The following is a 144,179-nucleotide window of genomic DNA, read 5'->3' as shown; positions in this document are numbered from 1 at the left end:
ACACACCAGACTTAACAAATGAAGAGGAAATAGGTAGTCTACCTGAAAAAGAATTCAGAATAATGATAGTAAGGATGATCCAAAATCTTGGAAATAGAAAAGACAAAATGCAAGAAGCATTTAACAAGGACGTAGAAGAACTAAAGAGGAACCAAGCAATGATGAAAAACACAATAACTGAAATTAAAAATACTCTAGTTGAGATCAATAGCAGAATAACTGAGGCAGAAGAAAGGATAAGTGACCTGGAGGATAAAATGGTGGAAATAACTACTGCAGAGCAGGATAAAGAAAAAAGAATGAAAAGAACTGAGGACAGTCTCAGAGACCTCTGGGACAACATTAAATGCACCAACATTCGAATTATAGGGGTCCCAGAAGAAGAAGAGAAAAAGAAAGGGACTGAGAAAATATTTGAAGAGATTATAGTTGAAAACTTCCCTCATATGGGAAAGGAAATAGTTAATCAAGTCCTGGAAGCACAGAGAGTCCCATACAGGATAAACCCAAGGAGAAACATGCCAAGACACATATTAAGCAAACTGTCAAAAAATAAATATAAGGAAAACATATGAAAGGCAGGAAGGGAAAAACAACAAATAACACACAAGGGAATCCCCATAAGGTTAACATCTGATCTTTCAGCAGAAACTCTGCAAGCCAGAAGGGAGTGGCAGGATATACTTAAAGTGATGAAGGCGAAAAACCTACAACCAAGATTACTCTACCCAGCAAGGGTCTCATTCAGATGTGATGGAGAAATTAAAACCTTTACAGACAAGCAAAAGCTGAGAGAGTTCAGCACCACCAAACCAGCTTTACAACAAATGCTAAAGGAACTTCTCTAGGCAAGAAACACAAGAGAAGGAAAACACCTACAATAACAAACCCAAATCATTTAAGAAAATGGGAATAGGAACATACATATCGATAATTACCTTGAATGTAAATGGATTAAATGCTCCCACCAAAAGACACAGGCTGGCTGAATGGATACAAAAACAAGACCCATATATATGCTGTCTACAAGAGACCCACTTCAGACCTAGAGACACATACAGACTGAAAGTGAGGGGATGGAAAAAGATATTCCATGCAAATGGAAATCAAAAGAAAGCTGGAGTAGCAATTCTCATATCAGACAAAATAGACTTTAAAATAAAGACTATTACAAGAGACAAAGAAGGACACCATATAATGATCAAGGGATCGATCCAAGAGGAAGGTATAACAATTGTAAATATTTATGCACCCAACATAGGAGCACCTCAATACATAAGGCAAATACCAAGAGCCATAAAAGGGGAAATCGACAGCAACACAATCATAGTAGGGGACTTTAACACCCCACTTTCACCAATGGACAGATCATCCAAAATGAAAATAAATAAGGAAACACAAGCTTTAAATGATACATTAAACAAGATGGACTTAATTGATATTTATAGGACATTCCACCCAAAAACAACAGAATACACATTTTTCTCAAGTGCTCATGGAACATTCTCCAGGATAGATCATATCTTGGGTCACAGATCAAGCCTTGGTAAATTTAAGAAAATTGAAATCGTATCAAGTATCTTTTCCGACCACAATGCTATGAGACTAGATATCAATTACAGGAAAAGATCTGTAAAAAATACAAACACATGGAGGCTACACAATACACTACTTAATAACGAAGTGATCACTGAAGAAATCAAAGGGGAATTCAAAAAATACCTAGAAACAAATGACAATGGAGATATGACGACCCAAAACCTATGTGACACAGCAAAAGCAGTGCTAAGAGGGAAGTTTATAGCAATACAAGCCTACCTCAAGAAACAGGAAACATCTCGAATAAACAACCTAACCTTGCACCTAAAGCAATTAGAGAAAGAAGAACAAAAAAACCCCAAAGCCAGCAGAAGGAAAGAAATTATAAAGATCAGGTCAGAAATAAATGAAAAAGAAATGAAGGAAACAATAGCAAAAATCAATGAAACTGAAAGCTGGTTCTTTGAGAAGATAAACAAAATTGATAAACCATTAGCCAGACTCATCAAGAGAAAAAGGGAGAATACTCAGATCAATAGAATTAGAAATGAAAAAGGGGAAGTAACCACTGACACTGCAGAAATACAAAAGATCATGAGAGATTACTACAAGCAACTATATGCCAATAAACTGGACAACCTGGAAGAAATGGACAGATTCTTAGAAATGCACAAACTGCCGAGACTGAACCAGGAAGAAATAGAAAATATGAACAGACCAATCACAAGCACTGAAATTGAAACTGTGATTAAAAACCTTCCAACAAACAAAAGCCCAGGACCAGATGGCTTCACAGGTGAATTCTATCAAACATTTAGAGAAGAGCTAACACCTATCCTTCTCAAACTCTTCCAAAATATTGCAGAGGGAGGAACACTCCCAAACTCATTCTATGAGGCCACCATCACCCTGATACCAAAACCAGACAAAGATGTCACAAAGAAAGAGAACTACAGGCCAATATCACTGATGAACATAGATGCAAAAATCCTCAACAAAATACTAGCAAACAGAATCCAACAGCACATTAAAAGGATCATACACCATGATCAAGTGGGGTTTATCCCAGGAATGCAAGGATTCTTCAATATACGCAAATTAATCAATGTGATACACCATATTAACAAATTGAAGGAGAAAAACCATATGATCATCTCAATAGATGCAGAGAAAGCTTTCGACAAAATTCAACACACATTTATGAAAAAAGCCCTGCAGAAAGTAGGCATAGAGGGAACTTTCCTCAACATAATAAAGGCCATATATGACAAACCCACAGCCAACATTGTCCTCAATGGTGAAAAACTGAAACCATTTCCACTGAGATCAGGAACAAGACAAGGTTGCCCACTCTCACCACTATTATTCAACATAGTTGTGGAAGTGTTAGCCACAGCAATCAGAGAAGACAAAGAAATACAAGGAATCCAAATCAGAAAAGAAGAAGTAAAGCTGTCACTATTTGCAGATGACATGATACTATACATAGAGAATCCTAAAGATGCTACCAGAAAACTCCTAGAGCTAATCAATGAATTTGGTAAAGTAGCAGGATACAAAATTAATGCACAGAAATCTCTTGCATTTCTATACACTAATGACGAAAAATCTGAAAGTGAAATTAAGAAAACACTCCCGTTTACCATTGCAACAAAAAGAATAAAATATCTAGGAATAAACCTACCTAAGGAGACAAAAGACCTGTATGCAGAAAATTATAAGACACTGATGAAAAAATTAAAGATGATACAAATAGATGGAGAGATATACCATGTTCCTGGATTGGAAGAATCAACATTGTGAAAATGACTCTACTACTCAAAGCAATCTACAGATTCAATGCAATCCCCATCCAACTACCACTGGCATTTTTCACAGAACTAGAACAAAACATTTCACAATTTGTATGGAAACACAAAAGACCCCGAATAGCCAAAGCAATCTTGAGAACGAAAAATGGAGCTGGGGGAATCAGGCTCCCTGACTTCAGACTATATTACAAAGCTTCAGTAATCAAGACAGTTTGGTACTGGCACAAAAACAGAAATATAGATCAATGGAACAGGATAGAAAGCCCAGAGATAAACCCACACACATATGGTCACCTTATCTTTGATAAAGGAGGCAAGCATATACAGTGGAGAAAAGACAGCCTCTTCAATAAGTGGTGCTGGGAAAATTGGACAGGTACATGTAAAAGTATGAAATTAGAACACTCCCTGACACCATGCACAAAAATAAACTCAAAATGGACTAAAGACCTAAGTGTAAGGGCAGACACTATCAAACTCTTAGAGGAAAACATAGGCAGAACACTCTATGACATACATCACAGCAAGATTCTTTTTGACCCAGCTCCCAGAGAAATGGAAATAAGAACACAAATAAACAAATGGGACCTAATGAAACTTAAAAGCTTTTGCACAGCAAAGGAAACCATAAACAAGACCAAAAGACAACCCTCAGAATGGGAGAAAATATTTGCAAATGAAGCAACTGACAAAGGATTAATCTCCAAGATTTACAAGCAGCTCATGCAGCTCAATAACAAAAAAACGAACAACCCAATCCAAAAATGGGCAGAAGATCTAAATAGACATTTCTCCAAAGAAGATATACAGATGGCCTACAGACACATGAAAGAATGCTCAACATCATTAATCATTAGAGAAATGCAAATCAAAACTACAATGAGATATCATCTCACACCAGTCAGAATGGCCATCATCAAAAAATCTAGAAACAATAAATGCTGGAGAGGGTGTGGAGGAAAGGGAACACTCTTGCACTGTTGGTGGGAATGTAAATTGATACAGCCACTATGGAGAACAGTATGGAGGTTCCTTAAAAAACTACAAATAGAACTACCATACGACCCAGCAATCCCACTACTGGGCATATACCCTGAGAAAACCATAGGTCAAAAAGAGTCATGTACCACAATGTTCATTGCAGCTCTATTTACAATAGCCAGGACATGGAAGCAACCTAAATGTCCATCGACAGATGAATGGATAAAGAAGATGTGGCACATATATACAATGGAATATTACTCAGCCATAAAAAGAAATGAAATGGAGGTATTTGTAATGAGGTGGATGGAGCTAGAGTCTGTCATACAGAGTGAAGTAAGTCAGAAAGAGAAAAACAAATACAGTATGCTAACACATATATACGGAATCTAAGGGAAAAAAAAAAAAAGGCCATGAAGAACCTAGTGGCAAGACGGGAATAAAGACACAGACCTACTAGAGAATGGACTTGAGGATATGGGGAGGGGGTGGGGTGAGATGTGACAGGGTAAGAGAGTGTCATGGACATATATACACTACCAAATGTAAAATAGATAACTAGTGGGAAGCAGCCGCATAGCACAGGGAGATCAGCTCGGTGCTTTGTGACCACCTAGAGGGGTGGGTTGGGGAGGCTGGGAGGGAGGAAGATGCAAGAGGGAAGAGAAATGGGAACATTTTGTATATGTATAACTGATTAACTTTGTTATAAAGCAGAAGTTAACACACCATTGTAAGGCAATTATACTTCAATAAAGATGTTAAAAAAAAAAAATTGAATGAAAAGAAACCAAAAAAAGAAAGTTAGAACCAACAGCAGAATGACTCAAAACATAATAAAATTAATAGTAATAATTATGTTTCCCTGGGGTCTCCGCTGTAAGTGTCCTTACATGCCATGAGCCACAGCCCACCTCTGTCTCCCCAAGAGACCCTCCTCTGTCTCTGGGCTGGTCTCTGGACCTGCTGTGGGCACTGTGGGACCACTCAGACTCTGACCTGGCCCAATTCCTGTGTGTGCTGCCCCCAATGTCCACAGCTGCCAGAGCTAGACTGTTTTCGTTTGTGGGAACACTCATTGTCTGCTCAGATATTCCATAGACGCACAGTCTACCTAGCTGATTGCAGGGATTTAATCTGCAGCTTGTACAGATGATGGAAACATTTTTGATCTTTGATCTTCTTCCTTAGTCACCCTGTCCCTGTGGTTTAGCTTTGGTTTTATCCCCACCTCTCTGTGTGGTCTACCCACAGGAGTCTGGTCCTGAGGTTGTCTTGGAGCTCTTGGGTCTGCCCCTGTGAGGACCGGGCACAGAGGTGTTATGACTGCTTGGATTGCAGGAGCCCTGGCAGCGTCAAATGTGAGAGAAGCCAGTGGCCATGGGAACAAGAGATATGGCCCTAGTGATGGCCTTTTCTGGTGCCCAGCATAAGACTCATGAAGACCAGCCCTGACCCGGCTTTTTCTGGCGCCTGTCAGCAGGTGCGTGAGAGCCACCCCTGAGGGGGCTTTTTTTATTGCTCAGCAGCCGGCACTCAATAGCCAGCCCTGAGTGGGCTTTTTTTTTTATTGTTGTCGGCAGGTGCCAGCATGTGGGGAGAAAGAGGCTACCATAGTGGCTCCGCCCCCTGTGTGTGACTCAGCAATAGCGCCTGCTTCCATGACAGTCCAGTCTTTCTCTATAGCCATTCCCTGCTGTGGATTTCTTCCCTTTCGTCCCCTCAGTCCATCTCTCCACAGCCAACAGTAGTTCTCACTTTGGGCATGATCTCCAATCCCCACGCACCATCTCCCAGCCTCCTTGCACACCTGTGAACAGACCTCCCAATCCGGGGCACATAGGACTGTGGTACAGACCACCTGTGTATTTCTCACTGTCCCATCTGCCGCAGATCAGCTGCTTCACCCTCTTCCAACAGCCTCAGATGCTTCCCTTCTGTCCCAATTGATTTCTCCATCAGAGAGAGGGTTTCCCTATCAGAGAGGGGCTTTTCCCTAATTCGGAAATCTCTCCTCTGCTTCAGCTCCCCTGCCCCGGGGTGCAGGTCCCATCCTGCTTCCTCTCCTCCTCCTTCTCCCTTCTTTTTTTTTTCTGTCCTACCCAGTTATGCAGGGATCTTAATAGTCCATTCCAGTGTCTAAGGTCTTCTGCTAGTTTTCAGCCAGTGTTCTGTGAGAATTGTTGCATCTATAGGAGTATTCCTGATGCATCGGTGGAGAGAGATGAATTCCATGTCCACCTACTCCTCCACCATCTTGAATCTCTGTGTCTTCTGTTTTAGTTCTGGACTTAGCTGTAATAAATATTTTACAAAAGATATGGCTTAAAAGAAAAAAAGAGTTTTGCTTCCCCAGTTTATAGTATTAATAACTTGAAGCTACACAGACCAGGGCAATATCTATTAATGGTAAGTAGAGTACTACATCCTTAAGATTAGAAACTTGGGAGATACCTACAATGAGGTATCACCTCACACCAGTTAGAATGGGCATCATCAGAAAATCTACAAACAACAAATGCTGGAGAGGGTGTGGAGAAAAGGGAACCCTCTTGCACTGTTGGTGGGAATGTAAATTGATACAGCCACTATGGAGAACAATATGGAGGTTCCTTAAAAAACTAGAAATAGAATTACCATATGACCCAGCAATCCCACTACTGGGCATATACCCAGAGAAAACCGTAATTCAAAAAGACACATGCACCCGAATGTTCATTGCAGCACTATTTGCAATGGCCAGGTCATGGAAGCAACCTGGATGCCCATCAACAGACGAATGGATAAAGAAGATGTGGTACATATATACAATGGAATATTACTCAGCCATAAAAAGGAACGAAATTGAGTCATTTGTTGAGACGTGGATGGATCTAGAGACTGTCATACAGAGTGAAGTAAGTCAGAAAGAGAAAAACAAATATCGTATATTAATGCATGTATGTGGAACCTAGAAAAATGGTACAGATGAGCCAGTTTGCAGGGCAGAAGTTGAGACACAGATGTAGAGAACAGACATATGGACACCAAGGGGGGAAAACCGCGGTGGGGTGGGGATGGTGGTGTGCTGAATTGGGCGATTGGGATTGACATGTATACACTGATGTGTATAAAATTGATGACTAATAAGAACCTGCAGTATAAACAAACAAACAAACAAAACAACTAATACTAAACTTTCATTGGGTTATTTGTATGGAAATATGTTACTATAAATGTTTCAGACATTAAATGAAATTTCTAAAAATCTTATATGTTCTGGTATAAAGTTATAAGTCATAATCCTAGTTATTACTTTAAAATGTATATCTCAGAAATAACTAATTTTCTTGTCAACTGCATTATTATGAACTTTCATCAAATCTTTAACCATGGTCATTTTTAAGTCTTTTGTCATTTACAGACAGTTCTGGGTGTACTCTGATGCTTTTGTAAATATGTTACTATAAAAGGGGTTCATCTTCAGGAAATTCATGGAAAAGACTCTGACAAGTACAGGTTTCTGGTAACTGACTATACTGCTGAACTGAATGAATAAGCATGTTCAGAACACTAATGGAAAACTGATGAATTCATAAAAGTGCTAACAAAAGATCAAGATGAAAAAAAATTAATTACATGGGACTGAGTGAACTGATGAGGATGAGTATAATTTTTGTGACTTTCTGTTTGAATTTAAAAAAAGAAAAAATCCCACAAGGACTTAGAGGCAAAGAATATACAAATCAATTTTCACTGCAAAGTAAAGGAGCTGTTACAGTGGAGGATTACTGGACTGAATGTCAATATTATGACATAGTATGAGTGTGTTTCATGTTTGGTAACTGCAATCATTGTTGCTTTTGTTGTGGTCATCCATGTACAATGCTTGGTGTCAGTCTATTTATCTCTTTTAAAAATAAAAAAAAAAAAAAGAAACTTGGGGAAAACAAACTTACCAATATAACATGCATTTAATATTTTGCATTTTGTTGATAAAAATTTGAAAGTATAAGAAACTGATAATGAAAATTCTACCCTAACTGTCTCTTCTTGATAATTAAGTATTCCTTGGAAAGATTTTGAATTGTCAAGGCAGCAATCTTTCCCCAAATATAGGCATTTATACAGAACACATTGTAACTGAATATTTCATTGCTAAAATTAAGTGAAAAGATAAATAGGAAAAGATAATTTTATTCAAAATTGAATGTTTTCCTTTAAAATGGAACAGGTGCTATATGTGACAATGATGGACCAGCTTATTTCAGAGCAACTCTCTGTTAACAAGCAACAAACCAGACAAATGTTTAATATGTCTATTTGAAATTATCAGAAAGCCACTAAAGACACAAGGACTTGTGAGGCCAACATTCTGAGTAAATCAGAAGACCAAAATGTTGAATCTGACTCTTGAAACCATCTTTTCTCCTGAGGTATTTGCCAATTCAAAGTTGAAGTACAAGAAGCTAAGAATCTGAGGAGAAGGGAAGGGTGACAAGTAGAGCACTGGCAGAAGTCTTAGAAGACTGCCAACACTGAGGAGACACAATGGGAGTTCAGGGCCTGCAAGGTGGAAAGAATTCTGTGAACATCCCAGGCTTCCTCTTAGGACCTGGTGGATTACATTCTTCCAATGAGGGAGAATTATAAATAGACAAGTGCTTGCAACACTGAAGTTCATCTTAGAATCAATTGAATCCCTGTGTAGGGCTGTTAATTGATCTGCCTGTGAGAAGGGCAGTAAATCTTCTATAGAGAAGAATAGCCTCTAGCCTTCATATTATTCTTACTTTTTTTTCTACACAAAATGTATGACACTTAACCAAAAATATTAAGTATGCAAAAAAACAAGAATTGACTGAAAACCAAAAATAAAAGCAGATAAGAGAAAAATAACAATAAGAGATACATGCATTGTGTTATTAGTCCAGGATAGGTGAAGTGGGCAAAAATATGTGAAGATACAGTACATCTAAACAATAAAATCAATAGGTAGATCTTTTAATATACATAAAACATTATACCTATTACTACAGAATGTATCTTTTCCTCAAATGCACATAGAGGTTTTCCAAAAACTTATCATATATTAGATCACAAAGAAAATCTCGGGTTTCTTAAAATAATAGTAATCCAAATAACATTCTCTGATTCTAATGTGATAAAAATTGTATTAATTTATAACAAATCTAAAAACAGTTCATTCCACACAGAGGTTTAAAAAAATACCTTTCTGTTAAATAATTTCTTAGTGAAAGAGGAAATGCAAACCAAAATAAAAGAACCACTAAAAATATAATAATAATGATAGTAATAATGATTAAAAAATAATTAAATGATTAAAAAATAACACATAAAGTATGAGACATATAAAGAAATAATCAGAAGGAAATGCAGTCTTAAATACTCATATCAATAGAAATAAAAAATAAAATAAATACTAAATGAAATAATAGTAAATATTCATTTACTTATACCAGGAATGCAGGTAGAGCTTTATATTCAGAAATTATTAACATGCAGCATTAGAGGAAAAAAAAAAAAATCTCACATATGCACATGTCATTACTTCCACAGATGCTGAAAAGGCTTTGTAAAATATTAAATACCCATTTCTGATTAAAGAAATAAGCAATAAAAGAGGATTTGAGAAATATTTTATAACAGGAATGTGTGTGTGTGTGTGTGTGTATTTCTATGTGTATATATATATAAAGATATTTATATATGCTATTATAAATTTATAATAAATGTGTGTGTATATTTATATGCAACTAGAGAAGAAAAATACATTATCATCTCAACAGATGCAATAAAGTCTTTATTAAATTTGTGATCCATTTATAACAATACTAATAATGACATAAAATTTCTTTAATTTGATTATTTGTAAGTGACTACAAATACCTAGGGCAGGTTCAAATACTGAACCGTCCTTCTGAGTCTGGGTACAAGATAAGAGTGGTCACTTTCACCATGTCTATTCAAACTGGAATGGAATGTCTGTCAATGAAATGAGCTAAGGAAAAAAAAATGCAAAGTATATGGCTAGAAAGAAAAACAAAGCCATAATTTTATTATTTACAGATTATATTACTATACATATAGAAATTTCAACATTTCTATAGGTAAATTATTAGAATTAATGTGACTTCTGCAAGGTTGCTAGGTAGAAGGTCGATGTAGAAAAATCAGTTATATTACTAAACATCTACAAAACCAATTAGAAAATAAAATGCCACTTAAAATACCATCCAATATATAGAATCTTAAAACAAATGTGTGAATATACAGAAACTCAATATGTGACAAAGATGGCTAGATGAGTTGGAAATAGAAAAAGACTTTTACAATTGGCACTGGCTTTGTCACTTAAAAAAAAAAAAAAAAAAAAAAAAGACATTGATCTTTAACATCCCATCCAAAGCAAAAATCAGTTCCAGGTGGGTTAAAAACCTAAATGTGAGTGAAAAATCAATTTATAAATGTTACATAAGGAAGTACATCTTAAATGAAACAAGAAAAACAAAATCACTGAAAGAAATAGTGTGTGTTTTTACTAAATTAAAATTAAGAACTTTTAATCCAAGAAGAGAAGCTAGAGAGAGAATGAAGAAGCTAGAGGGTGAGAGAATATACTTGTCTCACATGTAAATGCTTTAGACCCAGCATCCAGAGTATAAAAGTAACACCTACAAAACAAGACAGCCCAATAGATCAATGTTTCAAAGGCTTGTACAGGTACAGCACAAAAAGAAAAATCCTAGTGGCCAATAAATTAAAATAAAAGGTCATTCATGTTGTTATTAATCAAGGAAATATAAATTTAAACCACAATGATACACTGTTTAAGCCCATCAAATTAGCAAGAACTAAAATGTATAGGGGACAATTGGGGAAACAGGAAATCTTGCTCACTAAATGTTTGATACATTATTTCTGCAGTAATCAATCCAACAACTAAAGAAGGAATTTGTAGTTCATAGTAGGGTCACACAATGGAGTACTGTATTTCAGTAAAAATGAACCCCTTACAGTAGCATGGATAAATCTCACAAACATAAGGTTTAACCAAAGAAACACATACACATATACACATGCACACACAGATATAAGTGCAAAGCAAATACTAACTCTGATATTTAGGTGTGAATAAACAGGGGTTCAAATCGAAAGGAAAATAAAATAATTATGAAAAAAGTCAGTGAAGTTAAACTTTCAGGGAATAGGATGGTTTGGTGATCAGTGAGTGACACATAAGTATACCTCAATGTGACTGTCAGTGTTCCTTTTCTTTTCCTAGATAATGGTTACACAATTACTTGCCTTATGATTACTTGTAAAAGATATATATGTACTCATATTTATATTTCACAGTAATATAAAAATATATTTACTATGATACTATTTGGGGGATATGTCTGCACAGACATTTATTATAAAGAAAATAATAATTATTTATAAATGATGATATTTGGGAAAATTTTCAATTTATTCTTGGTACTTTCTATATTATTCTAATTTTTTTCTTATTACCAAGTATCATATTTACATAAACAAAGTACTTTCTGAAAAGGAAAGGGTGATATAATTTTGGTATAATTTCTTTTTTCCAGTGTGTAAATTTTTATTTGGGGGATAGGTCTCCTTTAGGCAAATTCGTAAAATATTTATATTTATACTGTAACTCTGTTCTTACTGTATTTGTGAGATTTACAAAATGCATATGATAAATTTACAAGAACTTGTTATTTAAGATCAATCCCACTTAAGTATCTGAATCTTTTCACATATAATATTCCAGTGGTTTTTAAACTCTTTTTCTTTTGTTTTATAGGAGAGAAAAATATGAACTATTCCACAGTGATTTTTCAATTTCAGAATAAAATTCACAACTAAAAAATAAAAGACTGCTTCATTACTAAGAAATAATCTGATGAAGGTATGTTATAAAATTACTTTCCTTAGGAAGTATTCTAATACAATTTATTACATAATGATAATACATTAAATCTATATGAGAAGAGACTAAAAATATATTTACATTTTTATATCTTGGGGTAGATTTTTTTAAATTTAAAATTATCCATTTTGAAATTTATTTTACTGAAAAAATGCTAGACCTATCCTCATTTTTTTTTACCTACAAAAAAAGCACTTAAAAATTTTCCTCTAACTCACTTTATCTTCCTATCTCAAACTGTACAGAAATCTGAATTTATTTAAAAATGTTCTTGTGAAGTAAGTTATAGATTTCACCAAGACAGGAATACATACAATAGCAATATTTTATAAGATATTATACCTCTAAAACCCATGTTATATAACAATTATTTACCTACTTGTTAAGTTCAGTTAAATATTTTATTATTAACAATATTAGAAAGGATAACTTGGAATTTTTTTGATCTAAATCTCTGACCTGTAGGAGTCAATGACGATTCTACCCTTGTGTCTCAGTTCAGACCTGTGTCTCAATATTTCCTCAACTTGCAGATTATTAACCAAAGTAGCACGTTGCATGTTTACTGAAAATTGCCAAGCTGCCAGTCACAAAAATCACATACACACACAAAATTAATTAATTGAAACTCTTTACAATATTGTGAATTTGATTTGGCTCATCTGTGCTCCACAGTAGTTAGTCTAACTCCTCTATATTTTTAAAAATGTCATTACTATAGATCTGTGTTAACACCAATTTTGACATCAGAAAATACGAATTATAAATTCACACTTTCAAATGTTAATGGTGACAAGATGTTTTTATAATCTTTATGACAATATAAAAATCACATTTCTATTATCTATGATCCCTTTTAATTTGGGATAGCAAACATTTGTTTCATAGTGAAATTAGATCAGTTACATTATAAAAACTGGAAATGTTTGAAAATAATCAATACAATAATTTTATAAAATATGATGTGTAGAAAAGACTGCTATTTTCACATGGATTCACTATTTCTTAACTGGACCCTTTAGAGGGTCCAATGAGTTTTTGATTTTGTGCTTCTTCTGCTGATATTTTTGTAAAAAGTTTGGTTTGATCTATGGTGGAAAGGAATGTGCTTTGGAGGTAACTTCCTTTCTCTGCTAACTACTTAGTAGGGATGTTAAGCTGATAATACAAACTTGTAAAACTAATGTAAATCATTTTATTTTTTTAAAAATTGGAAAATGGTTTACTGCTATAAAGTCATAATCATAGATATTTTGTTTTTGATAAAGACACAATATTTGCAATGTCCTGAGGATGCAGAATAAGAGGCTTATGACAATTTTATGAAAAGTTGTTTGACCAAATTTTTAAACCACTCACTATACTCTATCTTAAACTTATTTTTACTACCAAATAAATGCATTTCAAAGATTATTGCAAGAGCTCTTCTATACTTTATCAAATTACTAGACAAATACCACAAATATTTCATAAATTCTTTTCACTGTAGCCAACCACCCAACCTGATTTCAGGAAAATTCGTGGTTCTCCAAGAGTGAAGAATTTTAAGTGAACTCAAGAGATTAGCTGAAAACATTTTCCCAATTAGAAACAGGTGATGGCACTTCTTAATATCTTGCCTATAAGTAATCAATTTCCATTTACTTTTCAAGTACATACCAATCACATAATAACTGTGTTTATTAAATATAGATTTTATTTTATAAAACCTACCAAAAGAATAATGATATTCTATTCTAGCTCATCAATGGGCTAGGCATTCAATCTGTGATTCTTCTAAATTACCTGTCTAAAATGATATATATATATTTTTATCCAGCACACTGAGGCCCTTCAAAGTACACAGTATCCAATAAGGAATATAAAACATCACTGCCAGAGTTAGTCAACAATTACACAAGATTTTAATAATGTTTAAGATGATTTACATTCTGTGTCCATGTAAAACACTTGCAACTTAATTTGCTTTAGAATGATGAAATATTATATTCACATTTATTTCACTTGTTACAAATCATTCATTGCTTTATGAAAGAAAATCAGCTCTCAATTGTGACATTTCTTGTTATTTTCGCTTACCTGAAAACAATTCGCATCTTTTATCTTTTTAAAAATATAGTGACCCAAACAGGATTTACAGGATTACAGAAATTTTAAAAAAGAAAATTAAAATATTTTGAAGATATTATTTTCAAATGTATAGCTCGGCCAAACAAATATGGCCAAAAATAAAATGTTAAGGTACATTAGTTATCTGACATGTAACAGAAATCTAGCATTCTAACATCTTAGAAATAAAGCTTTTTCCATTTTATTACGTGTTCGGTTTTAAACATTTCTGTCAAACAGTTCAATATAATCAATAAATATAACCAGGAATACTGAAGTTGTTTTTCAGACAACAAAAACAGAATTTATGTTACGTGATTACTAGAATAATTGGCATTGGGTTCTAGAAAGAAATCTTAAAGATTATTCAATTGAGTATTATATAAGTTATATTAACATAAATAGCAGTCCACATCTGGTCTAATGTATATAGAAAAATGCTACTTAGTATACCTCCCAGTAGAATATATACATTTTACATCATTATTTTTAATGTTCTATGAAAACGTGTTTAACTTTGCTTCTTTGAGCATTTCGTATATTTATTTATGCATGATACAGTTTTAGTTTCATATCTATATAACATTACCTTTTAAAAATTATTTGTCTATTTTCCCTTTTTTTTTTTTTTTTTGTCTGAAAGATTTTTTTCTCTTCTCCAATCAAGGCATGCATCTGCCTAGGGAGATGGTGGTGGTAGTGGTGATGGTGATGTGAGGTCTTAAAATAGGACTTATCATGTAGGAATCATCAAAGATCCACACCAAAGTAGCATTCAGCTTCTGACACATAAAAATATGATTTTTCCAGCTAGAAAATAACCTTGAAACTGAGATTGTTCTATCAAAAGAGAAAGCATAAAATTCTTTAAAAAAATAATATGCTCTAAGCATATCATTGGCCAACCTGGAGTAATTATTGCATTAATTTTTTTGAAAAATACAGAAGATAATGCCTATGTCCATTTATAAGTAAGCCATTTCTATGGTAGCAGGAGGGTACAATGTAGGGAGAGAAAGAGGAGGAGGCAAGAGGGGAGAGAAGTAATCAGAAATGTGTTTTGTTTTTTTTTTTTTTTCTCCTCTCCAGGCTTTTACCTTGGTACGGATTGTTAAATTAATTGAGGTAACTACCCAGGATTTTATCTGCTCCTGTGTGTGGGCCTCTGGGACAGGATTCTACTGTGAAAATGGCACTTCCGATGTTAAATATCCAAGTCCAGTTAGGAGGTTTCAGCAACGTGGTCAGAAAAGGGGATGATCTAAGTCAACTCAGATATCATGTGTTTTGGATAATAAGTTAATAGTTAGTGGACCTGTTATTGGGCCTGCCCTGATAGGGCAAAATTATTTTTGAAACAGAGTCCAGGGTAGGGTAGCAGAGTTGGGGCAGAGAAAAGACAGGGGAGAGACAGCGTTCAGAAATTGTGTTTTGTTCAGAGGAAAAAGAGTCAGCATAGAAAGATGGGCAATGCCTCCTGGGATTTTTTTCTTACCTAAAAGTAAGGATCATTGGTTCATTAACCAGAGCTCAGCAGGATGTGGTCTAACCACACAGATAAGGATGATTGGGTATTCCTTTGGAGGTTCTATACTGACCTATGAACAATGAAGGACCAACCAAAGAGGAATGCCACCCAAAGTTGTGGGCCCTCCCTGCAGCAGCCCACATACAATGACTGGTCAAGTTTTGATATAGAGGTTCAACTTCTGTTTCTTAATTCAGGGTATCTCTGGAGTGACAAGTGTGTTGAATGCCTAAGTAAGAAATAGGTACTTTATAAAATGAGACTGAAACCTAACAAAGATTTGGGACCTGAAACTACTTTGTAAATATACTAAAATTACTGGATTATACACTTTATAAGATATGTGAATTATATCTCAACTTTAAAAAGAAATATTTAGTATGTCTGAAGAAGCTGAGATCACCAATGGTTGAACTGAGAACAGTGAGACTGGAAGGAGGTATAAATGGGAAAGGGATGTGGTTAAGGTAGCAAGCATCACTGATCATAGCAAATAAGTAAAGAGAATATGACTGAAAATTGATATATCAAGAAAAAACAAGAAAAGCATATTATTTAGAGATTCAGAAGGGAGCATGAGTTAAACTAGAAGCAAAAATGGTTAAAAATATATGTACCACATCTTTTTTATCCATTCCTCTGTTGATGGACATTTAGGTTGCTTCCACGTCCTGGCTATTGTAAATAGTGCTGCAATGAATGTTGGGGGGCATGTATATTTTTGACTTATGGTTTTCTCTGCGTATATGCCCAGGATTGCTGGGTCAGGGAACTCTACGCAATACTCTGTAATGGCCTATATGGGAAAAGAATATTAAAAAAAAAAAAAGAGTGGATATATGTATATGTATAACTGATTCACCTTGCTGTATACCTGAAACTAACACAACATTGTAAATCAACTATACTCCAATAAAAATTTTAAAAAATGGTTAAAAATAACTGATCCTGAGGAATAGGGCTTGATAGAGATAACTTCCATTCATTATAAGCCCACTATAATATTAGGTATTTTTAAAGCGTATGCCTTGTCATGGACTGAATTGTGTTTCCCTCAATTTCGTATGTTGAAGCCCTAACACTTAATAAGACTATATTTGGAGACAGGACCTTTAAAGGGTAATTAAAGTTAAACAAGATTATAAGAGTAGGGCCCTAATCCGATATGACTTCTCTCCTTATAAGAAGAGAGACACTAGAAATGCATGCGAACAAAGAAAATGTCACATGAAGACACAGCAAGAAGGTGACCATTTGCAAGCCAAGACGAAAGCCTCAGAGCACCCAAATCTGCTAACACCTTGATCTTGGATTCCCAGTCTCCAAAACTGTGAGAAAATAAATTTCAGTTGTTTAAGCCACCTTGTCTGAAGTATTTTGCTGTGGTAGCCCTAGAAGACTAATATATGAATGATTTTTGGATAAAAATAAAACAATATAAAATAAAATACACAATAAAACCCACTGTTTCTCTTACCTGGAGACAGTATGAGTCCAGAAAGCTGCACTGAATGCCATGGCCTTTTACTTTTTGTATCAGTATGGTGATTGACAGAGGCTTTTATTAGCTTGTAAAGCAAGAAAACTAGTAGTCCATAAGGATGTAATATAAATAAGTTTAACAATTAACCATATCCAATTTTAATAATGGATAATAGCTAAAGAAAAAAAATAGATCAACAAAAGTAAGAAAACAGAAACCACACAGTTTAAATTGAAAGCACTGTATAGGGAAGATATGGCACACCCATCAGTAGAACCGTATTTCTTGAGTTTGGATTCTGATTCTGCAGCATGTAATTGTGATTTCTTAGACAAATTAACAAAGATGCAGTTTCTCTACTCATAAACAAAGGCTAACAGGCTTCCTAACAAGGTTGTTGGAAGTATTAAGTGAAATCAAACTTAAACCCGCTTTTTATGGAGGGCAGCACATAGTAAGATCTAAATAGAAATTAACTTAAAAAATTAATAAATAAACTGATAAGGAATTAATATCCAAAATATATAAAGAACCCATATGACTCAATAGCAAAAACCCAATCCAACTAAAAATGGGCAGAGGATTTGAATAGACATTTTTCCAAAGAAGACATATAGATGGCCAACAGATACATGAAAAGATGCTCAACATCACTAATCATCAGAGAAATGCAAATCAAAACCACAATGAGATATCACCTCACACCTGTTAGAATTGCTTTTATCAAAAAGACTAGAAATAACAGATAAAAAGTTCTGGAGAAAAGGAAACACATGTGCACTGTTAGTGGGGATGTAAACTGGTGCAGCCACTATGAAAAACAGTGTGGAGTTTCCTCAAAAAATTAAAAATATAATTACCATATGATCCAGCATTCCACTTCCAGGTATTTATCCAAAAAATGTAAAAACACTAACTCAACAAGGTATGTACACTTCATGTTACTTGCAACGTGATATATGTTAGTCAAGACATGGAAGCAATCTAAGTGTCCATCAATGAACACATATATATATATATTATATATATATATATTATATATATATATAATAAATATATATATATATAATATATATATATATTTCACTCATAAGAAAAGAAGGAAATCTTACCACTTGTGACAACATGGATGGACCTTGAGGGCATTATGCTAAGTGAAATAAGTCAGATAAACACAAGTACCATATAATCTCACTTATAAGTGGAGTCTAAAAACAAAAACAAGCTCATAGATACAGAGAACAGATTGGTGGTTGTGGAATACAGAGAACAGAGGCAGGAGGTTGGAGGTGGGTGAAATGAGTGAGGAGGATCCAAAGGTACATGAAATAAAGAAGTCATGGGAATGTTATGTATAGCATGGTGACTACAGTTAATAATATTGTATTGTGTCCTTTGGGATTAAATTGGATTAGATTGGATTTTAGTAATGGGAATCTTATTACAGTAAATCTTCTCTTAAAATAGTTAATAAAACTAGTCGAGTACAGGGACTTACATCAGGGCCAAAACCTTGAAGTCATTTTATTCCCTTAAATATTTAAATCACATTTGTCATTGAAGCCAGGAATAATTGATCATGGGACTATATTTACTTTTCCTTTGACGTGAATAAGGCCATAGAATGGAGAAACAAGGCATAAAGATTCTTGTTTAGGTAGTTATTTTGGTTGATGATTTTAAGACATCATTCACTTATCCAAAATATTGAGCAATGACTTGGTTTCAGAGACTATGATATATTTCCTTCAAGGATTCATAGAATTATAAGGGAGGCAGATAAACCAATAATCACAATGCATTGATCCACACTATTTTTAGAATACACTTTGCTCAATTTAAATCTTAGCAGGCTATTTAGTTTCGAAGACAATGAGGAGCCTTTGCGGATGTTTACAAGGGTGTGATTATAATTATGGAACATGGCACCCAATGCCTACTAAATAGATTTAAAACTCCTTAGCATATTGTAATCGTCATTTATGATTGGTTCCCTCATCTCCCATTCACATTTCCCCAGCTGTGTGTTCTTTCCCAAGCAGGGAATTACTTTTCTTGTTTTAATGTGGTTGTGTAAACTGTCTGTCCTGCTTTGTTACTTTCTCCTCTTCTGCAAGAATCGGTGAAGCCCACCTCCTACTCATTCATCCAGAATAAACTCATATGTCATATCCTTAAAAAAATCGTTCCCAACTCCATTGTTTTTGTCTGCTTCACCAAGCTCAGTGAGTCACTCCCAAATCTGGTCCCACAGAACTTGGGACATGTTACTATCAACACTCATAACATAGCCCTGTAGTTATTGAATCGCATGTCAAACTCAACAGACTGTAAGACAAAGACTCATTAATCTTTTTGTCAAACACAATATCAAAAACACAGGCATTCAAAAATGTGTTTGGAATGTAGGCGAGGTGGGGAATGGTAGAGAAAAGATACACATATTTTGCACCTTTGTTTACAGCATTAGATTACAGTACCATGAATTTGCCTTGTGTTCCATAAGAAACAGAACCACCGAGGCTTTTAAACAGGTCTATAATGTATCAGATTCACGGATTCATTGTTCTAGAAATGAGATGTTAGAGTGGGCTAAGAACATTTTTCAGACACTGACTGACAAAGTGGATGCTGCCAAATCAAGCTATTTAGTTCAGGAATTCCCTCATTCCCCTCACAAACCTCCATCATCTTTCAAATAGTGTGACTTTCTATTTAGCCAAGAATGCAGCTTATATGCACGAGAATGACTGGACCAGTTGCTAATCCATGAAACATGTAAGTTGTTACCACATTAAGTCCTTGAATGCCGCTCCACCCATAATGTCTCTGTTATCCTATTTTCTTCCCTGGGGTCTCCTTCCTGCTGATAAAAGTGAACAACCACAATGTTAATATTATACTCAGCAAGGAAATTCCAGGATTCTGTTCCAGAGCCCCAGGCAGCAACCTTTCTGAGTAATCGATGCCAGTGACTCCTCAATGTTAAATATTTTAACTATTACTCCTGGTTATAAGTAATTCTGACAACATGGCACTGTACTGGGGGCAACAGCTTTTTATATGTTAGGTTATTGTAATACATGTAAGTGATAATAACCAAACTGACAGATCAAATGAGGTGGAGGATGTAGAGTTAGAGCTGGGATGCAATTCCAGGGAGAGAGAAAGGTGCTAAGTGTCCCAAACTTAAGGAGCGAACACTAATTTCAGAATGAGGCAGGAGCTTAGTTGATAGGATTAGGACATATTATGTCTTGCTAGGTTAGCAACTTATTGTCTGAATCTTAAAATGTCAAGATAAAGTTCTATAAATAATCCCAAATTTAGAAGTGGTCCTTGAATATGAAATGTATGTGACACTACACATATGGGCTGAAGTATTAAACTGCTTTGGGAACAGTAAGATGAGGGTATAAGAAGCCAAGCAAATTCTGAGTGCTCTCATGAGAAGAATTTTAATATCCATTTGTAGATATAAATATAAATCCTTTCTGTTGTAAAAGTTAGCAAAACAAAAAAATATCCTAGCTTAAAGGGTTATGACTGTCCTTTCACATAACCAAGTACATAGAAGTTTTTTTTAAACATGTATTATTTGGCCAACGTATATAGTTTCGTGTGCAATATCTGAATGGAAGAATAAACTATTTACTATTAAATGTTGGACATGATTTAGGAGGATTCCTGTTTTTGTTTCCTTTTTCTGAATATGAATGGTCTAATATAATTGATATCTCTTTTCCAGTCATACTAACTCAAAATTTGAGAATCATCAGGGATTCTTTTTCCCCCTTTATCTCCTATATCATTAGTTACCAGATCTTACTTCATATGTATCCAAAAGTCTGTGGCTGCCCGTCCTTTTCTGAGTTATGTGCATCTACGGATTTTCATATATTTCCTGACCTATTGTATTTATCTTTTAGCTAAATGTATTTGTGACAGGTTCCATATATTCTGATTACTTTTAGTCATAGGAACAGGCTCATTTTACTAATTAAGCTCCATCCAATATAATATCACAATTCTGAGCTCTTACCATTGGAAAGTTTCTCCACCCCTGGTTGGAAACCTCAAGTGGTGATTTTAGGAGTAGGGAGACATAGGGTCAATACCTTTATTAGTTCTAGTCTGTGTCCTTCTCAATTCACTAAACAGTTATAATTTCTTGCCTCTCCAAGTTGAAGCTGGGGTACGAGAAGGAGAGTGAAGTGGTAAAAAGGATTCAACTTGGCTGGTACAGTTATAATCTGACTCAGGTTGCTTCTGATGACAGATGTACAATTTCAGGCTCATTATCTTATAGGGCACTTTTTAAGCCTCCTCAAAGAAACTTCTACTGGAAAACTCCAACGGAAAATGATTTGGTATAAATAATGTGACTCTTCTTGTTGTGCCTACTATTGATTCCCCACTATCCCCAAAGCCTCAGTAGGGTATCTTTGCCCCCCAGGTGGTCCTCTTGTGTGCGATTACTTTTTAGACACACAATAGGCAGCATAGTTCTGATTGAGTTAGTTCTCCCAGTGCAAACCTCTCTATCATACCTACTCCATCTAAAAGCCATCTAGCCTCTGCCATTTACCGTTGGAATTGTCTCAATAAAGTTAAACCCTATCTTTGTGCCCCCCGAAATCCCAGGCTCATGTCAAGTTCTCTAAGCATTTCTGTTGAAGCCCCTCAACCTTATGTTGGAGAAAAAGTACCCCCCTTTCCTTCATAAGAGAACATATAGCCTACTGACAACACTCTCCCAAAGAACACTATTTTCCAGTCCTTTCAACTTTATTTTCAAACATCAAAGTAGATGAAGAGCTAATGTTGGTAGAACAATTTTCATAATCTCTTAGCATGTTCCTTTCAAGTAATCTGACACCTTCCCTTATTTGTTGTAGTGTTCTTGGCCTTTGCTTAAAACTCAAGAGAAAAAAATCTCATTTCAATATCTGATTACAAATATATTTCTTTCTCACCAAGTACATTAAAAACTTCTTAAAGTCAAGAACGAAGGCAACAAGGAGAGCTTGTTAGAAGCACAGACAACAGGGCCAGGTGTGCTTTGGTTCAAATCCAAGTTCTGTTACTTACCAGCTGGGGGTACCTTGACCATACTATTTACTTTCTCTGGGACACTATTTCTTCATCTGTAAAATGGGGCTAATAAGCTTACCTTATTGTAATAGATATCATTTATTGAGATCTTTCTGTAATAGCATTTATTTAGCACTGTATCAAAAAAATAATAAGTACACAAATCTCCTTACATCTATTGTCTCATGTGTACAAGATGGGATTTGTCATTTTCCCACATTTACTGATGAGGCTTGTATATGTTTATTAGCATGTGCACATTTAGATACCTATTAACTTGCACGAATGACAGAGCTGGAAATCTAGAAATTTCCCTTCCAAAATTCATGTCCACTGTGATAGATACGCTGACAGCCAACCTTACTGGGCTGTTGAGAGGATTATGTGAGATAACTAGTTTGATGCACTTATCACTGTGCCTGATATATAAATTCCATTAGTAAATGACAGCCACCATTATATAATTTAATTTTACTCTTCTCTCAGTATTTCATAGTTACCAGCATACTGTCTTTTCATGGCTATTAATAAGCATTAATTAAATGGATAAATAAAAAAGTAATAATCTAGCATTAATGTATGGTGATACATTTTTAACCTTGTACTTTTCCTTTTTTATGTAATGTTCTTACTATAAACATTAAAGCTCCTTTTTGTATATGAAATTAATAATGTTACCATCATACCTTAACTTCAATTTTTCAATATTATTTTGGAAATGTTCTCTTCAAGGATGGAAAATAATTCAACCTCCAAATAAAAATAGAAAAAATAAAAGTAGCTACCATATTCATTTTGTTTTAGAATTTGAAATCCTCTATCATATGTAATTTAGTTTATATAATTATTTGTCTCATGTTTTATAATATTCATTTTGCAACTATAGTACCACACCCTCACTAAGCAGAGTGCTTACTATGCAGCAGCTGCTCAGTTAATACCTATGAAATGAAATAAATATTTCTTATCATCATTTTACGGAAGAGGAAATTGACATACATAAACATTAAATTAATTACCCTCTTTCACAAATCGGATAAATATTGTTTTCAGACTTCCAAAACTAGTTTTTCTCACAATCAAATTCTAAAGTCTATTCTGTTGGAGTCGATGACTGGCCTGAATATCCAGGGCACTTGCAAGCTCATTAAAAATTATACACATTTAAATATATGAGTTACTTTCTAGGTTTTTGAAATGGGCAGATACAGATTCATTTATCCAGTTATTTTACAAATGTTTGGAATATAGTAGAGCTATGAAACAGCCTTTGTAAGGAACTTTACTTACTTATTTATACATTTAATTAGTTAGTTCTTAGAACAGCATAAAATAAGAAACCAAAGTAGATGATTGGCTTTGATCAGTTTACTCACAATGTCATTAGTATCACATGGCCAATATTGCTTATGGGACTTACCTTGGTAGGACGTTTATATGGTGTAACTTATAATTTTCTCAAAAAAAATAAGAAAAACACAGCCTTATATTTATTTCATTCAATTATTGTGTGAAGTTAAAAGAGTCTTGCTGAGTTTTTGGCTTGACAGAGTAGAGAGGCTAGGACTTTGGCCTAAAAATAAGAATATGTTCAATGAGGAGTCTCAAATAATAAATCTATTGAAGTTTTTGCTTCATTCAATAATATATGTTACATAAATACTGTATAGCAGCCACTTTCCTAAACTCCAGTTTTGTACAAGAGTAATATATTAAACTTTCCTTGTTTAATATAAAGTGAACTAAGGAGAAAAAGTTACTGGCATGTGTGGAGCACAATTTCTACTAGGAAAATTTGTTTACTAAAAAAAGATAAGTAAAAGGAAACATAAAGGGGAGGTCATGGATTATGAATGCAATTTTTAACAGAGTAGTCAGGAAAAGCCTTTTGAAAGAAGACATTCTAATAAAAATCTGAAGGAAGTGAGGGAAGACGTCATCAAGTATTTGGGGAAAAGACTATTTCACACATTTAGAACAATAAATGCAAATAGTCTACATTGAAGAAAGACTGTGTTGGGAGAAAAGCAAGGAAGCCAGTGAACAGAATGGAGAACCAGGATGGTAAAAAGAATGGTCAGAAACACAGAGAAAAATGTGACAGAAAGTGGTGGAAAGAAAATCACATTGGACCCTATAAGTCATTACTGTATTACGATTTTGGATTTACTTAGAATGAGAATGAAAGACATTAGAGGGTTCTTAGCAAAGTGAACTCATTATGTTTTATGGGTTCATGAGTTTATTCTGACTCTTATGTTAAAAGTAAACTGAAAGGGGTAAGGGCAAAATCAAGGAGAATGGTCACAGGCTATTGCAAGACTGAATGGAGAGATGATGACTCAGTTCTGAATGGTTGACAGACTTAAATTAACTGACCTTATTAGCAGTGGAGCTGTTGAGAAGTAGTCAAATTCTGAGTATTTACAGTAAAGCTGATGGAATTTGCCAAATATTAAAGCAGAGTCTGAAAGAAAGAGAAGAGATGAAGATGATTTGAATATCATATCTCTAAATAACACTATTTGAAATACTGGAATTGCTATTGTACAAGATGTAATAGACTAGAGAAGGAACAAGTTTGGGCAAAGGACTAAAGTGTGATGTGGTAGGTTAATTTGAGATATTCATCAGTCAGCAAAGTGGAAAGGTTGAGTTGGCCAATGGAGAGCTGAATCTAGAGTTCCAAAGAAATTCTGGACTGCAGATAAATATATTTGAGAAACTAAACATATTGACATTATTTAAATCCATAGATCTTGTACACTATATTCTGTACCTTTTCTTACAATTAGGGCCCTTTCTTTTGCAGACAAGCACACTGAAAGTTAATCTATCAATATATACATGTATTAGATACATATTACAAATCTAAATATAATATGCCATTCCATTCATAGTTATACACTAGTTGAAATACATGTATCTTTTCACAAAAAGGCAGAGGCAAGAGTGTTCATAACAACACTACTTATAGTAGTAATACTACCAGACTAGAAGTAACTCAAATCTCCATCCTAGGTAAAAAGGGTAAGTAAATTCTGGTGTATTTATACAATAGAAAACTATAGAGTAATGAGAATGAATGAACCACAACTATCCACAGTAAAGTAAATGAATATCATACACATCATGTTAAGCAAAAGAAGCCAAACTGAAAAATCATATATTGTAATTTCCATTTATATAGAATGGAAAAAAGTGTGAGAAGTCAAAATGGTGGCTGACACTGGCGGGGGGGCACAAGTGGGACTTCTGAGGTGCTGATCCTGTTCTTACTCCTGAACTCAGTACTGGTTACATCACTGTGTTCACTTTGTGAAAAAGCATCAACCTATACACTTATGATTTGTGTACTTTTCTGTATTTTTGTCATATTTCAAATACAACTATATCTATTGACCTCAAGTCTCCCTCCAACTACTGATGTTGAAAAAGACACAGTAAAAAGGGAAAAATGGACATAGTAATTTTTCATTAGAGAGAAAAACATTGCTATAGCAATGACCTTAAATAGATGAGAAGAGATGGGAAGTAGTACACAAGATGAGAATTTGGTCATTGATAGCAGCTTGGGTAGATCATCCATTGTGCCTGAGGAAAGTGACAGTGCATGCATACAGATGCAGGTATGAGAGTGGATTCTTGTTGGGGTGAGAGCTTTTTACATTTCTATATTGATTGCTTTTATCTTCCACATGAAATCTGAATCATGATTAAATCAGATTAGAGTTAGGACAGGGAAAAATGTTGAATATTTAATGAGAGAGAAAGTAAAAATATAGTCATTTAGGAGAGTAGGAGATTAACTTACTGGGAAAATATTGCAAGAATATTGGGCCTATATGATTTCAGTTTCAAGAAATTGAAGTGAGTTGAATATAGTGTGTGTGCGCACACACGTGTGGCAGTGTGAGTATACATTTTCCAACCATATTTAACTATACCAGTATGGAAGCGAGAAAAGTGGATGTAACCAGGGTTATTGTTTAGCCCAGTGGATAAGATAAAGTGAGAGAAGTGTAAGATAACTGAATATATGTGCAGGCAAATAAATTTAATGATTGAACATAGAATTTAATCTATATAAAGTTGGATATGAGGACATGAACAAAGTAATAGTGAAAGAGTGCTAAAACAGTGGATTATGGATACTAATGGCATTGTGGATTTTGAAGTTTCTTAACACTTAAGGTATGAGAGGCAGTGAGATGAAAGACTAGAAAGTGATGGTTAGGAAATTAAAATTTAAAATATGCAGTATTGGCACTTAACACTGTAATGATAAGGTCAAGTGTAATGCCATGGAAATAAGAGAGCAAGAAAGATGAGATCACAGGGACAGAGGAAGTAAAAAAAGTTGGAAACCAGAATTTTGGTAAAATCATCTATGTTGATTATGATTTGATAGAATCATCTATGCATAATATTGAAATCACCATAAGTTATGAGAGAAGTAGAATCAGAAATAGTAACAGTGACCTAGTTAAGTTCTGAATATTAAGAACTTAAGTATTAAGTATTGAATATTAAAGTATTAAAAAGATGCGAAGTGGGAGTACACAGTGGATCTACATATTGACTTAGAATTTTGTATTTTGTAATGATGTCATGAAAAGTAAAAATATATTATCTCAATTTATCTTTTACTTAATGTGGTCATTTTGCTTTGAAAGCTGAAATATTTTCATAGTTATAGTGTATTAGGCTTATTCCTTTTCTTTGATTATATTTATGTGGAAAATTCCAATTCAACTGAATATGACAAGTTTATATATATATGAATGTCCATTGAGCAAGGATTGCTCAGAAATATATAACATATATTTTTAAATAAAAGCAATATTTGATCTAATTTTCCCCAAGAAGAGGAAGTTTACCAAGATAATAAGTGGAAAATCATATTAATATTTAGGAATATAGTTTGCTTCTCTAACCTGACCATAACAATGGCAAATACCTTCAAAATGTCCTTAAAATATTTGTATTTTTTTTTCTTAACATGTGTTTGATTTTGGAGGCTTAGTTTTGTGAATATTTGTGAGATAATTAAATCAGTAGACAGTTGCTTTACCTGATTTTGATATCCTTGTAAACATACATTTCAAACAGTATTCCAAAATCTTTACATATTATATTGAGATGTGTCAATTTATATAAAATGTAGACTTCTTCAGGAGAATAGTTGAAATATGGTATTTATTTATTCCCAAGGTCTTTTATAAGAAACAATGAAAGACTTCTGTGCAAGTTTAATGAATTTAAAACTACTTCAACTTTTTATAAAGTTTATTAAATCATTCTTCCATTTAAGCTACTGATATAGTGCAGAAGTTATTTCAAGGATTTCTAGCAATCTATAGAGGTACCTCAGAATGCTCTAGGTTGACAGAGAGCAAAATTGGGCAATATAACTCTTGGCTCTCACTTCAGCCTTTTCAGCCTCAGTTTTATCTTTTTGTATATTAGCACTCTGCTTAAGGTTATGATTGAAACAATAATTTCTATTAGTGAAAAGAATAACAATTAAAAATCCCTGGTATTCAAAAATGGGCACTAGATCTCATGATGGGTTTTGTCTACATATCCAGTCTACCTAAAACACAAATAACTTATCCTTAATAACTTATTTTTTATCTTTCCTCACTATATTATAAACTCCATAGGGTAAATGTATTAGTTTGCTTAAAAAAAATTAGGTGTCATAGCACCTTGAACTGTTCCTGATACATAGTGAATGCTCCATAAATATTTGTTGAGTAAATTTATATGGAGACAGAAGCCTATGCAATTATTACTCTCTCAAGGTTTCCCTTTCTTCCTTTAGAAAAAAAAAAAATGGGAGAAAAACTGTTACCTCAGTTGTGAAGAACAAATTAGGTAATGTGTACAGAAGTTTTCCATAAACTATTGAGTACTATCTCTATTAAGCATGAACTATACAGCGATAAAAGAATTTACTTTCATTAGCTCAATATTCAAAGACACAAAGAATCATACATGAATAAATTTGTTGATGATATTTTTTTCCAGTAACCTCAAACGTAATAATTTTTGAAATATGTGGATAATCCACAAAGAGATGGGACTAAAATCCTGAAGCAAACGTAGGCAGATAAAGGTCCTACAGTTTTACATAGGAAAATGAATGACTCTAGAGGAAAACAAAACCAAAATTCTATCTTGACTTCAGACTATGATCTGGGATATATTGTTCCAGTCAGCCCGAGTAAATTTTTAAATAACCCTACTGTTAGTACAGATATAACACTGAGTGTATAAAACACAATGGCTACCATGGAATGCTCTTACTAGAGGAAGGCAGAATGTTTGGATCATGGTCATTTTCATAATAACATATTCTCTGTCAGAATCTGTGCTAGGCATTTTATATACATAATATCTTTGAACTGCCATAATAGCTCTAAGAGTTCCATATTATTTTTCTCTTCAAACTGCAAAGAAATGAGTGAGTTTTGCAAAATGACTCAAGCAAAAAGTAGAAGATATGAAATTCAAATTTCATTTTCAACAACTCTAAATTGTTGTTTATTCCATTTTGGAAAATGGAGCCATACCCAGTAGAAAAAATTAGTGGAAATAATTTGGCAGAACAGTAAAATTAAGTTAAAAAACTGTACTATAAATAAAGTCCCTGTCACAAGAAAATGACATCTTAGCATAGAATACTGCCATGATTCTGATCAATGGAAACAGAAAAACAGAGTTTGAATAAAACAGCTGCTTTATTATTTAAAAAGTGCTGAAAATGCACACAAGAATCCCAATACAATGTTTATAGTCATTGTCTGTATCTGTGCAATTATGCTTATATTGACAATTTACATAAATATATAAAATTATTTTCCTATACTATAAGTCAATCACATTTAACTCATCATTTTAGAGTCTTCCTAAAGTTTCAATTTCAAAAAATGTCCTGACTTGCTGGATAAATATAGCAGAGCCAAAGTAGAATCATCCTCTCTTTCCTGCTGGAAGCCACACAAAATCAACAAGGAAAATAAAGTCATAAACCTGCTATGATAAAACTAAGATACTGAGAAAAGCTACCTAAGCAAAAATGCATATTTCAAATAATAGTCATATGAGACAAAATTCTCTATCAAAGTAAATGGTCAATTTCAGGAAGCACTAGCAAAACTACTGACATTGGAGTGCAGGGACAGAGTCCATAGACATACCTTACTGCTGAGAAATCAGGGCAGGCAGAGTTGTAGGAAAAACTTCTGGACCTGATTTGGTTCAGCCAGGCAGACACAAAGAAATATAGATTGCCACATGTGAAAGGAACAGTCTGTCTCTGTGACATCTTAGGAGGGATTCTTTGGATTTTAAAGTCTAAAAACATACCACTCCCTCATCCACTATTGGAAAATATTACAAATGGCTGCTTCAGAAAACTATAATTCATTCAATTACAAACAATTTAAGGAGGATGACACAATCTTCATACGAAGATCAAAATAATCAAGAAAATAAAATTAACACTTTTGATTTAAAAAAACAACCCCATGGCAAAATGCTGCCATACAGGAGATGAAAGTTGAGGACATTTCACTATTAATGCTGTGCAAGATATCCAATCCACTGGACCACTATTGATACAGTGTCAATTATGATAAGATTTTCTCACCGTTCATGAACAGTCATAAAGTGGTATTTATCTGTAGAGTGTTTCATCTGAACCCCTGATGCCTTCTTCTTGTATTAGTACTTAGAAATATGCAAACCAAGATTTCTGGATGGAACTCAAATGCAGATGTTAGTTTATGTCTTGTAAGTAAAGCACCTAACTCAGTGAACTTTCCCCAATCATTTTCAAAGCTAGGAGAAAACCAGCTGTTCTCTTAGATGGCAATCATTTACATGATTATTGGGTGTTCTCTAGCAAATTTCTCACAGTGGGAGACTTTTTACAGATAAGAAATTCATCAGAGATAGAGGAATAGATTGCAAACCAGTCTAGTTAAATGTTAATATAGAGAAATTTTGTCTATTTAAACATTATTGCTTTGTTTTGGAGTGTAGGTTCAAATAAGCTTTAGAATATAAACTTTTCCAAGAAGTCATTTTCTTTAAGAAACTAGCTAAGTTAAAAATAAACTTTGGTCAGCAGAAAAACTGTTTAGCTAACTGTAATCCTAAACAGAAGAAGAGCAAGGGGAATCAAACCCCATCAATTGCGTGATAAATACCCTAGGCTATAGAACTTTCAAGCAGAGGGTAGTCATGTGAGAGAAGCACACACACTAGACAATATTTTTATTCTTTAAATTAAAGTCATGAGATTGGGGGGGCTGACAGGTTGAAGTTGAGGGCACAATCATCAGGCTTTAAAAAACTGTCCTTTTTGTTTTATTTTTATTTTGATACAGGCAGTGAAAAAGTTCAAAAAAGCTCTTCTTACCCAATCTTTATAGGTATAAATAGCTGAATCCTAGGGAGATAAGTTTAGTTCAGCAGCTTAGCTAATTGAAAAACATTGACACCCAAATTGACCTGCTTCTTTCTTACCTCTAAGACCACAAGCCTCACATTGGCAGCTGGGGCGGCATATAGAACACATCAAGTAGTGTCTGAGCACAAGTAGTTTTTAGAGAAATGGAAAGGTTATAACCAAGGATAGATAGGTAGCAAATTATATCATGTAAGAATGGTCAATGGTACTTCAAAGTACTCATGATATTATTTTTCTTTAAAACTTGACTTAAAGTAGCATCTGATTTTAAATAATTTAAAGAAATAATGTACATATGTATTTATATGTATATTTAGAGCATAATTTTGGTGGAATAGGCCATGAGCTTTTGATATATTCTATCACTTTTAGTAAATTTGGTTGACTTAAATTTTGAAATGTTTTTTAGATTTTTTAGGGCCCTCTCTATTCAAAGATTTTTGTTGTAGATATTGTTATTCTTATTTGTTAACTAAAATTTTGTTTTAAGGACCTCCACTGAACTCAATTTAACATTCTGAACAAAAAGTATACAGTAAAGTTTGTAGTCTAGATGCAATTATAATGATAATTATTTTTGTAAAGAGCAGAAAAAGTAGTAAAAAATGTGAAAAAAAAGAGAAGAAAAAGGGAAAAATTAATACAGCAGGGACACATATAGAAAGACACCAAGATATAAGGATGCAGAGAAAATGGGAACTTTATTCTCAATATATTCCTCTCCAACCACTGAAGTACACTTAGCATTGTTTACATGTCTCTCATTTTAAATGGAAATCTGGGCTTGAGAGAGAGATACGGAATTTTTTTTATCAGCTTCCTCCTGCTTATTTCTGTTACTTTAATATTTTCTTTTATGGAAGTCAGGTGTTCTTTCTCCATCTTTCTCTAGAGCAAAATGCTTTAAATTTGTGAACCATACTCATTTTCCCAGTTCCTCTTCTGTGATTGTCTCTTGGAGCAATTACAATCAGGTCTCCATTCACATCATCCCATCCAAACAGCTCTTGTTAAAGTTACCAATAACTTCCAGGTAAATTAATCCACTGGTAATATCTCAGTTTTTATCCTATTGATCTGTAGCATTTGACAAAATAGATAGCCTCCTTTTTCTTGAAAACTTACACTTAATTTGACTTTTGGGCCCACACTACTACTATCTCACTAGTCTCTTTTTCTCAGTCACCTTCACTCTTATCCACTATTTTCCGTTGGATGGATTACTTCCTACAGGGTTCAATTCTCTACCATTTTATTAGAGTAGTTAGTACATTCACAGTTATTACAATGCTTATATGGCTCTACTTCTTCGTCTTCGGCCTTCATTTGGTTAATTAAATATTTTCGGGGGGGGAGGGAAATATTTTCTAGTATTCCATTTGATTTCTTTATTGACTTCAGTCATACTTTCATATATATATGTATAGGTATATATATGTTTACACATACATGTATATGTACTTATTAGATATGCATGTATTCATTATATATATTCTGATTAGAGATTACAATGTATATCCTTAAATATATTATTGTACTCATATTTAATATTAAACCATCTCATATACAATATAAAATTCTAACAATAGTACAGTTTCATTAAACCTCTCACTCTTTTTTTTGTTTTATCTATATCTATATATCTAGATATAGGTATTTATTCAGTTTTTCTATCTGGTATAATGTCCCTTCAAACTGAAGAACTTCCCACAGCATTACCTTTTACCATTACTTTTAGTACAATTTTTTGTCAACAAATGTTCTCATTTTTTTCCTTATCTAAGAGTATCACCTTTTCTTTCAGATAAATATTACTTTTGTTTGATGTAAAATTCTGGAAATATTAATATAAATATTTTTTAGCACCTTAAAGATAGTGTCTTCTTGCCCACATTTCTGTATTATCAGAAGTCAGCCATCAGTTTTATTTTTATTTTTGTTTCCCTGCATGTGTCCTTTACTCTGCTGTTTTCAAGATATACTTTGATCTTGCAAAGTTTGATTTTGTTATGCTTAGGTATGGTTTTATTTTACTCCACTTTTCTTGAGATACATTAAGCTTGTAGGATCTATACATTAATGTTTTTCATAAATTTGGTGATATTTTCTTGAATATATTTTCTGCTCTGTTCTCTGTTTTTTTTTTCTTTTTTTTTAACATCTTCATTGGAGTATAATTGCTTTACAATGGTGTGTTAGTTTCTGCTTTATAACAAAGTGAATCAGTTATACATATACATATGTTCCCATATCTCTTCCCTCTTGCATCTCCCTCCCTCCCACCCTCCCTATCCCACCTCTCTAGGTGGTCTCAAAGCACAGAGCTGATCTCCCTGTGCTATGCGGCTGCTTCCCACTAGCTATCTATTTTACGTTTGGTAGTGTATATATGTCCATGCCACTCTCTCACTTTGTCACATCTTACCCTTCCCCCTCCCCATATCCTCAAGTCCATTCTCTAGTAGGTCTGTGTCTTTATTCCCGTCTTGCCACTAGGTTCTTCATGACCTTTTTTTTTTTTTCCCTTAGATTCCATATATATGCGTTAGCATACAGTATTTGTTTTTCTCTTTCTGACTTCACTCTGTATGAAAGACTCTAACTCTATCCACCTCACTACAAATAACTCCATTTCATTTCTTTTTATGGCTGAGTAATATTCCATTGTATATATGTGCCACATCTTCTTTGTGTTTTCTTGATGTTAGACTTAATTACAACCATGTTGGACCACTTGCCATTGTTCCACAAATCACTAATGCTTTGTTCAATTTTTTCAATATGTTCCTTTCTTCTCATCAAATTAGATATTATTTTATTGATCCGTCTTCAAGTTTGCTGACTTTTTATTTTGCAGTATCTGATGGATCCCCATGTATTTATTCATTATGTCTATCTTTTTCTTTAAATCATTAACCATATTTATAATGACTGTTAAAAAGTCCTTACCTGTCAATATTAACACCTGCAGTCATCTCAAATTTTATTTTTAATGAATTTTTATTACTTTATAATGGGTCATATTTTCTGCTTCTTCACATGTCAGGTATTTTATGCTTGATATTGTGGATTATACTTTGTAGGATGTCTGGATTGTGTTGTGTTCCCTCAAGAATTATTGACTTTTTTTGTCAAGTGTCTTCTTGTTCAAGTCAGATTTGGTTTTATTCTTTGCTTCAGCATGTCTATTTGCTTCCTTTCTTTCTTTCTAATTCTGTGCTTTGTTTTCAATCAAGGACACTGTACTAACTTCAGTTGGCATGGACTTTTGGAATCTCAAGTGAGCAATGAACTTCCTAGCCAGGTTTAATTTTCATTGGAAAGTTAAGAATTCTATTATCTCTCCATCTGTCATGACCTCTGGAGCCTTTGTTCTGATCTCAGCTTCGTAGCAGCTGCTCTCTGTTAGACCTCATTGGAGTCTTGCCCTATACATGCACAGCCCGGCCCTCAGAAAAATAACCCCAGGGAATATTTGCATATTTCTGTGTCTACCTTCTGTGCACCTTTCTACTCTTTAGTAACCTGTTCTACAAATTTTAACCACTTCAGCAGATCTTGATTTTGACTTCTCAGCTCAACAAGCCTGTCATCTCATTAGGCCATAATTCAGAACATACCCCCAGGAAGAAAGATTGGTTGAACTTAGGGTTCATAGGAGTTATCCTTTTCTTATGGATCACAGCTCTGTGATGCATACTGTCCAATGCTTGAAAACAGATTCACATGTTTTGTTCATTTTTATATAGTTTGCTTTAGAAACATGGGTCTCATACCAATTACTCTGCCATGGCTAGAAACCAGTTTGCCCCTCCTACACATCTTGACATGCAATTGTCTTCCCAATTAATTTGAATTCCTGATCATCATTAACAAATATAGTAAGTTTCTTCACAGTGAATGGCAATGCTTTACTTCCAGTTGCTCAGACAAATTCTTGGAGTCATTCTTAACCCTTCTCTTTTTCTCATTCTCTGCATCCAATTCATCAGCAAATTCTAGTTTTACCTTCAAATTATATCCATAATATTTCCTTTTTTCTGGTCTTAATTACTGCAATAGCTTTCAAACTGGGTTCTTCATTCTGTCTTTGACCCTGTCAAGGTTGCCATTATCCTATACAGCATTTTTGTGCTTATTAGAAAAAGATATCATCTATGATCAAAACTTTCACTATTTTTTCATCTTAGGAAAAAATTCCCAAGTTCTTGCAGTAGTCTGAGCGGATACAGAATCCCACCCCTATTATCTTCATCTCCTATTACTCTTCCCTTTGTTTACTCTCCTTTTGTAGCAGACCTCTTTATTGTACTTAAAATAGATGAAGTTTCTTCCTACCTCAGAACCTTTGCACAGAATGTTCCCTTTGACTAGAATGATGTTCCCCAAATATGCACATTGGTCTCTGCCTAAATATCACTTTTTTTAAAAAAAATGAAGCTATATCTGACTTCCTCATTTAAAACAATATTTTCTCCTAATCAAATCCAAAACCATAACCACCACCTGGGAATCACAGTCCCCCTCTCACAATCAGTCTATTAAATCAAAGGAACAAAATAATTTAAATAGATAAATAAATAGTATTTATAAGAAATTTTTGTCACTTTTGCTCTACAGTATTTGCTTTTCCCTCTGGTATAAAAACTTCACTTTTTCGTTCAAGGAACAACCTTTACCAAATTGAACATTGTCAGTTCTGGATCCCAGCCCAATGTTATAGACTAATAGAGTCCTTTAGTTAGTATATCATTAGATCTATTTGTAAAGTCATCATTCTCTAACGTCTCTTGATTTTCAAGTTATGTAATTTATTTTAACAACCAGAAACTCTGTAATCTTAAATTCCATTGATTTTTATAGAAAAACTTATTTTCTTACCATTGTGAACTGAGTCCTGTCTCACCCACATGGGTTAAGTAAGCTCCCTCTTCTAACGTCTAGTTTTGATAAGATCAGACTTATCTAAAACATGTACCTAAAATATCTATCAATATTAGTAATATATAGACATGGAGAAGCATTAAATTAAGAATTTACTGAGTTCAAATATTAACTAACTTCCTATTATTAAACTTTGTGGACATTATAATTCTTAATGCAACATATCTTCTATGTTTCTGTTTTTCTGCATATGCTTTAATTCCTCAAGGGCATTCTTGTTTCAGTTGCAGTGTCTGGTACATAATGTTTGGCTTGCTAAAAATATATTGAGATACCCACAGAAAATTGCAAGACCTGGGTTCGGTTGTTAGGAAAAAAGTTGATGATAGATTGAAGAATTTAAGTGTGTATTTGCCCATGACATGGCCTAGATAAAAGTGGCTCTAGAAAAATAAATTTCTGTTTGATGGGGAATAAAACAAAATATAAAGGTTTGTCTTGGTTTAATAGTGTTTTAATAATAAATAGATAGATATAAAAAGTACAGCATTGTATAAGGACATTGAAAAATAGATTAGTTAGCACAAACTATTGTCAGCGATATATGATGGAGATAAAATATCTAGTCATTTCATATTTTAAAGATATGATAATGGAAAGAAATAGCATCCAGAAATTAACATATATACCTAGGATGGGTGTACTATGAGACTGCAGAAGGAGCCTCCATGGTGGATAAAGAGACAGAACTTATGCAGAAGCAAGAGAGGAAGGAATTTTGATTTTATAAAAATATGTAAAAACAAGCTAAGAGTTTCTTGTATATGGGGCATGTAATTTTTCCTCTGGCAAGCTCACCAACAGCATAAATAAATTGGAATAAGACACTCAACATTTCCGTATGTCTTCTACCTGTTGATTTCACTGAACTTAGCTGCATTGACAGGTCCCTAGAGGGTAAATGGCACAACTTATCCCTTGGTGTCTGTGCTGTTAATGTCAATTACCTTATTTGGGATTTTTATCTTTGTAGGAGTCTGCTGCATCAGCTATTCATCCTTGAACTTTACTCTTGGCAACATAAGTTGAAGTCAAACTAATAAGGGATAGAGAAAGGCCATGGATCTGAATCTATAGTATAAAATAACAGTTCTCAAAGTGTGGTCCTCAGACCACTGGGAATCCCTGAGACTCAGGACATCTACAAAGTCAAAATACATTATTTTCTCATTTCATTGTGTTGACATTTGTATGATAGTGCAGAAGGAATTTTGTGTTAAGCTTTTGGCATCTTAGCACAAATTAAGTCAGGGGCAAACATTTGTACTGATAATATTTATTCTTCACTGCCATGCCTTTACAGTAAAGGAAATGCCAGTTTTAATTAAGAACATCTTGATAAAACAGTAAAAAATATTGATTTTATTAAATCTTGTTCTTTAGGCACATGTCCTTTTTAATACATAGTGTGATGAAGTGTGATGTAACCCAAAATCACTTTTCTATATTCCATAGCACATTGATTTTCACTATGAAAAACACTTATGTGGTTTTTGTGATCGGTGAGATGAACTAACCATGTTTATCATGGAACATCATTTTTTTCTTGCAACAATGACCAACATACAAACTATGGTTAACCAGGCATTTGCACTTACCAAAAAACCGTGAGCCTGTAGTTTTAAGGAAAATAATTGATAACACGACGTCACTAATGAAATTCAAGTTTTCAAGCAAAAATCTGAATTTTAAAAAATGTGTATCTACCACTGTTAGGTTGACAGCTTCCTGGTATTTACATATTTTTTAATATTTAAATATTTAATTATTTTTTATGAAATTAGTGATGATATTAACCAATGTGATTTTTTTGAAATTGTAAATGAAATGTGTCAAGTTTTAGAGAATTTACATAACTCAGTGAACCAATAATTTTCCAAGTAAGCAGTGCATGATATCACTAAATCATGTGCACTTAAAACATGAATTCAAAGTGCAATATAGATAGATTTCAACGTAACTGCATGAAAGTGTTTCTCACTTCCTTTTGGTCCTCACCAACAGGGTTCTCTAAGTCCAGAACAGTCTCTTCGTCAATTTAGGCTCTCTCATATGCTTGCAAAATCCTCTCAGACTCTACCCATTGCCCACTGCCAAAGCCACACCTACATTTATAGATATTTGTTCTTCAGCAACTCCCTTTCAAGATACCACAATCTGCATTACTTATCTATTGCTGAATAAAAAATTACCACAAATTTAGCAGCTTAAGATAACACTCATTTCTTTGGGTTCTGAATCCAGGCATGGCTTATATGGGACACTTGTTTTAAAGTGTCTCACAAGACTGAAATCAAGAGATTCACTAGCGTCTCATTCAAAGGTTCCTCCAGGAAAGGATCCACTTTTAAGTTCTCATGCTTGTTGGCAGAATTTGGTTTCTCATAGGTTGTTGGACCCAGGGCCTCTTTTCCTTGCTGGCTGTTGCCATAGTCACCCTCGATTTCTTACCATGTGGGCCTCTCCAACTTGGCTACTTGCTTTATCAAAACTTGCCCTTTGAGGAGAAAATAGAGCTAGTCTCTAGCAAGATGGAAGTTATCTTGAGTAATCTAATCACTAAAGTGACATCTCATCTCCTTTGTCATATTCTTTTAACTAGAAGCAAACCTCAGGTCTTTCACACATCAAAGGCAGGGGTAACACAAGAGAGTGAAACCCAGGACACAGGGATCATTGTTGGGCCACCTTATAATCAGCCAGCCATAGTTATTAATGGTGATTTTGTTGGTTGTTGGAGTTACTTGTGTATTCCTATTTCATTGTGGTCAATTCTCTGCATTAAAAAAAAAAAAAATCATAATTTCATAAGTTAACCAGCATTGCTTTCATATTAAAGTGATATAATTAATCTTTATTGGAGCTGAACATTTGGGAGGATACGTCTATCAAAATTAGCTAAAAATCTAAGATATTATATGAAACATTTTGCCCTTGAATCTAAGAATCAAAGTTGAAGTTGAATTATGGTATCTGTGTTAATCCTGATAATTAGCCTATTTGATTTTTTTTTTATAATTTCCAAGTCCCTGTTTATTTAATTATATTTTAATAGCAATATATGAATGTTGTAATTATTTTAAGGATATAAAACATGTTATTTCTAATAATTCTCGATTGAGGACATATCTGTATCTTTATATTTATATCCGTATCTGTCTAGATATTAAAACATAATAAAATCACTATATTCAATAGTTAGGTTTTCTTTAAAACTCTACATCATTTGTAAATGTCCTTTCTTTTTATAGATTCTTAGGACACAGCTTCTCTATAATACTTTTTTCTTTACCAACAATGTTAGTTTGCCTGTGTGGTGGTTCAACAATTTTCAATTATAAGAACATCTGTCATATTTCTAAAAGGTTGTTGTTAAAGCTACCTGAGATATCTAAACTCAACAAAAATTCAGTAATTCTAGGTCGTAAAACTGAAGATACAGTTTCATATGCCAGAATATTCCCTTTGACTTTAACTTTGATTATTGGAGTTCCAAAGTGCTTTTTATTTATTCTATTCTACATAACCAGATTTTATAGATCTTGAGGGCAAATGTGTATATCTCTAGCTTTCTGATTAATTTCTTGATAACTCCTTAGGACAGTAGCAGAAAAAAACTAGTTCCTTCCTTTAGAATCTCTATCTTGAATTATTCAAGAAGTAAGAGGAGGCACACTCAGTCTGACAGGGGTTAGCAATCCTACTCAGAGTACTAGGAAAATAGAAACTAGAAATCAGATTTGTTTCATTGACTTTATCAGTCAAGGTTCTGAGAAGTGGTTCACACAATTTTGGGGGCTGGCAAGTCTAAAGTTTGTAAGGCACACCGGCAGGCTATAAATTCAGGTAAGAGTGGATAGTATAGTCTTGATGCAGAATTTCTTCTTCTGGAAACCTCAGTTTTTGTCTTAGGGTCCTCAACTGTTTGGATAAGGCCCACCGACATTATCAAGGGTAATCTCTTTTACTTAAAGTCAACTGTTTGTAGATGTTAATCTCATCTACACAATACCCTCATAGCAACACCTAGGCTAGCATTTTACCAAACAACTGGCCACTGTAACCTGGTCAAATAGACACATAAAATTTAGCCATCACAATTGTGTACTGTTTTGAAATTGGTCCTGCACATTATAGCAGACAAAGTAAGTGTTTTAATGATGACATATGTGGTTTTAGGTCCCGGCCAGGCACGTGGTGTTGCTGCCAAATATTAGAGCTCCAACATTACAATCCACAACAATTTTTTTTCTCAAAGTATAATCAGAGTGCTAGGATGATAGGATCCATTTGTCCTTCTAGTCACATAAATGGTCACAACCAGCCTTTTCACATGGCACTAGGTCTATCATACTGACTCAAAGTTACTGCTTTCTGTTTCAATTTATTAATGGAATTTTATTTCAAGAATCTCTTTGTTCTTTGACCCCACTTGTCTTTGGTCAGAGAAACCCTTTATATATCACAGCAAATGTGTTTAACCTCAAATTATTTCCTTCAAACAGGAAGCTCATTTCCTCTCCAGTCATTTCCATAGACAGTGCTTTTTGCCCTTTCCATGGACTACTTTTTCTGCTTGGAGCAGTTGCCCTTTCCCTTGTTCCCCATCTTTTATTTAGTTAACTCCTCACATGTCTCTCAACTGTTATTTTGCCATGGCAGCTTTTCTTGACTACCCAGTTTAAGGCAGACTCCACCTTTTTATCCCCACCATCTTATCCTCTCCTATTATCATGTACTTCTTACTTAATCACACTATTAAGGAGTTTTGTGTGTGTGTGTTTTTTGTTGTATGTTTCTGCTTTTAGGTAATGATTTATTTAGCATCTGTCTTCTGTGCCCAGTACAACATTTAGATTCATGTAAGAAAGGTCTCTGCATGGGACCTCTGCTGTAGAGGTTCCATTCTGATCTTCCTATGTGTATTTGCCTCTTCCCATAGGTTGAGGAATCTGTAGGGTCAAGGAGACCTGCCCACAGTTTGCCATTTTCTTTTCCTCTGACTATGCTTTGAGTAACTAGCATCCTGGAGTTTCCCCACTCAAATGGCCACAAGCTCTCTTCTCTTGAAGGTGGACCAACCTCTAAACCCAAAGGATGGCCAAAGGGAAGAATGAGTGTAGACAGAGGTTTGGGATGTCCATATGTGTGCAATAAGGAAACAACATAGTGTGGGCCAGAAGGAAGTTTTAGGAAGGAAATGGGGTGTGGGAACGTGTGTGTAGAAAGGTTGAGAGCTTGGCGGGCCAGGGCCACAGGCTGACTCAGACTACACTACTATGTTCTTAGCTGCAATTCTTAGAAATCCAACAATTCTAAACTCAAGCATGGTTCATTATGAAGATATGTCTGACAAAATAAACGGATAGAGTTTATCTTATTTAACAATGATTCGTAATTTTTAAATATTAGGCTGGCCAAAAAGTTCATTCGGGGTTATGGAAAACCCCAAATGATCTTTTTGCCCAGCCCAGTATTTTGACATATGGTATTTTGCCACATCTATAGAAGATTGTGTGCATAATGAGAAAAAGGAAACACTCTACATCGTTTCCTGTTCTTCTCAGATCACAGAACATGCCATAGAGTGAAGATTCCCCTAAAATAAATATAAATAAGTTTAAAAAAATCTAGATTAGAAGTTGAGAAGACCAATCAAGTTTCTATTCTTTGGATGCCTTTAAATCACTATTTGTCATTATGCAAATTATTTGGTCTCTTGGCTTCCAATTGCAAAATATGCAAGTTTGAATTTTGTTATAGCTAAGATACACTCCGTATGTAAAAATTCACTTACAAAGTTTTAATTAATATGCACTGAAGTGTATTTAACAAAATTTGTTTTAAAAGGTGGAACAGAGAGATGTAATCATTGCAGTTCAAAGCAAAAGTGATCAAATTTGACACCTGAACAACAATCTCTACAGTAACCTGTATATCTCTGCTAGACTGTTTAGCTTTTAATAATTATTTCTCTCAAGAACCCTAGGAGAGGAGGCAAATTATGTTACATCTTGCATTTTACAAACAAAGAAGCAGAGCAAGAGAAGATAGACTATTACCATCTTTACCAGAAGAACAAAGGCTGGTTTTGCTGTCAGAACTTGGTTTTCCTGGTGACCCTGGCAATGAGTTACTCCACATACCTCGAACTGAAGGGAAGCCAGTGGGGGAGGAGGGGCTCTACTTGTTGATTTCTCCTCCTGTCCATGTCTGAGTCACTTTGGAGGATTGTTTTCCAACAAGTCAAAGAAATCTGATCAATGATATCTTCAACTCAAAAAATATACGCTCCCTCTTTCTCTCCTGTTCTACTCAACTACACGTTAACCTCGCCATTTGTCTTTTACTTGGCTCTTCCAAAAGGTATACACCTTAGAAAATGTAAGAATGATACTGAGCTCTAACAATGGTTAGTGTTACATATTTTACATATTGAAATTTACAGGGAATCTTTATGAAAAGTCCTGAATTATTAATTATTTTTAATTTTTCACAAAACTATATATATGCATTTAAAAATATTGTTATATTGATAAATTTGTAGTGCTGAGTAGAGTGTTCAATCCAGATCTACAATTGATTTCTAGCTGAATGAAAGAATGATAGATACATTAAGATATGCATGAAATTTCCAAGGGTGTTCAAATTAGCACTTTGTTAAATGAATTTTTATTTTTATTTTTTATATTTTTATCAAATAATAAATATTGTACCTTAAACTTACACAAAGTTATGTGTCAATCATATGTCAATAAAGTTGGGAAAATGAAAAAAAAAATAATAAATATTGAATTTTAACTATATATAATGTAAAGTGAAAATATGCACAGGACATAGACCCAAGCTTGAGGAACTACAAGAGAAAGTATCTGGCAACTGTATGAATTACCAATTTTCTGCAGAAGTTCAGGTATTTATTAAGGTGATTTTTCTAAATTTATAATTAAATGCTCTTTAACATTTATAAGTGCAAGATTTCTTATTTAAATGTTGTTACAAATCATTTATATGTGAAAGAAAGACTGAGACAGAGACACAGAAAAAGAGAGAGTAAAAATGGGGAAATAAAACTTTAGAAATCAAAGGGAGGAATATTTAACAGTGAACAGAATTGGCCAAAAGGTTTTCTTGTCTTGAAAGTATCAGTATCTATATTCATAGGCTTATTTTTGATTAGTTAATTGTATGATTACATTATCGGAGTCATTTTTATTTATTTATTTACTTTTTAATTTGATGTTTAGTGCTTTTTCCTCATTTTCTCTTTGAATTCCCTCAAAAGTTAAAAGCGAACTTGTGGGACCAAATTATAGTATCAGTTTTCCCACCTTAGGTAATTCCATGATGTTCTGGTGGTAATAAAAGGAAATGTTGTACTTTCTTCTCCTTTCAATTTTATCTCCCATTCAGCTTACCAGTTTCTCCATAGGTTGCTTTTTTAGCATCATTTACCTTTAAATGAAATAGATGTGATAGTGATTAGGGTTGGGAGTGGATGGTTGAGGTAGAATGTAGAAGAAAGAAATTCATGATAATCCCTTTTCCTGTTGGGACTCTAAACTTATTTTGCTGACAAATTGACTTCTTTGCCAAATTAAATTTTTAAAAAAAAGGTAAATAGGCAGGCATATTACTATAGACATATATATTGAAATACTATTTTTTTCTTTGTTTTGGTGAAGGGAATCTCAGATAAGTGAGAAAGGATTGTTTTATCAACAAAAAATTATGCTAATTTAGTTACCTACACATAGTAGTTTTACTGTTGTCAAATAACAGAAAACTTTACTAATTTAACCTAGATTACATTATTGGGTTTTTATCCACCATAAAAATATTATCCGCTTTGAAATGCAACACCGATTCTAAAGCAGCATTGCTCTTCACACACACACACAGCTTTTTTTCTGGATCTAGAGAACTCTCTCTCTCTGGGGATCTCCAAATATTTTGCCAAACCTACTAAATTTTGCATTCCATATACCTGTTATACACTTATAAAACTTTTTCCTGAATGTTAATCATTTAGAGCTGACTGAATGCTTGATTTAGATTTTGCATTAAGGATTGTTTCCATTAAAATTCGACATTAGTTTCTTGGTCAAAAATCTAACTACCACTTTTGGAAATTAGTGTAATCTATAAGACTAATGACAAAAAGAGACTGTACATATGAACCATATTCTAGCTGATTAAAGTTCTTTTTCCTGAGGACATGGGTTAACAATTTTGAAAGCAATGAACATATCTATATATGAAAACCACATATACGTATATACATATGAAATTAAACAAATGAATAAATGGGTAGTGGGTGATGAGAACCAGGTTTATCACTGTTGGATTGGGAGATTACAGATAAGCAGGGAAAGAAGATTAGACTGTTCCACGTGTTAATGGATTAGAGTTGGAGAAATTAGTATAAACTCATGTTTAGCTTAATATAGATACAGATAGAAGCACATATAAATATTTATAGATATGTATACATGAATATGTTTGTATACCCACATATATTTCCTTGCTTTGCCAGCTGAGAGTCCCTAGAAGTAAGAAAGCTCCAGTAGCAATAAGCACACCTAGCACTCAGATCTTGGTTTCTAATATCATTCTTTAATACAAGAAACCAGGACTTCTTGAAGAAAAGTTGACTCTAGGACTGGGGCAGAAAATACATAAGATGGGACTAGAATTTTTTCTAGTATCAAAGGAAAGAAGCAAGGAAGTACTCAGTGAAAATATAATGGTGTTATATAAAAGAGACATGAGAGCCAACTGAAAAAACTCCCAAAGGATAAAGCTGTAAAAATCTGAATGACAAAATAAAAAACACAGTATTGGTTTATAATCCAAGGTATAAAAGAAATAACCATAAGGCCATTCTGATATAAATAGTTGAGTTAATAATGAAGAACAAGCAAATCTGTGCAGAAGAATTCCAAATTATATATATATATAGAGAGATACTCCATCCTCAAGGAGGTAGAGAATAACTCCCTTAATGACCTCCTTCCAAAGAGTACAGCACAAAGAGAGGGGGGAATAACAATCAAGAAATCCCCAAAACACTGTATAGTGATGAAACCTGTACTGTAGAACCTCAGCTAAGTGTTCAAGGTTGACACCAAGAATGATAAAGTATGTTGACAGTATTCATCCTTGATGTGAAGTGTTAGGAATGGCTTTTTATCTCTATGTCTCCTTCCAAAAAACCCATAAACCCTGCCTAATCATGAGAAAAAACATCAGACAAATTCCAATAGAGGGCCATCCTACAAAATGCCTAAGCAGCATTCCTCAAAACAATCAAAGTAACTAAAAACCGAGAAGTTCTGAGAAACTGTTACAACTAAGAGGAGCCTAAGGTTACATGATAACTACATGTAATGTTTTCTGGAATGGGAAGACAATAATAGGTAAAAAGTATGGAAAACTGAATAAAGCACGTACTTTAATTTATAATAATGTAGCGATATTGGTTCATTCATTATTGGTTCATTAGTTTATTAATTATGACAACTGTACAATACTAAAGTGTGATGTTTGTAATAGAAGAAGCTGTGTGTGGATTTATGGGAATTCTCTGTAGTATCTTTTCCATAGATTTTCTGTAAATCAAAAACTATATTAAAATTAATAGTTTATTTTCTAACCTGCATTAAAATAAAAATGAAAAATAATCCAACATCCTTTTATAGAACTATTTCCAATGGCAAATCAGTTTTGACTTATAAAACTCCTGTAGATAGCCACTTTTCAAAGTGGCATTTATGTGGCATTCAGAATGGTTTATTCTGTAACTCCTAACAAACTGTGAACTCTTAAAAGGAAGCTTACAATCACCTTCAAGAAGGGAAAAACATGAGGGAAAATTTTGTTATTATATGTTTTATTATGCAATTCACATTCCAGTGTTAGCAAGCTAATATTTCATTAGTTTTAATCATTTATGAAACCATAATATAGCTTATTAATAATATGATGCTTAGATATAATGTTCAAGAAATATGTAGATTTGATCCACAAGAAATGGAAATTATGCTTTTATTGTAAAATATATCATACAGAAGAGTATATACCATTTATATATAAATAGTTTAAATAATAATAATCATAATCATCAAATGTGTTTGCATCCTCACCACCAAGATTAAAAAGGTGGAAATCTATTAGCTCCTTAGCATTCCCTATTTCCGTGATTACATTTCTACTATCTTAACTTTTGTGTTAATCATTCCCCTTGACTTTCTTTTAATTTCTATCATGAATGTATACCTCAAACCACATACTGTTTAGTTTTGTAAAACTAAGTACCAAGCATGTACCTTCCTATTCAAAGAAAGTTTAATATTGTCAATATTGGTAAATTGTACAGAATCTTTGGTACCCTATCTAGTTCCAGGTTCCCTAAAAGTTTATAGGAGTCCTTTTTGCATAAGTCAGTGGGAAAAGCATGAGTTCTTTGAGGGATAGGGCTCATCACAGTTGCCACATGTGGCAGCACTGCAGAATGGGTCATGGGCTGGATGTCCAACGGGAGTCTGGTCAATGGGAGTCAGCTAGCTTCTAAATATTTTCTGCCTCTAACCTCCCCGTGAGCCATCCCCAGCTCTGAGGAGAAACCAAAACCAAAACTTCTCTGGGGCTGTTCTCAGGTTACACAATGCAGATGAGCATGAAGGACTGAGCAGAAACTTAACCAACTCATCGTAAAGACAAATCAAGCACTGAAAAGAATCTCTGTTCAGTGTTTCCCAGAAAAGACCCTTTATTTTATAGCTTCAGGGATAAATGTCCAGACTAGGAATGCAGGAGGTGGGTGTATGGAAGTCACGGTGCCATGAAAGAGAGACGTGTAGACCTGAACATTTTACAAGCAGCTTTCAGTCAGTCTTTATTTTAACCCCCTCCACTCCATTCCCATTTCCAGAGACACAGAGTATGGGAGTTCCTGATCACTATTTTTTTGGGGGGGTTGGCCGCGCTTCGGGGCATGCGGGATCTTATTTCCCCAACCAGGGATTGAACCCACGCCCCCTGCAGTGGAAGCCCCAGGGAAGTCCTTGAGTTCCTCATCATTTTCAGGACTTTTACTCTGTAGTTTAGATTATTTTTCAGTAGTCTCTTGTGCTGGATGCGGATTTAACTTTCTTGGCTGTACTAAATCAGTTACCATTCAACTGTTTTGCAGAATTCAAAAAATTTGCAGTTCTTTTCTTTTCTCCTCAGCCTAGTGATACACACACACGCACACACACACGACTTTAATTTAATCATTGGATAGTGGTGTTTGTGGGATTACAGATCAAAACCAAACTAAGTATATGTGTTCAATCTATCATCTTAAACCAAAACTTCACAACTGAAATTTATTGTAAAATGATGAAATCACAGCTGAAATAATCTTTTGATTCAGTGTTGCAAAGTGTACACTACGATTAACCAGACAGTAGTATTAAAACTGCTTGAATAAATGATGTCCATTTGCTCATATCTTTCATTATCTTCTAAGTAAGTCTTAAATGTAGAACCAAACCTCACCAATAGATGCATGGCTATTTAAAATAATAAAGATTAATAAGTGGATTTTTAGGAAGTAGTTTTTCAATAGCCTCTTATTCCCAATGAACAAGTCTCAATAATTCATTATAATCTGAGAAGTCAAAGATCATGTTGATCCCAACCCAAGATTTTGAAAAATGGAAAATCACTTTTATATTTCCAAATAACTATATCAGCATTGACTGGTATTCAAAATGAGCCATTAATGAATTGACAAGGAATTGGAATTTGCCAAGTTTATGATGTTAACACTGTAGTTGTGTTACTTAAAATCTAATAGAAAATTTAGAGAAAGTTATTACTACCTATTAGATAACATCTTCCTTAGGGAAATATATTACCTGACTTCTGTCACTTGGTTGTAGAACAACCTTATCCCGAATTTCCATATGTTGTGCCATTTATTTTTCCTTCTACAAGTAGGAGAGAATGGCAAGTGAGCATATAATTTTAACCCTGTAATAAATGCAATGGTAGAGGTATGCACTGAATGCTATCTATGTGGAGGAGGATGGCCAGACTGGGGAGACATTGGTGTCAGGGAAACTTCAGGGAAGAGGCAAGTCTGACTGAGTCTTAAGTCACTAATAAAAGGTAGGCAGATAAAGAAGAAAAGAAAGTACATTCCAGAGAGAAGAAATTAAGCAATAGCAAAGGAGCGGCACCCCTATGTCTGGGCTACCTAGATCAGAACTGATGGAATATAAAACAGGGAGTGGAAAGGGATTATGCTACAGAAATATGTAAGGGACAGATTAAGAAGACTTTATGTGCCACACTGTGGAGGGCAGCCTTATCACAAAAATATAGTGAGTAATTAAAAAGTTTTAAGTACTTAGGTGCAATAGTTAAAATTGCAAATTATGAGCATCACTCTGGAGTCAGAGTAAAGGATGGCTTTGTGCATCTTTTCAATATACAACCTTGAGCCATTTTAATCTTCTTCACAAATGAACATGTAATTTTCCATTGCTAAATACTCCTTACTATGAAATACATTTTCTCCTAAAAATATTGCTTTGGGCTTAATTCAGTGAGAATTAAAACTGCAACCCATAATGTTTGTATATTCTGAGACCAGAAATTATTAATGTCTGAAATCTTGCTATTAAATTAATTACAAAGCTGATTGAAAGATGATGACCAAGGGGTTAATATCCAAAGTGGGTAGTTGGGAGAGAGAGAGAGAAGTAATACTTCTGGAAAATAGAAATCTTACAAGTAGTTTAACTCTAGAATATTAGTGATAACAAAATAATGCATTTCTTTCTTATTTTTAACATTTTAAACAAGAAATTGCCATTATCAGTTACATTGCTTTATAACAAACTATCCCCCAAGTTAGTAGCTAGAGATGTATTACACAATATTTTGTAGGTTGACTGCGCTCAGCTAAGTTCTTCTGTTCCACATTATGCTGGTCGAGATCACACATACCTCCTTCACGTGGGAACCCAGCTGAGGTTAAACAGGCAGGGTGGCTTCACCCATTAGCGAGCTTCACACTCAACTGCAGTGAAGGGAATGGCTGCAGACTTACACGTGGAAGCTTCTCTCTCCACGGATATGGAACTGGGACTAACTCAGTAATCTGCCCTGAGATTCTTCACATGGAGGCTGGATCACAATAGGATGAAAACAGAAACTTCCTTGGCCTGCAAACTGTATAGTGTCATTTCCACAGCATTCCATTGGTACAAGAAAATTACACAGAAAGCCCACGTTCAAAGGGTGGAAAAATAAATTTTATCTTTTGATGGAAAGAGCAGCCTGCACATACAGGAGGGACTGAGGGCAGTCATATATGCAAATAATCTATCATATTGCCCCTTTAAAATTATGAGAAAATGGAAATATAGTTTTGATAGATGTTGATGCAACCAACACGCACAACTAAAGAATCTCAAGTTTCAAGAGGAAAATGCCTCTATCATTTCATCCAAATTTTTTTGTACCAAATGTTACTTACTGGATTTTCTAAGAAAGTCTGATTGTATAAAATAGATAGCTGCACCCTGGTGGCGCAGTTTTTAAGAATCTGCCTGCCAATGCAGGGGACATGGGTTCTATCCCTGGTCCAGGAAGATCCCACATGCTGTGGAGCAACTAAGCCTGCGTGCCGCAACTACTGAACCCCACACGCCTAGAGCCTGTGTTCCACAACAAGAGAAGCCACTGCAATGAGAAGCCCACGCACCACAATGAAGAGTAGACCCTGCTCGCTGCAACTACAGAAAGCCCACGCAGCAACGAAGACCCAACGCAGCCAAAACAACAACAACAAAAAAACCCCCAAAAAACTGCTGTATAGTGCACGGAGCTCAGCTCAGTGCTCTGTGGTGACCTAGATGGGTGGGATGGGGGGATGCGGGGATGGGGGGATGGGAGGTAGGTCCAAGAAAGAGGGGATATATGTATACATACAGCTGATTCACTTTGTTGTACAGCAGAAACTAACACAACATTGTAAAGCAACTATACCCCAATAAGAAAAAATAAATAAATAAATAAGATCTGCAACATAGAGTCTCACAAATATCTGAAGTTCTTTTGTGGCAAGAACAACATGGTTCTTACCTATTAGCTTTATGGTTAATCAATATAGGTAGTGTAAAAAATGAGTTCATTAAATAAATATCTCATATACATGACTAAAATATCAAGTATGTACATTTCTAGCATTCACATCTACCCCTTTTTTGAAATCAGCAATGTCATCCATAAGAGACAAAGAAAGACACACTAAAAGAGGTTAATACCAATTGTAAATTTACAGCTTATTACACACTATTCAAACTAATACAGATACAACATCGTTTACAGCTGAAAACTGTGGCTAAAGGAATTAATCTTCTCTGCATGGAACTGGGTTTATTTAATCAATGTTGCTTCCACTAGAAAGGTGGATTGGTTTTTCTTTAAGACAGAGTTAAAAGTTTTGCAGCTAATTTATTTTAATAAGTGTCCTTACTGAAGGATCCAAAAAAAAGGTGGGGGAGGTGACGTGCTAAACTGTAATGAAGCACTGGAAAAGAAAGTATGACATTATTTTTCTAGAGTGGATAATGAATAAATTAGCCACACTGCCAGCTTCCCATTTGTGTAGAATTTATTACTTTTTTAAGAACCATATCATGACAAAGTCGATTTTTCTCCTGACTGCAAGCTGATTGATGGGGCAATGTCTGACTGTGAAAGACTTCCTTTTCATCATTGTTTTGGCAATGTTGATATCGTAAAGAGAGTTTGAAGTTTTCTTGAGTTCATGCTCTCCTACAAATTATAAATGACAAGTATGTTAACTCTTTTTTTATAAGCTGTCTAATCATGTAAATTACAAAATGAACAACTTACATGTAACCAAGTGTATATATGATTTTGGGGGGCTCTTACTTATTATTTTTTTGGAAGATTGCACAGCTATGCTGGAAAACTGATATCTCCGCTGGGACTAGAGGTGAGTGAGCCGTGTAGGGTATTACTCTTCCATGTGAAATGTGACAAATCAAGTTTCTAAACTGGAGAAACTGATTTATAACTTTTTATTATTTTTAATCATGTTAGTGACCTATAAATGGAAAAAAATGATCATGTTTTCCTCTTGGAATCTCTAAAATATTCTATATTTTTAAACTAAATATGGTTGCATGTGTAATAAGATAAATGTATCTATATATTAAATGTGTTTTTCTTTAATAGATTTAACCTTGCTGCCTGCTTACACCTAAGATATCAGCTTCTGAGTTGGGTGGGTGGAAGGTACAACATAACACTGAAATAGCACATGGAAAATGAAAATAATCACTAATCCTAACTCAGTATTGCAAAATGCAGTATGGAGAGATATTTTTAAGCACTCAAAGGTCTTGTATCTTCTAGGAAAGAAGATATACAGATAACCCTGTCCTTCTTGGTTTGTTTGTTTGTTTTAACAATCTCTTAAGTAGCACTTTTAATCAATTAAAGAGGACTCTAAATACTTGTCTCTTTAGAAAGTGATCTTCCCTACCTCATCTTTTCTACAAAGACAAGCTAATTGTGATTGGGAAACAGGTAAAAGCCAATCCTCTGTTAAAACTCTTTTACATAATATAGTTCATATTCAATTTAAGAAATACAAATCTTTTAATGCCCACAGTTGTATGAATCTTTTGAGCAGATTTCTTATAATAAATATTTTCATAAAATATTTACAAAGTTTAAATTTCAAGGTCAACGTATTGCAAAGAAACACATATCTTTTGTGCATATTCCATAATTAGTTGCATTGTTAGAATACGTTTTTTTCTCTGTGATTGATAAATGAGTGGAGACTTTCTGAAGGTAAAAAGCAATTACATATATACACACCATTAGATAAATGTGCAAACCATATACATACAATCACACACACAAAAGTACATCTTGAAACTTTATTACCTATGTCTATTTATTCCAGTGTCTATACTTTGTATTAACAGCAAAACCTAACATAACTTGCTTTAATTGAATACTATCAACAGAACCACACTTCCCTGATAATTTTGCCTTACAGGTAATTATTTTTAAGTTACATAGAAATGTAATATCCTCTTTGACAAGTGTGGTCTCTAATGATGTGAGAAGCCTGTACTAAAAATGGACAATGATGAGAAAGACACGGGGGGGTGGGGGGTGCGCTTTTAGGTCTGTGTCTGTTACTGGGAATTAGACGAAGATTGACAATGTTACCAGTACCTCAAACTAACTCAGTGACTGAATCAAACCCTTATGAATATCTCCACCTGAGAATCTGCACCATTTTCCAAGAATTAAAAAGTCTTTACTCCTGGGTTAGGGGATGATTTTTAGTTCTCTGATATTGCCCTGCATCCCCACAACCCAATTCATCCCTGAGCATCTGAAGTGCTCAAAAGGTCAGGTTGGTTCAATGATATTTTATTGGATCACAGTCTGGGTGTAGTTTTTTTCTTGATTCTTGGTTTTCTCTCTCAGACACACCTCCACTGTCTTTAAAACAAATGCCCCATTTTCAGGATCGTATTTGGTTTCTTTGCTCTCAGATTTGTTTTCTCTGTTTTATGTATTCTTCCAGGAAGCTGCTTCCCTGCCCTGAGAAGATACAAAGAAGGAACAAACAATCCAATACAAAAATCTAAGAAAAAAATCAGTTTTAGAATGTTTAGTGTCAAATTCATAAAGTTGAAGGTGAAAAACTATCTCATCACAGTTTAATGTAGACAACTATTTTATAATAAATTAAATATCTGTTCACAGGAGTAAGGCTAAAAATATGAGGCACATTTAATGATATAATTGACAAAAAGATAGAAATTAGGTACAGCTACATACATCACAGTGCAAAATGAAAGGTCAGAGCCCCCTTTTCATAAAATATTAAGAAGTTCTAAACAGTAAAATCAGAGTATTAAATCAAGCAAGGGGCCCATCTAAGTGCAGTGCCCTATGTGACTACAGAAATTGCATGCCTAAGAAGCTGGCCCTGATAAAAATCTTTACCTTATAACTTCATACTTTTCTCTTTTGATTAGTTAGAAAAAAACTTTATGTAAAAAAGTGTTAATGTAGTAGTTAATATGTAAGCCTTAATTCTGGTAGCTAATGACATGAAAAAAGAATTTGTAAGTTTGAGTTTTCTTTTCCAAAACCTCTCAAGGAAATCTGTTTTATTCTATTTAACGTTGGGTCTTTGCCCACAAGCTTTCTCTATGGACTAAATCTATTTTTGCCTTTTCTTTCATGGAACAGATACCCTTTCTTATCTATTTTCCTTCACGTGGAGGAACTCCTTTGGCTTCAGTGATGAGCATAAAAAGCCTTAAATAATTTTGGCTACCTCCAGGGAAATGAGACTCCTCATAGCGCTTAAATTAGAAAGCTATGCTTTTTATATCTCAAGATCACCCACAAAAAGTTAACTTTTTTTAGCTTCAAACTTTGGAATCAAAAAGTATAAACATATTTTCTTACTATTCTAGGTAAAGGATAAAGAGAATTCTCTTTTAATTGAAAGAAGTGCTTTTTAAAATGTATATCTCCTGAAATCCAACCTACTTCCTTAAAGAAAAAAAAAAAAATCCAATACAAATGAGATTTGTAATTAAATAAAGAATAAAAGTTTTATTTTAAATTCTTACAAACTACAAGAAATGCTATGCATTTGCTTTTATGAATATATTTATTTTTTGAATACAATTAGAATTCTTTAATTAGAATTAAAGTGCTAGACCCTTCTGCCTGAATTGAAAGTTTTTCATTGACTAAAATGACATCCTTTTTGTTAGGAAATTCATTTTGGAAGAGGTCACATCATAGTTATTAAATTGCATTATTTACCATGACGTGGTTTATTAATGACCTCAACTAAATTTTTCAGATTAACAGAAGAAAATTTAGGTTTTTTTTTTTTTTTTTTTTTGGTGCCTGTTGTTTTAAGAGAATATCTATCTAATATAAGATATCCCCAATTTAAAAGAAAAGATTTTCTGGTACTGGAAAGCAGTGATCTTAGGGTGTAGCTGCCATTTTCCCTAGAAAAACAAGACTAAAAATGTTATTTTTTTGGATATATTTTTAATTTAATTCCAATATCAAACTTACACAAAAGTTGTAAGAACAGTAAAAAGAACTGCTGTAAATTTTACATTATTTTACATGCCACAATACAATGATCACAAGATGGAGAGAAAGCAGGGGTAAAGGGGGGAGCAATGGAGAAGAAAACAGGAGATAAAAAAAGGATAGGGGAGGAAAAAAGAAGCAAGAAAGCAACATAAAACATGGTGAAAAGATGATTATTTTTTTCCAGAGTCATCATTTTTCCTATTGTCCTTTAATAAGAAGAATTCTCAAACAGGAGAAAAATGGAGAAGAGTACACTCCAGGCACAAGAACCAGTGAGGACAGAAGGACAGAGGCAAGTAGTGAATGGTGGCTGGAATAAAAGATGTGTTAGGAGGAGGAGCAGAAATCGCAGCTATCAAAGTAGGATGCTGCCAGATGCTAAAAGGTCCTGAATACCAAGCTAAGGGGGTTTTGCTTTCTGCCAAAGCAAATGGAAAACTTACAAAGATGTTTATGAGGGGAGTGGTGTAGATCACATCTGTTTTTGTTTGTTTTTGCTTTTTTTTTTTTTTGGTTTGATGTTTTTATGTATTGCAAAATGATCACCACAGTATGTTTGGTTAACATCTGTCACCATACAAATTTATTATGTTATTGACTGTATACCCTATACTGTACATCACATCTTCATCACTTATTTTATAACTGGAATTTTATACCTCTTAATCTCTCTCACCTATTTCACTCATCCCCCCACCCCCTTCCCTCTGGCAACTGCCAGCTTTGTACCCTGTATCTATGCGTTTGTTTCTGTTTTGTTATATTTATTCCTTTGTTTTAGATTCCATATATAATTGAAATCATACAGTATTTGTCTTTTTCTGTCTGATTTATTTCACTTAGCATAATACCCTCTAGGTCCACCCATGTTTTTGCAAGTGTCAAGATTTTATTCTTTCTTTTATGGCTGGAATAGTCCATTGTATACATATACCACATCTTCTTTATCCATTCATCTATCAATGGACACTTAGGTTGCATCCATATCTTGGCTATTGTAATTAATGCTGCAATGAACATAAGGAGGCATATATCTTTTTGAATTACTGTTTTTGTTTTATAGAATACTATTTCATTAGTAGCTAAGATTAAAACAATTGCTGAGTAATATTGGTACAATATTTTGTCCATTTAGTGGTAATTGTTAATATTTTTCTTGGGATATTTATAAAAAGAAAATCATTTCTTCTGCTTTCAGTCTTTCACTTTTGAGAAGATTGCCTCCAGCCTCCCCACAATTTGAACCAGGCTAAGTCTCTGGAGACAACAGAGGGTTGAAGAAATTGTAGGCGTGGTTTAATTCCATTTGTTGCCAAGTTAAAAGACTATTCCTGCATGGTATTTGTGCACTGATTGACAATTTTTTTAAGAATATAAAAATTAAGAACATACGAATTAAATAATCAAATTAAGAGTTAGTCAACATTTTAGTACATGATGGAAAGGTAAGTGAAAATTGTGAGCTTTAGTAAATTCGGGGTCATTTTAATCTGCACCCAATTGACATGACTTTTCAAAGTGGGATAAATCAGGGAATATTTTCACACAATTCAAACCACCTAAGGAGCATGAAAGTAGGTCATCTGTTTATCTACTTTCTTTTAAAATTAGCACCACTTATAATGTTTAAATTCTAGAAAACAAGAATTTGCATAGCATTGAATGAACAAAGTAAGACATATATATATATATTTTTTAATTTCAAAGAGTATAGTACGAAAGAGACTGGAAAATTCTCCTTTACAGCTTCCACTCGACACTCTCCAGTCTGCCTTACTAAGATAATCACATTTATTCCTTAAACATACTTCTAAGAAAAGTGTTTATTCATATATTAGCAATTATTATATATTTGTGTCCAAACTGTATAGTTTTTGTTTCTTATGCTATTAATTAATTTATTTCTTATTAGAAAAGGAATATTTATTCATTGAAGAGAAAGTAGAAAATACACAAGTAGAAAATGTAAAATACCTATAACATCTGTACCCACATTAAAGACAGTTCAATGTACCATACGAGCTTTAACATGTTTTCTCAGTTTCATTTCTTTCATGAATATTCTTTCTTGTTTTCCATCATTCTTATTATAATTTTATTTCTTCTATCAATCTATCATCTATTGATATTTATCTATTCCTACCTACCGACCTACCTAGTATAGGTATTTATTTAGTTATTTATTTATCTATTTATTTTTAATTTTTATCGGAATACAGTTGATTTACAATGTTTTGTTAATTTCAGGTATACAGCAAAGTGAATCAGTTATACATATACATATATCTACTCTTTTTGTTTTTTTTTTTAAGATTCTTTTCCCATATAGACCATTACAGAGTATTGAGTAGAGTTCCCTATGCTATACAGCAGGTTCTTATGGATTATCTATTTTATATATAGCAGTGTGTATATGTCAATCCCAATCTCCCAATTTATCCCTCCCCCATTTTTAATATTAATATGTGTTCTTTTCTTTAAATTATATTTTTGTACTTAATAATATATCAATTAATATTTCCCTTCAGAATAGAATATTTCAAAATGTGTGATATTTTAGTGACTTCATATTTCTATGGAAATATCTTAGTTAATTTAGTTAATTTTTTTATATTTGCATGTTTTAATTTTTACTAATATAAGTACTTTTATAACTGTATAAAATGTATAATTGTACAAAAATCTTACATATATTTCTGATTACTTCCTTAGAGTTAATAGTTATTATAATAACTATTATATAATTAATAGTTAAAAGTTGTTCAACAATATTGATTTTACATTTTTTTTCCAAATTTTTATTCAGAAAAAGGTATAGACAATACATGGTAGGAACGTTTGGAACATATGAAGATACTATTATTCAAAAAAATTTTGAATCACACAAAAAGCTGTTGGTATGGTTAAATCTAATGTCATCATATGATTTTCTAATTTTACTAAATGTACCATATACAATACCTCATCTACTTCTTCAATAATGAAAAGCTGAGTATGTTCTATTTATCTGGAATCAATTCATTTTATGTCTTGATGCGTTGACTCTTGCTAAACAATTTCATAAACTATTTCTTATGAATTTATTTGCAAGTCCTAGGTAACTATTCTACTTATATTTTACTATCAAATAGTCTGCAACTATGTAACCAATTTTTTCTTAATTGATAAAATTTATCCTTAATTTTTATTTTTTTTTATTATTTTTTTTTTTTATTTTTTTTTATTTATTTATTTTATTTATGGCTGTATTGGGTCTTCGTTTCTGTGCGAGGGCTTTCTCTAGCTGCGGCAAGCGGGGGCCACTCTTCATCGCGGTGCGCGGGCCTCTCACTATCGCGGCCTCTCTTGTTGCGGAGCACAGGCTCCAGACGCGCAGGCTCAGTAATTGTGGCTCACGGGCCCAGTCGCTCTGTGGCATGTGGGATCTTCCCAGACCAGGGCTCGAACCCGTATCCCCTGCATTGGCAGGCAGACTCTCAACCACTGCACCACCAGGGAAGCCCCTTAATTTTTATTGTCTTGTTTAACATACACTACATTTTCTTTTTTGCTAGTCAAATCTGCCAATCACCTACTTCATATTTTTCTTTTTATTTTTTATTTAGAAAGTACTTATTTTCCCTGAGATCAGGTGAACATTGATTGCTGTTTCTTACTGTTTACAATATTATTTTTACATATGTTTCTATCTAATATATTTCATTTTTCCAAAATTTTAGTTTAGTATACCACCAGTATTTGGAATTTTTCTCTTATTAAAAACTAAAATTGTTATATATGTGGTTCCTTTAGCTTTCTTTTCTGCCCTTTATCCATCTATTATTGTTCAAGGAGTACATTGTTTTGATTATTATATAATAATATATCAATAAATATTTATAATTAATTGATATATTATTATATAATGTTTTGATTATTCATAGCATAATCTGATAAGCCAAAGGAAAAGTTCTTGCATTTTTCATTAATTTAATTATTATTTTCCCAATTTTCTGTTTTTTAATTATAAAGGAATCAAATCTATAAATTTATATGAGGGTAATTGGAAAATGTTAAATATTTCCGTTAAGGAAGCTCATATTTTCTTCATTTATTCCTGTCTTCTTTAATAATAATAATTTTATTATAATTTATTGACCATTTAAATGTACAAGTTTTGTACAAAATAGTTTACAAATATCGCTTCTTTCAGCAATACTCTTGTGAAATTGATGTTTAATTGGAGAGACTATGTTGCTGATAGCTGAGGAGAGACTAACGTAAACAATTATATAAATAAGATAATTCTAAAGACAGACATATCTGGAAGAAAAAGAAGAAGGAGGAGGAGAAAGCATATTCTAGGTATTGTTATAGAGAGGTGAATTCTTCTTTCAATAGAATAATCACGGGTGCATCTTTGAGGATCCTAGGAGCTCAGCAACAGCAAGCAGCTTTGGAGAATTTATCAGAAAAAAGAATGTATTTGAATAGCTAACAGAATTAATGAGAATTCTGAAGAACCATTCTAGGAGAATGATAAAATTAATAAAAGACTAGAAAGCTTAAGGGGACATTGCTTAAGTCACACCTCAGGATTGACTGTGGCCAGGAGGCATGGCTGGCAACATGGCTGCTGGATGCTTGATTCTGTCTTTACACCACTGCCACTGCAACAAATACTCCCTATTTATTCCCACATCTTTGCAGAACTTCTTCAGAATTAGAGTCTTAGGTGAAAACATCTGATTGTTGCAATCAAAGTTTAGTGCCCATACTCTGTCTACCAGAAGGCAAGGAGAAGGAATATTTGCTGTTTTCACTTCCCCTCTATTCTGTACATTGGAATCCAGTCACCAATCAAGATTTACACAATATGAGAGTTTACCAAGTTGAGAGTTCAGATATTGGCAACCAAAAAAAAAAAAAAAAAAAAAGTGCTCATTATTTGTTGACACTTGAGTTATAACTTAGATGTAGGAAAAAGACTGCCTTGCAGAGACTAGAAATAAGTGGAAGGAATGCCAAATATAAAGGCAGGAATGAGATTGAAGCATTCAAAAACAAAAATGGAGACCAGAGTTTTTAGAACAACATATAACGTATGCAATTTTTGAGATATTCTTAATCATATTATAGGAAATCCTTCCATATCTAACACTGAAAGAGCATTTTAAATAAGAATTATACAAATCCTTAAAGAATTATGTTAAAAACTTTTTATTTTGAATCAATTGCAATCATCTATTTGTTTTCACCTTTTGTCCAATAAACATGGAGATCTCCATTAAATTTTTTACATTAAATCCTTTGTTTTAATACACTTTTAAATTTGATTCCCTATTATTTTGTCATAGATTAAAATCTATAATCAAAAGAAAGACTGAACTTGATGTTAATGCTGTATCATTTTTTAAGAATAATTTGAATTAGCCTAGATTTATAAAATATTTTGAAAATATTTTCTTTTTTGTAATCTGGGACAAATTTTATAGTATGCGAGATATATATATATGTATATACATATTTAATTTGAAAACTATTTCTCATAAAACTATCTGTGTGCTGCTTCCATATTTTAATTCATATGTCTCATTGACTACTGACTGGGAATGACTGACAGGTATGAGCTCTAGTGGCACCTACCTACATCCCCCCAGGCAGAGCTTAAGGGAGCTTCAGGTGCCTGTAGGAGTCACAGAATAAGTTTGGGGACCTCAAACTCTCTCTACTTTTAGTAGTACTATTATTGCTATTGTGTAAGGATTGGAGTTTTCAGAAATGGCCATATGTCTTGCTTGACCTGGATCTATTGACTTACTTAACTTAAGTCCTTGAGAGGATTACTGCCAGCTAGATGAGCATGCTGGCAACTGATTCCAAAGTAATTAGACATTTGATTAATTGCTTACTTCATTGACTGATGCACTAATTCAGCAATAATTTATGAAACTTCTTTCTACTGCATGAGTACAGCCGTGGAGTCTGACTGTCTCAGATTGATTCCTGACCCAAATGCTTACTAGTTCTGCGCCTTTGGGAAAATTACTTAACTTCAATGGGTCTCAGTTTCTACATCACAAAATGAGGATAATAATTTCATCAAACTCATAGAGTTTTATTTTTTAAACTAACATATCATAAATTACACTTATTTTGGCATGTAGTTCTGGAAAATTAATACATGTATAACTACTATGAAAACCAGAATACAGATCAACCCCATAGCTTCCACTTTCTCTGTTATCCCTTTGTATTTACACCTTACCCCCACAATGAGCTCCTGACAACCACTGATCTTTTTTATAACCCTATATTTTTGAGGACATTATACAAATGTCCAAATGAAATAATACAACATATAAACTTTTGAGCCTGTTTTTTTTACTTAGCATAACCTTTGAGTTTCGTACAACTTGTCCTGTGCATCAATAGTTCCTTCTTTTCTATAACTGAGTGCTCTTCCATTGTTTGGGTGTACCACAATTTTTTAAAAAATCCATTAAGTCATTCAAGGACATTTTTGTTTTTTCCATCTTTAGGTGATTTTTTCAATAGAGCTCCTATAAATGTTCATGCACAGGTTTTTGTGTGAACAAAAGTTTTCATTTCTCCAGAGAAAATATATCTAAGAGAGAGATTGATGGGTCATATTGACGGGCCAAGCTGCTTTCCAGAGAGGATGTACCATTTTATGTTCCCACCAGGAATGCATGAGAGTTGCTTTCTATTCTCCTTGGCACTTGGTGGTGACATCATCTTTTTTTTGTAGGCATTCTAATAAAAATAGTGATATCCCACATACCACATGTCCCTACACATTAACAACCTTTTCCAATATCATTATTCCCTATGACAGTGGTACATTTATTACATTTGATGAACTTACATAGACAATATCACCCATAGTCTATAATTTACCTTAGGTTTCATTCTAGGTGTTGTACATTCCATAGGTTTTGACGAATGTATAATGACATGTATCCATAATTGTGATATCATAAAGAATATTTTTAGTGTCCTAAAAATCCTCTCTGCTCTGCCTATTTGTGCCTCCCTCCCTACTAAGCCCCGACAAACACTAATCTTTTTACTATCTCCACAGTTTTGCCTTTTCAAAATGTCGTATAGTTGGAATCATACAGTATGTGCCCTTTTCAGATTAGCTTCATTTACTTAGTAATTTTCATTTAAGTTTTCTCCATGTCTTTTCATGGCTTGATAGCTCATTTCTTTTTTAGCACTAAATAATATTCCATTTACTAGATGAACCACAGTTTACTTATCCACTCACCTACTGAAGGACATGTTGGTTGCTTCCAAGTCTTGGCAGTTATAAATAAGGTTACAATAAGCATCCATGTGAAGGTTTTTGTATGGCCATAAGTTTTCAGTTCTTCTGAGTAAATACCAGAAAGATCATGTGGTAAGAGTATAATTAAATTTGTTGAAAACCACCAAACTTTCTTCCAGAGTGGCTGTACCATTTTACATTCCCACTAGTAATAGATAAAAGTTCCTATTGCTCTGCATCCTCACAAGAATTTGAGGTTGTTATTATTTGGATTTGTCCATTCTAATAGGTGTGTAGTGGCTTCTTATTGTTCCTTTAGTTTGCAATTTCTTAATAACATATGATGCTGAACATCTTTTTGTATGCTTACTTATCATCTGTGTATCTTCTTTGGTGTGGTATCTATTAAAGTCTTTGCCCCATTCTTTAATAGGGTTATTTGTTTTCTTATTGTTGAGTTTTAGAGTACTTTGTATATTTTGGACAGCAGCCTTTTATCAGATGTGTCTTTTGCAAATATTTTCTCCCAGTCTGTGGTTGTCTTCTCATTCTCTTGACCTTGTCTTTCACAGAGAAGACATTTTTAATTTTAATGAAGTATAGCTTATCAATTATTTTTTTCATGGATTTATTGTACCCTTGGAAATGTATTTAAAATGTCATTGGCATTCCAAAGGTCATCTAGGTTTTCTTTAATGTTATTTTCTTGGAATTTTATTATTTTGTATTTTACATTTAGGTCTGTCATCCATTTTGTGTTAATCTTGTGAAGGGTGTAAGGTCTTATCTAGAATCATTTTACTTTACATACAGATGTCTAGTTGTTCCAGCAACATGTGTTAAAAAGACTGTCTTTTCTCCATTGTATTGTCTTTGCTCTTTTGTGAAGTATCAGTTAACTGTATTTATGTAGGCTATATATTTTCTGTTTCATTGATTTACTTGTCTGTTCTTTCTCCAGTACCACATTCTCTTGATTACTGTTGCTTTACAGTTTGTCTTAAAGTCACATGGTGTCAATCCACCTTTGTTCTCCTTCAACATTGAATTAGCTATTCTGGGTCTTTTGTCTCTCCATGTAACTTTAAAATCAGTTTGTCAATTACTATTGAATTTTGAGATTTCTTTATATATGCAGATATAGGCCCATTGTTGATTACGTAATTTGTAAATGTTTCCTCCCAGTCTAAATCTTGTCTTTTCATTCTTTTAAGAGTACTATTCTCAGAGTAAAATTTTTAATTTTAATGAGGTCCAATTTATCAATATTTTCTTTTATGAATCATGCTTATGGTATCATGTGTAGATTTTTCTCCTTGTTTTCCACTAACATTTATAATTGTACATTTTACATTTAGATCTATAATTCATTAGATTTAATTTTTTTAAGGTTTTGAGAATTAGGTTGAGGTTCATTATTTTGTATAGCAATTTCAGTTGTTCCCACATCATTTATGGAAAAGGCTATTCTTTACTTATTGAATTTTCCCTGCACTTTTATCAAAAATCATTTGGGCATATTTGTATATATCTATTTATGGAATATCTTTCTGTTCCATTGATCTATATATATCTATATCTATATATATATATCTTTTTACCAATTCCACACTGTCTTGATAACTGCGGCTGTGTAATACAATCTAAAATCATGTGGTGGTAATATTCTCACTTCATTCTTTTTTTTTTTTTTTTTCAAAAATTGTAGGTATGCTAGATTCTTTGCTTTTCCATACAAATTTTAATATAAGCTTACCCAAATCTACAAAAATCCTGTAGGGTTTTTAAATTTAAATTGCATTAAATTTACACATTAATATAGGTTTAACTGACATCTTTACTATGTTGAGTCTTCCAATTAATGCACATCTCAATTTATTTCAGTCTTTTAAAAATTTTCTTTTATCTGTATTTTTCTTAGTATTTTTCAGAGTACAGATTCTACACATGCTTTGTTAGACTTTTATCTAAGCATTTTATTTCTGAAGCTACTCTAAATGGTATTACTTATTAATTTCAGTTTTCAGTTGTTCATTGCTAGTATATAGAAGTACAATTGACTATTGTATGTTGAACTTGTATCCTGAAAACTTGCCAAATTTATTATTTCTACATGTTAAAAAAATTATTGTTACTTGAGTTTTCTATGTAGACAGTCATCCTGTCTGTGCATAGAAATATATTCTAAATTTTATGCCTTTTATTTATTTTTCTTGCCTTGTTGCATTGACTGGGAACTGGTAGTATGACATTGAATGAGAGTGTTGAAATCAAATATCCTTGCATTGTTCCCAATTTTCTAGGGAAAATTTTACCATTAAGTATGATGTCAGTTTCAGGGTTTTTTGTTTTGTTTTATGTTGTTTGTAGATGTCCTTTATTAAATTGAAGAATTTCCCTTCTATTCCAAGTTTACTGAGTCTACTAATTTTTATCATAAATAGATGTTGAATTTTGTTAAATCCTTTTTCTCAATCAATTTATATGGTCACGTGATTTTTCTTCTTTAGTATTTTGGTATGTTTGCTCTATTATGATGGATTACATTGATTGAATTTTAGAATATTGAACCAGCTTGGCAATCCTAGACTAAATCTCACTTGGCCATGGTGTGTTATTCATTTTACATATTGCTGCATTCAGTTTTCTAGTATTTTCTTAAACTTTTTATGTCTATATTTTTATTGGTCAGTAGTTGTTTTTCCTTGTACTGTCTTTGTCTAGTTTTGATAGCAGGGTTATGCTGACCTCATAAAATAAACTGAGCAGTGTTGTCTCCTCCTGTTTTCTGGAAGAGATTGTATAGAATTGGTACTACATGTTTTAAAATGTTTGATAGAATTCAAAGTGAACATTTGGCCCATAGATTTCTTTTTTAGAAAGCTTTTAAGTATGGATTCAAGTCTTTTAATAGTGAGAATCCTATAGGTTTTCCCAATGTACTCTGTCCACACCAATGCCCATATCTGGGTTTGGAGCTGCATTGAGCCTAAGCCAGGGGATACAGAAGAGAAATAGTATGGTAAAAAACACCAAAAGTTCAGTTGTAACTCAAATTTTATTCTTCTTTCTTACTTTGCCTACTACTATTTACTTCTCAGAGTCCTCAGAGAGCTCCTCCATCAATCCTACTCAGGTTTCATAGCTGCATTTATTGGAGAGACAAGGAGAAGTGTGTTTACTCCTTCTTACTGGGAACGAAATTTATAGTGCATTAGGGGATAATGTGTTAATACATAAACGTTCCTTAGAATAGCGCCTGAAACCTAGTTAGGACTCAGTAAAAGGCGGTTACTATCATCATTGCAACTATTGTCCAGCACTGAGCTAAGGACTGGGATAAGTTCTCTGCCTTCATGACACTTAGAGGTTAGAAAAAAGGACACAGATAATTATAGTTTTTGGAAGTGTTACATAAGAAAATTAGACAGTGATGGCATAGTCATATCACTTTTGAGTGAACTCATTTCATGACTGTGCATACATTCATGTGATTCTCAATTATTGAGAGTTACAATATATATTTGGGTTATTCAAGGAGCAATACACTCGGTGTATTATCAGTATATTTTGGAATTACAAGAAAGTTACAGAGCAGTTGTATTTATAAGACATTTTACTGCTGAGCTGGACATGTTGGGAAGAAGGATAACAGCAGGACCCCAAAGCAGCTGCTCTGTGGTGACCTGAGAAGGAAGGGCCCCATGCAAATTGAGCAGAAGGGATGCTGTTAGCAGACAGAAGAGAGAAACTTCAAGTTAGATCCTGACTATTGGACAGAGACAACAGCAGAAATTTGGCCTCTCAGATGGGAATGACCATACTCACATTCTGCCAACATGTATCTCTTGGAAACCAAATAACACTAAGAAGCCAAAGAGAAACTCCTTGTATATGTATTGCACATACTAATACAAATTTTCAGTATTGCAAAATAGTAGGACAGAGGCTTTCAGCAGAGTTAATCTACTGTAATCCTTATTTTGTAGGCTGAATTTTTTTTTTTAAGAAGTCTTTTAAATCTGTTAAAGTCAAAGTTTCCTAATGAAGCCATGTCTCTTTCTACTCAAGGCCTTTGGACATGCTCCCAAACCTATTACTCAATTAAGTTTTACATAAAATCGATTTTGTAACTGAAAATTCATTTCCTTAGGGAAACTTTCCCTGAGTGACCTCCAGAGTCAGGTATTTTGCTTTCATAGGTTCTTAGTGGCATTTGAGCCATGTCTATTTCATTCACTATTGTATTTCCAGAGCCTGGCACTTAATAGACACTTATTAAATAGTTAATTAATACTGTGATTAGCCACAAGTAACTACTGAGCACTCTGTAAGCATTAAACATTCAGTCACAAGGATGAATTAATATGATTTGTGCTCTGGAGATGTTTATGGTCTAATATGGAAAGGCACACATGCAAGAAAATAAATAAGTACACTTGAGTTCTATCTTTGCTATCACTTAAAAACATGAACTGGCAAGGGTAAGACTGCCAAGAAGATAGTGTTCAGTCTTCTGGGTAGGGGGAATGAAAGAGGTTGACAAAAAAGGTATCATAGAAAAACTATTATTGAATTGAAACATGAAGAACAATTTCCCATATATCCTGGAAATAAGTATGCTTTCCTGGGGATACACACACACACACACACACACACACATACTCAGAATATATATGCATATATTCACAATATATAAATGTTAAAGTGCTTATATATTTTATGTTTTATGTATGTATGTATAACATATATAGTAAATGGGTATCCATATGTATTTTTAAAATACACATATGTAACATGTAATTTTAATACGACTGGCCCAGCAGGCTTATTGTAAACCTCCTACTACACACACATAATGGCGTCATAGATCAATTATGACATCTTCAAAATATGCTTTCAATACTATGGTATGAGACCTGGCTCATGTACTATTTTGATTTTACCCCTAACTTAACCATATTATAACCATGGCTTTTACTTAATACAGGCAAAAATGTGCTACAACGAATTCCACAACTGAGAACATTTCTCTAAGATAAGTCATTCTGTGATCCGGTAAATATTATTTTGCCACCCTCTTTCATGTTTGCCAATCTTCTTTGGATCTAAACTTTTAATCCTCTCCTAGAGAAAAAAATATCACAGTATGTTATTTATAATGATTATTTAGAGTCATAGCTTATTAATAAGGCATATTTTCTTAGACTTAAATTGTCAGTGAGTCTCTCATGACCTTTTTCACTATTCGAGTATCATAGTGTCTCAACCATAATCTCAAAGTTCTTTTACTCTAATTCCATTCTCTTGCATAATGATGAGATTTATTCAACCACTTCATAACTGAAGCATTCTATATAGCATCTGCTGAAAATATTTTTGTTATTGCATCTGAGTATCACAGAAATGGAGTGACAGCACTGTGATTAAAAAATAACATATCTTCACTCAATTTAGCTGTTATTTACCCCACCCATGGAACTAACATATTATTATGGCTAACATAAAGGTACCCGTGAGTCCTAAAATGTCACCTTTTCTTTCATATTGATAACAGAAGAAGTTCATTGTTGAGGTAACAAGAAAAAGCCCGATTTTTAGTAGCAGACTGTCCCGGAGGCTTTTCTCTTTTACCTCATTAAGCCTGAATAAATTGCAACGTATTCAAGTAAAACTGTAGGGAAGGCATTTTTTTTTTCTTTTTTTCATTGGCCTGATGGTGATCCACAGGTGCAGGGAAATGCAGACACATTTAGATGAGCTCTAGCATCACACCTGTGCTGACAGAACCTGTGCTCAGAACAGTCAAGAGAAAAATGAAAGCTCTGTCCACTGTGTGGACTTGCTAAGCCTGGAGGTTAAACTTCTGTTTTTCCTTCTCTTACTCCTGCTCCATTTGATGCTCTGTATAAATCCTGGATGATTAAAGACATATCTTCCCTATCTTTGAATTTAAAAGACACATTTTTTGAGTAAGCCTCTAACTCTTAGGGAATAGATTATAAAAATATCATGTTAAAAGTACCTTTTTTATATTGGAAAACATTTTGGCAGATGACTTAACAGTTCTTCCATTGTTTTTTAAAATTACTGATGGTGTCCCAAGAGTTTCCTTATCAAATCTTATAAATAATACAATAAAAGTTTAACATGGCATATGAATCCTTCAACATGTATTCCTTTTTCTTTTTTTAAACACTTTCTTTGGAGTATAATTGCTTTACAATGGTGTGTTAGTTTCTGCTTTATAACAAAGTGAACCGACTATACATATACATATATCCCCATATCTCCTTCCTCTGCGTCTCCCTCCCACCCTCCCTATCCCACCCCTCTAGATGGTCACAAAGCACCAAGCTGATCTCCTTGTGCTATGTGTCTGCTTCCCACTATCTATCCATTTTACATTTGGTAGTGTATATATGTCCATGCCACTCTCTCACTTCGTCCCATCTTACATATTTGAATAAATCATCACCACACTGACATTAACTTTATAATAAGCTATCAGTTGTTAAGTATTAGAGAAGGAGTCAAGAGAAGAGATGATTTCTCAGTTTTCTGTGAAATGTCTAGAAATTGACACACCTGAAAGCCCAGCAGTCACCAGAGTATGGTTATGGTTACCTTAGTTTACAAGCTCTGATCTCTTCAGAGATTATCCCTTCAAGTACATTTTTTGACTCTTAAACCAGCTGTCACTGGGCAAGATGTAAACAAATTAAATATGACATGAAAGAGTAGTTTTGTATAAAGAGAATCTTGTTCCATGCTTGTTTTATAAAAATCCTTTACATTTATTGGCACTGTTTCCAGTTGACAAGGTCTTTGTCAGAAAGGAATAAATTTTGTGAAGACAAAATTTTATAGTGGACTCCTCAATCTAAACACAAATATATTCACCAAAATACTAACTTGAAGTCCACTTGGTCTAGATATCTTTTTAAGAATGTGCCTAGAGTATTTTTTTTAACTTGAATTTTATAAAGAAAACATTTTATTTTATATTAAGAATTCTCAATTAAATGAGATCTTATATATTAAGAATTCTCAATTGTCTCTACATTATATCTCTAATATAATAAATTTAAAATGTGTAATAATTACTAAAAGTTACCTCATGTACCATTATAGATAACACACAGATAATATACACTGAATTTTGTTTTAGGTTCCAAATCCTCCTTGTAAGAGAACTAATAAAACCTTTATCCATATGAAATCTCTCAATCTTGGTCCCAGATTTATTTCTTGATATTCCTTTGCTGCCTATCCTGCTTATCCTAACCTGTGTCCAATCCTTACTCATCTTACTATTCTTTTTATTAGAAATACCTTTTTGCAGTAGCAGAGATCTAGTCTATTTGAAAACAAAATTTCAAGGTTCATACATAATCTCATGTCTTTTTTTATCTGCTTTTTCTACTGCATTGTAATATCTTGGTCATACTCCATAAAAAACACATATATATTAAATTTATATACACTCAGTGATGCAGATTCTGATCAAAGCATGCAATTATTCTGAAAATAACAGTAGATTATAATCATAAAAGTGATTGCTTTCTTATTATAAACGATACTTAACACATAGAGAATTGAAATAAGATTCACATCTGTTTTACATTCACAACCAGACATTAATTGATAAATTCTTTCAAAGCTGTACAATTGGTCCTGTTTTATAGAAATTACAATATCCAGTAATATTCTGGACATCAACCTGCTGTTTCAGATAAGTGTGTTTTTGTCATAGACTCTTCTTCCATTGTGAAGACATTGCTTTTCCTCTTTGTTTGAAATAATACAATTGATTTAGTATCAATCTGCTTTTCTCTCTGACGTAGAAACAAAAGACAGATTTTGCTGCATATAACTCCCCTGCCAACAATTCCTCGTGACAGAGACCTGGGTCACCTTTCTTAGTTTAATACAGGAGCTTTTCTGAATACATATTGCAAATTATGGCAGTTGTGATGAATTATCCAAATTTGATATGACATGGAGAAAGTTATGATAAGCTTCCCTTTTTCTTGTTTTCTTTCACACTGTTAATTCAGTTGACATATATACATATATATATGCATATGTATTTATATGTATTGTAAAATTCTGCAGAAACCAGCTTGACTTTGGTCACCTGCCTATGGAAATTATATACCATTTTAAATATTTCTGTTCACACCCATTTCAGAATCTCCAAAGACCCACAAAACCTTTGGATGCACTTTGTAAGATCTCTTCTTTAGTGACCTTTCTCTTTTTCACCTCGTTTGTCATTGAAGATTGATGACTATTTTCATCAAAGTTATAGTCTATCTTCTACTGAGACTCTGATTTTCAAGATTTAATATATCTGAGAATCACATAGGCTTATTTATTTATTTATTTATTTATTTATTTATTTATTTATTTTTAGTTGATCTTTTTTTTTTTTTTTTTTTTTTTTTTTTTTTTTATGAGGATCTTGAATCAGATGCGTATGTTTGATTGATTGATTGATTGATTGATTTTGGCTGTGTTGGGTCTTCGTTTCTGTGCGAGGGCTTTCTCCAGTTGTGGCAAGCGGGGGCCACTCTTCATCGCGATGCGCGGGCCTCTCTCGTTGCGGAGCACAGGCTCCAGACGCGCAGGCTCAGCAGTTGTGGCTCACGGGCCCAGCCGCTCTGCGGCATGTGGGATCTTCCCAGGCCAGGGCTCGAACCCGTGTCCCCTGCATTAGCAGGCAGATTCTCAACCACTGCGCCACCAGGGAAGCCCCCAGTTGATCTTTATTGGAGTATAATTGCTTCACAATACTGTGTTAGTTTATGTTGCACAACAAAGCGAATCAGACATATTCATACACATGTCCCCACATCCCCTCCCTCTTGAGCCTCCCTCCCATCCTCCCTATCCCACCCCTCTAGGTCATTGCAAAGCACTGAGCCGATTTCCCTGTGCTATGCTGCTGCTTCCCACCAGCTAACTATTTTACATTCTGTAGTGTATATATGTCAGTGCTACACTCACTTTGCCCCAGCTTCGCCCTCCCACCCCATGTCCTCCAGTCCATTTTCTATGTCTACCTCTTTTTTCCTGACCTGCAACTAGGTTCATCAGTACCGTTTTGTTTTTTTTTTTTTTTGATTCCATATATATGCATTAGCATACGTTATTTGTTTTTCTCTTTCTGACTTATTTCACTCTGTATGACAGACTCTAGGTCCATCCACCTCGCTACAAATAACTCAATTTCATTTCCTTTTATGGCTGAGTAATATTCCACTGTATATATGTGCCACATCTTCTTTATCCATTCATCTATCTATGGCCATTTAGGTTGGCTCCATGTCCTGGTCATCTCAAGAAACAAGAAACATCTCAAATAAACAATCTAACCCTACACTTAAAACAACTAGAGAAAGAAGTACAAAGAAAACCCAAAGTCAGCAGAAGGAAAGAAATCATAAAGATCAGAGAAGAAATAAATTAAATAGAAATGAAGAAAACAATAGCAAAGATCAATAAAACGAAAAGCTGGTTCTTTGAGAAGGTAAACAAAATTGATAAACCCTTAGCCAGACTCATCAAGAAAAAAAGGGAGAGGACACAAATCAATAAAATTAGAAATGAAAAAGGAGAAATCACAACTGACACTGCAGAAATACAAAGGATTATAAGAGACTACTACAAACAATTATATGCCAATAAAATGGACAACCACGAAGAAATGCACATAGGCTTATTTAAATCAGAGTCCCATGCTATATCCTTAGAAATTCAGCATCAGCACATCTTGGCTGGAGCTCAGAAATCTGATAAAGATGAACTCAGATTAGACTGTAGGTTTCTTAAGGGAAGGAGGAGGTTTTATTAATATATGTATTCCTGGTACTTGGCACCATGCCTGACAATCAAGCAATGCAATAATTTCTTGTTGAACTGAATTAAGAGGATTAATCAGAAAAAATTAGCTTCAGATTTTTTGTTAATATTCCCTGCTGGAAAACTTTATTATCCCAGCTAGAATGTGTCAAACTTTTGAGGCTAGGAACTGGTGAAAACGTGGACTCAGGGAGCATTCTCCCCACCACACACACACTTTTCATATGCATCTTATGAGTTCATCTGACATCTATTGTACACCTGTCTAAATGCTAGCTCTGTGCTAGATACTGTGATGTTAAATTGCATGAGGTTAATTCTTCACCCTCAAGGAATTTACAAATTAAGTGAGAGGTATATTAATAGCCCTCAAATAACATAATGGTTTATAACAGAGAATGAGCAAAGCATTTTAGAAGCATTGAGAAATGAAGGCTGAATGATGTCATTAAAGTTTCCCTCAATATTAAAACCCAAGAATCGGCATCCTGTAATATTTTTGATACTAATGCAAATCATTCTCTATGCCAATTCTTCAAAGCATTTGATGCCGTTAGAAGTCGTCAGTGAACTAATAACACTGTTTGTCATTAAAAATGAAAGTAATAAGAACATCATCCTGTGCCACTGTGTCTTTCTCATTTACTTTCTCATTCACATGCACTTGTAAATTGTGCCTTTGATTTTAACTTCCTTAATTTTTCTGTAAGAATTCATGATTTTTACTTTTATTTAAGTATGGATTCAGTCATCTATCCTTTACCCAGCCTCCATTTGATTAACCTCTCAGCAGAAATGTCTGCCTTCCTGGCCCACCTACTGGAAATTTCTCTTTAAAATCAAGCTAATGTGAACTATCTTTCCTGTCACTGCTGCTTCTTCCCCAAAGATCCCTTCTCTCTCCAGTATTGTAGTTGTCTTTACATCATCTCAATAATATCTAAATGTTCCCAAAGGTTCTCATGGCTGACATTCATAACCCTAATTCCTGCATTGATGAACCTGCACAGTGCCTGGTTTTATGGAAGGCAGTCGTCTGCCTCCCATGGTAGAAGCAGAAAAAACAAATCCTCCTTGTTCCCATACTTTGACAACTAAGGGACAGGCTTGTGACCTCAGCTTAGTCACAAGCTGTTCCACCTTAAACACTGAATCTTCAGTGAGTGAAGCAAAGACAAAAGGAGTGGAAGGATCGTGTTGCCCCAAAGGAACATCCTGACCAGATTACCTGCCAAACAGGAACTTCTGGTGGATTGTCTTGTATTCCTGCTTCTTTCAATTTTGTGAGCTCAGCTACAAAAATTAATTTAACTTAGAACAGCTAAAGTTAGATTCTATTACTGCAATTAAGAACTCTAAGTTGACTTCTAGTTAGTGAGAATAAGAAGCAAATCTTCTTGATATTTTTCCCCAGTGTTGAATATTTCTTGGTAAAATACATAATTTTATGGCAATTTAGCAATGAGTTTATAGTGAAACAAATGTGGACATTTTTTACTGCACTATGTTAAAGTTTTAAAATAAATGTATATTATTACATCAAATATGCTATGAATAGATAAACTGTAAGTAGACATATTGGTAAGGTAGGACTAAAGATATATGCAAACTCAGCATTTGCCTATGCCAAATAATATATATGTTTAAATAACTTGTATCATCTTCAGTCGTAGTGGTATTTTTTTTTCGATTCCCATATAGCAGTATGGTCTATTTGCTGCAGTCAGGATTTGCATTTCCCATTGCTTTAAGTTGTGTTTTAGTGTGCCCTTATACCAATTCTTCTATTTAAAAGCTAATGCTATGTCTGGGCTATTTTCAGAGTCCAATTTTCCCATAAAAAAAAATTGCATTTGACAAGGCAGGTTCAGGATCCAATAAAATAATTATCTACAATCCTTAGAAAATTCCATAAGTTACTCAATACTAAGGAGTCCATTTAGTGATATAGCTCATTTCCTACAGCTAGGCCAATGCAGTCATTTTCTTACTATTGGGGTTCCTCATATTGCTGTACCCTGAGAACCATGCATAGATTTTTGTGAAATACAACTTCATAGAGTTGATTTCAGCTCTTACATACAAGCCCCAAATAGTCAGTCAATATACATTTGACATTTATAAATCCTTTTATCTTCTTATAGAAGGTAATCACACTACACATAGAATAAGGAGGAAAAAATATATATCTTGTCTTCTATTCATATTTTCCACAGGCTTAATAATTTTTCATCTTGTTTTATATTTTTTTTCTGTTGAATCTTTACCTTTTGCTTTCACATATCAGCTGTAGAGCTTTCTTATTTCTATGGAATATTTGGGTTGGTTTTAGGGAATAGAGTACACTATGGGGCCTAAAAATATTTCACAAGATGAAAAGAGAAAATTATAGCTGTTATTTTCCCATCTGCAAATCTAAGACAATATAAACTTTGAAAGAATAGTACTTATAGTTTTTCTGGAAGAGAACCTGGTACATAGTAGTTACTCATGAAAGGGTAATCTCTTTTCACTAGTTAATATTAAGAAAAAATGATGAAATATCTTTGTGATTTGAAACTGTTCACAAGTAATAGAATTAAATTTCAAATATCTGGGTTACTAATCAAATATCCACATATATATGGTAAAAAGCAGCTCCCTTATTTTATATTATAAGGGAGCACATAAAGCAAAGTTTATGTGCTTCTCTTCATTCTTCTTGCTACTTCAATTTTCTGTTTCTGCATACAGGTCTTTTGTCTCCTTAGGTAGGTTTATTCCTAGGTATTTTATTCTTTTTGTTGTAGTAGTAAATGGGAGTGTTTCCTTAATTTCTCTTTCAGATTTTTCATCATTAGTGTATAGGAATGCAAGAGATTTCTGTGCATTAAATTTTTATCCTGCTACTTTACCAATTCATTGATTAGCTCTTGTAGTTTTCTGGTAGCATGTTAAGGATTCTCTATGTATAGTATCATGTCATCTGCAAACAGTGACAGCTTTACTTCTTCTTTTCTGATTTGGATTCCTTCTATTTCTTTTTCTTCTCTGATTGCTGTGACTAACACTTCCAAAACTATGTTGAATAATAGTGGCAAGTGTGGACAACCTTGTCTTGTTCCTGATCTTAGTGGAAATGGTTTCAGTTTTTCACCATTGAGAAAGATGTTGGCTGTGGGTTTGTCATATATGGCCTTTATTATGTTGAGGTAAGTTCCCTCTATGCGTACTTTCTAGAGGGTTTTTATCATAAATGGGTGTTGAATTTTGTCGAAAGATTTTTCTGCATCTATTGAGATGATCATATGGTTTTTCTTCTTCAATTTCTAATATGGTGTATCACATTGATTTGTGAATACTGAAGAATACTTGCATTCCTGGGATAAACCCCACCTGATTATGCTGTCTGATACTTTTAATATGCTGTTGGATTCTGTTTGCTAGTATTTTGTTGAGGATTTTTGCATCTACGTTCATCAGTGATATTGGCCTGTAATTTTCTTTTCTTGTGACATCATATGGTTTTGGTATCAGGGTGATGGTGGCCTCATAGAATGAGTTTGGGAGTGTTCCTCCCTCTCTTATATTTTGGAAGAGTTTGAGAAGGATAGATGTTAGCTCTTCTCTAAATGTTTGATAGAATTCGCCTGTGAAGCCATCTGGTCCTGGGCTTTTGTTTGTTGGAAGATTTTTAATCACAGACTCAATTTCAGTGCTTGTGATTGGTCTGTTTATATTTTCTGTTTCTTCCTGGTTCAGTCTTGGAAGGTTCTGCTTTTCTAAGAATTCATCTATTTCTTCCACGTTGCCTACTTTATTGGCATACTGTTGCTTGCAGTAATCTCTCATGGTTCTCTGTATTTCTGTAGTTTCAGTTGTTACTTCTCCTTTTTCATTCCTAATTCTACTGATTTGAGTCTTCTCCCTTTTTTTTCTTGATGAGTCTGGCTAATGTTTTATCAATTTTGTTTATCTTCTCAAAGAACCAGCTTTTAGTTTTATTGGTCTTTGCTTTCGTTTCCTTCATTTCTTTTTCAATAATTTCTGATCTGATGTTTATGATTTCTTTCCTTCTGCTAACTTTGTTTTTTGTTGTTGTTCTTCTTCTTTCTCTAATTGCTTTAGGTGCAAGGTTACGTTGTTTATTTGAGATATTTCCTGTTTCTTGAGGTAGGATTGTATTGTTATAAACGTCCCTCTTAGAATATCTTTTGCTGCATCCCATAGGTTTTGGGCTGTCATGTTTTCATTGTCATTTGTTTCTAGGTATTTTTTGATTTCCTCTTTGATTTCTTCAGTGATCTCTTGGTTATTTAGTAGTGTATTGTTTAGCCTCCATGTATTTGTATTTTTTACAGAGTTTTCCCTGTAATTGATATCTAGTCTCATAGCGTTGTGGTCAGAAAAGATATTTGATACGATTTCAATTTTCTTAAATTTACCAAGGCTTGATTTGTGACCCAAGATATGATCTATCCTGGAGAATGTTCCATGAGCACTTGAGAAGAAAGTGTATTCTGTTGTTTTTGGATGAATGTCCTATAAATATCAATTAAGTCCATCTTGTTTAAGGTATTGTTTAAAGCTTGTGTTTCCTTATTTATTTTCATTTTGGATGATCTGTCCATTGGTGAAAGTGGCGTGTTAAAGTCCCGTACTATTATTGTGTTACTATTGATTTCCCGTTTTATGGCTGTAAACATTTGCCTTAAGTATTGAGGTGCTCCTATATTGGGTGCATAAATATTTACAATTGTTATATCTTCTTTTTGGATTGATCCCTTGATCATTATGTAGTGTCTTTATTTGTCTCTTGTAATAGTCTTTATTTTAACATCTATTTTGTCTGATACAAGAATTGCTACTCCAGCTTTCTTTTGATTTCCATTTGCATGGAATATCTTTTTCCATCCCCTCACTTTCAGTCTGTATGTGTCCTTAGGTCTGAAGTGGGTCTCTTGTAGACAGCATATGTACGGGTCTTGTTTTTGTATCCATTTAGCCAGTCTATGTCTTTTGGTTGGAGCATTCAATTCATTTACATTTAAGGTAATTATCTATATGTATGTTCCTATTACCATTTTCTTCATTGTTTTAGGTTTGTTATTGTAGGTATTTTCCTTCTCTTGTGTTTCCTGCCTAGAGAAGTTCCTTTAGCATGTGTTGTAAAGCTGGTTTGGTGGTGCTGAATTCTCTTAGCTTTTGCTTGTCTGTAAAGCTTTTAATTTCTCTGTCAAATCTGAATGAGGTCCTTGCTGGGTATAGGAATCTTGGTTGTAGGTTTTTCCCTTTCATCACTTTAAATATGTCTTGCCACTCCCTTCTGGCTTGCAGAGGTTCTGCTGAAAGATCAGCTCTTAACCTTATGGGGATTCCCTTGTATGCTATTTGTTGTTTTTCCCTTGCTGCTTTTAATATTTTTTATTTTTATTTAACTTTTGATAGTTTGATTAATATGTGTCTTGGCATGTTTCTCCTTGGATTTATCCTGTATGGGACTCTCTGTGCTTACTGGACTTATTTCCTTTCCCAAGTTAGGGAAGTTTTCAACTATAATCTCTTCAAATATTTTCTCAGTCCCTTTCTTTTTCTCTTCTTCTTTTGGGACCCCTATAATATGAATATTGATGTGTTTAATATTGTCCCAGAGGTCTCTGAGACTGTCCTCAATTCTTTTGATTCTTTTTTCTTTATTCTGCTCTGCAGTAATTATTTCCACTCTTTTATTTTCCAGGTCCCTTATCCGTTCTTCCGCCTCAGTTATTCTGCTATTGATTTCTTCTAGAGAATTTTTAATTTCATTTATTGTGTTGTTCATGACTGTTTGTTTGCTCTTTAGTTTTTCTAGGTCCTTGTTAAACGTTTCCTTTATTTTCTCCATTCTTTTTCCAAGATTTTGGATCATCTTTACTATCATTACTCTGAATTCTTTTTCAGGTAGGCTGCCTATTTCCTCTTCATTTGTTTGGTCTGGTGGGTTTTTACCTTGCTCCTTCATCTGCTGTGTATTTCTCTGTCTTCTCATTTTGTTTAACTTACTGTGTTTGGGGTCTCCTTTTCACAGGCTGCAGGTTCGTAGTTTCCATTGTTTTTGGTGTCTGCCCCCAGTGTGTAAGTTTGGTTCATTGGATCATGTAGGCTTCCTGGTGGAGGGGACTGGTGCCTGTGTTCTGGTGGATGAGTCTTGATCTTGTCTTTCTGGTGAGCAAGACCATGTCTGGTGGTGTGTTTTGAGGTGTCTGTGAACTTATTATGATTTTAGGTAGTCTCTCTGCTAATGGGTGGAGTTGTGTTTCTGTCTTGCTAGTTGTTTGGCATAGGGTGTCCAGCACTGGAGCTTGCTGGTCGTTGAGTGGAGCTGGGTCTTATCATTGAGATGCAGATCTCTGGGAGAGGTTTCACTGTTTTATACTATGTGGGGGCAGGAAGTCTCTGGTGCACCAACATCCTGAACTTGGCTCTCCCACCTCAGAGGCTCAGGCCTGACACCTGGGCGGAGCACCAAGACCCTGTCAGTCACACGGCTCAGAAGAAAAGGGAGAAAAAGCAAAAGAAAGAAAAAAAGAAGAGAGCAACCAAACCAAAAAAACAAATCCACCAATGATAACAAGCACTAAAAACTATAGTAAAAAAAAAAAAAAAAATGGACACACAGCACGCTAGGACAAATGGTAAAAGCAAAGTCATACAGACAAAATCACGCAAAGAAGCATACACATACACTCACAAAAAGAGAAAAAGGGAAATTATATATATATATATATATTTTATATATATATTTATATATATTTTATATATATATTTATATATATATATAAAAGGAAGAGAGCAACCAAATCAATAAAGAAATCTACCAATTATAATAAGCTCTAAATACTAAACTAAAATAAACATAAAACCAGAAACAAATTAGATGCAAAAAGCCAACCCTGAGTCTACAAGCATTCCCAAAGTCCACTGCCTAAATTTTGGGATGATTCGTTGTCTATTCAGGTATTCCACAGATGCAGCGTACATCAAATTGATTGTGGAGATTTAATCCACTGCTGCTGAGACTGCTGAGAGAGATTTCCCTTTCTCTTCTTTGTTCACACAGCTTCTGGGGTTCAGCTTTGGATTTGGCCCCGCCTCTGCATGTAAGTCGCCTGAGGGAGTCTTTTGGGAAGTCTGAAGTCTTCTCCCAGCATTCAGTAGGTGTTCTTTAGGAGTTGTTCCACATGTAGATGTATTTCTGATGTATTTTTGGGGAGGAAGGTGATCTCCATGTCTTCCTCTTCTGCCATCTTGAAGGTCCCCTTCTTCTATTAGTTAATGATGGTTTTCTGCTAAATTTGACAAAATTGTCCATGCTTATAATGATTAAATTACATACTTATTTGATCAAAATAATAATATGAAAATAAGACATTTAAGGTTAGAAATATTTCAAGCATCATTTAAGAAAAGTGTTGTATTAAATAAAATTTGATTCTTTTTCTAATATTTCCTGGAAAGATCTTAGAAATGTAAGGCAATTGAGTATTTGAAGAACCACAGATCATGCGGTGATATGCAGAATCATATACAGTGGTCTCAGAATAACATCTTCACTTGTACTCAAACACTTATCAATGATGTACTAGTATGCTTTCACTTGCATGTCAGTTTCAAACAAACCATAGCATTCCAAAAGGACATAATGAGAAATGATTTCTTAATCAGCATTTTTTCAGTTCACATATTTTGAGCATTATTTTTGGATAAGACATTGTCCTAGGTCTTAGCAATACAAAGATGAACAGGCCATAATCTCTGTTCTCAAGAACTTTAAAATGTATTGAGTTCAAGGAAATAAAAGTCTAGTGGAATATTCAGGTGCCACATAAGTGACAAGTGTGGAGGTGAAGAAAAAGAAGTAAACCTCAGAGAAAAGGGATCAAGGAAGTTGTAATTTCTAAACAGGTTTCTCTGCTAGAGATTTCAATAAACCAGTAGAGAAAGAAACAAAGTACACTTGAGAATGGTTGAAAATCAGGAGCAAAGTCAGAGAACTGGGGACATGCCTGGCAGAAAAGTACGGGAGAGTGTGAAGAGGAATGGCGTGGGCAGGAGGAACTGCAATTCAAAGGGAGAGCATGCAACACTTAAAGGTCATTTTAAGGAGTCACTTTGTCCTCTTTAAGCAATGGGAAGTTTTTGTAGGTTTTTGAGGATGGGATGGTATGATACAATCTATGTTTTGGAAAGGTAACTGCTATGAAGGATGAAATAAAGAGAGCCAGATGATTTTAGAGGATTGGATTGGTACTGGGGATAATATAGAGTAGAATGTGGATAAACTGGTCACTAGAGGAAATGATTTTACATACTGAATGACTTTTCTGGAATAAATGATGTCTGCTCAGCAAAACACATGGGCAATCATCTATACTGATGGGCTGATAAGTTCTGAGCAATCCTATTACCAAGATGATGCTAAATTTTAATGATATAATCTTATAACTGCATTTGTCAGAGGTCAGTCTCCCTAAGGGCAGCACACATTTAGAATATTCATAAAATTCTTTGATTTGGAGCATAAATAACAGAAAATGAAAAATTACATCTTTAGGAGAGAATGATGTCATGGTGTGGAATATAGAAAATTGGAATTAAGAGTAACTATTAGTGAGTAGCAAAAGGATAGTAAATGTTTTCTCTTTGCCCTATAATGTTTTGTGCCACCTTTTATGCACATAGCTCTCTAAAGCCACTTTCCAGAGAGCAGAGCACATTAAATGCATTCATGATTTGTAATTTAAAACTACAGTTGTGCGAAATTGCAATTTAAGCTTGTATGGATCCATACCCATTGAGTTTGAATTAAGATTTACAAATATGTATTAGGTTTGATAGGACAGTCACTGAATGAAAAATACAACTTGTGGTACTGAAATGCAGCAAAAATATGAAAAATTTAAAATATGTATGAAATCTTTCTCAACAATATGCTGATTACATCTTAGGCAATGCATATACCACATTTCAGTAATCAATCGGGGTGTATATTCTGAATGCCATGATTCTAAGCTTCTTAATTTAAAAATAAATTGGAGGAACTTATTCTAGAAGTAATTATTTCAGAAAAACATCATGTCCTACAAAACTCATTCATAGTCAAGACACTAGTAAAACAAATCAACCTTTTAAGTTCTTGGTTTTAAGTGGGTGTAGTTTAAAACTTAAGGTTAAAGCAACACATCTTTTGCCATAATTGTGCATATCTTCAAGCAAAAGATAGTTCTAGAATTACTCTAAAATCCATACAAAAAAGAGGTCAAAAAGCAAGGTTAAAAGGTTGAAAAAATCATGTGTCATAATGTTTAATAAAACCAGAATCATATTATCCTATAAAGAGCAGACTAATTACAAGCTAGTCCAAACCCACACTCGGTGCAGGAATTAGTTCGGCAACTCTGTTTCTCAGCCCTGGTTGTATATTACAATAGACGTGCACAGCATCACTGCTAGATTATCTCATTTAGTAGGTCTATTTATAAAATATCCCTAGATCATTTTAATGTGCAGTCATGGTTGAGAACCACTGCTTTCCCACAAAATATTAATCAAGATGAAGCGCATTATTTTCCAATTTGGGGATAATTTTGATTTTGGTAAACATCTTTATATTAAGATGTGATCTGGGTTCTTATAACTTTCATCCATTGAAATCACATCAACATGTTTTATTTTTTGAAAAGTGCTTCCTCATTTTTACTTATTTTATTTCCTAATAAAGTATACATTATATAGCAGAAGGGTTATTTGCATTTGTTTTTATCACCATCAATAATAGCTAATATGTAATATGGATTTTCTATGAAGCTGACACTAACTTAGGTGTTTCATTACAATAATTTTAATCTTTTTATCAGTCCTAGAAGGTAGATATTATTACTCTCTCCATTTTAAATATGAGCAAATTGAAATAGAGCAGATTTTAAAACATGCCTCAAATTGCATGACCAGAGAGTCCTAAAAGAGGGGATTCGACCCAAGCATTTATGTTCTCAGCTGCTATACCCTACCTGTCAGTATGCTTAATGCAGATCTGTTGAGTTAACCAAATTGTACATACCAATCATTTTAAGATTTATAGAGAGTGTTATCTTTTCTCAACATTTTCAATAGCCCAAGAACTTTCATTTCTTTTTCATATAAACTTGTTATCTGCTCAGATTTACTTGTCACTAGGAAATCCAGACAAACTTGTCTGAAACACTGGATCCTAACTTGCCAAGACCACTGCTTGTGAAATTTACAATTATATCACATGAACTTTAAGAATTCTTGGGGCTTAGGCCTTTATGATTTCTTTTGTTTCCAACAACTAAATTGTCATTAAAAGTCTTTATTTTACTCTGAATATAAAACTCCTCTCTTTCATAGGATTATGTACACATACCAAGGCACCTATCCACTCATATCATGAATTTTATAAAATCTGCATCATTTATTAAAAATTCTTGCATTAAAGAAAGGGTACTCCAAGTGGAACAAAGCCTCTGATATCTTGTGGGCCCTACTTTCTCTTCCTCCTCTTTTCATGTCTGCATCTCATCCATTCCCTCAAAACCCAGCCTCCCAAATCCACCAAATAGCTCAGTACAAAAAAACAAACAAATGGATTGTCAAAATCAGGTCCCTTTCCTGAGAATGCAGTTGAGGTATAAATATTATCTTGTTTTTCATGTCAAGTGTCAAACTATTTGTTTCATCCCTCACTGTCTTAATCATAATTTTCCAAATATCTTTCAGTTAATTATCTAGTTTATTTTCTAATCAGCCTACTAGTTTTTCATTAGTGTATCCTTCCCGACAAATCAAAAATGAAGAGTTTATTGAATCCTTCTTCTGTGGCAGTTGCAGTGATAGTTATAATAAAGAATAGTTCATTAGCCCTACTGTTGTCTATTGAAAGGAAATGTAGTTTTTCTATGTCCCTCATTCCAACAATCATGCCTGCAGTCTATTCCAAATGCTTGACAGTGTCTATCCAGCACCGATTTTTAGCAAGATAGAAGCCCAGATAACATAATGGATAACCTGGCCTGAAAAAGTGGTCATGGATTTGACACCTTGGGAAAACAATAATTTCAATGCTTTTTGGGGCCTTGTTGGGTTTTGTCTTTTGAGATTTTGTTGCAGAGCAAGTCACCTTACTGAAAATGATTACAGGAATATTTGAAGTTTAATGGATGAAATATTTTAATTATGCAAAAGAACAGCAAAGATCTTATGGTAAAAGACAGAGTTTAGGCAATGTGGGCCAAGTGAGTGAGCTAAGCTGCTCTGCACGGTGGGTAAGGTGTATGTACAATGTATGCATTCTTTAAGAAATGTTTGAACATTTAACCACATTATTGGTTTTTCCCTTTGGTCAAGATGTGTGTGGGCATGTATGAGTGTGTGTATTTGCAAGATGTGTTTTCCTCCAAGCAGTTACCCACAGTGTTGCTGATGAATGCTTATGTGTCTTGGCTTACACAGACTGTTGGACATTCATGTGGTCCTATCATTAAGGAATTTGCAGTCTTAGGGCAGATGTAGACCAACATAAGCTACTTTGGGAGATATCAAGAAGGCATTGAACATATTGGGGAGGGCGGGAGTGTTGTCAGAGAGGCTTCCCTTGGGGAGTTGTCTGGTTTTCACTTACCTCACTTATCTTCATCTCCTCCAAACCACCATTTATTAAATATCCTCACATTGGAATGACAGGGCTCAGTCCTAAGCAGCTATTCTTTTTTATCTACACTTTTCTCCCTACGAAAATCATTCAATACTGTGACATTAAATCTATTCGCACTTTTCATACTGTCAACAATTCAAAAATGTATACCTGTAGTGCTAACCTTTCCTCTGAACTCCAGACAAGTGTGTCCAAGTACTGACATCAGGATCTCTGTATCAGTCAGTTTCCTACAGGAGATGGATTGAACACATAATTAGACACTTTGAGAGAAGTTTAATCAAGGGGCAATTTTAAATGCCCGAGTAAGGTATAAGGACACCACAAGGGAGAGGGCAGGGCACTGTGCTAGGCTTGGAGTGGAAAAGGGAAGCACAGGTTACTAGAACTCAGAGACAGAAAGCCAGGGTAGAGAAGGCTGCTTTATAGGAACCAGGACCTTAGTTCACGGAAGGTCATGGGAGGCAACCAACCCATGGGAACCCTGCAGCAAGGGAGCTCAGGGAGTACAGACTTCGACTTCATTTCCTTCCTTCCAACCTTTTGTCATTGGTGCTGCCTATTAGCTGAACTCTATTAGAAGCTGGAAAGTAAGAGAAGTATAGAGGTAACTTGCAAAATTGGCCTCCCTGGGACAGAAAGCAGGAGGTAGGAGTGTAAGTGTGAGAGTGAACTAGTTCTATATATGTGGAGTGAGGGTATTCTAAGGAACAGCACATGGAAAAGCCACAAGAAGAAAGTCTTCAGACCAGTAAGTAGTTCAATATATCTGGAATAAAAAAGTCAGAGTGACAATTTATGAGGTGGAAGAGATAAACTGCAACCAGATTATAAAAAGTCTTTTAAACTACTTTAAGGACTTTTGATATAGAATTTTAAAGCAGAGGAGTGTCATGCTAATATTTATGTTATAGAAGCAACATTCTGGCTTCTGACTGGAGTCTGGATTACAAAGAGAGCGGGACTTGAAGCTGATGGGCCAGTTAAAAAACTGGCAGTGAAATTGCCAGGTATAATCAGCAGTGTGATGGGATAGAAATAAAAAGACTGATGAGAGATTTAAAAGGTAGAATTTGATAGGATTTGGTGATTATTCAGATGCTGAAGGTAAGGGAAAAAGAGAAATCAAGGATGATGTGGAGATTTCTGGCATGTTTTACTTAGAAAATGGCAGTACCATTTCCAGTGTTGAGAAACAGACTAGAGAGAAATGAGGAAGAAAATGATGAGTGAGGTTTTGTACATATTATAAGACATTAAGTTCAAGTTGCCTGTGGAACATTTTAGTAGAAATGTCCAATAGAGAGGTGTATAAGTCGTCTCGGCCCACAGGAGAGAACAGCAATATAGATGTAGTTTGGGTAATTATTGGAATATTAATACTTATTAAAGAAATGGAATGAATGAGGAAATTAGGTGACTTAGCAGAAAATTAAACATACGTATGACTGACTTAATGCTTACATGTTTTTCAGTACACTCAACCAATAACAAGTTTAAGAATTTTGCTTAAAAAAAGATATTTAATGTCAAGAGTAAAAGATAGCTAGTTTCTAAACCCATCCTTCAATTCTAATTAATTTCTATGGATACTCCTTTACTGTTGTTTGCCAATTTAATGCTTTATGGAGTAAAAGCTTTTTAAACAAGTTGTAGAGAAAATATTCTTGCAAAATTATCGGGAAAGAGAATTCCAGGTATCCAAATATTACAATAAGACTTTGAGTTTTAGAATTAGAATGCACATTCAAGGTCATGTAGTGGTGTCAGAGGTCTCACGGTTTTAGATGAGAAAGCAAAAGACCAGATAGTTATGCCAATGGGTGAATCATTCCAAAATAAATTATAATAAGAGTAAATATTTAGTTAAGATAAATAATGATAAGTATATGTATGGGTTCATCAAGTTTTTCACATAGAACCATATCTATGGTGTAAGGCTAAAAGGGATCAGGGGAGAAAGGAGAAGCTAAACAATAAAGAAGGTATACTATAGATTAGATTCTAATTAATATCACACTGATGAGGCAAGCCTCAAAAGATCAATCTCCAATGCTCCCTAAAAATTCCATAAAATACAAACATATTGATATTTAAAAGCTGAAATATGGCAAGCTGCTAAAACATGGATGCTGAAATTGTTAACATTTCATAAAAGATGAAGAAAGCTCACTGCCTTAATGGAAACTGAACCAAACCCATAGAGAAGCAGATGTTTCCCTTTAAAAAACTTTCAAAGTAGCAGGAACTTGCATTCAGTCAGGAAACTGGCAGAGCCTCTGGAACCATTTCTAAGTGGCTGTGAGAGTTGAGAGAACGTCCTTGAAGACTTGTGTCCTGGTTAAAATGGAAGTGGAGACTTTGGCAGACCGTGTTTTCGGCTGCCTGCCAGCAACTTTGAAAAGTATGACAGCTAACGTTGCTGCCTGGATAGTTCTTTGGCTGCACCTCTGGTTAGAAGACATGATTTTGAAAGAACTCCACGCAGGAATTCCATTTGGCAAAGGCTTGCTTTTTGGCAAGGATGTGTACAGTCTTCTTGTATAAGCATTGAAGAATAAATTGTGTCTGCCTCAGGATAAGACTGCTGGGGGATAGGAAAAGAAGTAGGAGGCCAATTATACAGAGGCAGAAAGTTTTCAGACTGGCAAGAGACCCTAGAAATTTGCAATCAGTAAACATGACCTTATTGCAAGAAAAAAAAAAAAAAAAAAAAAGGGAAGTTCTTCAAAGGATCCAGAAAAAATTTAGCTGGCCCGGCTGCTCAGTCACTGCTCTGGATGAGGGAACCAAATAATAAAGATCATAGGTGAGTCAGAAATGGGAAAATGTACACTTAATTCAAGAAAACCTTTATCTAAAATATTAAAAATGGTTTGCATTAAGTAAAACAGATTTTACGATATAGAAACCTGGCACCACACTAATCATGAGTTCATAAAATGCTGACCTAAATTTGCAGGCCTGGGTTCCTCTGTTACCTACTGTCTGAAATCTTTTCGGGGAGGACCTGCTATGTTTGCCTTATTAGCATGAAATCTGAGATGGAGCACCCAGCGTGGAGCTTTCAGTGCAGTATCCTTATGGGGCCTAAGTGTCCACACACCTCCCTGGCATGAAAACTGTCATCAGGTCTTAAACTCCATCAGTTCATACACAGCTTCTGATGTGTGAAAAGCAGTACAGTGTTTTGCCACTGGTTGATAATAAAAGGTCATATTGACTATCTTTTTTTCTTTTTTAAAATATGTAATCATGACTGCTTGAGTCCTGTGAGAGAAAGATTGTTTTCCTTCAGGTTGCCAGGTAAAATATAGGATGCTCAGTTCAATTTAAATTTCAGATAAACAGCCACTATTTTTTATTTTTAGTGTAGGTATTCAAATTTAACTAGGTGTCATATTTTATTTGTTAAATCAGGCAGCAAATTTTAGGGACAGTTTTATGAGTGAGGGAGATCTCTTCATGAGTCTCTATTGTTATTAAATATACAAATTCACTTGCATAGAGTCCAGCATGGGTACACCTAACAACACATTTTGCTCTGTTAAAACACTGATAGTGAAGTTCACATCCAAACCTTTCCCTGGTGCATGAGCTTATTTATTTTTGAAGAAATGTGTTTTTCAACTGGACTTCCAGTAGGGGCACTGAAGAAATGGCCAAAATATGTGCTTAGTGCAAATGAGGGGCAAAGAAAAGAGGGAAAGACATAGGGAGATGAATGATAAACATTTTTGATGATTAAGAGCTTATACTTCAGAGAAATCTATGAAGTTGAATGCCAGTCCTGCCAGGTATCTACCCATGTAAACTTGTCTAATTTAAATAAAATAAGACCATTACTGAGTAGAGTGGCACATAGCAGGTATACAAGATATATATATATATATATATATATATATATATATATATATATATATCCTGTTAATGATTTTACACTATTGTTATGGGAAATCTGAGAGTTCAATTAATATCTTCTTGCTCCAAGGACAATGCTCAAAATACAAATGCTTTAAACTGGTATCAGGAAAGAGAGACATTTTATGGTAATTCAGTGAAAGAATCAAAGAACAAAATCTAATTATAATTTAAAAATTAAATAGACTGCTGCTGTTCTGCCATTTAGAAAATTCTTAATCACAAGACAGTTTTATCCAGTTACTTGAGGATATTTGACTTCCATGGATAATTGCCTAGTGTAAACTCAGAAGACACATATTTATAGTCAGCAGTTTTGAGAAACAATACCACAGAATATTCAAGCCTTATGTGTGATATCCATCTTCCTTGAGTTTAGTATAGTGAGTATAGGAGATGACTTAGCTCAGAAGATTAAATCTATGAGATTATCCATTAGAATATTTGACTATAGCAATATCACAAAGTGATGTGATTATTTATTAATTTCTAAAAAGAATGTATTTTAAGCATCTTATTTTGGCTCAGTCTAAAATATTTCCTAAGTAAATGCTTCTATTGTGCCCATTGTTCCTACTAGATTATGACTATCTTAAATCACGGTTTGTAGATATTTTATCTATAGGTTATCAGGGCCTTACACAATGTATAAAGAGCAAAAATAGTAAATCGAGGAAAATAGAAATTAATGAATAAAATCATTAAGGAAACAATAAGGGAAAGTCAGGATTCAGCAACTAGAGTAAAACATAGGTAGTTCATAAAAATTGTGTGACTAGCTCGGCTGAAATTACTGAGGTGTCTCTCTTCTATTTGCCTTGAAAACTATTAGGCACAATTTTCCCCCAAATTTCTAAAGTCATTGATAATCTTTTTGTCCTATCACATCCCTGACAAAAATGCATAATACACATGACTAAATATACTCAATGAATTAAATAAATAAAGAAAAAATGGATTTTTCAGTTAGAGTCATTAATTTATATTTCAATATTGGATTAATATTATCAACTTTTCTCAAATAACAATTAAGTTTGTAACAGCTGAGATATACAATATATGTAAAAGTAAAGCGCTTACAACATTTCTTATATAGTTGAAATATTTGTCCTCAAATCGTAAGGCTGTGGGTAAAACAGCATATTATTTTCCAATCCATAGGATGAGATAATAATAGTATCTACTTTGCAGTATAAAAGAAATTTATATCCAAAGCACTTAGAAGTATGCACAGTGTTAGTGCATGCTGACTTTTATTATCATGTTAAACAAGTCAAGTCTCTAGACTGAATATACATGACGAAGGATTAGTGTTATAAACAAGAAAAAAATAATTTCAACAAAGGTAGATTATAGCCATGAATGAAAATTGCTACTGAGTTACAAAGTAATTGATTCATTAATGGGTTGTTTGTTTATTCATTTCAAATAAAACATTTCTCAGGACAGCCAAGTAAAGAGAAATGGAAACAGCATAAAAAAGGATGTTGTCATACCCAAAGGAAATACTATCAGAATTTTCCAAGTAACAGCATGTTTCCTTATGGTAGGATATATCTAGAAGCTCTCAGGCATACATGGCTAATACTAGCCTACCCTTCCCTACATTTAGCAATATTTAGTGGGAACTCAAAGTAAAAAGTGAGCAAAAAGTAGCAAGACAGTGTCCATTCCTTCCAATTGTATCTCCTAGAAATAAAGGGACTGGAAATCATGTATTCCTGTTCCTTGACTCTATTAGGTCAATACCTCTATCCCTTGTCGTGGTAGTGTCCCATGCAGTCACCACTAGCCACGTGTGCTCATTTAAATGTAAACAAATTAAATTGAAATACAGTTAAACATTAATATCCTCATTTGCAGTAGCCGCATTTCCAGTGCCCACATGTTAAATATTCCTTTGGATGGCACTGAGAGTCTTTAAGGGGCCTGAGATCAGCTTCTTTCATTTTTCCCTCTAGTAAGTAAAACATGGCTCCATGAATGTGGCTCAATCCTCCTACATCTGTCTCTCCTCTCCCTTAAAGAGTGTAGCCTAGATTAAAGCCACACAAAACAAAACCTAAATTCTTCACATTGTCTGAAATCAAAGCTGGATCAAAAAATGACCTTGGAGAGGCAAAAATGAATGTGCAGACTATGAAGGCCTTGAATTAGACTGTGCTATCAGGTTATCACTGCTTAGAATAAGTCATTTATTTATGTCATTTTTTTGCCTAATTCACCAGAAACTAAATGCATATAATAATGAATGGGAGTTGATATTGTTGGTGGTCAAGAAGCAAGGTGAGTTCATTATGAAAAGAGAAGGAAGGTAAAAGAAGCCAGGAAATATAATGGGAGTTGAGAGAGGAAAGAGAAACAGCCACTGCTTTACAATTTTGACAAAAGCAGGCTGTTTGGTTAATAATAACAACCAGGAGAAAAGCAGATTTTCAACAAAAGTGCTTTATGTGGACAAAATCTACTGAGCTAAGTGCATCTCAAATCCCCCCAACATAAAAGCTCAAAGAGCAAACATTTTTTAATACTGACATTTCCAGTGTATACAATACTTCCCTTCATGCCGAAGCCAAGCACAATTGTAACAATTTAGCTGTCAATCTGCTTCGCTCTTTGCATCGTTATGCCTTGAATAGCAAGGTGAGATCTAGGCAAATTGGGCTGGGAACAGGGACCTGGCTCTGTGCAAATGCACGTTGAAATACAGATACTTGAAGAATATTATCTCAGGGTCTAACTGCCAAAAAAGTAGGTTTATGCAGGATTCTTTTCTCCCTTAGTGAAATTTGAAAACTGAGTGATAGAAGAAATTGAGTGATTGGATAGCGATACCAGGATGTGGTCATTGTATTTATCAGTGCCATATGACGATCAGAATTTTAGGAAATATGGAATGATTCAAGTTTGCAAAGGTGGAAATGACACAATGTTTTAGAAAGGTGGATTTGGTTTTAACAGTGGTGAACAAAACAAATTGCCATGGAATGAGGGACACCCACAACATAATATAAATGCATAATATATTTGAAGTAGTATTAAGTGCTATGCTGAAAAGTTAAAGTAAAATGAGGGATAATGAATGATGGTGGCTGGTATTTTAGATGAGATAGAAAGTGAAGGTGTTTATCAGGGGGGCGCTTGAGAAAGGGCTTAAATGGAGCAAAGGAGAACAAATCAGTAGACTTCTGGGAAAACCAGCTTTCCAGAATGAGAAAATATCAAGTTCAAAGAGCTTGAAGCAGCTAAGTGCTTTGGAGAGTTTGTAAAATAGGAGTCCCGTGTGGATGAATCAAATGAAGCAAGGAAAAGTGTATGACAAAATGAAGTTAGGGTCCCATTCAAAGGCCTACTGATGTAGGGTATTTTTTTTAAAATATATAATCGGAAACTGATCATTTCTTAGTATCATCACTGTTTCCACCCTGGTTAAAGACACCACCCTTGCTTGCTTGGCTGAATTATTTCACCAAATACCTAACTGCTTCTAACTTACTGCTGTAAAATAAAGCCTTCTGTCCCCCTCCTGTCAATCTGTATTTACGCATCAACCAGAGTGATCCTTTACAAAAATAACTCAAGACAACAACACTGTTTAAGACCTCCATTAAAAGGGCTTCTCTGGTGGCACAGTGGTTAAGAATACGCCTGCCAATGCAGGGGACACGGGTTCGACCCCTGGTCCAGGAAGATCCCACATGCCGCCGAGCAACTAAGCCCGTGCACCACAACTACTGAGCCTGCGCTCTAGAGCCCGCGAGCCACAACTACTGAAGCCCGCGCACCTAGAGCCCATGCTCCACAAGAGAAGCCACCGCAATGAGAAGCCCACGCACTGCAATGAAGAGTAGCCCCTGCTTGCTGCAACTAGAGAAAAGCCCGCGTGCAGCAACGAAGACCCAACACAGCCAAAAATAATATAAATTTATTTAAAAAAAAAGACCTCCATTAAAATCAAAGTTCTTATCCTCTATATTCTTACCATAGTCTGCATGGCTGTGACTGCCACCCCTCTTTCCTTATCTCCTATTGAGTTTTTGTCCAAATGCACCAGCTTCTTTCTGCTCCTCAAAAATACCAAGCATGACCCCACCTCAAATCCTTAGCCCTGAGACTTGGAACAAACTTTCCTCAGATATCCCAAAGAGCATATCTTCTTTTCCACTCAGGTCACTGCTCTCATTTTACCTCAGCAGAGAGAACGTCCACCAAACTACCATCCCTTCCTGTCAGTTTCCAGCCACTTCGTCCATTTTACTTTTCATTTACTTTTCCATTTTCTGTCTTCCTGCACCAGAATAAAAGTTTCCTGGGAGCAAGGTTTTTGTTTTATTCATTGTTTATTGGTAAAACCTAGAACTCTACCTGACACCTCGTAGGTGGCCAGCAAATTTTTTTTTTAAATAAATGAATGAGAAACTGAGGATAGCAGCAAGTCAACTTGCTGCCAAATTGGAGGTTAAGTGTGAGAATAACAGAGGAGTCAGGATGACAGCAGAGATTTATCCATAGAAACAGGGTGAATGGTAGCTCCATTCACTCACATGGAAGTCAGGGGAGAGAAGGAGAGTGGAAGAAAAATCAGGTGTTCTGGTTGGAAATGTTAGCTTTCATTGTTTGAGTTTAGTTTAGACTATTAAGGGCAACTAAGGCACAACAGTAAATCATAAGTACCTTACCTAGAAGGTGATTTGAAATAGGTTTTGTAGTATAACATCCATCACAGTGTAATTGTTTTGACCAAACATATTCTATCATAGAGCATGATAGCAGGAAATCTTTAGAAATTAGGGGTTCCTTGGAGTGTTCTAAGGAGCACATGTGGTACCAGACATATAAAAAATTCGCCAGCCCCACTTTCCACTTTAACTAGAGTGTTTCTCCTTTAACAGGACAAAGAAAATGTTCTGAGGATAGTAAATAAAGAAGCTTTAAATAGCTTCAAATTTTGAAAGCAGAAACCTGAAACTTCTTTTTCAACAAATAGAAACTGTTAGGAGCTAGAGAGGTGAAATAATTTGCCCTTGATCACAAGTTGGCTGGTGGTGGAGCCAAGTTCAAGTGAGGTCTGTTAATGCCAAGGTCATTTCTCTATGATCTGCTCTAACACAATACATTTATATCAAAGCCAACTATCACATCATGAAAGGAGTTGGGATCTGTAAAGAGACCTGAGCATAGTGGTGGTCTAAAGCCAGCTCGTACTAGCTTATGAGAGCTGATTTATTAAATTTTCTGAAGTTTTGGTACCTGATTATTAAACTCATGCATAATTAAAAATTAAACTATATAAACTTACAATTAAATGATTGTATTAAAAAATGAATGAACACTCAAAAATCATCTCTTTTTTTTACTACATTTTACCATTTTCTATATTCTTGATGCTATTTGTGTCTATTGCCTCATTATGGTATAAATATTGTCTAATGCTTTGCTACTAAACCACACTTCCAAATTCTTCATTCAGTGACATCATGCAGGTAGTGTGAAATCTGCCCTTTTGGGAGTATTTACACCATGAAAATTGTCAAATGCCATCATTTGACAGCTCTCATCCCCCATCCCTCCCACCCCCAACAGCCAGAGCTTGTTAAATATAAACCAGTACACCATTGCCTGAAAATAAATATTACACTATTCTTTATCTTTTCTGGGATCTTGGGTAAATCATTTAACTCCTCTCTTAACTTGGCCTGAAAATTAAATACATCAATACCACCCTTATCTGGTGCTTGTATTGATTAAATGAGATAATATATATGAACATTCACCAAAGACTGCCCTATACACAGGACTACTATTACCCCATATGGCACATTTTTGAAAATTTAAAAAAATCCCAGTACACTTAAAACACTATTTGTCATAATATTATCATAATATACTGATTTTTATGACAATAAAATACAACTGCAATTTGCCAGAAAATTATCAAAATAACTCTCACATATTACTCTCTGGGAAAAATCATGTAGACTCTTTGTATGTTCAAGCAGCCCACAGAGTAAAAAAAAAAAAATTTTACTTTGATATATAAAGCCTCTGCCTAAAAGTTCACTCATTTGTTTCTCTGTATAATTCTATACAAAATCTTTCTTACTTTTTTTTGGGGGGGGGGGCGGGGGGGTTGTCGAAGACATAACAAACAAGCAGTTGTGCATTCTTTCATTTTCTATGAAGGAGGACTCAGAAAAATTATCTGGGGCCTAAAGCTCCCCAGCAACACTCAGTAATGCCTTGTTCTCGTGTGAAACAGATGGAGTTGATAGAAGGGGTCTATTGTTCTTACACAGTACACAGTTTCTGAGACTCTTCTAAAGGGATGGCTGCATCATCTACAGGGAGGAGGAGAATATGTCACCCTGTAGGTCTCATGTCGAAAAACAGTTTTGCTGACAAATTGTTTTTGCTTGTTCTGGTATGAGGTTTGTATGAAACTTCAGTGTCATGAATAAGGTAAGAGAAGATTGGGTTTAAGTGTCATCAACTGACTTAAAGTCGTGTTATAATATGTCCCCATCTCTGAACAATCCCTAGTCATGTCTGCAGGCTCTTAGTTCTATGAAATATTGCCAGTTATGTCAGGCATTTGGAATCGATAGGAAATAAGGACAAGGTGAGTCATTTGATTGAACTAAGTTTCTTGTTTAGTTTTCATTGTTTTCAAAAGCAATGGGGAATTGCAAACACAAAATTCAGGGTGGAGGGTCATTATGGGATAGGGGAACATAGGTAGTCGCTAAAATTTGGCAATTTTCTAGTTATTGACCTGAGTGGTGCCTTCATTATATTATATTTTATAACAAATATGTGTGTATTTATAATATAAGCTATAATTGTGTATAGATTATTATATACCATAATAAAGAAGATAAAATAAATTATCCTAATTTTTACAGACACTAGAGTTAGAAGGCTTTCACAAACTGTTACTAACTTGAATCTTCATTGCACATATAATAGCCAGGTGTTGTCTTTTTCTCTAAGCTCTGCAAAGAATTTAAGTCTATAATCATTGTGAATGTTTCATGTGATTAGAATGTTGGAATAATTATAAGTAAATAATCATAAAATTCATGTCTTTTCCAGAAAGCAAAATTAAAGCATTTAAAACATGCTTTATGTTAAATAAGAATGGTTTATTTAAAATGAGTATATTCAACTTAGGTAATAAGTGTTATTTCTTCCTTTTCTGAGAAGTGTCCTTGGGTATTGAGTACCATAAGCCATTGCACATATGGAGTGAATTTTTAGAAAGAAAATCACTAGCACCTGGATTTCAGTAACATTCAAAATGTCTTTTGTATGTTTCCAGCTGGCAATATTTTTGCTCATAGAGAATATAGGTTTATAAGTTAGTATTTTTCTTTATCTAGACCACCCTATCTCCTTTATCACCTTTCTCATCCCTATCTTATGCTTCTTTAATTATAATAAAATCGATTATGCTCTAAATTCTACACTAAGCTCCAGTGACCGATTTCTTCCATTTTCTATTTTAATTTATTTACTAAGCTTCATGCTATATACCTGAAGCCTCTCCTAACATTATTTTTATATGATGCTGAATGATACTGCACTGTTAGATATAAAAATTAGTGGACCAAATTTGAACTCCTTTTAAAATTTTATAATCTGAATGACAAATGTCTTCTAGAATCTACCAAGTTTTCAAATTTTAAAACACTTTCAGGAGATGGAAATACTCTGGGTTCTCTTCATAAATTCTGTGAACAAACAATTAACACGAGTTGTTTTTCCCTCACAATTTATTCCCAGAAAGGTGAAATAAGTTGGTGGATTCTTAGGGCCCAGAAGAGATGAGAGCTCAACCTAAGACTCTGATTCTTGAGATTCTCAGAATTCATCACTTCTATTTAAAATTGTCTTTATTATGTTTCTAAACCTATAGTGCTTTCCCCCCCTTTTTTCTTTCTCTGTTTAAAGAGATAAACAGAATGATTTTATGTTTAGGCAGATTTTTCTCATAACTCTAATTCATATTTGCCTAACTATTTTGCCTTGCGGTTTACCACTGTTACTACTGCCAACTCCTTAAAATGTGTCCCAACATCTTAGATTTAATAAGTACATTAAGGATTCGCATTTCTATAATCATTAAAAATAATTTCACGATGATATACTTAATAGACATAATTTCTTCTATAGCTTGTATAAATTAACAGCAACAATACCCCTTGCTGATGCCGTGGGGACTTCTGTATTAACATAGACCCGAGGAACCAGAGGGAATAACGAAGGAGAAGGGCAGTAGCTGGGAACCAGTTCCTCTCAAATCTTTGCATTAACAATGCCTTCTTTGCCGTTCAAGAGCAAAAAGATGGAGCAAAGCCAGCAGTACCCAAACTGTAATAGCCCATGGTAATTCAAATGTGTGATTCCAAAAAAAAAAGCAGAAGTAAAAGTTCACAGCACTTCCTTGGGAGTTTGATTTTTTTTAATTTGCAGAAATCCTAGGGGCATGCATGACCTTTTTCCTACTACCTTGTCTCACACCCACACCACCACCCACTGGTTAAAGTCAATGAGTGGTCAGGAAGAAACTTTTTCTTCTCAAGTAGCACCACTTCACAACAGTCCTCTTTTTACAAATGTAAACCTTTGAAGGGCTTTCCTCCGTTTGTTTGACTTTGCCTGATCTTTCTACCTGTCAGAAGACGATGTTTTACATTTTAGGAGAACTGTAATTGTACATAATGTCTCAGGCTGGATGATACACATTCCAGACATATGCTATTAAAGTTATAACTATTATTTGAATCATTATATAAATTATCCAGTAATTACAAATGTAATGCAGATCCATTTCAGCGTAAGTCATCAGATAACAATTTGAATTTATTTTAAAGAAACATCCTTAGACTTCTTTCAAAAGGAAAAAAAAAATCTATCTGCCATTTTTTGGAACTAAACAAACAAACAAAAACTTAATAGCATTTTTTCTGACTCTGTACATAAAAGAGAATTTTTTTTTGCCCTAAAGAGACTCCTGTCCATTAGAGATACTTGCCAGATGACATAAGATCTTCTACACTGACAGATTCAGTGGCTATTTGGAAAGCTTCGCTGCCACCTGCAGCTGCACCTGCTGTGAGGTTTTACTTGTAGATTCCTTGGTGAGTTCAAAAGCTATTGCCTAGATTAGTAAAATGAGCCTAATCCTAGAAGCAATTTTCTAGTATAGCTAAGGAGTTTCCCTGGGTAGGAGTGGATTATACAGATATGTTCTTCCCTTGCAGATTTACATGAGCTAATGGTTATATAAACAATAAATAAATTGTGTATTGGGATGTAATTTTCTTCATTAACTAACATTATTGTAGTAAAATTGCCTAGGTCGGAATTTACCATAGAGTTAGTCCTCAGATAAGTAGTGAGTTTAAAAAGAAGAAATTGACTCTAGAATCGTCTGCTTTTTCTATTCTGTAATTTCATCTGCTCCTAGCAGAAATTAAAAAAAAAAAATTTGTGTTTTGTCATTTTGTAATGTTGTATTTGTTTCAAAATAGGAAATCTTTAACTTGTCAAATTGGAAATGAAAAATCCAAACTTCGTACCATGTCCTTGTAGGCACTGGTCAATGTGGTCCCAAGGGATAGTTCTGATCTCAACTCTCACCACTCTCCCCAGTTCATAGTGGTCTAACCACTCTAACTTCTTGAGGATCTTCAAATATACTAAGAATACCCTGGCCTCAGGGCCTTTACCCACGCTCTTTCTTAGAACTGAAACAGCAATTCCTTAGGTATCTGCACACCTGGGCTCCCCCTCTTCATTTAAGTGTCATCCAAGCAGAGAAGTCCACTCTAAATGCCCTGTTAAATATATCAGTGTCTCACCACACAGTCATTAAATATTCTTTTAGCCTGATTCATTATTTTTCTAATTTTTACCATCACCAGATATGTTATAAATTATTTGCTTATCTGTTCATTAATTGTCTCCTCCCAAAGAGTATAAGTTCCACAAGTACAGGAACTTCAGGTATTTTGTTTTCATGGTTCAGTCCTTTGTGCAAAATGAGTAGTTCACAAATATTTGTTTAATAAATTCATAAAAGAATGATACATTAGACTTTGGTATAGCTTATAAGACCACTTTCTGTAATTTATTTTCAAAATTAACAAAATATTTAATGTCTTAACAGATTAAATAACTGAAGTTGAGTTTCTTTTGTTGTGAAATTGATATTTTCACAGATTATATAAAATAGTAAACTAAGCTTTTTCTTAATATTCTAATAGTTTGAAATTATGGCAGAATGAGAGGACATACTTTGGTAAAGATATATTTTTTAAAATTTTTATTGGATCATAGTTGATTTACAATTTTGTGTTATTTTCAGATGTACAGCAAAGTGAATCAATTATATCTATATATCTATATATCTATATATATCTATATATATCTATATATAATTATATATATATCTAAAAAAGAGTGGATATATATATATATATATATATATATATATATATATATATATCTCCACTCTTTTTTAGATTATTTTCCCATATAGTTCATTACAGAGTATTAAGAAGAGTTCTCCGTTCTATACAGTAGGTCCTTATTAATTATCCATTTTGTATATAGTAGTATGTATATGTCAATCCCAATCTCCCAATTTATCCCTCCCCTCCCCCACCACTTTTCCCCCTGGTAACCATAAGTTTGTTTTCTACCTCTGTGACTCTATGTCTGTTTTGTAAATAAGTTCATTCGTACCATTTTTTTTTTAGATTCCACATATAAGTGATATCATATATTTGTCTTTCACTGTCTGACTTACTTCACTCAGTATGACAATCTCTAGGTCCATCTATGTTGCTGCAAATGCCATTATTTCATTCTTTTTCATGGCTAAGTAATATTCCATTGTATATATGCACTACATCTTCTTTATCCATCCCTCTATCGATGGGCATTTATGTTACTTCAGAGTCACTTTCTTATTCATGATCTTATTCATATAAAGCAGCACATTACCTCCAGTATTAGGGATTCTGTTTGCCAAAGTATCAAAGAATCACCAAATAAGACATTTTAACCAAGATAGGGACAGTCTCAATGTCACTTAACCTCAAATCAATGTAACTTTTTCTCTTCCTTTTAGATGAGAATGGACTACATGAATTTAAGGATGTTTTCAAATGAAGATGGCCATAGTTCTATCATTGTCAATTAATTGAAAAAGTCTGCTTCTACTCAAGATGTCAGACACTTTGTTTACTATTTCAACATTTTAGAGTTTTTATTTAATGTCTTTGATTTATCATTTTATCTCTTATTTGCTTTATTTATAAAATAAAGTAAGCTTGGATTTACTTATTTAGTGAATTAATTTAATTAATATGTATTCTACTATTAAGTTTATTCAATATATTGTGCCCTAACATCCCTTAAGTAGATTTTTTTTCTGTGTTTTTATCACTGATTTATTATAAGGTCAGGTTCATCTGTTTCTTTTGTTTTTCATCTACAGGATTTAAAACTAATTAGTACAACACATTATTAAAAAGTTAAAATTCTATACAAAAGATATACGTAGAGAAATCCTGTTTTCATTGATGTTCCTCTATCACAATTTTTCCCTTTTCTTATTTTTATTAGACTATTGATGATCCTTATGAATGTGTGTGTTTTGCTAATTTAAACATGATAGCATGTGTATTATTTTTCCTCTTACTTATCTAGAAATTAGTATATGATACACAAAATGCTGTACTTTGCTTTCTTAAGTTTGCAATATATCCTGGAGTTCTCTTTATATTAGTACATCATTTTTTAAGGTTGCATAGATCTGCCAAGTAAAACAACCAGTTTCTTCAGCTGGATATGTAAGTTGCTTTCAATGTTTGCTGGTATAAACAATGCCACAATAAATAACCTTATACATATACTATTTCATATTTCTTCAATGTATATATATATCCCAATTAGATTCCTCAAATTGTGGTTTCTGTGCCAAAGAGTATGTGTGTTAGTCATTTTGATTGATATAACCAATACTCTTCTGCATAGTTTTAAAACAACAGCAATAATATACAGAAGTGTATTTGCACATCTTTGCCCAAAAATATTTGGATTTTAGCCAATTTGATATATGAAGAATATTATATCTCAGTATAGTTTTAATTTGTATTTCTTTTATGTGAGGGAGGTGGAACATCTTTTTATTTGTTGAAAGGATATATATATTTATCTTTGCTTATGAACAATTTGTATTTTTTGCCATTTTTCTATTTTTTTGGTCTTGTTCTTAACAATTACTCAAAGGTTCCTTCTCTATTAAGGAAATTAAATCTTTGTGACATGGGTGGCAAATATCTTTTCTCAGTTGGCTCTTTTCATTTTTATGTTTTATTTTCTTCATGATGTTTCTTTAATTTTTCTTATTTTTGTACAATTTTTAAAGGTTACTTTCCACTTACAGTTACTACAAAATATTGGCTATATTCCGTTTATTGCATAACACATCCTTGAGCCTATCTTACACCCAATAGTTTGTACCTCCCTCTCTTCCTCCCCTTATTGTCTCTCCCCTTCTCCCCACTGGTAACCACTAGTTTGTTCTCTATATCTGTGAGTCTACTTCTTTTTTGTTATATTCACTAGTTTGTTGTATTTTTTGAATTTCATGTATAAGTGATATCACACAGTATTTATCTTTCCATCTGACTTATCTCACCCATCTTTATTTCTCTTTGTCATGCAGTTTTTTTTTAATATTGTTTTTATTGTTAATGTATCAAATTTGGTAGATTTATTTTTTACCCCAAACCATCTGAACTGAAAATTTGCTGTGATGAACTTACATATGTGTCATCGCAAAAACATTAAAGTAAACTCATGAGAATTGGTTAGAGAATGCGGAGTGTACTGTCGTCATGTCTTAGCTGCAGTGCCTGTAGGATCACACCTTCTGCCAAAAATGTTTATGTGTTCTAACTCTCACTAACCTTTACCCACCACCACTGTAACGGTGCCTGTAGATTCTATGTCTTTCTTCCATGAAATCTCCCTGGAACATTTCTTCAAGTGGTAAATGCCATGTTTTTGAAATTGTCATTTTTGTTTATTTTGCCAAGTGTTTTTTAGTTTTTTTATGTTTGAAACAAAGTATTTAATGGAGATTATTTATATAACAGATTATGTTCATTACAGTATAGAAATAAAGCAAAATTTGTATTGAATACCACAGGAATCACTGCATGCAGAACACAAACATACCAAATAATAAGTTCATTAAGTGTTAAATTATTAGGTAATTGATGTTTTAAATGCTTTATGTTATGCAAAAGCCCATGGAGGATTGTTCTATTGCTGTTTTAGAGTGTTTATTGACATCTGGGAAAATTAGCTGGAGGTTTTGGATGGGCCAATTGTATTATTATTACTTCCATTTAATATAATGGAATATAGGCTCCCTCTATCTGAAAATTTGCCATCAGCATGTTGACTAGCATGTGTTAGATTCAGATAAACAGTGTTGTTTGTACTTGTATGAATTCTTTTCTTTTTTTTTTTTTTTTCACATTCAGATCTTTGATGTATTTGAGTTCTACCTGGTGTTTGGTGTGATCTGTAGTACCAGATTTTTTCTTCTGCCATATGGCTACCCAGTTGTCCCAACTCCATTTATCAATAGACTCCATCTTTACTCAACTTCTTGAAGATGTTATTTCATAAACTGTATTCACCTATGTACTTTTTTCTATCCAACTCTTAAATATTATCCTTTTTTGGAGGTACAGATATCTCTTTGAGACAGTAATTACATTTCCTTTGATATATATCCAGAAGTGGAATTACTGGATCATAGAGTAATTCTATTTTTAATTTTCCAGGAAGCTCCATACTGTTTCCTCTCATGACTGGCCCAATCTATATTCCCACCAATAGTGTACAAGAAGAGTTCCTTTTTCTCCACACTTGTTATTTCTTATCTTTCTGATCATAGCCAGCCTAAGAGATGTGATATGATATCTCACCATGGTTTTGATTGCATTTTTCTGATGATTAGTGATATTGAGCACCTTTTCATGTACTTGTTGGCCATGGGTATGTCTTCTTCAAAGAAGTATTTATTCGGGTCCCTTGTCCATTTAAAATTTTTTTCAATTTATTTAAACTAAAAAAAAAGTTCACCCATTTCTCTCACTCACGTCTACCAACCACCAATCTATTCTCTATATCTAAGAGCTTGTTCTTATTTCAGTTAGCATAATGTCCCCAAGGTCCATTCATGTTGTTGCAAATGGCAAGATTTCATTCTTTTTTACAGCTGATTAATATCCCATTATATACATATATATGTGTGTATATATATATGTATGTATGTATATGCACAAGTTTCTTTTTCCATTTTTCTATTGATGGACAGTTAGATCATTTCCATATCTTTGTTATTGTAAATAATGTTTTAATGAACATGGGGTGCATATAACTTTTCAAGTTAATGTTTTTATTTTCTTCTGATAAATACCCCACAGTGGAATTGCTGGATCATATAGCAGTTCTATTTTAACCTCCATACACTGCAGCATTTTTCACAATAGTCAAGACATGGAAACAAACTAAATATCCATCGATGGATAAATGGATAAAGAAAATGTGATATATATAGATAGATAGATAGGTAGGAATATTACTCAACTGTAAACAAGAAGGAAATCTTATCATCTGCAACAGCATGGATGAACCTGGAGTACATTATGCTAAGTAAAATAAGCCACACAGAAGGATAAATCCTAGAGATCTAAGTATAGCATGGTGTTTATAGTTAATAATACTGTATTGTATACTTGAAATTTCTTGAAAGAGTAGATCTTAAGTGTTCTCACCACACACACACAGACACACACACAAAAGGTAACTATGTGAAGTGATGGATGTACTAATTAACTTGACATAGCAATCATTTCAGTGTATATGTATGTTAAATCATGACACTGTTCATCTTAAAGAAAGATATCACATTGTAAAACCTAAATATATACAATTTTTATTTGTCAATCATACCTCAGTAAAGCTGGAAAAAACAAACAACAGCTAAAAATTTTCCCAAATTAATGTCAAACACCAAACCACAGATTCAAGCTCACTAAGCAGAATAAATACAAACACATGTATACACATGCCTCCCCCTCACACACAGATACTCACACACACACTACTAGACTTATAATATTTAAATTGTAAAAAAATCAATTGACTATATATCTCATGTTTAGACTTTATCTTCTGTTCCATTGATCTATTTGTCCATAATTATGTCAATACTAAATTGTCATGATTATAAAATAATCAAAATAAGTCTTAAAATTAAAAAAAAAATTAAAATCCTTTAGAGCTCTGCCTAAGTTTTCTTATCTTCTCATTCTCTAGACTATCCTTAAGGAATTTTAATCATTCTTAAAACTTTATCTCCTATATGCTGGTGACTCTCAAATATAAACTTCCAGCCCTGTTCTCTCTTGAGTTTTGCATCTGACTATCAAATTGCGTACTTCACTGATTTACTGTCCAAAAAGAATCTCAGCCTCAAAATGTCCATAACTTCGTCAAATTTCCTGCTCACGGATGTCCAATATCCAGTCATAATTTTATGTCAGTTAATAACAACACCTTCCATGCAGTTGCTCAAATATTTACTTCATCACTTCTTCACATCCACATTCACACCCAATCATTAATTATGTCCTCTTTCTTATTTCCTAAATAACTGTCAAAACTCTTTGATTCTCTCCACCTTCATTGCTACCACAATAGACAAGAAATCATGATCTGTTTTTTTTCTCATCTTTCACTCATTTTTGCACCACTTCAGTCCCTTCTTCATACTGCTTCTCACACAAAGAATGTTTGAGGTACCTAGAGGGGTGGGATAGGGAGGGTGGGAGGGAGGGAGGTGCAAGAGGGAAGAGATATGGGAACATATGTATATGTATAACTGATTCACTTTGTTATAAAGCAGAAACTAACACACCATTGTAAAGCAATTATACCTCAATAAAGATGTTAAAAAAAAAACAATAAAACTGAATAAATAAAAAAAAGAAAAAAAATGTTTGAGGCAGAGATTTGATAATGCCATTTCCTGATGACAATCCTTTTATGGCTTCCACTTAACTATATAATAAAATCCAATATCTTTTACATGGTTTACAACGTTCCCATGATATGTTAACCACCAACCTCTCACCTTTGTTATTTAACTCCAGACATATGAGTTTCTTTCGAGTTCTGAATGCATCATGCTTTTTCTGCTTCTGAAATTTCACATACAATATTCTCACTTCCAGCAATAGTCACTCACCCCCTGTTTATTTTTCCTGGCTAATGTTTCTTCATTTTCAAGTCATAAGTGGCATTCCTCAAGAAAGCATTCACCAGTTCATTCCTTCAACAAATATATATATTAAGAACAAACTATGTATCAGGCACACTTTAAGGTATTGGAGGGCATAGCATTTACCAAAGCTTATGGAAGCTGCCTTCTATTGTGGGAGAAGGCAGATGTAAGCAAATATGAATAAGCAAATCCACGGAATAATAGATAGATAGGCAATACTGATACACACTCATTATGCACTGGAAAAGTGGTTCTGTTGGTCAAAATATTGAGATACATATTTTATCCGCTGCCCTGAGCTTCCAAATATCCCCTTGTGAACTGATTAACCCAGTTCTTCACTCCAAGACTCCCAGACCATCTATGCTTGGCACAGCAGGGGTTCTCCTCCTCTGCCTCCTGCATTTATTTTGCTTAGTTGGCGCTAGAGCCTTTCAGTCCTCCAAAGGTACCAATTCCCAAGCACTATCAATTGATCCCCCAGGGATTCTGAAGCTCCTACCCTTCTGACATGCATGGCCCTGTGACCCTGGTAGACTACACTTAAGCACCATTGAGAGGGTCATCCTATTTTCCAGCCCACCGAAGTTTCTGTTGATTAATCTCCCTCTACTTCTTAGCATCCAGAAGCCTGCACAGAATCCAATAGGAGAAACAGTAATCCCTAGAGACAACACTGGCACTTTTGCAGACAAATGTCTAGCACCTCTTTCCAAGCATGTCTATGACCACTGCCCTGCAAATAATCTCTGAGTCACACTTTTGTGGCTGCTTGTGGAAATCGCTTGATGAAAATGATCCAGTAGTAAGAAAGATGATGATGATGCAAAAGACATGGAAGAATTGCCAGAGAGATTCTTTGAATAGGTTTCAGAAATGGAGCTTCCTATACAGGTATATGATCTGGCCTTATATACAGGAATGTGTGGTTCATACAAAGCAGCAAGATGAAGGTGGGGGTTATATGCACAGGTGATGGTAAGGAGTGGATGTGATTATAGAAGCCCTGGTTTTGCTTCTATTTTTTGGGAGAATGAGATGCATGCCATTAAGTGAGAGTTAGTATGTAGAAACAATTATAGAGACCACCAAGTCTACACCAAATATCTTTGCTACATATACTTCTACAACTCTTTACTTCTTGTTTCCTAACTCTCCTTATATTTTTAATTTCTTGTAAAACATATGTCTTGACCATAATTTCTACCATATCCTTTCCAGCTTTGTCTGGCATAGTGTGGCCATAAAATAAATATTGATTGAATTGAACTAAAATAAATTGAAAAATATGGAATAAAAAGAAAAACAACTGTATGCAATGGAGTGGGACAGTATGGAATAATTCCCAGTTTGAATGACTCTTGTTATTCACTTAAAAAAAAAAGAGAGAGAGAATGTAGTAAGAGAAAAAAGAATATTAAGAATGTTTGTGAGGAATGACAAATTTGGTTTTGAATATGCTGATTTTCATGTGGTTAGAATCCATCCAAATGGAGAGCTTACATAGGAAATAAGATGTACATGTGGAGAGTTTAGGAATGAGAGTCAGGCTACGTATATAGATTTGGTTATCATCAAGCTAAAGGGGTATAGGTAGTTGTTGAAACTGTATGTGATTTTGTGTGTTGCCACCTAACAATGCTTTGTAATTAGAAGCCAAGGAGGCAAAACTAAACCTGAGATAACACCAACATTTAAGTCAATGAACTGGATTTTGCACTTACATTTCCTTTTCTTGTTAATCATTAAACAGTTCATGCATTTTTTTTCCTCTTCCTCATTTTCTCCTTCTCCTTTATTTTTTCTTGCAGATAGATTTTAAGCTCCTAGAAGGTAACATTTAGAGCTTTTATTTTCTAAACGCCAAGTGCTGTTCACATTGAGTTTGATAACTATTTGTCACTTGCTTATCTAGTTATGTTGGTGTTGCTAGAGGATAGGTATGTTGAGTTTAGGTCTAAACTTAGAAAACTCCTTTGGAAAGCTGACTCAGATGACATAAAATCGTGGAAAACAAAGTAGGTTTTCAAAAAAAGGCAAGCTGGCATTGGCAGCTAAATCATTTTTCACCTTTTGATTATTATATAACCTCACATTTCTTTTTCTTATATCTTACTGCCCTTAATCCTTATTTTTTCAAACCCCATTATGTAACCACACATTTCATTTCCCCTTTGAAAAACCCCCATTATTTTACTCTTTACAATATAAATGCAGTCTAGTTTGGGCATAGGGCCTGACGCTTAGAGTGCTGTAAGTTCTTTCCATTGTAAGCACCAGGCCAGAGTAAAGACTAGTGTTGCTAACAGGTAAAGATATTGAATACTGCTGAAGACCTCTTTCAATGAAAACAATCAAATGCACATGTGTGAAAAAGAAAAGCTGACACTATGAGGTCAGGAGGGCAGTAGCTGGTGACAATTTAGCAAGGCAATAAACAGCTTTCAATAAAGCTAAATTTTATTAATGAGGTAAGAATTCTTTCCTTATAGGAACTACAGGTTCACCAAATGCCTGGAAACATTTTGAACATTGGGAGAGAGAAGTGTTAGTGGACTCAGATGAAGTTCTAGTGATTTTGCTGCTTTATTTAGAAAATGTTAATCTGAAATTAGAGTAATAGAAATACCATGACTTACTTTCCTTATAACATCAAAAAGAATTTTAGTGTAGACGATGGTGAATTCTTATCCTTTTATTCACATATTAATGCAATGCTTCTAGAAAAGATAAGAAGAATTCAGATTGTTAGAATTAATTTGCAGAATGGTAGATTTTTTAAGATCATTGACTTTTCTATTTGTCCCTCCATAGACCCTGTCCTCAAATCTTTTTCTTACTCTGCCCTTCTAGCACATACTCTTGCTCCTGGGTTTCCCTCGGCATCTAAGATCCATTGCTTATTATAGTCCTAGAGCTGACTCCACTGATTCACTGTCTCTGTGTAGACATAGCCAGTGTGTTTCCTTCTCTGTGTATTGTGTTCACCTACGGATGTTGGAAGTGATAGAGGAAGAGGTAGGTATGACTACAAGGGGAGCAAATGACATTCATAAATAAGAGCGAGAACAATGCAATTCAAATTGACGACCAAAACAACAATGCTGTAAATAATGCACCCACAAAGTGAACAAATATATCTACTCTGCAATTACGACACTCCCTATGCCTGATCTGGAATGCTGTTTAGCTACCTTTGAACATTTTGAGGGATGAAACTAAGAACAAAAGATTTAGAACACTGCAACAAGTAAATCCTTGCCTGGCTTGTCAAATTGTACATACTTTACAATATTTCACAGGTGGTATTCCTGACCTGACTCCAGGCTAAGAGATTCACAAGCAGCAAGTATCTATACCTTAGCATATTCACCTATAGAGAGATTTTAATACCTTCTTTGGAAAAATGTATCACGCTCAAAGACAAAATAAGTAGCAGGTTTTAACTTCACAAGTGCTGAAACATAATTTATTTTCTTTACATTTATTTTTACTTTGATCATTTGTTTTGTTCCACGTGTGGTTTTATGTTTTGCTCAGTTGGATGATGAACACCTGGAGCATATGAAGTACAGTATCTAGCAGAGTACCAGCTACCTATCCAGTGCTACTCTACGCAAACGTGGAATGTTAAAGTTGTGGAAAGTGAGACATCGTTTATGGATATATTCAACAATTTATGTGCTAGACCCTATGTTATATCTTCGAGATGCAAATATGATGAAAAGACTCAGTCCAGGGGAATGTCTTTTTTTGTTTCTCCACAGATAGTAACATACGTAAAGAACTGGAGGGTCATCGAAGAATAGATAGGCATTGTTCCTCTACTTGTGGACCTTTATTTCTAGTCAGGATGAAGACTGAAAAAATATATCTTTTTTCTCTAGAAAAAAATAGAGTTTTACTTTTAATTACGATTTGACCATGCAAAAAACCAATATGTAGGGAGCGATGAATGTGTATCAGGGGAGTAAGACCTAGTCTGGAAGGTTGTATTATAAAGTGTGGTTTTGTTGTTGTTGTTCTTTTGTTTCTTGTATTTTTTTTTAAAAGAAAGTGACTTTTCAGTTGTTTTAAAGATTGAAAGAATGAGTAGTTTGTAGGAAAAAAAAATTCCAAACAGAAGGAATGGTCAATGCAAAACTCCTGAAGAGTAAAGAAGATGAGAAATATCAGGATCTAAAAAAATGCAAAGGAGTTGGAGAACTTCAAGAGGAAGGTGGTGGTAATGTCATAGACATTAACAAATGCCAACAAAGATTTTGTTTTTTTAACTCTCACTTAAATGAGCCATAATTTTATTTTAATCAAGTTGCCAACATGATTATGAGCCAGTGCTGTCAGATATTCTTGCATACTATCTATTAGCATTCTGCCATTCTTATGAAAATATTTAGATTAAATCACAGGAGAACAGACTTAACACACAAAATGGTTAAGAACTCTTCGGATACGCTCTGTAAATTTTCACATATTCGACAAGTCAACCTCACACAAACACATTTACTCCCCACTTGCCCCAATGTCACTTTTCACATTGTCTCTTCCTCAAGCCCACTGAAGTATGTATCACTGCTGACACCTGCTTGGCTTCCTTCAACTTCCTTGACACGGTTTTATGCAAACCCTCCTGATCCTTATCTAACTGTTGTTTCTCTGGCTCTTTTTCTCCTCTGTTTTGCTCAATATATATGTCTCTGGATTTTTACTCTGGCTCGCTTGACTTTCTTCTCCATATTCTCTTCCTTAATAATGTCATAAGAATTTGGAACACTGTAGCAGTTGATAGCATTTCTAATAAAAGTAAACTTTATTTATTACCAGATACTATGGTAAGTGGTGTGTTTTATTGTGGTTTTTTTGGTTTTTAAATTTTTAACCAAATCTATCATTGCAATTAATGCTGAAAACAACCCTCTTTCTATCTGCTGCCTCTTTCTTCCTTGGTTTATAGTGTAGTACACAAATGACCCAATAAGAAAGTATTATTAGTTTTTCTGTTTTATGGATGAGAAGTGTGAACCTTAAGAATGTTAGCAATTAGCTCAAGATCACACAATAAGTAGCTGCAGACCAAGGATTCAAACTAGACAGGCTGACTTGAGATCACAAGCCTGGATCACAGTTAAAGACTACCTCATTAAAGACTGATCACAGAAAGTAGAATCAACCCCAGAATTATATTATGTGATAATTGTATAGGCTTAAAAACTAGTAAGGCATATTTTTGAACCCCCACATCATCAGTTATTAATTGTATGACTCTGGATAAATTTCTGAACTTCTCTGAGTTTTATTATTTATCAATAAAATTATATTTTAAAAGTCCCAACTATAGTTTTGTTATGATGATAATACATGCAAACGTTTAGTACTCTGCCTAACACTTAGTCAACATTTAAAACTATTATTCTTCTTTGGTAGTCTCCAGGGTAAATATATTTCTTTAGTTTTCAATGGATTCACTGTTGAATATCTATTCTTATATTGACTTATTAAATATAGGTCTATTAAAATTTCCTTCTAAAATATAGGTGAATTTTTCCATAGTTCTTTCTTACTATGAAGACAAAAAAATATTAACTCCCGTCTAGTGTCCTGCTAGAGATGTAATGCCCGCATATGACCACTGCACCTAATGTCTTATTACATCAACACTTCAGGTCCATTTTAGACCAGTTTTCTCTAATTGTTTAAGCCATTGATATAGTTGTTTAGATTTAGTCATTATGATATACTTTAGTGCTCACTTCAGCAGCACATAAGCTAGAATTGGAACAATACAGAGAAGATTAGCATGGTCCCTGCACAAAAATAATGTGCAAATTTATGAAGCGTTCTATCTTTTTACATGGTAATTGTAAAGCATAATTCTCACTGCTCTAATTCTAACCAGGATATCAAATTAAATAAAAATCATAACAATCTGTAGAAAGTAATAATTTCAAAAGGAATAATCTTTTATTTAGTTTAGTGTATTTAATTGCATTTACTTTGTTCTACTTATATACATCCATCTACTTAGTTTTTACCCTTATCTCCTCTGAATTAAAATAACTTCAACTTCTTTAAACTATCTCTTCTACATAATTTAACAAACAGAGTGCTCTTCTAACATTTTGCTATGCTACATTTCTTTTAAAACACATTACTTTCCTAATATTCAAAATGATAATTCTGTCTGCATCAATTTGTCGAGTGATTTATAAAAGAAAATCATTATTTTAGGAGCTCTAGTAAAGTCATAAATGAGCATGGCTTGACCCATTGCCTTGAGGGACTTGTAATTCAAGGAACGGAAAGATGTCTCCCAAACCCAGTTCTCTTAATAGTATCAACTAGCTTAAAAAGCACATATTTGCTTAAACAACCATTTTTTTTTTTTTTTTTGTCAAAATAATCATGTTCCTTTACATAATTCTTTACGCTTTCCAAATTGTTTTTGCATGTATCATCACATTTTCACAAGAATCCTTTTTGGAGAATTCTCCCACTTCACAGATTGGGAAATCTAGCCTCCCTGGGCCTCAGTTACTTAACTACATATTAAGTTAATGTTGGCATCCAAAGGAGGAAAGATCTTGAGACTTTTCCTTACTCTTGTCTCTTTGCTCCTGCAAAAACAGGAAGGATTGTCATCTGAATGGTCATGATCAAGGACAGGATTCAAAAAAACACTTAATATTAATGTCCTTTCTTATTTCTCTCCCTTAGAAGGGCAAGGGTCATTGTCTATTCCTTGAAGGAATAGAAGAAAATTCATACTAGAAGTTAGGAAATTTAGATTCTCTTCCTATTTCTCTCACTAAATGGGAAAAAAAGACTAATTTTGAGAGAACCTGTGTACTGATATTTTGTTCAGTGAAAGTAGAAAAACAGAAATCCCTTTTAGATCCTTGCCATCCATCTCCATATGAAAGATTTAAAGGGAAGAACATTAAATAACAATGTATTTCTAAAGTGGACTGGTGACTCCAGGCAGTTGGATTTGACCACCAGGTTAAACTTCAGATATAAGCAGACTTATGTCTATTTCAACCTCTCTTCCGTTTAACCACAGTCCTCAACAGTTCCTAAACCAAAAAGCTCTTAGTACCACAAACATTTTCCAAAATTTGTGGAAAACTCATTGGCTGTTAAAACATGACTGGAACTGTTTTGCAAGTGTTTCTTAGTATTGTTAAAAACAAAGCCAAGGACCCAAAAAGTAGCCAGTTTTGTAAGCCCTATGTCACCAAACTGAGACTTAAATACAATTGCAGCTCTCCCAGAAATAGAATCTTAAACTAGTCAATCAGGAATTGCCTGATCAACACGAGTTAGGTAATGTGCCTGATAGACCTCTGACATCCTGTAAAGAAAAGTAACTTTGCAATAACCAACCTGTTTTTTGGCCTAGTATAACTTCCTTGTTCCTGCTTTCTTCTGCCTATAAAAACCTTTCATTTTGCACAGTTCCTCAGAGCTCCTTTCTATCTGCTGGGTTAAATGCTGCCTGATTCATGAATCATTGAGTAAAGCCAGTAGACCTTTAAAAATGACTCAGTTGAATTTTTTTTAACAGTTTGAATAGTCATGCTTTGTGAAGAAATGGTAGTGTGTTAAATTAAGGGTCCCTGGCCAAACCCTCACATTATTTGCACTATACTACCTTGTGAGGGGTAATGGCCCAAACGCCTTATTATATGCAGTGAATGCTCCTTCTAAAATATCAATGATTCTGAAATCTGAAAATCATTTCTCCCTAAGGGTCTCCTCTAACCTGTGATGTTGACTTGAACTACACAGATGGCCCAGGCAAGAACAAGACAGAGAGAGTAAAACTGTATTTTTCCTCTAAGAGACTTGGTTATGGGTCAACTTAATATTCATGTTATATGTATGTGAAAGAAGGAGATAAAGAGGGGGAGGGGAAAAGGAGAGATTATTCTTTGAATGCTGACAACATCAAAACTCCTTTATTACTCACAGCAATAGCAGTAGCAGTGTTTCACCATGTGTTCCAGATCTCTGAAATCTAGTTCCCATAGGGTGAGGTAAAGCGGGAGTGACATCTATTCTCACAGCGGTGTGTTTTTAGTTTAGGAATCCAGTCTTTTATAATGGGCAGTAAACCTGCCTGACCTTTGCTCCAGAAGCAAACATTTCCTTTGTTATATTGGATGGTACACTAATCCCCCCCCATTTGCTTAGAATGTGGGTGGGGGGGGGAAGGAGGGGAAAAGAGGGACTATATCTTTCAAGGCTGTTTGCTCTACAAACGTCTTTGGTAAGATAGTCCAGAAAAAGGTGGTCCAGGCCCTTTCTCAAAAGATGTGCAGAAATATGAGACATCTATGAAAATTGTCTCCTAACAATGTCTTCATAAGATCACATTTGTTACAAAACTAAAAATGAAGACTTCATAAAATATTTATTTGCTTTTTAATCAAGTCTTCATGTAAATTACCCATGTTTTCACCACCTGATTATTACATATAATTAAGGGTTAACTGTTTCAATTCTCATGCCCAAATGGATAAAATTATAAACAATTTAAGCCACTCATGGGGTTTCAGAGCTGCATATGTTTTTATGTAATCATACTAGTATTTCTTATGAAAAGCAACTAAATAAAATAAATTCAGAAGTCAGCTGTCATTCGTAAATGAAGAATATTATTGAGTCATTCATTGGGGATATATTTTATGTGGTATGTTCCAAATATTAAGAGCTTCTTTTATTTTTAAATACTTTCTCCCTTTAAAAACGTTCACAATATTTTAACTGTTGGCAATTCTTTAATGATACGAGATAAGAATTGACTTTTTGTTGGCTAGTAATTTGAAAAGTGTTAAGAACTATTAATTCTCCCATATGTTTTACTTGAAGACAGCTATAGAAAATGATTTGCTATAATGCCAGATTCAATAAGTTGTATCTTTTAAAATTATATTTGCTTTTAAACCATATGTATACGTAGCAGTCATTTATTTATTTATTTTAGCTATAAGTAGTAATCAAATAACCACGTTTGGCCTTTAGAAATCAAATCTCCCTAAGGATTTTTACTTTATTTATTGTATAAGTGTAACTTGTTTGAAAACATAACAGATTTCTGGATTTCCCTTTTTTGAAATGGTTTGTGTTAGAAAAAGAAATAAATGCTAATAGGAATAAAGATGTAGGCTACAGTACTAGGGAAAGCAACTCTGAATATATTCATTGACAAGAATATATTATGTATAACTTTTAGACCATATACTCACACAATTTAAGGAAACAAGGGTTTTGGAAGTGGAGGAGACAATTCAGCAAAGAAAAAAGTTTTATTTTCAAAATTTGTAATGTTTATATTTGTATATATGTCTGTTTTTATTCATTGGTGAATTGAGGTGGCTAAACCAAAACTTATTATGAAAATAGCCCGTTGAAGTCAGAAAATTAACCATTAAGTAATAATCAATAACTCATTTTAGTTTTTTAATTATTGTACCAGATTAGCCTTTGAAAATAGGAGTAACAAAAGTAATGGTGTGTTTAATTAACTATAGTCATTTTTAAATCCAAAAGTAATTGTAAAGCTTGAGAAATGAATAAATGATTGTTATGAGGCAATAGAAATTTTATGATAATAGTAGAACATGGATTTTCAACGTTGGTGATATTGACCCCAAGGGGGAGAAGACTGGCTTGGGAAGGGTGGAAAAACTTAGATAATACAATGGGTTTTGTTTTACCAGAGCTCAAATCTACAGATAAGCTCTTATTCCTTAGTATTTAAAATCTTTTGTTAGTGTTGTAAAAATTTTTTTCTTATGGATAATAGGTAATGAAAAAAGATCTAGAAACACTGCTGTGTAGTATGCCAATAATTTCTAACTCTATAAAGAAGTAATATTTAAAAGCGAAGTATTTTTCTGTGAGAAATAAAACACATATGTATTAAGATCTGCTTTGGGCTAGTTGCCATGACATATCTGAGATATTTTCTTTAAATAAACTAATTTTAATCTGCTCTCTCCAAAAAAAAAAAAAAAAAAAAAAATTAGAAAACAGTGCCATGAAATGTTGTATCCAGATGATAGATAGATAGATAGATAGATAGATAGCAGATAGGTAATTATTTAAAGCATTATTTTATTTCTCCTCAGCTGGTTTCAGTGTTTTTCAATATACGAATTGAAATATCCGAAGAGAAAATATTTAAAAATCTTGTTAATACTTTGAGCCTAGGATGGATTAATCTAAACTAATTTAATTACTGAAAAAAAAGAAACTAAATAAAATAAGCAGGGTGGATAAAAGTTCTTTTAATGGGCCTTTATTTAATCCTTTCTATAAATGTAAATTTCTAATGTATTATTTTTTGTAAGTAATTTTGTACTCCTAATATTTTGTTTCAAATTCTTAATAGTGGAGCAACACTGACATCCAGTAGCTAGTTAAGTGAATCTCAGCAACGTTTTTAGTGTTGGTAGAAATAAACACCCAAAACACACACACACACACACACACACACACAGAAACTCACATTCCACATCAATTTCAATAAACAGTGCTTCCAAAATACTTTTGCATTTTTCTTGTCCTGGTCTAGATAATTTTAGAATAGAGTTTCAGGCAAAAGTTAATGTCATTGCTTGTATTGTTCTACCACTCCATATGATATTTTATATTCCAGTGAATAACTCATCATTGGTTCACTGCCAAGTCGATTCCCTAAAGTTTTGCCTCCAAAGTTCAACATTAGAGTGCAAACAAGTCACTCTTTTAATTTTTCAGCCCTACTCCCAGGAGAGGGCAGTGAGGCAACAGATTAGAAAGTGAAATTGTGAAATAAAGACTAATGACATAAGGGAAATTAACACCATATTTGTCTTTGTATCTCTTTTTAGTCTTGATAATAATATTCTTCAATCAAACTATTTCCTTGAGTTATATGTACAGAAAAACGTCCATTTTACTCCGGCATTCAATAGCTTCAAAAGCCATTCATCTATGGCCTGAAGGTCATGTGTGATGTAGAAAACTAACAAACAGTGCAAAATGATGTGCTAATGCTAAGGTGTATATGGCAATTAAAACTCATGACCTGGAAAAAGTGTAAACACCCCTGTGATTAAAGCATCTGAAAGGTAAATATAAAGTGAAAGTAAATAAATCACCCTGTCCACAAGTAGCTATGTTTCAGAAAGCACCGTGCCCTTTTTAATCAGTTTCTTGTTGGTAGTTACAATAAATAGTCCTATAATCTAAATGTTTGGGGGCAAATAAGGTTTGTCCTTATGCAACCCTAATTTTCCAGTCATCTTGTACAATATTGTACACTGAAACAAATCATTCTCCTAATAACCCTCTCCTTTTAAAGTGGCCTTTCCATCAGTGTATAGCTGAGAGCTGGCCACTTGGGGCCAGGAAAGGAAGAAAAAGAGAGAACTTAATGAATTGGTAAATGCTTTTTAAAACATTTCTGTGCATAGCTAGGAAAGTGTTTTAATTTTCTCTGGAGTTCAAGTCTTTATAGGTAGCCATCTCTTTGAATAAATGGCTACTATAATATCGTATATCTGGAGCAGGCCATATTGTACTTTCTAAAGAGAATTATAAGCAGCTAAAATTTGTTGCTTTGAAATCACTTTAGGGGTGTAAACTCTTCAAAGATATCTTTCTGCTTTGGAAATCCTTTTTCCTCTCTACATGTAATCGAATGCCTTAGAATAAGCTTTTCACCAAATGGGCTGCATCCAGGAACTTGCTGTGCTTCTAATAATGACTCACCTTGCTGCTGTTCAGCTTCAGAAGAGAAAACTGCTATGGAGAACTAGCTCTAGTAGTCTGGCATAGATAATAAAACACATTTTTCTGACAGTAATCTCCCCTTCATTGTAAATTTTCACTTGGCTTCTATGAAGCTTACCATGAAAAAATAAAGTGAAGACATTATGTATGTAATTAATTTTTCTTAAGAATTGTTAATATGGAGATCAATAAAGTCTTCCGGTTTGGTGCATGAGTTGCCCAGAGTATCATTGTCCTAAAAAGACTCAAGTTGACACTAGCACTGGATAGGACAGCTGTTCCCATTTCTTCCCCTGGAGGGGTCCCACGCCTTTCCTGGCAAAGAAAGGGAGCTTGACTGGCAAAAAAAGGGCTTATGCTTACATAATGCCAGTATAGCCAGAGAATTATGACAAAAGCAAAATCAATTCACAAAAGAAAATTGGCATCACAAAATGAAATAATATTCTTTACATGGCATTGATAGTTTGTAATACAAATCTGCAAATTAATCAATAATGATGAATACAAAGCATATTATGAATCTTGACATTTCACATTTTATCATACTATTCTGACAACTGTCGATTGTGAAGATGCTTAAAAATATGTTTCTTTTTCTCATCCCACTGTATTCTTTAGGGCTTGATATAAAATTAAACATTCATTATTCAATAATTATTGATCTAGTGCTTACTATATGCCAGACCCTTGATAACAGCGAAGAACTTATAGATGAAAAAGATCGACTCCTGACTTTATTCCTCATTGTATCTCCAGCACCTAGAACCATGACTGCTCCATAATAGGCCATAAAAGTTTGTTGAAAAATAATTTGTAAACTATTGACTATGTCTAAGCCTGAGGATGTTCTTATGTTACCCTCACTGCTTATATAATGGGGATCAAAATAGACTTCAGGGAGTCTACCAAACTGTCAGTTTATAAGGAAAATGTGTCAGGAGCAGCTGGGAATGGAACATAGGGATGGTGAACATTTTGTGGTTTAGAGTAAATGTATTCTGAGCACTGGAGGTAAGGGGTCAGTGACATTTTTCTAAGTAGCAATACTATTTAAGTCATTCCCTTCTTTCTCAAATCCAGAGAGATGTATAAAATACTGCCATGGTTCAATTGCTGCAGATATATCGAATTAGGAGCGAGATACCCCTTTAGCATGTGTAAGACTATGTGACATAGCAAACAGAAAACAATATTACAGAGCTATAAAAATATAGTTAATGCTGGTTGTATTTTAAAGACACATTTGGATAGTTACAGAGACATAAATTTATAGCAGCAAATTAATTAATTAATTAATTAGGGCTCAAACTGAAGTGAGTCCATATACATCATGTATGGGAATGAAATACAGAATTTGATCATTGAAAATGAATCAGATGAGAAAAGAAGATAACCATATAATGTCAGCAAGGAGATATCTCCCCTGTCCCATTTTGCTTTATGTAATAAGCACAGTGCCAAAATGATAAGGCATTTATAGGTAACACTAGAATTGCACAGTAATCATGCCTATATATTAGTTCTAGTATGTATGTATGTATAACACACACATATAATACTGTTATTAAATTTATAAAAATCAAATTATATAATCTAATATACAGTATATATCTAACACTATTATATTCATGGAATAATATAAAATTATATATGGCATCTGGTGTGTGTGTATACATATATACATATATAGAGAGAGAGAGATTCATGTCAATGGCTTCCTCTTATTTTTTAAACTTCTGAATAAATAAATAAACAAAAAGGCCATAATGAATAACTGGTACTGTACTTTCACTCCTACCCTAAACAACTGTACAACTGGCCAAAATATGTGAGGCAACTATTATCAGATGGTGGTACCAGAGCACTGTGATCCTGGAGAGAAAGGAAACATATGAAGTCAGACTCAGTTCTCTCTGGTTCTTTGACAGGGCCAGTCTTCTAACCCCATGCAGAGTATGGAACCTAAGGCAAGCATGGCAGTCTTGCTGAGCTGAGAGAAAAGTTGAGGACTTCAGAAGCATCTGTATTTGCAGGTACAGTACCAGAGAGCAGGGAGCTGTGGGGATGGGAGAGGTGAAACGTCTATGTTGGGCCTCCCTATGAGTTGTCAGCTGAGGACAAGACTACATATGCACAGTAAATGATTCTGAGAAACATATTAACTGAGACTGGCTGAGACCAACTGGAGATTACATGGCTGGGTGATATGGAAGTTCCTAGTCAGCCAGAGTAAAGAAACCTTGCTAAGCACCTTGGGAATTCAGCTGAGATGCCCAGAAAGACCAAACTTTAGAGTAAGAACCACCTTCTAGTGTAAAGAGCGTGCCTTGGGACAAATAACAAAAACAGAATAGATCTGCTTTAGCAAAAATAAAATCAAGCCTGAAAGAATTAAGAGAATCTGCCAACAATTTAATGGCCTGCTAAAACACAATCCAATACCATTTAAGAGAACACAACAGAATCTAAACCAGTTAAAATGTATCATTCAAAATATTCTACATGCAATCAAGATTACTAGATATATGAACAACTAGAAAAATGTCATCTATAATCAGGAAAAAAAACCCAGTCAATTCAGGACCTTAGATAACTCAAATGTTGGAATTAGTAATAAAGAACATTGAAACAATCATAATTATGGCCAAAAACTTAAGAGAAAAGATTAACAGAGTGAGTGAAAGGATCGAGAATCTTCGTGGAGAAATGATAACCATAAAAAAATCTGATTGGAAATTATAAAATTGGAAAAGTTCAATATATAAATTGAAGACTGAACTAGATGGAATTAAAGCAGATTGGACAGTCTAGCAGAGAGGATCAGTAGATCAGGAGAAAGGTGATCAATAAAAATTAGGAATTATCCCACCTAAAGAGCAGAAGAAGAAAACTGAAAAAATATGATGAGAGCTGCATCATGAAAAATAATATCAACCAATGTAATATATGTATAATTTTAGTCTCGGAAAGAAAATAATATGATTCAAAAAAAAATAAAGAAATAATAAATAACAATTTCTGTATTTTAGTGAAAAACATCAATATAAGATGCAAGAAGAAAACCATTCCTCAGCATTCACAAACTGCTAAAAAAACAAAGTGGAAAATCTTAAAAGCAGCCAGAAAAAGAAATGAAATGCTGCATCTTACCCGATGCAATATGGTCCAAAAAGCAAAGGAATTCTATGCACAGCAAAGTTATCCTTGAAAAATCAGGGTAACATAGACATTTTCATAAATTTTGAGGAACTTTGTCATCACACTACTTTGTAAGACCTATGCTACAGAAGATGTCAGTCGAAGGAAGTTCTTTAGGCTGAAAGGAAATGATAGAGCATGGAACATTTGAATTTACAGATATGAGTGAAGAAATGGTAAATATGTATATAAATATAAAAATAATTTTTACTCTTTTTTTTAAAGATAATAACTAATTTTAAAGCAAAAATAATGCATTGTGGTGTTTATAACACAGACATAAAATATTTCAAAATTGCCCAAAAAGTAGATGATGGATCTAAATAATCAAATACAGGTTATAAAAGAAAATTTTAAAAATATTCATTTAGTCAAAAACAAGGCAGGAAGTGACATCGGCAGGAAGAGTGGAGTAAGAACCTCCAAATATTCACTTCCTCATTAAGAAAAAGAAACCAGTTTTTTCAGGATTCTGAAAATTAATCAAGGGTTTGAAAAAAGTCTGAAAAGCATATGTTTAAGAAAAACAGGTGAATCTTGGAAAGAATACTGAACGTTGTGGCATTCTAACTTGCTCTAGTCCCTTCCTTTTCCCCATTTCTGTAGTAGCCTTTGTATTAAAATATAGGTTTTATTATTATCCACGTAGGGTAAAGCCAACAAATTAGGAGATGATTGCCAATTGAAAAGATAGTTTGTTACTATCAATTCCAAGAGGAGGAGGAATGCTATGCCATGCAGGACCACAGGGGGAAGCATCAGGGTAAATCCAGAGACAAAGAGAATGAGCGGAAAAGTGGGCAAGAACCTTTCTTGTGGTTTCTGTGGGAAGGAATGGGCAAGGCAGGGTGAGCAGCCTCAGGATTGGCTAGGGATTGTGTCTAGTTTTCCAGTGGCTGGCCCTGGGCTGATTAGGGCAGAGATCCACACCTATATACATCACAATCAAACTGTGGAAAGACTAAAGGACTATACAGAAAGCTTCAAGAGAGAAGTGGCTCATTACATAAAAGCTATCCTCAATTAACAGCTCAGTTAATACCTCCATTAATATTCAAAGGAGAAAGACTAACGGCTGCTTTTTCATGGGGAAACCATGAAAGCCAGAAGGAAGTGAGATGATGTATTTAAGGGGCTAAAAAAAAAAACAACTATCAACCAAGAAAGCCGGTATGGTTATATTAGCCAGTTTAACACAGCTAATATTATGATATTGTTGGTAGAATCAAGTGGAATCTTGGTTATTAACTTTTATGCAAATCAATTCCTAGGCACTGAGAATATAGCACATATAGGAAGATAAAATTTCTGTCCTTAAAGATCTTATACTCTAGCTGGAAAACAGACATTAAACAACTAATAACCCAATGATTTAATTACAATTATATATACAGTTATATATACATATATATGGAAATATATATGTGTGTGTTTGAGAGGAGAGAGTATAAACTGCTAATATGTATAACAGAGGCACTGACCTCGTCTTGTGTGGCCTATAGGGCTTCCTTAAGGAGATGTTTGGACAGAATTGCTAAAGGTGAGTAGAACACGTTAGGTCTCATCTCTGAGCTCCAAGTGTCACATCCAAGAATGTGCCTATCTTGTTCACTAATATAGTTGCAGTGCCTGGCCCACAGCTTGTGCCAAATCAATGAGTCTTTAATTCAGATGCCCATAATTCACGGAAGGGTTTTCATATAGCAGTACATAAGAACTGAACTAGCTATAGCTCTAACTAACTATGAAGAAATGATTCTGAGGTTTACAGTTCACATACAGCTGGTGAGGCATATTTAAAGTGTCATGAGAAATACACAAATATTTTTGAAATACCCAGCCTAGAAAATGACCTAAACAATACCTTTATATTAATAGAGTCTAAAACTCATTTATTCTTTCATCAAACTGTCATTTTTGCATGTTTTTAAAATTATGGGCAAGGAAAGTATTGTATGGATATATATGTACATATACATGATATATATTTATTGTATGTATTTTATGTGTATATACATATAAGTATTTTATACATATATATAAAATGTTCTGATAGGCAGAAAATTTTATCCGTTTTTAAGGAGATTTTTGAACATAAAGTTTTTCTTTAATGTTTTCTAAAAATATTCCTAAACATTTTTTATTGTATGGCTTAGCTTGCATAGCTTTGTATTTGGACAAGTTTATCACTGGTAATTACAACTAGAAATGGCCAAGCTGTTGTGTTTATAACAACACATAGATTATTGCTAATATAAAGTAACTTTGAATTTTAATGTCTGGCAAATTTTACAAACCAATATGCCAGGCACATCTTTTCATTACTGCCTAAGACTCATTATTATGATTATTTTGTCAAACATCTTGACTGACAAGTTAAATATTACTTCCACACTCATGTGAGTTGTAAGAACACAACAGTGAAGGGGAAAGCTTTTTCTCTGGTTCTAATTATACAGGATATTATCTTACCCTTGTTGTTTTCAAGGTACTACATGCTGTTCGGGTTCAATAAAGTAAATGTGCAATTGGAAATAGCGTGTTTCATTCCTTGTTTAAGCTCTATGGGCAAAGAGGGTTATTTCTTTAAGATGTGCAGTAACTCTTCAGCCAGAACCACATTTTATTCAATCATATGGTCCAGGGATCTAAAGCTATATTCTTATAAATAAATACTCACTGGTCTGCTAAGGTACAGATGGCAGATAGCCACATAGTTCCAATAAAGGAAAAAGTCAAGATTTAGCTTCTGTCTATAGAAAAATATCTATAAGATTATGGTTTATAGAAACATTTCTGTAAAATTATAGTTAATGGAAAATATCCCATTTATGGCCACCATATTATACAGTGTGTACTAAAGAATCACTTTAAAGGAATGATCAATTATTTTATAACCTACATAATAATGCATCTTGTATTGCATCTTCATTTAGAAATAGTAAGAAAATCTGTTTTATTTAATTAACTTCTTTGCTAAATGTAAAATTATCCACACATTCCTAAAAACAGTGAGTATATATACATATAGGTGTTATATACATATATGACTATATATGTTATATATATGCATATATGTGCAATTTATGTATAATTTAAATATATGTATATTTAAGCTCAAAGGGTAGAGTAAAATGGGCCTTAGAGATTTGTTTGTATATTCCTATCATTTTACCCAAAATTGTGGAGAGTGGGATTAAATGAATTATCAGTATCACCTGACAAATCATTGCTAAATTTGGGGCTGAAAATCATTTCTTTCCACCCTTTATTGCCATTTTTTTCATTTTAGTAACAAATTAGTATTTATAGATTATTATAAAATAAAACTATATACCTTTGTTTTTTATTCAGAAGCATAAATGTGAACAATGTAATGTAAACAGTTACTTACTTATACACCCTCAGTGCCAAGAGATGATTTTGAGGGGCCTTTAGCTTTCCATCAGCCATCAGCATCAGTCCTACTCAGTCTGTATGAAACCTAGGTGGTGTTTGCTGTGAAAACACAGTTCAAGACAAGTCACCTAGTGTTCCCTCAGCCCTACCACACACCCATTGTAACTGCATTTCCTGCATGCAAAGCCTGGACATGTAATTGTTGTTTCTTAAAAGAAAGCAAGCTGATCAAACGTGACTCAGCAGGAAAGTGGGTGTTGAATCTGGGTACACCTAGAAATAATCCCATTCAGATTGCCCTATTTGCTGATGAGGAAACTTGCCTCTTGAATTTCACCTATCTCCTTGTATATTTCGCCAAGATGACGCAATGCTCTCTGTGGTTGCAAGTTAGAATTTTACTTGATTAATTCCTTTTAATAAATCTAGCTTGATCAGCTTTGTAACAAAACAAAAACAAAACACTAAGTTTATATTTCTCCATCTTGGCATGTGGACAGATTGATACAAGGCTCTGAAATAGGTCTAAAGCAAATACCATAATATTAGATTTGGTTTACATGTTTGAAACATTATGTGATGAATACCATGATGTTAATCACATTCAGTTACTACAATAATAACTAATATTTATTGTCAGGCACTGGTCTAAGCATTTTATGTAGACGGTATTTTTTAATCTTCACTAGAACTCCATGAAATCACTTCACAATCATATTTTGAATCTGTCAAACATTGTATTTATTTAGTGCTAAAATAGCTAATTCTTAATAAACAAATCAGTAAGTTCTCTTACTATATTAACTGTACATATATTAACTAATTTAATCATGGTGGTAAATACTACCCTTATACATAACTGAGAAATCTGAGGCACAGAAAGTTTAAATAATTTGTCCAAGTTCATTTAGCAAGAAAATGGCAAGTCCAATTTGAACTTAAGCTTCAAATATTAATGTTACAGTTACTGATAAATATTATATTAGTAAAGTACCCTAGAATTCCATAGTCTGCCATAATCCACGGCCCAGCTGCAATATAGCGAAAGAGCATAGAACTGCAACCACAGGGGTTAGTAAGCCTCTGGCTCAATCAGATCCTAACAGAATCATCTTAGATTAGTCACTTTCCCATATATAACATGGAGATAATTTTGATGAATGAATGAGATTTTCTTTTATGTGAATGAGCCCAGCACAGTGTCAAGCACTTAGTAGCTACTTAATAATGATCATTTATGTTAATCAATAATAGACACATTTGTACAAAGGAAATTAATCTATTTGGATGGCCCTCCTAGACTGTTTAGAAGAGAAGATATTGAGGTGGGAGAGGTCATTCACAAAAGGAATATAAGCAATTAGAAGCTGTGTTACATTATAAAGAATTGGATGTTGAAGCCATAACTTATCATTTTATACTATCACACAGAACCTATCTAGCACATCAAGAAATGTTCAGTGAATGATTACTGAACTAAACTGAAATCTCACTAACACACGTGTTTTGTTATGTGTAAAATCTAGTTATTTAAACAAGTAAAGAAAAATGCTACATCTATTTGGTACACATTAGAACAGGTTGTTGGTCAAACAGACTTAAACATACTTAAATTGCTTAAACATACTTAAGGAGGTTTCTCTCTCCTTACAGGCATCAGAAAACATCCCCCAGTCCTCACAGAATCTGGATTCTGGACACAGGCAGAATCTAAAAGCAGAAGGGTCACTGGAGCAAATGGACAGAGGACGAGTTTTGGACTCTCTGTTATCCATCATCACACGATGCTAGTGTGCTCACTGCATTGTCAGAATCAACTCACTCTTACATAATAGCACTCCTTAAGAAATTTCTTTCTGTGGAATCTAAAAAAAATGGTATAGATGATCTTATTTGCAAAGCAGAAATAGAGACACAGATGTAGAGAACAAAAGTATGGATACCGAGGGGGAAAGAGGAGATGGGGATTGACATATACACACTATTGATACTATGTATAAAATAGGTAACTAATGTGAACCGACTGTATAGCACAGGGAACTCTACTCAATGCTCTGTGGTGACCTAAATGGGAAGGAAAGCCAAAAAAGAGGGGATATATGTATACGTACAGCTGATTCACTTTGCTGTACAGTAGAAACTAACACAGCATTGTAAAGCAACTATACTCCAATAACATTTTTTTTTTAAAAAGAAATTTCTTTCTCCAAATGCCAGGGAAAAAACAGATGTACATAGTCTGTCAGGGAGGAGATAGGAAAAAGGATTTTCCTTCCTTTTCAGCAGCCTATTTTTTCTCCATCCATATATCATTTCACTTCAGAGAACACGAAAATAAATGAGCAAATGAATTTTAAATTACTAGGTACCTTTTCCTTTCATTTAACCTTTACGAAGTTTCATAGAACCAGTTAATTAACCCAATTTGTGATTGAACTGGTCATGCTGAGCCTCCATGTTAAGTACATTTTAATCCATGATTCTCTCACTAGAAGATCAATTTGTTGTTCTTGCCCCACAACTAAGAAATTAAACTATATATAAATATATTCGAATTTACATTTTTAAATATGTTTAATTTCCCTTTAACATATTGCTCCTTCTAACATTCTTTTTTTTTATATTTTTGCACAAAAAAAGCAACATTTTCTTTTGGTCAAATACATTTTCATTCCATTAGATATTGCTTATTAGTATTTTTTTCTCAGTGGTTGTTCTGAAATTTTTTTATTATTATGATTACCAAAAACATCAACTAGTCCTAGTCCCCCACCCCCATTTGACAGATGAAGATATTTATGTCCATGGAGTTTAAGTGATAATCTGAGGTCCACCAAGTTAGTTGGCTAAATATGTAGGTGAATATGGCGGTGCTGTGATCAGACTTCATATAGCCTCTTTTTTTAAAATAAAATTTATGATTGAAATGTATCAAAATGATCACTAAATTATTATACTTTAAATCATGAAATATATCCGTTTAAAATATGAATATATAATTTCTAGTAAAATTTACTTTGTGTACATCATATTTCATTTTGAGATTTTTATACTTTTAATCCTCTTAAAAATAACAAGTTGTAATTATCAAGACACATAAAAGTGAAATATGTTCTCCACAATTAATTCTAAATCATTTGATGTGATTTTACTGAACACTTCTAAAAACATATACCCTATGATGACTAACAACATTACACAGGGTGTGTGTGTATGTGTGTGTGTGTGTGTATGTATGTGTATTCTCCAAAGTTAAGCAGGTAAAAATTGACAAAATTATTTTGAGTGGTCCTGTTAAAATATATCCAATCCTCTCCTTGACCTTGATTGGATTAACTCCTCAAAAAAATTTTGGCATTTTATAAATAGTCTTATTCAAGCACTCTTGTGAAAGACTTCATAGAAAAATCTTAGGAGAACAGAAATGAATATGAGGAAGAAGAATCAGCAATTGTCAACTATAACTTTTTATTGAAGGCAATAGTTGGTCTATTTCTAAATGGATTAACATGCAAGGATATTTGCTGAGTTAAATGGCAGTAAAAGCTAAAAAGCTCAAATCCTGGGGCTTCCCTGGTGGTGCAGTGGTTGAGAATCCGCCTGCCGATGCAGAGGACACGGGTTCGAGCCCTGGTCTGGGAAGATCCCATATGCCGCGGAGCAACTGGGCCCGTGAGCCACAACTGCTGAGCCTGCGCGTCTGGAGCCTGTGCTCCGCAACAAGAGAGGCCGCGATAGTGAGAGGCCCGCGCACCGCGATGAAGAGTGGCCCCCGCTCGCCGCAACTAGAGAAAGCCCTCGCACAGAAACGAAGACCCAACACAGCCAAAAATAAATAAATAAATAAATTAAAAAAAAAAAAAAGCTCAAATCCCTCTAGTAGAGTGTGTGTTATTATTTCAAAGAGGATAATCAGGTAGGGTGATTCATCAGCACTGTGGTCAGAAAATTGTAATGAAAAGTCTACAAGCAAACCACACTATTAGATATAATTTTTCTACTTGGAAAGAATATACACCTTCCACTTGAACTGACTGCTGTAGAGGAATTGAGGCTTCTGCTCAAGTAGGGAAACTGACAGATGCTTAAAATGGCCTTTAACTGGAAACGGCTACTATGTACTCATTTGGAGAAAGGATGGCAAAGAACACCTGTGATTGGTGCAGAAGTTTAGTCACAGGTGTACAAATGAAAATCATCCAAAATGAAAAAAGTGTAATATAATATTTAGTTTGGGGATTTCAAAAACTATATTCAGTATTTGTCATCTTCTACTCTAACTGAATAGAGAAAGGTCCACAATTACAATCTTATAGCACGGAATACCCCAGGTGATTAATATGTGTATTATGCCAACACAGAATCATTTCCTCCATATCACTTTACCTTATGCTGTAATTATCAACTACAGGAAGTGAGAATAAGGAGGTAAAGCCTTCTTTAGTGAAGAAGCAGGTAAAGCCCCCCCAAAACCATGTGCATTTATCTGAAAACATAGCTTCAAAATTTATAAAGTAAAAATTGATGGAACTAAAAGAGAATATAGATAAATATACAAAATTAGTTGGACATTTTAATATACCTCCTTAAATACCATATACAGCAAGCAGAAAAAAATTAGTAAATTAGTAAGAATATTGATGACTTAAAAAACACAATCCACTAACTTTAACTTATTGACCTATTTGGAAGTCTAAAACCAATAACTTTATAATGCACTTTCTTTTTATGTACTTGTGGACATTTACTGAAATAGGCCATGTTTTAGGCAAGAAAAGTTCAATTAATTATTAATCTATAGTGACAAAAATCATAATAGTGTTTAACCTTGAAGAAAGTTGAGAGGGAAGGGACACAGAGGAGCCTCTAGAATGCTGTAAATATTCTGTTTTCTTATGGATAGTATTTATACAATAGTACACAAATGTATAAATTCATGAATTTGTGCAACTAAAATTTGTGTGATTGTCTGTATGTACATTATACCATAATAAAAAATTTAAAAAAAAACTAATATGTAATAGAAAATTCAGCAAGAATCTAGACTTCTAGCCGCACTAAAAGAACTTTTATGCACCAGACCCTGAAGTTTCTCCATCTCTCCCCATTCTTAGATAGATAGTAATGAAAATTTAAATTTATATGTATTTATACTTTATATGATATATATATATAAATACACTTTATTAAGGCACCATCCCTTGACCATCATTTAATTATATATGTTGTCTATTATACTGGTAGCCCCAAATGAATGATACCTCTAGAAATTCCTTTTGATTTGGGCTGAAACTGCAACTTGCTTTAACCAACAGAATGTGGTAGAAATGACATTGGCCTAAGTGGGACTTTCTGGCCTATGCCTAATGAAAGCCTAGTAACTTCTAATTCTGCATACTTGAGAACTCTGATGAGCCAAGAAGGCCAGCTGTTCTGTTGGGGAGACCACACGGAGCACACACAGAGAGTGACCATGTGAAAGGGGAGAGGTCATAACCACCTGGAGAGAGAGCAGTCCAGCTGTTCCAGGGTCCTATCTAAGCCCAGTCTCTAGCCAATCCACTACTTGAATCCATCCATTCAATAGGCCACCAGCAAGCTGGTCAGCAAAACAACCACTCAGGTGAATCTAGCCCAGATTTTAAATTTATGAGCAAATAAAATAATTGGTTTTTAAACCACTAAGTTTTAGGGTGGTTTGTTATTCAGAAATAGATAACCAAAACAATATATCATTAATTTAGCTTGGGGTTTGATATTAAGTATGATAATTAGTAGAACTGAAATGGAATGGGCATTGGGGTTGCCACCAGAGTGACTTTTTTGTTCACCTCAAGTAAGAGTGATGAAGCATATAATGGATTTGAGTCTTGTAAAATCTAGCCTGAATTTCTATCAAAAGAATTCTCTTTATCTTAATTGAAGTTGAGTTAGTATTATGTTTGCAAAATAGCGACGGGAGGCCTACTGACCTAGCTTTTGTATAGGAAATCAAACTGTGAATCTTAATTTCATAGGCATTGAAGAAGTTCCTGGTTTATGTGTTTGAATCCACAGGTTAACATATTTAAAGACTTTTCATATTGTCTTATTAGGATAATTTAAAAAGAAAGTACAACAATGTGTATTCCACAAAGAGAATGTTTCTTTTAATTGCTTGGAAAATTGAGGGGGAAAAAGTCTCAAACTGTATAAAAAGGAAATAGTATAGGTTTGCCAGATAAAATATAAGGCACCCAGTTAAATTTAACTTTCAGATAAATAATGAGCAATTTTCTTACTATAAGTATGTCCTGTACAATATTTGGAATATCCTTATACTAAAAATGTGTTCCATGTTTTATATAAAATTCAAATTTAACTATCATCTAGTATTTTTATTTGCTAAATCTGGCAACCTTACAATAGTAGTAAAGTCAAGGTTGGTTGGCAGAAGGAAGAATGGGACTGTAGGAAGGGTGATATAGATGGTAGAGGAGGAATCAGAAAGGTGGGAAACGATTAGAGTAAAGGAGTTTTTGAAGAGAGGAAGATAGTATAGAATCATTGTTTTAGAAGTGGGAAAATAAGCATGTTAACAAAGCATAATAATATTCTAGGTAAGTGTAAAATGTCTGGTCAGGGATGTATAAAAATATCACTCCATTATTTTCTATAACAACCTCAACTTCTTGTGTTCCCCAGCTGATGGGGAGTGAAGGCTTGACAGCTCATGCTATCTCATTTCTTCCCCCTAGCTTAACATTTCTTTTTCAATGACTCAGTTTATTCTGAGAAAATGTTTAATCTTTCAGATTCTACCTCTTCCCCTTCATCCTCCTTGGGATAGTGCTTGGAGGGGATATGAGGAGCTGATAGTGATGGGGGAGGGGAGCACACTGGCCTTGAGCTGAAACGCCTATTTCCACTTGGGTCTGCATTTTCACATTGGTCCCTAATGTGACCAAATGTGCAGGTGATGTAAGGAGCCTTACATGGAGAAGAACATGGCACCCACTGCAGCTGAGGGCTGACCCTGCTACTACTGGCTACCACCTCCTGCTTACCCAATCACACTGAGAGCTTTTCTTAGACACCTATCCCCTGTATGAAAGGTGCTAAAATCAAAATTTTTATACTCTCACATTTCAAAGAAAAAGATTCATCAAAAAGCTTGTGAAAAATAATTTATATGTAGGTTCACTTTTGAAAAATAGTCAAGACTTTGAGTGGAATTATTTTGTGTTCCTTATTTGAAGAACATAATACTTCTATGAAGTTGGCAAAGATCAAATATTTATGAAAATACAGGTAATTTTTTAGTATCTACTGACAGATGGCCTCTGTAGATTCTGTATTTACTATCTGTGCTTTATTCCCACCAATCTTCTTCATTCCACATAAACTTAGTGTTTACCTGGGGGTATATCAACAGTTCATGAGTTTGATTTTAAATAAGAATCCCTGTGTTGTAGCCTAGTGAGATATTTTTCTTCTTTTAAAATGTAATCATTATCCAAAATCGATATCACTATTCTCTTTATTTTTATTTTTTTGGGAGCTTTTTTTTTTAACATCTTTATTGGAGTATAATTGCTTTACAATGGTGTGTTACTTTCTGCTTTATAACAATGTGAATCAGCTACACATATACATATATCTCCATATCTCCTCCCTCTTGCGTCTCCCTCCCACCCTCCCTATCCCACCCCTCTAGATGTTCACAAAGCACCGAGCTGATCTCCCTGTGCTATGCAGCTGCTTCCCACTAGCTATCTATTTTACATTTGGTAGTGTATATATGTCCATGCCACTCTCTCACTTCTTCCCAGCTTACCCTTCCCCCTCCCCGTGTCCTCAAGTCCATTCTCTACGTCTGTGTCTTTATTCCCGTCTTGCCCCTAGATTCTTCAGAACCATTTTTTTTTTCTTTTTTAGATTCCATATATATGTGTTAGCATACGGCATTTCACTATTCTCTTTAAAGGCTAAGTTTTTATGTTCAGAGAAAGTTGATGCTTTACTGGTTTAGAAAAAGAGCTATTCCTTTTGAAACATTAAAAAAAACCCACAAATACCTTAAATATGCATTAGAAACTATCAATGCTGAAGGGAGATCTGGCAGCTATAAATTTTATATAATATTGCCTTATTCCCCACACACACCTCTGGCAACCAATAATCTGTTCTCTGCATCTATGAGCTTGTTTTTTGTTTGTTCGTTTGCTTTAGATTCCACACATAAGAGAGATCATATGGTATTTGTGTTTTTCTGTCTGACATATTCACTTGGAATAATGCCCTCAAAGTCCATCCATGTTGTCCCAAATGGCAAGATTTCATTCTCTTTTATGGCTGAATAATAGTCCATTATGTATATGTATGATGTGACATATGTATCTCACATTTATTCATTCATTCTTAGATAGATCCTTAGGTTGCTTCCATATCTCAGCTATTGTAAATAATGTTGCAATGAGCATAGGGGTGCACATATCTTTTAGAAACTGTTTTCATTTTCTTTGGATAAATACCTAGAAATGGAATTGCTGAATCATATGATAGTTCTATTTTTAACTATTTGAGGAATCTCCATACTGTTTTTCATAGTGACTGCACTAATTTACATTCCCATGAACAGTGCACAAGAACTCCTTTTTCTCTACATCCTTGCCAATACTTCGTATTTCCAGTCTTTTTGATAATAACCATTCTAACAGGTGTGAGGTGATAACTCATTGTGGTTTGATTTGTATTTCCCTGATGATTAATGATGTAGAGCATCTTTTTTGTAACTGTTGGCCATCTATATGTCTTCTTTAAAAAAATGTCTACTCAGATCTTCTGCCCATTTTTTAATTGGGTTGTTTATTTATGTATTTATTTTGCTATTGAGTTTTATGAATTCTTTACATATTTTGGATATTAGCCTCTTATTAGATTTAGCAGGTTGCCTTTTCAGTTCATTGATGGTTTCCTTTGCTTTGCAGAGGCTTTTTAGTTTGATATAGTCCCACTTGTTTATTTTTGCTTTTGTTGCTTTTGCTTTTGGTGCCAGATTAAAAAAAAAAAAAAATTATTGCCAAGACCTATGTCAAGGAGCTTACCACCTATTATTTCTTCTAGGAGTTCTATTATTTCTGGTTTTAAGTTCAAGTATTTAATTCATTTTGAGTTAATTTTTGTGTATGTTGTAAGACAGTGGGCTAGTTTCATTCTTTTGTTAGTGGCAGTTCAATTTTTCCAACACAATTTATTGAAGAGACTGTTCTTTCCCCGTTGTATACTCTTGGCTCCTTTGCATAATTTTATTTACAATTTATGTGTAGATTTGATTCTGGGGTCTCCATTTGGTTCCATTGATCTACATGTCTGTATTTATGCCAACCATACTGTTTTAATAGTTTTGTAATATAGTTTGAAATTAAGGAACATAATGCCTCCAGCATTGTTTTTCTTTCTCAAGATTGCTTTGACTATTTGGGGTCTTTTGTGGTTCTGTTTAAATTTTAGGATAGTTCAATATCTGTGAAAAATATTGGAATTTTGATAGGGATTGCATTGATTCTATATATTGCTTTGCATAGTATTAGCATTTAAAAACATTAATTCTTCCAAGCCATGAGCATGAAATATCTTTTCAATTATTTGTGTCTTCTTCAGTTTATTCTCTTAATGTCTTCATTTTAAATATACAAGTCTTTCACCACCTTGGTTAAATTTATTCCTATTGTATTCTTTTTGATGCAATTGTAAATGGGATTTTAAAAAATATCTCTTTTTGACAATTACTGCATAGAAATGCAGCAGATTTTTGTATATTGATTTTGAATCCTGAAACTTTACTGAATTTGTTTATTAATTCTAATAGACTTTTGATGCAGTCTTTAGGGTTTTCTATATATAATATAGTTTCAGACATATTGTGCCTTTCCCTTCTGTCCTGCAAAGTTTCTGCTGAAAAATCTGCTGCTAGGTTTCACTTACTCTCTCTTCTTCTGGGAACTCTATGATGCTAATGTTAGTTCATTTGATGTTGTCCCATAAGTTTCTTAAGCTAGCTTTAATTTTTTTTCAGTCTTTTTCTTTTTGCTGCTTTTCTTGGTGGAGTTCCACTGCCTTGTCTTCAAGTTGACTGATTCTTGCTCCTGTTTCACCTTGTCTGCTATTGAATAACTCTAGTGTATTCTTCAGTTCAATTATTGTATTCTTCAGCAAATTCTGTGGAGAATATTATATTATTCTGTATTGTAATACTGCATGATTCTGTGAATCCTATTTGATGCTTTCTTATGTTTTCCATCTCTTTGTTGAAGTTCTCACTCTGTTCATCCATTCTTCTCCACAGTTTAGTGAGTATCTTAATTATCATTACTTTAAACTCTTTTTCAGGTAAATCATTTCATTAAGATTTTTTTTCTGAGGTTTTATCTTGTTCTTTTATTGGGAACATATTCTTTTGTTTCTTTGTTTTATGTAACTCTCTGTGTCAGTTTTTATACAGTACATGAAACAATCACCTCTCCCAGTCCTGAAGGAGTGGCCTTGTATAGGAGATAAATTTGTCATTCAACCTGTCCTCAGCTCCTGGTTGCCTCTTATACCTCTGTGATTGTCCTAATAGTCTATTATATGCTAATAGCTCCTAGTAGTTGGGGATGTGCCAAGACCTATCAGTTTCTCAAAAGGGAGAATCTCAGCACCTAGATTCAAGCTGATTAGAAGTCAGACCCTCAGGCAGCATCTCTTAAAGTATGCAAATATATGCAGACCAAATACATAAGGCAATCTGGAGGTGTCCCCTGAGCAGCAGTCACAGAAATGAGGGATCCAGATGATAAGCTTTTTTCTGGGTGATACCCATGAGCTGGAGCATGGCAGAGGGAGAGTACCAAGATGGTATCCAAAGCTGATGTTCCTTGAGAGCAGCTTCAGATCAGTAGAGGACTAGATGTGTGCCTAACCTGAAGCCTGCCTCTCAGGTCAAAGTTCCAGCACAAACAAAAAGGACTCCTTCACATAAAGACTGGGGAGTGCACCCCCTGTCTTTGCATGCCCTGTGGGTGGTAGCCTGCCAAGAATGGTCTCTCCATTTGCCACAGTAAGTACATATTTGAAATTTAGTAATGCATTGTGAGTCTACACAAAATATGAAAGAATTTTAATGTTGAAAGCTGAATTATTTTTCAGATTTTAAGTAATTAAAATGTGTTTTCTTATTTGGTAGTGAGCTTGTATTCTAGCTAAAGAGCTGCATCTGTGGGCTGCCAGAGTTACTCTTTGCACACTTTCAGGTTATTTGATTAAATTACTATATACCTAAAAATTATTTCCACAGAGTGATTAAAAAGTAGACAGAATAATGTTCATTATATTATTCTCAGAACAAGAATTACATAAAAAAATTTTTGTTGAGATTTTGATATACTATGTTATTTTTGTAGCAACATTTGACTCAAGAAACAAAATGAAATCAATTAGAACTGTAGATTACTTAAGAATAATATTACTAATTTTTAATGGATTTCAAAGGACTTTTTAATGAATCATAACATTTGATCCTCCTAGCAGCCCTATACTAGAAAAAGAGCAAGAATTTCCCCTCTTTCATCTCTGAGGTGATTAAACCTCAACTTTATACTCTGTTCTCTGCCTAGTGTTCTAGAGCTACTTTCATTTTTCTAATTATTGTGGGTTTAATGTGTCTAAATTTATATTCTTTGTTGTCTAAAATTTCCACCTGTAGTATATTGAGAACAAGGACTATACTTAATTTATCAGTTCTAGTTTCCAACAATGCATGTTTGGTGAATGTGAATTTCAACTTTAAGGTTTTAAGATTAAAATGACCTTATTATAGAAATTGAAAATGAAAGTTAGAAATTGTCTCCTGTTTTGTCTTCAGCTGGGAAAAAAACACACTAACAGCATATGTTTCACAGAGTATTCTTTTCAAATATAATAGCAATCACACTACACAGTACGCATAAATTACTAGCACAGACAGAACCAACAGCCAGAAGTCACATCTGGTAAATGGTGAAACAACACTTTTGTCTTTCAAATCAAGACTAAACTCTGTAGAGGGAAAACTTATTTTGTGATAAACAGAGTCTTAAAGTATTATGCAATTGACAAAATTTACTATGCATTTATGGTATTATGAGTTTACTGTATTTGGGTTTGTTCAAATCATTTCACATATCTAGTAGAAATTGTATCTTATGTGATGATTTAATCTAACCACAGCTGCAGCAATATAAATTACACTTAAGACTATGCAGATTGATTATAATCAGTTGTAATCATGTCTTATAATTACATTGCATTCTAGAGGCAGAGGTTGTTTAAGCCTACTCAGCACTGAGCTATATAAAGAAGATTTTTTGTTACTTCTGACAGTCTCAGTCAACGTTCAAAATTGCCTGCAAACAATAAATTTTATTAAATTTATTATCCAGGCATCAAATAAGTTTCATAATTTATCAACAGAAGTTGAAATGGAATTTCAAGTGAGACTAGAGCTTATTAACTACTATTTACACCAAAAATACCTTCTTAAAAACATTCATAATCTAGGTTATGAATTACATTGATGTATCAGTTTTTCAGGTACATTGTATTTCAAACTAGGTACATTACCTAAAAAGTAATCAAGTGAGAAGTTGGGGAGTATGGGAAGGTATAGATAAAACAAAATTGGCAGAATATTGATAATTTATTATCAATAAATAGGGTAGGGTAATGGGTACAGAGATTCATTATAAAATTATGTTTAATGTGTATATGCTTGACATTTCCATGATGAAAATTTATATATATATATATGTAATATATATATATATATATGTAAACTTTTCCCATAATAAAACTGAACCAACATTACATATAAGCATGTTATAGCGATATGCAGTAATGACAAAAGTATTCTTTAACATTTAAGTATGTAAGTTGCTGGGTTTATTGCTTAGAGAAACACTTTGCCTTTAAATTCCCCAAATCCTAATGAAGTAATTTTGAACACTCTTTATAGTATTTTGCCTAAAGGTAAATCTCCTGTTCTCTCCTTTTAGCCTAACTTTCCCCATCCCCTTTTATCACGATGCCCATTTTTCACCTGCATTCTCAGTAAGCCGTAGTCAGCAGTCATGCAGCAAGCACTGTCCTGCTCTATCATCTATGTCTTATTATTCAAGATGATTATGCTTTATACACTTAACTACAACTCCCACAAGAAACACGTTAATATTATTAACAAGTTACACAGAATTGTCAGGCAAGGCTCATTCTGATTAGAATTCTACCTGTATTAGAGGAATAGAAAAATTGAAAGGTAACTTTCAGATTGAGATTTTAGGTTACTTACAAAATAAATTTCTTTAGATTTCGGCAACTTACTTAACCTTCTTAGATTTCATGTTTTTACTTTGTGTATCAGAGTATGTATACCCGTATGGTAAAAGTTTGTTCTGTCAAATGAATATGGGTCAAATATATGTTGTCTCTGATTTTCCATCCACATTTACTATCTAATCTTTTATACACTTGAATGAGGAGTGGACTATGGTTTACCAATTCCTTTCTGGAACCAAAAAGGTAGTGCTGATCTAGAGCAGTCTCATTAATATTAACATTTTTACACTTCTTTAGACTTCCTCTCATTGCTTATAAAACAGGACACCAACTGGTCTTTTTCTTGATTTGGTGTTTTAGCTAAGGTTTCAACACTGAAAACAATCAATTTCAAATGCCCACATATTCAAAAGAGAAAACTAGGATTCCTGTGCCCTGGGACCTTAAGATATGGCCTCAAACTAATTTGTCACCATAGTGTCTCATCCCCCTTTACCTTATATGAAGGAGGCCAGATTTATCAGGGCAGAGAAGACTGGACATGCAGAAAGTCACCAGAGAGCTGTGTGCTTCTCCATACTCTTCTTATGGTAGAGAAGAGAGGAACTCCACTTCTCACTCTGAGTCATGGAAAGAGAACTTCAAGAGTTTGTGGATCAAAGAGAATGGGTGGCTGACACATGACTGGAAAAATATGTAAGGGAGAGGAGGTTGTAATATTTGGCTGTGATGATAGACAGATGGCAGGGAAAACCAGGTACATAGGCACAGAAAGGATGCATGTTTTCTCTAGGATACCATAGAAACTGAGGAAGATGGGCACATGGGATGAATCTTGAGAAGACCCAACCAAGAAGAATGTCCTCAGCATAAGTAATTGGTGTGGTGAAAGGTTTGATAGGAAAGTGATATATAACAAGTGACTATGTCACTCAGCTACTCAGACTTTGAGAAGTCCTCAAGAGGGGAAAAGTAGGGCTGATCCTTGAAAAAACTAATAAAAGTTTTACTAAAGGAAAACACCAACATTTGGGGATCTGCCATTCCAAGAGTCCCATTATCAGGTTACAACAGCACCTACTGCAACAGATTTCCCCATTTCACCCAGGGCATGCCCCATCAGGAGAGGAGGTAGGGTGGGAAGAGGAAAGAAAGCAACTTTCTTCTCTACTGTTGTTTTCCATAACCTAGCTGAAGCCTGAACTGTAGGGATAAATGGCCTGGGTAATGGTTGAGTGGAGAAGGAAGGGAGAATTTAAACTTGAAGTGAGTCTGGAGATTCCAGACAATTCTGTAATGCAGGGCTGTGCTTATAGCACAATATCAATTGACAGCACTGTAAGGGTAGTCATCCCCTTGACTCTAAAAATAGAAAAAAAAAAATTACTTTCTTTTTCTTTTTCTCCTACAAGGAAGTTTTCTTCCAGAATGAATTGGTGATCTTTTGAGACCTGTGAAGGAATAAATAATCATGTCGAGAAAAAGGGTATTTGGAAGAACGATGCATGGCAATAGAAGGGAGACCCAGTTCGGATGATTATTGTGACCATAATGAGTTGTTTCCTCATGTCTTCTCATAATTGTTTAAATGACCAGTAAGAATACACTCCCCCAACAAATTATATTAAAGTAAAATAAAGAAAAAGAAAATCTCAAGCTTACAAAACAAACTCAACCACCAATTAGATCTCCTTCATACCCATCTGCTCCGGATAACTGATCCTCAGAAATTCCTTAGAGATAAAATAAGGATAAGAGTAATAATTTTGAGGAGTGACTCTGGTGTTCTTGTGATTATGGAAATGTGGCAGGTAGATGCTGAATTGCTAGAGCTAGTAAAAGAGCCTCCGTCTGTATAATATATTTTTTGAAAGAATTAAACCAAGAGGAGCTAAGAAAAGTGAGAGCACATTTTGAAAATATAGCATAAAATCTGAGATTATATTCCTCATGCTTCAGTATATTTTAACTGAATTGATCAATCACTAACCTGTTACATGTCAGTCATAAAGTGTTTTTTAAACCCCTTTTGTAACAGATTTCTTGACTGTCTCAACTATCAAAAATAGAAATCACCATCAAGTCACAGAAAAAAAGATAAGACAATGAAATTTTGACATTAAACTAGATTGGACGATCTAAAGATTGAAAATGGTAGTGTCTGTAACAGATTCAATTAATATGCAAAATTTGGCATCTGCTGTAGGTGTCATTAGTGGTGGGGAAGGTCAGGCTCAGGGAATTTTAGATCTTATTGATATTAGTTTGTTTATAAACCAGATGTGCACACTTATTTGTTTAGATATCAGCAGAGATCTTTATAGAAAATAAAGCACTTTAAAACTGATCCAGGAATATGTTAATGATTAGAGAATCACTTATTCAATTATTTTTATTAGATAACTATTCGTTGAAAATAAAAACATGTAAAGGAGAACACTTACGAAGAACGTGGTCTCTGCCTTCAAAAGACTTGCAATTAGCAATCTAAGATGAGCAAACAAAAACTTCTAATACAAGGCAGACATTTGCAAGTATTCATATATCATCAAATTTAATTGCATAGCTATCCTGTCTAGAGACAAATTTATGGTTGAGCTCCCATCAGAAACCTGGACTTACAAATGAAACAGGAAAAGACTTGCAGCTTCAAGTGGTTACTCATTGGCTTGTGCTGTTATAGCTTAGACCTTTTCCTTGGCCATGGTCTATTTCCTGAAAGGTTTTGTTTTTTTTTTTTTGCTTTTGTTGGGGCTGTTGTTTGGGCTTTTAAATTTATTATCATCATTATTATGATTATCATTATTATTTTAAATTTTTATATAGGGGTGACAAGTAGGGTCCAAGTCACATGTCAATTCTAACTGGCTAGTAGTAGTTGCCTGAAGAGCTGTATAATATTATGCTGAAGTCCATCAGGAAGGAATGCTGGCTCCATCAGAAGTGCCCAAGAAAGGGGAACAGCAGCACACAATACATAGCTCCGGTCTTGGCCTAATTGCATGATGAAATAACACTATCCCAAGCCTCTTGAAATAGAGAGCACATTCAGATGTGGAACAGGTAATTACAAACACAACATTTTCAAATTAATGGCTTAGGCAATTAAGGTTGCTGGAGTCCACAGTTTTGAAAAAACACAACTTATTTTTTGGTAAGCAATATATGGGTATTTGAAATTTTTAGAACCACCGTTATATAACATCCTAGAAATTATTTTAAAACTTCTCACAGATTTACTAAGTTTCTTACTGAAACTGTCTCACTGCTTCCAAACAAATATCTTCTTGAAAGATCTGGAGGCAGAGCACCAGTCATATATCATGTATGGCTAACACCATCTAAAACAGTCATTTGCTGTTTTTGTGCAGTGTTTTATGAACTGAAATGTATATACTACATGAAAACATCTTTAAACATATTAAAATGTATAAATATAGTCAAATATTAAAAGTCACTTTATTTTAATAAATTATAAAATCTCAAGTATTCCAGAAGTTAAAAAATCACCTATGAGTGAAATTAGGCAAAATTCCTTTTTTGTTTTTTCATTCTCATAAAAGTTCCCTTGTAGATTAAAATTTCACTAGAAAGAGGCAATGGAGATTAAGTTCAAAGGATAAATTTAAGTTTCGCTAACTACATTTTAACAGTACCACATAAAACTCTTAATCAGTATGTGTCACCAGACTATTTGAGTTCCAATCCCCGCTCTGCCATTTCTTGGTTGAGGGATCTCAGATGCTTTAACTGTCCTCTCCAAGCTTTAGTTTCCTTAGCCCTAAAATGTAGATTCTAATACCTCATATAGTTGTATAAGGGTTAAATGGTTACATATATAAAGGGTTCAGACTCAGTGCCTGGTACATAATAGGGGCTTTATTAAAGTTAGATATTATTGTTAAAATCTCTGCTAGGAGAATAGCACAGGTGCATGGGTAGACACATGGTAATGAGGTGAAAAATCACTTAATATTCAGCATGCTTAAATAAACCATATATATTCACTCCTCAATCTATAAACTATTCCTAGTTTTTTACAAAAATCTTGCAAAAAGGAAAAGGAACCTGAATTTAATATTTTACCATGTAAGTATATGCAGTGCTATTATATCTGTGCTGGAATTGTCACATTCCAAAACATCTATTTGAGAGGTGTTGGCAAGTAAGAACTATGGTGAGATGGGCATGAATGAATATGGCTGGACAGTCCCTGTAGAATACAAATAGAAGGTAATGCAATTCTGTTTTTAAAGACATTTTCATATCATTGATTTTTATCTGATAATTTAATTATGGGTACTATTTATTGTAAGGGTTTGCACCTTGTTCTAGATATTTGTCCCTGCTTGGCACTTTATTATGTTGCTGTGACTCTTTGCACTAGTCACTGGTAACTGATTATGACATTTTCAGGCCAATTCTCTTCCTAGAAATGGTAGAAAAAGCTTTGTCCTGTGCTGCGGGCTTAGATGACATCGTACATAGAAAAGGTTCTTTTGTTGCAGTGTTGGACCAATGGTAGTAAGCTATCAGTGACCCAAAGCTATCTCATCTTTCTTGTTCCTTTAACATTGGTCTTATAGGCAGTGTGGGATATTCATAGGAACATGAGCTCTGGCATTAGGGAGCCCTTGGTTAGAATCCCAGCTGGGTAGATATTCCGCTCTATCATTCTGAAAGAGTGAGGTACTGAAACTATGTAAGACTCCTTTTCCTTATCTGACTGAGTGGTCAAGGGGGATTCAATACAGAGATGTGCTAAGACCTGAGAAAGAACTACCTGATTTCCTTTTTTCACAGCAGTCCTAAGAAATGGTTCTGGCTAAGATAGATAATTCACCGTGTTCAAATGGGCTCGGACTGATTCACTTAAACTGAAGTGGAGAACTGAAGTAATTCTTGTCATTCAAGCAGAGAAAACACTTAGTCTCAATTATTTAAATATTTCAGGCAAAAGAGTTTCTTGGATTTGAATTATGAATGGTTGTTGCCCTGTGCTCCACTTTACCTCACATGGGTAAACACAGCCCAAGTTTGCAGCAGCGATTTTAATGGGCTCAGTCAGGCTAAAACCCTAATGAAATGGTTGCAAGATGAAAAGCCAATAACATTTTAACTCCAAGCCAGTGCATTGAGAGAACTGAAAAATCACCTGGGAAAGATCAGTAGAACAATTAGATGGGCAGAGAAATGCTACTAATTGCTAATGATCAGCTGAATTGTATGTGGATGCTAAGGATGTTACTGTACAGGTGTGGGATTACACTTGACATTTGTCTTAGATTTAATGTCTGACATTTGTGTATCTTCCAATTAAAAGAGAATAATGATAATTAGATAAGAAAGAATCTGTTAGCCTCTGAAATTTTACTACATTCCTTACATACAATAAACTTCACTACTTTGACATTTAGCTAATTTTTTTCTTCTGGCTCTACAAAACATGTATCAGCAGAAATTCATGAACTTTATTGTATTCCTGCCAATTTGGGGGAATGAATAGTCTAGGCAAAATGTGAATACATATAATAATAGCTCTATGTTTTAAATCCACACAAAAGGCTAATGTGCAGGCAGTATTCACTAATGCGTCTTTACTGGATGTTCCGCACCAGTATCCGTTCTAATTGGTCAATACTATTGTCTCACTGATTGGTGTCTACAGGGTACCAGTTGGTAAAACTCCAATTATCACCCTGGTTCATAAGTAAAATAATAAAGTCTCTCTTTTGCTGGTATTTATACCCAAGATTGAGGGTTTGGGAATGGTTTAAAATATGAGGATCAAAAGCTCTTCTCATAAGGAAGAAAATCATTTATACGAAATGATATGATAAACTCATTAAAATGAGAATTTTTAGATGTTTTTGATTAATTATTGGTTTGGATTTTTTCTATGAATACAATTTAATTAATCATCTAAACATTTTAAATCAAATAAATTTTCACCTAAAATATCTGCATAATGTGGTTTACTAATGAAGTTATTTTAACTTGATTGTTTAACTAACCAATTTATGTTGTAAGAATACATGCAACTGTAGTACAAACTTAAATATTTCCATCTTTCTGGGTTAATCCTTTTAATAACTAGTAACTTTTCTTTCTCATACATTTTTTCTCTGATTTTTATTATGTATGTCCACTAAAATACATTCAAGATATCTCATTGATTAAAATTAGGAAAACATAGTAAGAAGGTACTAATTTGATCTATTAACTCTAAAACGCAAACATCTTTTTTTTAGAAAAATGTATTTGAGAAAAGAAGTTGTCTCTCATTTCCCAATGGAAATATTATTCTTTTACTATTTGTTGATAATTCATTCTCAATCTAGGTTTATGTACAGCTGTAAGCTAAAATGCTTCTGAGACATATCAGAAAATTTTACTGATTTATGCCAGATAAGTGGTTTAGAAAGAAAAAAATACAATTCAGTGATGTTTTGAAGTAGAAATCCATGCCACTAGAGCAGCTAGGGAGCTACTTTTTAGTCTTAGACTTAGAACAGAGGAGGAGGAAGTAGTCCAAATCCAAGTGGCTAGTGAAGATGTAGAGGGACACTTCATCCATAGTATCCACTGGCAACTGCCAAGCTTGGTTGTAACCATATTTATTCAATGATGAAGTAAATACATACATGGAATGTCAGTGGGTGGTGGTAGATGAGTACCCATGTAACTACACTAAAATTTGCAAGTCACCTGTTAGGTACTGATGTTCTAAACAACATGTAATAGATTTTATATTCCTTAACTTATATGAGCCTATGAAGTAAGTATCATTAGTCCCATTTTCCAGATAAGAAAACTAAAATTCAGGAAGGTTAAATTGGTTTCCCAAAGGCAAAAGCTGATAAGTGGCAAAGACAACATTCGTTTGAGGTGTGTCTGGCTCTAAAGCATATGTTCTTAATCACTGCTTTAATGCACTGAAGAATCTGAGAATATCTCTATAATCATTTTTCTGCAAAAAAAAAAAAAAAAAAGTAATACTAATTCAGAAACACCTTCCCAGAAATGCAAATAAAACTACAATGAGGTATCACCTCACACTGGTCAGAATGGCCATCATCAAAAAGTCTACAATAATAAATGCTGAAGAGGATGTGGAGAAAAGGGAACCATTGTATGCTGTTAGTAGGAAAGTAAATTGGTGCAGCCACTATAGAAAACAGTATGGAGGTTCCTTAAAAAACTAAAAATAGAGTTACCCTATGATCCAGCAATCCCACTCCTAGGCATATATCTGGAAAAGACAAAAACTCTAATTGAAAAAGATATATGTATCTCAATGTTTATAGCAGCGTTATTTACAATAACCAAGACATGGAAGCAACCTAAATAGCCATCCACAGATAAATGGATAAAGAAAATGTGGCATATATATATATATATATATATATACATATATATATAGATTGATACAATGGAATATTACTCAGCCATAAAAAAGAATGAAATAATGTCATTTGCAGCAATATGGATGCTGCTGTGAAGTAAGTCAGGCAGAAAAAGACAAATATCATATGATATCACTTATATATGGAATCTAAAAAATGATACAAATAAACTTATCTACAAAACAGAAATAGACTCACAGACATAGAAAACAAACTTATGGTTACCCATGGGGAAAGGGGAGGGGGAGGGGGAGGGATATATTAGGAATTTGGGATTAACAGATTCACACTACTATATATAAAATAGATAAACAATAAGGACCTGGTGTACAGCACAGGGAACTGTATTTGATATCTTGTAATAACCTATAATGGAAAAGAATCTGAAAAAGAATATATATACATATAACTGAATCACTTTGCTGTACACCTGAAACATTGTAAATCAACTATACTTTAATTTTTAAAAAGCCAGAAACATCCTCCTGATGTTTTTTAAAGTATGAAACAGATAATCCAATTTTTAGGTGAACAGGGATTCAAAAAAAGGAAAGAGATTAATGTGGAGACAGATATGTCAACTAAAGAATGCAAAGAAATTCAATGAAATATGATAATTAAAATCTGCATTGCAGTTAATAAGTAGCAGAATATATGCTATGGGAAATGAATCAATATGTTGATTCAGTTTTAAATTATGTCCAAAAAAGTCCCAGATGTGATGTTAAACCCAATTTTAGCCATTTTTCCCAGGTCCAACTTAATTTTCTCCTTCGTCCCTCACTCAGATTAAATTTGTTTAACTAGATCAGGGTTTCTCAATCTTGGTACTATTGACATTTTAGACCAGTTCGTTCTTTGGATGTGTGGCCACATCCCTGACCTCTATCCACTAGATGCCAGTAGCACTGTCCTTTCATCTTCTGCCAGTTGTGATAAACAAAAATGTCTCCAGAATCACCAAATATCCCCTCGGGGGCAAAATCGCCAAGGTTGAAAACCACTGGATTTCAAATTTCAACAATGAAATTTTATCTTTTTTTTTTTACTTTGATTCACTTTGATTCAATGACAAAAATTTACGGAATTAAACTTCCTTACCCCATGATAATTATTCACTACAAAACGCACAGAGGGAACAAAAGAAAATTTATTTTTTTAACACAGTCAAGAATTTCCCTACACATTCTGTGGTTTGCATGGCTTTCTTATTCCAACTGTTTCCTGCATAACACTGAAAATTCATGTACTTAAGGAATAGAGAAACAAAAATTTTGAGTAAGCTAATGCAGTGGGTATAATGAGTAAGCTAATGTAGAAATTTTATGATAACCAATGGTACTAAAAAGTTACTCTGACATATAATTCTTATTCAGAAATATTTGTTTCATTGGGTTCTGGTGGGAGTAGAAGACTACATACAGAGACATTTCTAAAGCTATCAACAGAATCACTACATATATGATGAGTCCACCTTTCTATATGGTTGTAATGGTATTTTCCATATTCTTTGTGGAAAAACATTTATACTTGGGACAAAGTGGCATGGTGAATGACATTCTCTATGCCTAAATTACTTTAAATTCAAAACAAATCTTAGTTTACTATTGCTTCTGAAGTGAATTCCTCCAGAATATGGGTACCAAAGATAGTAAACATATAACAAACACCTCCCATCTTCCCTTCGCCTCTCCGCTATGTTAAACTTTTTTGCTACTCCATGTCTTGGTAGATTCATCTCTTGCTCTGATTTCTCTGGGAGAACAATGAGTTTAATTAAAGATTTGCAAGTGGCTTTGAGGACCGAAGTTTTTGTAGCTTCTT

At 34.0% G+C, this 144,179-nt stretch overlaps 1 non-coding gene across 1 annotated transcript; it reads left to right on the top strand.

The window, feature by feature from the left end:
• Positions 1-108,978: 108,978 nt before the first annotated feature.
• Positions 108,979-109,085, top strand: LOC114239097 (U6 spliceosomal RNA). Its single transcript, XR_003624285.1, has one exon. It is a non-coding gene; the product is annotated as a U6 spliceosomal RNA (small nuclear RNA).
• Positions 109,086-144,179: the final 35,094 nt, after the last annotated feature.

Source organism: Balaenoptera acutorostrata, chromosome 1 (genome assembly GCF_949987535.1).
Source record: "Balaenoptera acutorostrata chromosome 1, mBalAcu1.1, whole genome shotgun sequence".
Taxonomy (NCBI): domain Eukaryota; kingdom Metazoa; phylum Chordata; class Mammalia; order Artiodactyla; family Balaenopteridae; genus Balaenoptera; species Balaenoptera acutorostrata.
Note: the sequence above shows the minus strand (reverse complement) of the source record. Positions and strands in the feature narration are given on the sequence as shown.